The 144,179-nt window shown below is 36.7% G+C and overlaps 4 protein-coding genes and 2 non-coding genes across 9 annotated transcripts; 4 read left to right on the forward strand and 2 right to left on the reverse strand.

Moving 5' to 3' along the window:
• Positions 1-11,595: 11,595 nt before the first annotated feature.
• Positions 11,596-12,285, reverse strand: LOC104596657 (B3 domain-containing protein At2g36080-like). Its single transcript, XM_010257912.2, has one exon. The coding sequence runs from the start codon at positions 12,283-12,285 to the stop codon at positions 11,596-11,598; it is 690 nt and encodes a 229-aa protein (XP_010256214.1).
• Positions 12,286-15,816: 3,531 nt separating this feature from the next.
• Positions 15,817-15,887, forward strand: TRNAG-GCC (transfer RNA glycine (anticodon GCC)). The gene has a single exon. It is a non-coding gene; the product is annotated as a tRNA-Gly (tRNA).
• An 8-nt stretch (positions 15,888-15,895) lies between these two features.
• TRNAF-GAA (transfer RNA phenylalanine (anticodon GAA)) lies at positions 15,896-15,968 on the forward strand. The gene has a single exon. It is a non-coding gene; the product is annotated as a tRNA-Phe (tRNA).
• A 12,512-nt stretch (positions 15,969-28,480) lies between these two features.
• LOC104596472 (protein phosphatase 2C 70) lies at positions 28,481-50,354 on the reverse strand. The gene is made up of 13 exons (XM_010257649.3): positions 50,137-50,354; positions 48,242-48,431; positions 47,909-48,109; positions 47,598-47,773; positions 47,331-47,489; positions 45,820-45,963; positions 45,659-45,720; positions 44,654-44,789; positions 30,443-30,537; positions 29,457-29,572; positions 29,243-29,372; positions 28,811-28,865; positions 28,481-28,712 (listed from the first exon to the last, which is right to left on the reverse strand). The coding sequence occupies exons 1-13, from the start codon at positions 50,257-50,259 to the stop codon at positions 28,554-28,556; spliced, it is 1,746 nt and encodes a 581-aa protein (XP_010255951.1). The 5' UTR covers positions 50,260-50,354; the 3' UTR covers positions 28,481-28,553.
• A 24,004-nt stretch (positions 50,355-74,358) lies between these two features.
• On the forward strand, positions 74,359-110,941 carry FZL (FZO-like protein). Of its 4 annotated transcripts, none has more exons than XM_010257645.3 (11): positions 74,359-75,064; positions 75,923-76,482; positions 76,603-76,671; positions 81,922-82,119; positions 91,877-92,011; positions 105,049-105,135; positions 105,326-105,766; positions 106,095-106,262; positions 107,298-107,528; positions 108,350-108,465; positions 110,327-110,941. In XM_010257645.3, the coding sequence occupies exons 1-11, from the start codon at positions 74,374-74,376 to the stop codon at positions 110,607-110,609; spliced, it is 2,979 nt and encodes a 992-aa protein (XP_010255947.1). In that variant the 5' UTR covers positions 74,359-74,373; the 3' UTR covers positions 110,610-110,941. The 4 variants fall into 4 exon arrangements, with proteins under 4 accessions (XP_010255947.1, XP_088751376.1, XP_010255948.1 ...); XM_010257646.3 differs by having other exon boundaries at positions 74,361-75,064; positions 91,880-92,011; XM_088895250.1 differs by lacking the exon at positions 107,298-107,528 and having other exon boundaries at positions 74,360-75,064; positions 91,880-92,011.
• Positions 110,942-115,832: 4,891 nt separating this feature from the next.
• LOC104596656 (protein FANTASTIC FOUR 2) lies at positions 115,833-118,028 on the forward strand. The gene has a single exon (XM_010257911.3). The coding sequence runs from the start codon at positions 116,876-116,878 to the stop codon at positions 117,896-117,898; it is 1,023 nt and encodes a 340-aa protein (XP_010256213.1). The 5' UTR covers positions 115,833-116,875; the 3' UTR covers positions 117,899-118,028.
• The last annotated feature ends 26,151 nt before the right edge of the window (positions 118,029-144,179 follow it).

A 144,179-nucleotide genomic window follows, 5' to 3' on the forward strand; every position in this document is an offset into this window, starting at 1 on the left:
CTAAACTGACAAAGGTGCCCTAGTATCGGAGGCACCATTTCAAATAGTCGAGAAAACAAACAAATTATTCACAACTCTTGGCAAAACATCTGAATCGATCACATAGATGTCTTCCTTAGGTGGGCTTTCAATAGCACATTCTATTGTCCACATAAAGGTCAGTTTTTCAATTACAGATGATGGCTCAAAATTGGAATTGGTGACTTTGCTCAATTGAGGCTGCAACAACATCAAAATTTTCTCCTTATAGTGACTACCTCCTCTGAGAGTTGGCAAAGAATTAATAGCATGCTTTGGTCAAGGCCAAGAGGTCCAACTAGCTGATGTCTCGACTCTAAGTGAATGGACTATTTGTGGAGTTCTAGCAAGAGTAATGAAAATGGTAGGATCATAAAATGCCTTTCCTTCACCCGAAAATTGATGGAAGTGTCAATTTTTTTCCCTGAATCAAGTAGTAGGTTTTGGGGGACTTCTGTAAAATGTTGCATTTGCACAAGGTCTTGGTAAGTGAGAATGTTACCCTCAATCAAATCTTGAATTGCAAACCTCAATTGCCAACAATGGTTGGTGGTGTGACCGGGTCCTTGATGATAATCGCAATGAGCATTGTCGTCATAATTTTTAGGTTTGGGCTCTCGTGGAGGCCTCCATGTAAGCAGCCACAAAAATCCACCTTGAACTAAAGCAGGAAGCAGTTGAGAATGAGCACATGGAAAAGGGGAAAGTTTTCTTCTTTCTTTTTGAGGAGATTGATGAGTGATCGGGGTTATAGGAGGCAGATGATATGTTTGTGCTTGTGCGGGTGAGGGAAAATATGTCTACTCAGGGGCAGTCGAACTGGTCTGAGAAGATCCTAGATAAGCTATCGCTTTGAAACTTTTCGGATATTGGGCTTGATGTACTTGAGAGTCAAAAGTAGATATAGCTTTCACTTCATTCCCTTCATTATTCTTTGAAGAGGACTTTCCAATTGATCGTGATTTTTTAGGGATCATCATTGGGTTGATTCGACCTTTCCAAAGAGCCTCTTCGATTTTGACAACTCCCTTCACGACATCACTAAAATCCTTTAAAGGTTGTGCAATCAACAAGATCTGATATGGATCCTTCAATGTCTTAATAAACAACCTCACCATCTCTTCTTTTGGCATGGGGTCCGATATGCATAATCTAAGAAACATTCTCCTAACTTCTGAGTCATAGACTCGAGATCTGCTCGATCAGGTTCTAACTCCATGTTGTAAGAAAATTGATCCAAGAATGCTTCTGGAACACCTTTCCAAGTCTTCTTCTTTTCATCTGCCAAATTTGCAAACCAAGTTCTAGCATTCCCTGTAAGGCTCTTCTGAAACATTTGAATGAGTAACTTCTCATTTGAGTCATATTGAAACATGTCACCACAAAAGATCTTTAGATGGGTTTGTGGGCATCCCTTCCCGTCATATTTTTCAATGTTTGACATTTTGACCTTAACATGTAACTCCGCATCAGTGTACAGGCACAACTCTCTGAAATCTGTAACTCTCAAATTCCGAACTTCTTTTAGCTTCTTCAAATCATCTTTCATCTGTTCTATTTCAATCTTGAGGGGATCTTGGAGCAAAGATTGGATGGTAGTCATATTCAAATTCTTTCCTCCCAAGAATGTAACAGTGGGTTGAGGCATGGTTGAATTCTCAAAATTAGGAGTGGGAAATGTCCTTAATTGATGAGCCCATTTGGTTCCCGTAGTAAAAACAAAGGGAGATGACTAGTATGTTGTTGTCGGCCTAGGTGCAAGGTTTTGGAATGAGGAGTGTCCAAAGGCATTGGATGCAGGAGGGAAAGATGATTGAGTTTCCATTACGGGAGCAGATGGAGCAATTTGGGATTTCCCAGCTTCCAATTTGGCCAACTTGATAGACATCTCATTCAATGTTTCTTAGAGATGGAGGTAGTCACTATAAGGGACATGAGTTGGCACCGTCTTTACTGAGTTTGGCGGGACTGCCGCTTGGAGGTAGTCGCTCTGGTTTTCACTTCTAAATTTCCCTCTGTTTCTCTCTTTTCTTTCTCGTCTACGGTCTACCTTCCATCTGAAAGCATGCCCGGAGACATGAAACCCACCTGCAACCACGCATTGTTAGTCATCATCAAACCTGTAGAGTTCGTAATCTAGGTCAGTCTATTGTTCTGACGTTTTAGGTTGAACAATATCCATATCCCATTAACGAAAAACAGTTTTCGTCCCAAACATCACAGCAAGAAACTAGAAGAAACCAAAGGGTTTTATCAAGATTTCATCAAGTATGTCTGAGAATGGGTCATCTACCAGCTCAAATCATACCACAGGCATTAATGCCAGACCGATGCAGCAGCGGAGGCTTCTGTTCCAAAAGATTTTATCAAGCAGCGATGTAGGTCGCTTCAACAGGCTTGTCATCCCATCAGTACATGCCAGAGCCCACTTCCCTACCCTAAAGATAGGCGAAAACATGTACAAAGTTGAGATACTAAGATTGATTGACAATCAAAATAGAACATGGGAAGTCAAGTTTGAATTCTTGCTAAGAAGCAAAACCTTTGTTCTTAGCAGAGGGTGGAAGAAATTTGTCAGGCATCACGACTTGCGAAAGGATGGTGTTATTCGTTTCTACGAAATTATTAATTCAGAGAGGAATCACTTACACTACAGTGTTGAGTATGAGAATCCGCCACCTTAGAAGTTAAGATTGTTCGGGCAAGAATTTCCACTGGAGTATCAGAACGGGCAAAATAGTGACTATCAAATAGTTGTTGAGTATTGTTTCTTTCTTTCTATTGTGAGGAGGAACTTATATGAAACTGGCAAACACTTGGAAGGTGGAAGAATTCATGTAGTAAGGAAAGATATGTTGCTCATCACCATCCCTATGCTAAATGCTAAATATCCAATAATGCATGGCTTTTACTATACCTAGCTAAGACATTCTGGATTTTCTATATCATGTAGTAAGGAAAGATATGTTGCAATGAATTTGCCTATGGGCTTTCATTCAACTAAAAGTTCTGCATTTCATTTTAATCTAGCAAGACTTTGTTCATTTCATTTCTAAGATAGAGAGAGAGAGAGATGTCAAAGGAAACAACCCAAAAGTTTTTCAACCTAAAACGTCAGAACAATAGTCTGACCTAGATTGCGAACTCTGCAGGTTTGATGATGACTAACGACGCGTGGTTGCAGGTGGGTTTCATGTCTCCGGGCATGCTTTCGGATGGAAGGTAGACCGTAGACAAGAAAGAAAAGAGAGAAATGGAGGGAAATTTAGAAGCGAAAACCAGAGACTTGGGTTGAATATATATATATATAACAAGAGTGGAAAGAGTTCAGAAACTAATCAAAACAAGAATGCAAGATGACATGGATACTTATAGGAAACTTGAAATCAAGACTGTATAACTTGTCTTCTTAAACAAGACTGCAATTAGATTAGAAATTAGAATATTCAAGGCGTCAAGTGGGACCTCGATTGTTTTATTTATTTCTTTTAGAACCTTGTTTTTAAAACCGTTCCACCTGGGAACCAATCACCTATCCGGTTCCGTTTTGCATCTGACTCAGAATTTCCCGGTGCGGCTTGCATGCGTTTGGTTGCATTGCATTGTGCATTATTATTTGCATTAGTATAAATACATAGGAGTGCAAATGAAAAATAAGATAACATTTAAAACAAAAATAAATCAGAATTTGCACTATCATAGTTCCGCATCAGTGCAACCAAAACAAATGTTGGCTCAAACGGTTGAATCATTCAACTGTTTGACTCAGATAACGGTTTTTTGGATAATTTATTATTTTAATTATTTTATTTTTTTTAATTTTAAAAACATCACTTACTGGCCATTTGAAACGAATGATCGGACCATTTGATCTGAAAACCTATGGGCAAAGCGGTTTCGGATCAGTTTTTAAAACCTTGAACAAAAATTCAGGTACTGAACTGAAAAGGTTATTGTTTTGTCTTTTTTTCAAGAGGTTGTGAGTTCCTTTAATTTCTTTTCCAGTTCAGACAGTTTAATCCGTTATCTTGCGACCCCACATATACACCAGAGTCTCCTATAGTGTGTCTCACAAGTGCTGAATTTTCTTTGGGTGTCGGGGGCTGCAATTTGGATGGTACTCGGTATGGATGGAAGTTTGTTAAAATTTGAATGGAGACTCGGTCCGTGGGCTTGGGCCCAATACTGTGTATACTCTTCAAATGAGGTCTCAGATTTTGCACTTGACCGTCGATGGACTCCAAAAGTCAAAACCTGTTCCAACATCTTTCAATCTCGACACCTACATCTATTTAATGATTGGAATGGATGCGATTTTGATTTGGATTGATTAAAATTTATTATATTGTAATCTAATTATGAATAAATGTAGACATTATTTATTATTATAAATTTTATACTTAATAAATTCAATATTTTCTATTATATTTATAAAATTATTATATACTATAAATTAAAAGTAATGAACTTTTAAAGCTTTTTCTTTACTTTTTTTTATTTTTGTTTTAAAGACTATAAGCTGGACTCGGTTGTAATTTGAATCCAATCCAAGTTTGTGCTATTATATTTCGGACTGAATCTGGATGTGATTGGATCCAACGCCACAGGATTACAGACCTAGTTGCATGAGAAATGAATGAGAATGATCACTTTTAGCCCGATCCAGAATTTTGGCCACGCCTAGCCCGCAATATATTTATAAATCATTGAAATAAATTATAACATATATTATATATAAAATATTTTATATATTGAATATAATGTATTTAATGGCAAGCTAAAAGTCCTGTCCACTCGAAAAACTTTGGCTCCTACCTCGTTGGAGAAATGCGTCCGACTAGGGGTTTAAGGGTTTAAGACGGTTTTTATTATAAAAAGGTAATTATATTTCTTTGAATCGGGTCGTCAGACGCATTCATCCGATCATGGTAGTGAAATAAAACTTGACCATTGACCAGCCCATGATCAACATGGACTGGGGAGCAACGGGCTTAACAAGTAGGAATGGCAACGGGGTGGGGCGGGGATGAGGAGCCTCGCCCCTTCTAACAGGGACAAAGTTATCCTCATCCCCATCCTTACAGGGATCCCCATTCCCTGTAATTTTTTACAATGTTAACTATTTTATTTTTGTTGTTTATTTTATTTAAAAAGTAAAATGAAATAATTAAAATTTACAATCCTATTAGAAATAATTCAAACAAATATATTGAACCATATTTTTACAAATATTAATATATAGATGTATGTTTATATATACATATATAACGTATATATATATATATATATATATTAGTGGGGATCCCACGGGGCAGGGATTGGGGTCCCCGTAGGGCGGGGAGTGTTCTCCACGTCCCCGTAGGGAAGGGAGTGTTCTCCCCGTCCCCGTAGGGGGAAAATCATCCCTATCCTCGCCTCATTCGGGGCTGATCCCCACGGGGATCGGGGAAATGGGGAAACTGCCATCCCTATTAACATGTTGCTACACTAGCATGCATGGTTTTAAAAAATGACCCAGAAATGAAACCGTTTTGGCCATTGGTTTCTCGGTCGATGGTTTGAATGGACGATCCATTCTCACAAAAAATAAAAAAAAATAATTAAAAATAAAAATGGCCAAAAACCTTTGAATGGGTCGACGGTTCAACTGCCCAGTGTTAGTGGTGTGGTGAAGCTAAGTGTGGTGGTCTCCTTGAAAGACAAAGGAAGGGTGGAGGCAAGGGTAGGCTAAAGGCTTCTATCGACGGAGTCGTATGTTCATTATGATTCATGCCTCCTTTTATAGGGAGAGATCCCGAGGTTTTAAATTAATAATTAGGATTTTTCATTAGATGTCCATTTTCTAGACACTTTTCAATAAGGAAAATGATTCTAATCAGGACCCCATGCCATTAGGTTCCTAACTAATCCAATCTTGTAGCTTTTATATTACAATAGACTAAACATCATCCAACTTTAGACTTCTAGAAACCAGCCCTTTGGTGACATTTTTGGCCAGATTTTGATTCCAAATTATAGTTATTGGTGAAATCTTTGAAATGGTAGGTAGAACTCGTCATTTGGACTTCTAGGTGAAAAGTTATGGCTAGGAAGTTGGCATTCCGAACGTACTGAACTTGGATATAAAATCCACAAAGAATGATGATTAGCCATTTTGTAATATTTTTGGGCTAATTTCGGTTCTATCTTATAGATGGTCATGGGGAGTTCACATTTGGAGTATAAATTCATAAATTTTGTCCTTAGGAAATGATTAATTGTGTTTTCTTCCCTAAATATTTGGTATTCAAGTTGGATATGTTTTGACTACAATGGTTAAATGTGTTTTTAAGACCCATGCATGGATTGTTGCATTTGTCTGTATTCTAAAATTAAGTGACTATGCTTTTGGTCGCGCCATTGGGGATGAATATGATGACATCATAGGTTAGTCTGATCCAAGCCCTCACCATAAGGCATATATGTGGTTCTAGACCTTACCACTAAGGTTAGAGTGGTCGTAGTCTATTTTCTAAATCCATTATGTTATATATGTTACACATTCTATGTTATGTGTTCTAATATTTTTTTTCCAATATGTAATTTTTGTTTTATAACTATTCAAATTGTTATTTCCTTCAATAAAATATATATTGATTTTTTTTCCAATAAAGGATTTTCTATCAGATTTCAATTATTATATAATGATTTTTCACACCGGCTTGATATGACCAATGGGATGGGTTGTCAATTACTGAGTGTTGTACTCATCCATTTTCTTTTCACATTTTCAGACACCAAGGAGTATCTTTTGCAATTTGCTTGGGTGTGGGAAGAGTAGAGAGCTCGTTTTGCTAGTGCATTTGTCTTGAAATCACGATTAGATCTCATTAGTTAATTGTTTATTTAATTTTTTTCCTTTGTGTTTTAGAAGAACTATTCTTTGAAGATAATTATTGCTTGAATAGGATCATAAGACACGTGGCGAAACCCTAGTAGTGCTTCCCTAACAACTGATAGCGAATCCAATATTCCCTTTCATAGTGGGAATCAAAGGCTTTTGGCTCCTTCCTTTCGGGACCTCGGGATCTCTCCCTATAAATAGGGGTCCATCTCATAACAAAGAGATCATCTTATCACTCACATTTGCCCTAACCTTTAGCCTACCTCCTGCCTCCGGTCTTCCTTTGTCCTTCAAGGAGAACCTTGTACGTAGCCTAACCACCTTACTTATATATATATATATAACTGTGTGTGTGTGTGAATCTATCAAACTGCTTGAACAATTTGGCCTATATGATCAAACAACTGACCTAAAAACCAATGGTCAAAGCGGTACAGTTTTCGAGTTGGTTTTTAAAACCTTGGTATTATGTATTACCAAAAAACAAATTAAAAGAAAAAAAATTACTTTCACTTCTTTAAAAAGGAATGGGAATGCTCTCCTTTTAGTAGATGCGGATACTACTTTTTTGTAAACGAAATTTTCCCAATTAATTATGCAACAAGAGATAATAGGGTAAATATTACTATATAATATTTGAATAACAAATTTTATATTAATATATATAGAAATGTTATATATTTTTTATACTAAACCAGAATTAAATAAAATTTTAATTTGTAAAAAAATCATAGTTTTATAATTAACACGGGCCTCTTTATCAGCAGAAAATGGCAAGCACGAGCCCGAACTTGAACCCGACCCGACCATCGGGCCTAGATCTTGAGCCCGAGCCTAGCCCTTATATAAAGTCCGATCTGTACACAAAATGTATTATTTTTAGTATACTTTTATAAACTAATATTATATTAATTTAGTAATAACTTAATAAATTAATAAACTAATTTATATTTCATAATAGTAAATTGATATTTATTAATAATTTAAAAAGCAGATGTATATTATATTTATTATATATAACATAAGTACTTTTTTATATATGTAATAGTATTGGGCCGGGCTTATTTGAGAAAGCTCAAGCTTGAACCCACGAGCCTGAAATTTTGTCAAAGCTTGAAAAATAATGGATCAGGTCAGGCTGGGCCGTCGGGCTATCTGACCCATGAATAGGTCTAATTGTATATATAAACAATTGTATACATAAAAAATCATATGAAATAAAAATTTAAACATATTTTTCATTTTTTTTCTAAAAATGGACCTCTCATAGCTTAGCTCGATCCACGGCCTGGCTTGGCCCAAGGCTTGGCCCAACACGACCCGATTTACACCTCTTCTTGAACCCGCCTAATGCTGGGGACAGGGTGGGGAAATTCGAGAATTCCCCATCCTTAATGAGGAGTGGGGTGCCTTGCCCCTGAACTTGCCTGACATTGAAGAGTGGTTGCCTTGCCTTGAACCCGCCTGACACTGGGGATGGGGTAGAGTGTCTTGACTAAGGGGCAGAGACAGGGATGGGGTGCCCCACCCTGTTGTCATTCCTATGTAATTGTTAATTATTAGTGAAATTAATAAAAAATGTTAGCTTTTGTAATTATTTTTGTTTATTTAAAGTTAATCAAAATTTCATTTAAAAATAATAAAAATAATAACAATTATTAAAATTACTATAAATTATTAAAAAAACTAAATTTATTAAAAAATATTTGTTCATATTAAATTAACAATAATTATTTTCCGTAAATCAACATTAAATGAAAATATAGTTATTAAAATTTTAGATATTAACAATAACTTTGAATACTTTTAATTAATTAATAAGAAATTTTTATTATTAATTTAATATTAATTAATAGTAAATAAAATTATTAAATCTTTCAGATTTTCTTGTATAATGCACGAGCCCGCTAGTTTTTTTTATCAACCATCCAAACATTGACAATAAAATGAAGAGTCCCAAATTCTAGATTCTTCTAAACAATCACCAACTTTTTTTAATAGAAGAGGCTAGGATTTGTGATTGTTTAGTTTTTTGCCAACGTTAGGATGGTTGATAAAGAGAAATGGATGGCATTCTAAGGGCATTTTTAACTTTTCAAATGTCACTTAACAACTAAATAATGGATTGGTTAAGGACAAGTACTATATTGTCACATTTTGAAAATTCGAGTACTGGAATAACAACAACACTTTCTATTTGGTACCAATGCTCTATGTCTGTTTTTAGCATTAGTACCCATTATAGGAACTCCACGTCACTACCACATCACGTCCTCGTTCGTAGCAACGAGCTGCAATCTGAGAAAATTCCAAATTCAGTGTTGCTTCAAACTATACATTTTCGATTTCTAAGGCGTGACTTGGAGCACCATTTTTTTATGGAAAAACGATTCTAAACAAACTTTTCCGATGTGGCATTGATGTGTCACTGTTTTTTGGAGCAATGACATTGATGCCAAACAAACGCTTAAAGTACCCCTACTGGTTTTTGATAATTGTCTAAAACCTCCCTTACCGTTATTTTTCCTCGCAAGTCATTCACATGTAACATCACATAACTTATATTTTTAAAATTCCTAAATTACCTTCTTATGTACTATTCATTATCCTCAACCTTGAGACAAATAGCAGAGCAACATTGATAGCAACCCCTACTCCTGATTTGGTCAATAGGCACTCACCCCGCCAAATTTGTTGTTTCAACTTTGAATTAGGATTCGGGAGGGAAGCTCCTCCTTGTGGTCGATACAGGCAGCAATCTCGTTTGGGTCAAGTGCTCTGCTTGTCGGAACTGTAGTAAATACACTCCATGCTCGACCTTTCTAATCCACCATTTGATGACATTCACTCCGATTCACTATTACGACACAGCGTGTCAACTCATCCCACACCCTGTTAAACACCAACCCTACAACCATACTCTCCTTCACAATACTGGCCACTACGATTACTCATATGCCGATGAATCTAGAACAAATGGGTTTTTCTCTAGGGAGATGGTAATGTTGAATACAAGCTTTGGAAGAGTTGTTCAACTGAAAAAGCTTGATTTTGGTTGTGAATTTTGCGTCTCTGGTCTGAGTGTTTCAGGTGTGTACTTCAATGGCGCCAATGGAGTTATGAGACTTGGGTGAGGGCACATCTCCTGGGTAAGCGGTTTGTTATTCAAATATTAAATATATGCATATTTACAAACTAAGATGTAGATACTACTTTTTTGTAGATGCGGATACTCGTTGAGAGACGTTTTGCAGCCCCCTTTAAAAATCTGATTTGCAGCTCCCGTGGATTTGGCACCAACCCATGGTCAGGATTAACCGTAAAAACTCAAAGATTCAAATCATTTAAATATAGACTATTATTAACTCAGTGCTTGCGTTGGTTTTGATGCATGTCATAAATTCTTGCCTTGGATTTTGGTTTTGATGTATGGCATAAAGGTTAAATATAATTATATAATGTCATTAAATCATTACCATTTACTTGTAGGGGTGTCAATTGGACCAGATTTGCTCCCATCCAATCTGGTACAGTATGAGTCCATTACAGATGGACCAAGTCCAATCCAATCCGATGAATATTTTAGACTATTTTAGACTAGTCCAATTCAAAATGGACCAGGTCCAATCCAATCCAATAAATATTTTAGACCATTAAATCTGGATTGGTCCAATGCAATATATCAAATCTGCCCAATTTGATTTTGATTTGGATGGGTTCCAACCCAAAACTGGTCCATTGACACTCATATTTATTTGCCTCTACACTAATCAACTAAAACAGTATTTTGATGATCCTTAGATATGATACAAAATGCCCCATATTAGATGTATCATATTGATACTTTAAACCTTGGTTCTTAGTAGGGACAACTAGTATACTTGGATGTTTTGTTTTGGACCGACCATTGACATGGTAAATTCAAGTTGGTGTTTTTATATGATTTCATTTGTATTTAGCAGCTTGAATCCTCTTTCCGTATGGTAATAAGGATGCAGATGGGGTGGGGTTGGATTGAGTTGAGAAATTGTCAAGGCTCAGTCTGATACTGTTTATATTTGTATTTATACTCTTTTTAAACTGGCCTTAAGGCTGTGTTTGGTTGCAGAGCAAATTTATTTGCACTAGTACAAATGCATAGGAGCGCAAATATAAAAAATGCAAATTCTTATTTAATTTTGTTTTGGGTTTTACTTTATTCTACTTCATGTCTTATTTTATTTCATTTGTACTGTAATCAAACAAAATAAGCTAAAATTTGAAACAAAAATAGGTTATAATTTACACTCAAATCATTTGTACTGTCATGGTTTTGCATCAGTACAAATTTATTTATATTGCAACCAAATACAGCATAAGGCTCAATTTGGAATATATGTAGAGTGTAAAATTAAAAAACCCGAACCCAATAAATGAAAAAACCAAACACAGCCTGTGTAAATTTGTAAGCTGACCGGCAGGCTTGGGTTGGGCCCGCCCAAGTTGCACCCTAAGAATAATTATGTTGCCACTCGGTCGAACGAGGAATTTGAATTAAAGTTATAAATGAATTCCGTTGTTTGACATTAAGATTTACCTTTCAAGCCAGGAAAGGAAAAGCTAGCCCAGCAGTCTAACTTACTATCTACATGCAATAAAATATTCACTCCTAATACAATTATACATCGTCAACTCCTGTTTGAAGGCCCCTGCAATTAAGTCCGGCCACCATCTTCGGCATTATCACCGTTGGCAGCATTCTGATGACTGCATATGATGTCTTTACCAAGCAATCTTAGTATCTTTCTCGGTGGTTCTTCATGTTTATCACCATGAGGACGTCTACTCCTAGCAACATTAGGACCACTACGAACATACCTCATCTTGCGTGTGTTGTCTTGATCAGACAATCTGCTTGTCTGATCAGGGGCGGGATTCTCATAGTCGACAACATAATGGTTGGCATTCATCTGCGGGAAAATTTTATAGAAACAGAGCTTACAGTCCTTCTGCAACTTGTGGCCTTTCACAAAATTCTTCCATCCCTTAGTGAACGAGTAGCTTTGACTCCTGGGGCAGTACTCAAATTTCACCTCCCATGTTCGATTTTGTCTGTCAGCGAGCTGTAGCATCTCCTTGTTATATCCATTACTTCCATTCTTCAGAGAAGGAAAATGGGCCTCAGCCAGATGTCTTGGGATGACAAGCCTGTTGAAGCGGCCTACATCACTCTGATACAAGATCTTATGAAAGAGAAGCTCTTCACGCCTTGGTGGTCTTGCGTCAGTTTCTGCAATGTTTGAACTTTCAGTACTTGGCAATGGAAGTGGGGCTAGGCTTTTGGGCGTCTGATCATCCCTTACTGCAGCAGCATGTTTGGGTGTTTCTCCCTGATCATCACCCATGAAATCCCTGCAGTAGTTACATCACCAGCAATTGAAATTGAAAGCTATATGTCAAAAACAAATAATCAGATTTGGTAACAAAAGCAGAAGATTAAACTAACCTGTACTCTGAATTAATTAATGCTCTCTTCCTTGGAGTAATAAAAATCTTTTCTTTCTCACTTTCTTTCTCTACTACCTTCCAACTCGTAGATGCAAGAGAGAGAGAGAGGAATTTGATTGCAGGAGAGATGAGAGATTTGCACTATTATTTATAACTGGACTTGATCAAATAGTTGCAGAGACAGAGTTTAGTTCGGAATAGAAATGCATGTGGAGAGGGACTTGAACGCTGCCATCGACACTGAATTCCTTAGAGATCGGATTCAGTCTCGCAATAAAAATATACAAGTAAAGAGATATTCCCAATACACGGTTGCAAGTGACTGTGTGTTGTGAAGACTGAATCCGAGTTGGAATTCCTAAACATGTTTGATTCGTCTAGGATACTATTTAGAACGTTTGATGACGCATCAAGTGGGACCCAGTTGTCTTGAACAAGATTTCATAGAAGCCCTAGTCGTAGTTGGACTGTGATTGTTCAACGATCGATTGGAGAGTGTTCTTGGAGTGAAGGAAGAATTAGTTCTTCAAACAAACTGCCACCCGTAGAGAATCAAACCAATGGAATCAGACAGAACCAGTTAGAAGCTAAGAACAGATCGTAAACAGTAATTAGTTCTCCAGGTAGCAAACCTTTACCATGCACTAGCAATAGGAAAAGCCGAAGGAAACAACGAAGCTAAAGCAAAAATACTAAGGGTCCATTTGGTTTACGGTTGGATGGTCTATTTCCCCACTTATTTCGTTTAGACAGGAATGAGAACTGGGATTCGGTTTCATGCACATAATCACTTAAGTTCAATGGTTTTTCTCTTTTTTTCAACTCAATGGGGTTTGAAATAATAAATGTTTTGATTTCCTCAAGTTTTCCTTCTTATTTCTCTCTTTTTTTATCAAGATAGGTCAAGATATTGCACTAAATTCCCTATTCAAGCTTGTTTTTTTTCCAAAACTTTATATCGAGGACTCAAACATTCAAAAATGACTGTTTGAAACCATAGCCCATCTTGTTTCCCTATTAGGAGAAGTTTATAGATGATTACCAAGTGATTTTGAGCCATCCCAAAAGAGGGAAAGCTATTGGAGATCTAATATGACCATTACAATCATGTTATTAGAGATTTTTCGCTCCTAGTAGTCAATTGGTTAAATTAACTAGTTGAATCAAGATGACTAACTAGTCAACTATTTACCATAACTAGTCGATTATTAGATGAGATCATAATCTTCAGATTTAATTAGTTAACACCTTAAGTTCTCATAAATAATATTTTTGAATATTTTGGTTTCTAACGTTTGGGAAATGAGTTATTAGCCTCCCTAAAGGTGTAAAGCAAACACACTAAGGGTCCATTTGGTTTAAAGTTGGATGGTCTATTTCCTCACCTATTTGGTTTAAACAGAAATCATAATTGGTTGGAATGAATTCTCATTCCCAAGGGAGGCAAGTGTCCTGTCCCTAGTGGTGGCAATTGGACAGGTTGCGTTGAGTTTCAACTCAACCCATTTAACCCGCCAACCCGTTAACGACCCAATTATGTAAAATTAAATGGGTTGGGTTCAACCCAATCTAACCCGCCCAAACCCATTAATCTTATATTTATGTACTTAAAACAAAAAACTAACTCCATCATAATAAATAAGTTGGTTATAGCTTAATGGTAATAGTAGTTGTTATTTACACAAGTGGTGAAGGTTCAAATCACATTACATGCATTATTTAGTCAAACCAGACCCGAATAGATCGGATTTAGTCCGGTCGGGACCACACCCGGCCCGACCCACTTCGGATTTAGGTCGACCAGGATCAGCTTGTGTCTGGTCGGGCTGGGCTGTGTGAATAATATTTGGACCAGACTTGGGTGAAATTGATTTGGATTTATGTTGGGTGAATTTTGTTGATTCTAGACAAAACTAAATTTAGGCAACAATTAATAGAAAATTAATGCATTAATTATAAATTATTTAATTCAAATGAAGAAAATAAAAAAAAGGCTAAGAAATTAATACTTATGTTTGTAATGGTTAATCCAACCGTTATCCACATCCCAACCCATTTAAATGGGTGGGTTGGGTGATGGGTTGATCACACAACCCGCCAAGTAAATGGGCGGGTTAGATTCTGAATAGGTTGGGTGAAAAATTGCCACCCCTACCTGTCCCATTATGATTCTAGACCCCTATTCTTATGAACCAAATAGACATTAAACTCTATATCTATTGTCAACGCTCAATTTTTGCATGATTCGCCACATGAACCCCTAATTTACTCTAAACAATCGATCAAATCATTTCAATCACTCCAAAACACCAAAAAAACCTGAATTAACCAATTGACTAATTCTTTACCTATTTGCAAAAGCTCTTCGATGCACGACTACATCCTTTTGCCTCGACTATGTCCAATTGGCAGGACCTCATCTATTGCATGTTCGGTTCAGCACATATTGGATCATACAACATCACATAATATCAATACACTCGGATATGGCACAAGGGGTGTATCGAAACTTTGTACCATGCACCTATATTTTTTGTGTAGTTTTTTTTTTCAAAAAAAAAAAAGCGTCAGGGGATAAGTTTCTGACTTATCTACCCCCTAAAATAGGTCCAATGTCCGAAATACCTGTATTTGGTATAATGATGATCCATTGATATGATACGTAACGGGTTGATATCATACGTATTGGACAATACGGCTTGATATATAATAAAATTTTGAACCTTATAAAAATGGTAAACAGTCAGATGTCTTTCATCAAAATTTATAGGGGTTTTGATTAGTGAAAGCTTTTATGGTGTCATACATTTCCATCACATAGATTTACCCAATAAAAGTTTATAGAAAAAAAAAAGGATTTACCCAGGAAAAAAAAAATATATCAAAGAACTTGCCGGTTTGATGTTACTGCTGTGAAGATCAACCGATTGATCTATTGTGATCAAATGTTTTGCATTGCTCTTAATCCTTTTGTTTTCCTCAAAAAAATGAATTTTCCCGACATTTCAGACCCCCTACAGCATTGATTTATCAGACTTAAAACTGTTATACTTGTCATTCATGCTTTGCTTAACTGAGAATAAAAGCAGTAGAGCAGTGGCATCCATAACTGTTTTTATTTTATTTTTTATTGAATTGTGAGCTTCGGCTGGGGTTGATTTTTAGTGATTTTGGTGGACCGTGTTTTGCTTCTTTGAAAACATTTAGGCTGTGTTTGGTTTGAAAGAAAAAGTAGGGAAAGAAAGGAAAATGTAAGAAAACCCATACAAAGTTTGTAAAGGATTTTCTGCCTTTTCCTATTTTTTTTTCAAACCAAACACAACCTTAATAATAAAATCAATGGTGTTGTTTTATTTATTAAAGGGGTCAGTAGACTCGCCTGTTAGGTTTTGTTTATGTAAGGTCGAGCACAATGATGATATCAACAAGCACCAGTGGTCTAGTGGTAGAATAGTACCCTGCCACCGTACAGACCCGGGTTCGATTCCCGGCTGGTGCAATGGCTTTGCGGGGATAGCTCAGTTGGGAGAGCGTCAGACTGAAGATCTGAAGGTCGCGTGTTCGATCCACGCTCACCGCATTTTGTTTTCTTTTTTATTTTTCTCTATGAGGTTTGTCAACATGATATATGTCCCTTGATCTCTGATTTCAGGCTTCCTTGGAGCTCGATTTAAAAAAAATCATATATATACGTATGTTATTTATTTATTTACTTATATAATTTTTATATTATTTAGTTTATATATATGATGAAAATAGTTGAAATTTTTTTTTTGTTTTTCTTTATTTAAATTGTTATATTTTCTTCTCTTTTTAATAATTTGTTTTAAAAACATAAATAAATTGGGTTGAATCATATTTAGATACCCAACATTCTAATTGAATTCAAATTCAAATCAGTATTTATGAGATCCGATCGGATATCGAATCTGATTTAAATATACCTTGATTCGAATTCGATCCAATCTATTTGCATCCTAAGTTTATTGGCCATGGGGTCAAACAGCCATTGTGTATAGGATTATAGGTTGCTGCATCATAAAACAGTGAGGGATATTAATTATGATAACCACCTAGGCTACATCCAGTCTGGAACTAGTCTTCACACAGCCCACCTCACACCAAGCTTACAACATGTCTGGGCCGCATCCTATACTTGTATTTATTATTCATACGGAGATATTTCCAATACAAGATGGAATGTGACTGTGAGGCGCACTATGTGAGGGCAGGGGAGCAGAGCTTCAGCCATTTGGATATGGCATCACCCCTATCATTTCAGCCCCGTAGTCAATTATTCTTTGGTATGAGAGTGCGATTTAATTTATGTTGTTTGAAGGTTAAACCAGTAAACCACACCCAAATTATAACATATTTGAAATTTTAGCAACCCAAACAATTATTTTTTATGTTTATGTTTGGCATCATTGCTGTTTCTTCTTTATTTGATAAATCTCACCATTGTTATTTCTTCCTGAAACGTTTTGGATTCACCCATACAATCGTATTTGAGGCCGACATATCTTAAAATGCATGTTTCGCATCACTGACCAATTTGTATTGATCAGCCCAAAACGTTACGTTTCAGGTAGAAACATCGGTGGTACAAAAATAAATAAAAAACATTATCCAAATATTTGCTTTATTAGGGGAATTAGTTGGTTTTAATCTCAAGAGAGGTAAGATGCAAGATGATTATGAAATAAAATTGAGATAGAAGGAAGCTGTGCAAATTTTGCATTGTTTTTTTGGGTGCAACATTTGCACTGCCAATAAATGAAGAAATTACAATAATTTAGTAGAAACTTCAGAAAAAAATGAATGAAAATACTCAAATTTTGTAGAAATTTTGCAAAAAAAAAAAATGAAGAAATGCCATTTGCAGAAAAAAATGCATAAAGAAATTATATTAAGTGGGGTCCATCTTGTCTCGTAGTAAGTATCACGTGGTAAGTATTAACTCCAATTGGGGAGAGGAACCGTTGGATGTACCACCAGCTCTTTGCAATTACAAATGTCTTCAACATTCAATTCAATGATTGCAGGTATGTATGACATTTTAGTCTTCAACATTCCTTGGGGAATGGGCATTCCCCCGTGGGGATTCCCATTCCGCCTAAAATGAGAAATGGGATTCCCATTCCATTTAACCAGACTTTCACTTTCAGAATAGGAATGAACCATTCCGATTTTGATTCCAGACTCCTATTCTCTCAAACCGAATAGATCCTTAAATTATAATTTCAAACAGACAAAAGCAAAACTGAATCGGGTGCAAAGTTTGTATATACTTCAAATTCGCACTGCAAACAAATGAAACTTATTGAATACTCAAAATAAAGCTATAGGCATAGAGGCATCCATCATAATACTAAAACTATAGGCAAAGAGGTATGAGATAAAACACACATAACAGGCACATTGTTATGTCCCCACCCCTTAATCCATCTATGGCGTGTATCATGTAATACTAAAACTTAATTAACTCATCACAAATCTATATGGTACATCAAAGCAAGTTTAGGGCTGCAAATAGATTGGATTGAATCAGATATAGACACCTCAAATTTAATTTATTTATATTTAGTTTTGAACCAAATTTGGATTATAATTGAATATTCAATAGTATTAATAAATTAAATTTTAAAATCATGGATCAAAATATCACAATGTATCGGTACATATTGACGGAAATGTATTGATTTTTGGGAATTTGAGCCCTTTAACATCTAAAAATTTTAATATTCAGGTTAATATTCTTATTTGTAAATACATCAATTTGAAATAAATAAAAATATCGTATGCTAGAAATTCTGGATATGCAATTTTTGTGTATCCAACATATACTTTGAACCACACTATAAATAATTGGCATATTATATATTATTATAAAATGAACTAAAATTGACTTGACTTTATTATATATCGTGAATCAAAATAAAGAGATGGCATTTGCGGCCCTACCAAGTTAGTAGATTATTTGTACTTCAGGGTTGGATCATTGATAGACTTGGCTTGCTAGGGGTTTGCAGATCAATGGAGTGAATTGCTCAGTCAACCAAGTGTTTTTTTTTTTTTTTTTTTTCGGCAAAATGGTGGTACCTTAGTTTCTTTTTTTTTTAGGGTAAATTACAAAGACCTCCCCCCCATACTATAGGGTTTATGACAAAAACCCCCTATACTTTATTTTACGACAAAAACCTTCTGTACTATGACTGTGAGACAGACTCCCTTTCATTAATTTTCCATCCAAAAAAACCGTAATAATATTTTTTAATCCCCATACTACTTTTGTAAGAAAAACACTAATCATCTTCCCTAATCCTTCCGTTCCTTCAAAAGTTGGTTTCTAAATTATATACGAATTAATGATGAATGATATTCTCATCTCCACCTTAGAAAACAAAGAGGAAAAAAACGAGAAAGCCGATGGCTTCTCGCCACTCCCTCTGTTTGTTTCTAAGTGGATGGATGTTGTCGTTTCTACCCTAAAAAAAAATGAAATGATGCTTTTCCATTCCTTTTTGCTTGGTTTCTAATTCCATGATACTCTTGTTTCTTCCAAGAAAAAATGACACGAGTTAAACATGAAAGAACTTTGTAGATGGAAAATCGAGTACCAACATAAGACAGAATAAAACAAAAAGTCTTTCAATGTCATAAACGGAATCGAGAGTGTTTCACTTTAATACGAAAGAGTAGCTTATTAGAACAGAGAAACAAAGAGGAAGAAAACGGTGGAATACAAAGCAATAATATACCCCTGTGACAGAGATGACAGACCCCATCATAAACCACGACTCGTGGCTGAACCAGTCTTAGGTGGTGGAGGTGAGTCCGCAAATACAAGTCCTTCACTTGCAACACTACGAGCAAGCCAACTGGAGAAATTCCACCCACAAGACCCCCTTGTTTGCTTCATTCCACTCCTTTTTGTTCAATGACGTCGGAGATGGGCGAGTGTAGTGGAAGGTTTGAGGTTGAATTTGAACGGAAGAGCTTGAATTTGGGCCATCTTCTCGGCGATATGGGCAGATATCTGTTGTTGGGCTATCAAGCATTTCAGTTTTTCATGATCGCAGCATCATTGGCGATGGCATTGAAGACGGAGAAGAGAAGAAAGGGAAGATGAGAAATGAGTTTCCTCCATCCTTTCGTTTTGGAGAGTTGGGAGAGAGAAAGAATGAGAGACTACGGTGAAGGAGGGGAAAAGAAGAAAAGAAAGGGAAAATAATAGGTTAAATAGGTTTTAAGAGAAAAGGGCAAAAAAAAAGAAAACAGAAAAAGTTTAATGGGGTATTTTGGTAATTTAACGCATTCCATTGTCTTGACTTAACGGTCAAGGGGGGTCTTTGTCACAAACCCCAAAGTATAGGGGGTCTTTGTAATTTACCCTTTTTTTATAATAAACATAAGGGGCTACACAAGACGGGGGGTAGCACGTCCCCACATATTACTACAAATAAATGCAAAAGGCCAAGGCAGCTTACAAAGGTTCAGAGAAACACAGCTATCATTTGACAACTGGGCTTCATGGACATGGGGGGCCAGCCAATCCACATCATGATTTGCTTCGCGAAAGACATGCTTGTAAATGATCCCCTCCCACCACCTCTCCTTAGGTTCCACAAGAACGGACTTGACTTGTTAAGACAAGATATCACTATCTTGGAATCACCCTCAATTATGAGAGGAAATTTTTTGAAATTCAAGGCCAAATTATGGGCTTCTCAAGCAGCCCAAGCTTCCGCCCTATTAAAGGAGGTAAATCCCAATTTATAAGCTTTAATATCCAAAACTGCACCCAAGTGGTCCCTAGCAAGAGCCGCAATGGTGCACATATCATCCTCCATCTGAGAAGCATCAATGCTAATTTTAATCACACCCAAATCAGGGGGATTCCACCTTATATAGCTACAATCTTTGGTAAAAATTTCACCCTTTGACTTATTTGTACACTCTTGAAATTCCATAAGCGAGCCAAAGACATTATCAATGATGACCTTATATTGAGGAATCGAAAGAGTTTTAAAAACCCTCAATTTTCTATTCTTCTAAAGATGCCATAATAGGAATACACATTTTTCCTTTTATCATTCCTCCTTGAGCAACAAAGTCTTTAAAAGGTCCAACCACCAATCTTTTATAGACCTTTCTTGATCTTCAAGCCCTTGAATAGTTAGGAGAATAATCCCCCAATGATTCCTTGCAACAGAACAATTTCTAAAATTATGATCCACATCCTCATACTCACCACAAACATCACATCCACCATCAATATTGAATCCTTTACATCTTAAAAGAGACTTGGTGGGAAGTCGATTGTTCAACAATAGGAACATAAACACTTGAAATTTTGGCGGGTACTTCAGATTGCAAATGTTCTTACTCCAATTAAAACTATTTATTGGATTTAATACATTACTACATTTCAATCTATAGGCGGAATTTGAAAAAAAAAATTTGTCATTAGCATTAAACCACCACACTAGCTTATCATCTTTTAACTCTGATGGGATGAAAATAGTTTTGATCTTCAACCACATATCATATGAAACAAGATTCCATATTTTCTATCTATTCCAAACATTCCTATCTTGATCAATCACATCACTAACTAAGAGCCCCTCGTTAACAATGTTTTCTTGAGGAACCAAATCAGCAATAACTTTATCTCCAATCCATCTATCTCTCCAAAAATTCACTGATTTACACTTAGCTTGAATTTGAAGCTTAGAAAATTTCGTAAAATCGTGTGCGTGTGTGTGTATGTGTGTGCAATCACATTTACAGGTGTTGAATGGACAAGGATATAAAACCTCTGTTCAATTTACCTGTAACTCAACCAAAACGAAGAATCAGATTATTTGAAGCTTAGAGAACTGAACTAGACATCGACCTAGAGAAGGGAGAGGTTTAGTCGAGGTCAAACTATAGTTATGTAATACGCACATACATAGAATATAAAATACATAGTTATATTCTATTATAACATACTTTGTTCTACTTTTAATTTTTAATATAAAAAGATTTGATGCTAGAAAAGGTATTTTTTGACAAAAAATAATGAAGTAATACACTTTCGCCCCCTTATTATTGTATAAATCACAGAAGGTTATCCAAAACAGAAAAAGATCATCCCAAGCAAACAATCGAGCACGCATTTATGACCTTTAGAAGTTTATATTTACATTCTAAAAAAAATAAAACTGGGTCCAATTCACTAGATTTTCGATTGGATCAGCCGAATTGAAACTTTTGTTCAATTTTTAGCACATATGACCAAACCTGCCAAGAGCCTGAGTCACAATTCAACCAGTTCAATTGGCGATCTAATACAGTTTTCTAAACATTAGAAAGACCTCTATGCAAAGTTGGATAGATAGGGGTCATAGGGCAAGATTTAAGTTGACCATTCAAAACTCCAGTTCTCATTAGTCTTCAACGCATTTGCCTAGTCTTTATTCCTATTTTAGGAGGCATCTCCTAATGTTTTCAACTTGAAATCAATCCACTTGGGCAAACCGATCATCCCGTCGGTTTATCAGATTTTCAGGTCCATTCCACCTCTAAACCGCTTGTAAAAAACGATTGTTAATAACCGGGGAAGTTGGATCTTTTGATCTAATCACAAGTTAGACATTCTTTTCACATAGTAGTAGTAGTTTATCACAATTATTTTTATATAATAAGTGTATAATCTTAAATGCATGGACAATTTTCTACATATTTTTTAGAGCAAATTTCTTAAACTACCCCTAAGGTTTAGGAAACTGACTAACTTTACCCCTACTGTTTCAGTATTATTTTAAAGTACCCCTACTGTTTTTGACAATTGTCTAAAACCTTCCCTACTATTAACTGTCCGTCACACTTGTTTATATATGACATCACATCACCGATTTTTTTTTCAAAAATTCCAAAATTATCCTTTGGCTTTCTCACACTCACACTCTCCCTCTCCTCACCTCCTTCACACACAGTGGATTGTTAACAAAGCCATTGACGAGATTGGGAGGTGCCGACAAAGGTTAGATCTCTGCAGTTTAGAGAAGAGAACAAGAGGGAGAGGGAAGAGGGGAAATGTTGTAACTGCAATTCCCCTATAGCATCCGACCTCTGTAGTTCCGACAGTTTCGGAGAAGAGAACGAAAGGGAGAGGGAGAGATCTAAGAGTTCTACAATTCTAGCTGTAACTGGAGTTTGTTGTCCGAGGGGAACATAATAGAGATGAACAAAACCACTGATATTAGAGAAGATTCCTAAAGTAGGAATTCGAAAGAAAAATGAAAAGAAGCATCGAGAGAGTACAAAAGAGAAGATTCCTGAGTTCGTAGTTTGAAGGCTTGCTGGCAAACATAGTTGGGAATAAAAAAGGGAAAATTCCCAATTAGTACCCTGTACTTTGGGCATAGTGCCACTTTGGTCCCCAGACTTTAAAATGCAACAATTCGGCACTCGAACTTTCAAAACATGACAATCCAGTACTTACTATTAACTAGCTACTAACCAGTCGTTAAGTGGCATTTGAAAAAGACACACATACCTTTCGAGTGTCATCTAGTTTTCTTTATCAATCATCCAAACATTTACAAAAAATTAACAGTCTCAAATCCTTGCCTTTTCTATTCAAGAAAGTTGGGGTCGCCAGAATGTCCACTCAAACATGACCCTAAATTTCTTGAATGGAAAAGGCAAAGATTGAAATTGTTAATTTTTTGTCAATGTCCAGATGGTTGATAAAGAAAATTGAATAACACTTGAAGGGTATTTATATATTTTTCAAATGCCACTTAACAGCTAGTTAACAACTATTTAACAACAGGTACTAGATTGTCAGGTTTTAAAAGTTTTGGGTACTAAATTGTCACATTTTAAAATTGGGGGACCAAAGTAGAACTAAGCCCAAATCACAAGGTACTAACCGGGAATTTTCTCTTAAAAAAGGAGATAGTCCATGATGGATTGTTTGTTTCATCTGGTTTTTACTGATATTCTTAGGTGCAAAGGAATATAAAAACTAATAAAAAGGAAAACATTGTTCCCGACACCGGAACAGTTAAGATGGTTGTTGCATAAACTGCAAATTCCTGAACATCTCTCTAATAAGAAGAAAAACTAGGGTTTGCAAAACACCAAGAGAGGAATATCATGCCGAGTTTCAGTTGCATGACTCAACCTTCTAACCCAGATGAAGCCACAGCTAATAGGGCCAACTCCGACCAACCCAGCATACAACGACACTAGTAGGGGAGGAAAAACAGGGGAGGTGAGTTGCAGGTTGAAGAAGAATATAAGGGGAGAGAGAAAAAGAAAGAAAGGGAGAGAGAGGTCTAATGAGGAAGGTTTGATCCAAATCGCTGAGGGTATGGGTAGTAACAACAGTGACCATCGTAGCCGCCGCCACCACCATAACCACTACCACCACTGTGAAATCCTCAGCCCCCACCACCAGTTCCTTTGAATTGTGCCTGGTTGACAGTGATGTTTCGGCCGACGAGAATCTTTATGTCCATCCCTTCAATAGTGTTGTTGTGCGATCTGACTACCAACTGGAGGGCGATCTGGCTTCCAATCGAGCAGCGAGCTGGATCTATCTACATCTAAATCTGGATAGCCCGGACGCACTGAACCAGGTCGTTGAACTGGGACTACCCGACTCCGGGGGGAACCACAGAAGTTTCAAAAAAAGTTGCACCTACCACTGGGGGAAGTGGAGCGCTCACCTGTGTGGTGTTTGGTGGTGCGGTCAACGTTGGAACTCCAGACGCAATAAGCAGAATGGTGAACTAGCCGATGCACACTGTAGGGGGTTGGGGTTGTCCCTTGGAGACGTTCATCTCGCTGCTTTTCTCGGTATGACTAGAAGATGCCATTGATGTAGAAATCAAGGTTAGTAACTGTGAAGAATGGGTATGACCTTTCGATCGTTTCCCATAGACAGCACCAATTATTGTTGCATGATCTGACTACTCCCAGCTAGAGGGTGACTTTTTTTGAGGTAACAATGAGAACTCATCCCGGCTCCGCTAGAGTCGGAAGTGGAACGATAAGCCTTATCTACATACTACTCCTTCGGAAGCGGAACGAACCCTATCTCCACACCCGGAGATCTCGGAGCTCTTTCATGAGACCCACGACAACTCTAGTATATAAAGACAGGAACCTCAAAGCAAAGGTACGCGTGATTACTCTACTCTCTAGCTCTCAAGCTCTCAAACTCTCAAAAGTATTCAGCTCGCATTACAGTACACTAACTTAAGCATCGAAGCAACCTCGCCGGGTTAGCCACCCCGAGTTCTCTAATCCACTATCTTGTAGATAGATCCAGCTCACTGCTCGATTGGAAAACAGATCGCCCTCCAAGTAGGAGTAGTCAGATCGCGCAACAATAAACAACATCCCTCATGGACTACTCTTCGATGTCGTTGGAGACCTTGCTAGAACTGTCGTTGCAACCTTCACTAGAGACGACACTTTTAAATCTCTGTCATATGTATCTCTCTTCTCTGTAGCAGCTCATCCCTTCGAGTTAAGAAGGGATGGACGAATTCGGGTTGACGGACTTCATTGCGAAAAGGCGACCGTCGGACTCCTTGTTGTGAGACTGACGGTCCCGAACAAACATTTCCCTATGCAATTCTCACTGATCCATCAAAGTTTCTACTGTTGTTTCTTTTCCATTCTAGAGAGAGAGGAGAGAAGAGAGAGAACAGGCTGAAGAGAACGCCAAGGCATGCTCCTCCTCATAATGACTCAAAACCCTCTCCTATTTTATCGCAAGCCTAATGGAATCCAACACTCACCAGCGGCCTCTTCAGTGATAGCAGACGACAAAGGCCAGTTGTCGTTCCCGATTGGAACGATTCAAAAGATGCCCATTATGTTACGATTTATTATTTGACGCCCTTTATTAATATAAGGGTAAAAGTGACTTTTCATGCGCCTTCGTTACGATTTAATGATAGCGATAATTTTCAAAAACAGTAGGGGTACTTTAAGACAATATTGAAATAGTAAAAATAGAGTTAGTCAATTTCCTAAATCATTTTTCCTATTTTCTATAACTAGCACACGTGTACACGTGACAGTATCTCTAAGACAAAATTATTTATAATTCATGGGCAATTTCTAAATGGTTATAAGTGGACAATTTCTAAATGGTTATCAGTGAATAGTTTCTGAAGTGAGAGCAAAGGACATATATGCCCTCTTTATGCCCGTTGTATGCTTAAACAAGGGGGATAGGAAACATCCCAAATTGAAGCTTAATAAATAGAGAAGGATCTCAACAATCCTTCTTTACTGAGTTCAATTGAAGCCTTGCAACATCAAAATCTGAGCTTAATTAATAGATAAGGCTCATTATCCTTGTTTATTGGATACAAATGAGGGCTTTCAATATGGGAAGAAGACGAAATGAAACACAAAAAACCATGTGCACTAACCAAACCAGGAGAATAAAACCAACAAAGAAATAGGTAAGCATCAACGATTTAATGTTGATTAAAAAATAACCAATTAAACCAAAATCATAAGATCAAGTAAAGAAATGGGTAACCATCAAATTTTCAAAATTCAATCCTGATCAACATAGAAACACAAAGGACCCGCCAGTAAAATTCAGTCATTGGTGGTATCACCAGTAAAATCTTGTGAGAGGCTTGTGATCTTTCCTTTGACATGGGTAGCCCCCATATATTAAAAACCACAAGCTAAGAAACACAAAACAAAGAGAGAGGTGAGTGACGGAAGGGAGGAAAATAGAGACCGTTAGGTACTTGGACAAACTAAATAGAACCTCTGACATTGTTGCTGATGGTGATGATAGCAATCCCTTTAACAACACCTTTTGTAGCCATTTTCTTAGTAGGTAGTTTTTGAACAATTATAAGTGGTAGCTTCTGAACAGTTATAAGGGAACAATTTCCGGAGTGTAAAGGGCATATATGTCCTCTTAATACCCACTGTATGCTTAGACAAAGGGGGTAGAAAACGTCCAATGAAAATTCCAGAAAAAGGGGTATTTACTCTTTTATAGTATAAATATAAATTTTATCTATTTTATACAATGCTTTAAAAAGTACTCAAACAGAACCACTTTTGCCTCCGGGTCAGCGGTTCATCCACCCAGGTCAAATTGGTCAACCTGTGACATCATAAAACAGACAATATAAATATTAAAAATTAATCCTATTCTACGAATTATTTGATATGATTTCTATTTTTTGCTTTCTCAAGTGTTCTCTGTTTAATTCTGTCTTGTTCTGAAAATCCATTAATATTCCTTTCGGAGTTTGAAGCATTCAAAAAACATACAAGGCACAAAAAAATCATTTCAAAGAACAGGTCCAAGATGGGAAAAGAGTTATCCAATAGTACATCTATGGCAGATCTTAGTTTTGAATTTAGGATAGTATTTCACACGATGAACACTTGGAACCTAGAGAAAATGCTTAGAGCTACCAAAACTTTTGCACCAAATAACATGAGTTAAATCGATAGTCGGGCCCAATAACCAGGGTATTGCAGAAAATAAAATACTCATGGTAGCATTCAATAGAATGAGGAAATTTGAGGGGATATTCCGATTGGAAATCACTTATCAGTTACTACCGGAAGGGATCTACCCAAGAGGTCATCGGTCACCACTGCATCGAAAAGGCTAACAAAGGATGTTACGGTCTGACACAGGTTTAATCTTGCCTACGCTTGGCAGATTTACGTTAGGGACATCACCGTCATTTTTGCCCGTAAGATTTTTAGGAGAATTGATGTTATCTTCAGGCAGACTACCAAAAGCTTAATGTACTCTTTGAGGAGGGGTGGTCGACCTCCTTGGATGCCTAACCTTGGCACTCCTAGACCTTCATCCCTTGCGGGGCGGCCTTGGTTAATGGCTAGCATGACTACCAGGGTTCCTTATGGGTGCACACATGCTCATGGGGACAGTGTTGGACCGGCACTCCGCTGCCGACACTCAAGGGAGGCTTGGCATGCGAGCCTGGCTCAAGCATGACCTTCACCACGCTAGCCCCTTGCCCAAGCTGAGTAAACTACCTCGTTGCCTCTAGCGCACGGGTGTGTTCCGACCCAAGCAGTTGCCTATCAACATGGCACACAGGTGCCCATCATCATCGGCATACAAGAGACCCATCACATTGGTGCCCAGTCACCTCTCCAACGCACAGTCGCCTTGCATTATGATCGTCCCCCTTTAGCACGTAACGACACTTCCCATGGACTAGTCTGAGCCAGCAGAGTGCCCCGACCATTGGACTTGAGGTCATGGTCCAATGCTACTGACTTTGGTGGAGCCATCCCATCGGACAACTCCTATCCTCTAAGCACACAAAGGCTTGGCCTGGCCTAACTTGACCTAGACGCCACACGGGTTTCTTCCGCTGTAGAACTACCCCCATGACAGTGAGGCAAGAAGAAACGTCGCCAATAGAACAATGTGGTTTTAGGGTCATACTGAAGACTCGTTGCTCTGGATTCTAGAAGATTCGAAGAGAAAAATGAAAACAAAAAAGAAAAATCGATGCTTATTGTTAGAACACAAACTGTTGTCCGGGCCGAGAAGTTGGACGTTAAAATGCCTGGGTCAATGCCTCAATGATTATTTGACTAATTCAATAGTTTTTATATAAGGCCGAGTTCCAAGGTAAACAGAACCAGAGTTGGGACCTATTTCCAGTTTGAATGGTTCAACTGTCAAGATCAACGACGGTTTTAAAATATTGATTTTATACATTTTTATTAAATTGAAGTATTGAACTCGAATCATTGATCTGCCTGGTGGACATAACAATGATTTCGTTTCTGGGTTGACGTTAAAACCACTAGCATCTGCATAATATTCAGACTTTGGAATCTTTGTCCAAGTTGAGGCGGCTTAGTAGCACACCCAATCAATCAATCTTGCTGCTTTCCTCAATGGTTCACTACTATGGGAGAACAAATGGATATAACTCGCTTCCTCCTGAAGTTTCATCTACAAGGCACACCATGATCTTAGTATTCGTTTTGAATGCCTAGCCAGATCCCATGGTTATATACTTGTATATATGGTTGTAAATGGAGAAAACGAAAAGAAAAGGGCCTAAAGGGCAGCAAAATTTTCCTAGATCAAGTAAGAATGGTGAAATGAACCTTTGTTAATTTAAAAACAAATTTTACATTCAGTTCTACTAATTGTGTCAAAGTTCAAGAAAATTATGGATGTATTATCCTTTGTCCTCAAACTTCTTGCCTCATCCAACATGAAATTGGCAATTTTTTCAGCCAGGTTTTCTCCATCTGCAGCATACCTATCCCTCACCTGTGCAATTTGCACACACGATGAATTCGTCAGACTACAACCACCAAATATTTCTATTTCTAAGGCATTGGCAAAACTGAGCAAGAATAACTACGTACCTGATGGACAAGCTGCATTGCCTTCTTAATGCTGATGACATCCCATAAGCCATCACTGCAGAGTTGCAGGAATTGCAATAACATCACGATTATATCATACTTGATTGTAGAAGAAAATATACTCCTTTTTCTCATAGGTTTTCTTTTAATAACTACGAGGTGTCATGCAATAAATCTGAAGCTAACAACGAAAGCTTACATGATATATAAAAATATACATTGGAACTGTCCTACCTTGAAACTCAATAACTTTTTCATATTTATTAATTTATTCATCACATATTTACACCCAACTTCCTACTCAAGATTTCATTAAACGGTTAAAAGGAGACGGAAAACCAGGTCCATTCCTTCATAGTTTTTTTTATATATCCTGACATCCTAATACCAGAAAAAGCACAATGAGAAACTATCAATCGGAAGCAGAATCACCTTGCCAACAGTGCAAATGCATTGCTTGCTTTTTGTATATGTACAACTTGGCTGACATAAGGTTCCGAACTAAAGCGGGGATCCTGTTCTTTCAAGAATTTGTCACCAAGCATCCGGGCAAGGTTCAAACCTGAATAAAGGAACCAAAATTACAGGATTAACAGATTATCAACAAACCAATTGCTACATTACATAAAAGAAAATGAAACATTACCACACAGGCGTGTTTCACCATCTTTCAATGGTTCTCCTGTTTCTTTAAAGCGGGTTCGTTCAGAATGACTGGTTATTCTGTGGTCTTCTGTCATTTTGATTTGCTTCCCACCAACACTGCCACAAATGGAATATTTTAATTCATGATGACAGCATTTTGGAGAATACTGTACAGTTATAACAATGATGATCAAATATCCTGTAATTCTAATTCCAAAGACACTTTAGGGAGTTAATCTAAGAGGCATGTACAATAGGCCAAAGGAGCAAACAAACCGGCAAAGAATGATTTCCACTTAAGTGCTTCAGCCTTCAATACATAATAGTTTTCATTCCCCTAATTCGTCTCTTTTTGTGCTAAAGGGAAGAATATATCATGCCTATTGCCTACCTATCTTTCTTAGATCCATCAAATGGATCAGTTTATTGGGCTATATGCCTCCAATTTCCAACCAACTTGTAATTGGATCATGATCCCAAGGGTACCCCCATTGCAGATCCCCTACAAATGGTTTGATCTGCCAAAGAAAGTGCCTATAAATGCCAAAATACCAATCCAAACTCAATGGTTTCAGAGGAGACTAACCATAAATGCACCATCCTTATTTCTCTCAATTTATATTATTAGTTAAGATGAATATAATTTCCCAACTTTGAGATTTTATGAGTTCCACCAGGATAAAGTGCTACCACCTTAAGCTAGCTTCCAACAGTTTGAATCATAAGAAAACAGTTTTTTGACAGGCGATGGCATTCAATGAAAAACAAATGGTCTTCTAAAACAAGTTCCTCATGAAGAATATTGGATGTACAAGAAGGCTAGCAAACAAGGGAACCAGCAATTAGGATCTCATCAACATAGGATGAGGTTTTAAGTGACATCCATAAGATGTCTACCTACAATTTGATCAAACCATGAACTCCAAGATGTAAAGGTTCACCAATGTACCAAGTTATTGTAAATGAGAGATAATAATAGGCACATACTTTACAACACAAGCTGAATCCCCAACATTTGCACACTGTGCAAAGAATTCTTCATGACCATCAGCCCAGACCAAAAGCACTGTAGCAGTACAGCCCTGAAAGGAATTGAATATTTACATACTTGTAGTATTGACTTTGAATTCTTAAAGCACCAAAAAAAGGAATCACCTTGGTAATATGAATTTAAGTAATGATAATACACCCTTCTAAGAACATTGTAGCAAACTAGTATAAAGAAAATAATAACACATCCATTAAATTTGAAAGAGGACAAATAGGGTTGAAAACCAATTTATTGTCACACGTATTTACTTAGAACTTCTGATATCATTAGCTCATAAAATTCATGGATACTGATAGCTTTACAGAAATATGTACAAACCAAGAGAGATCTACATCTCCCCACACTTAGGTGGGGATAGAGTGTTCTGACTATTTCTTACCCTCATTTATTTTGTCTATCCCAACTCCAAGATGCCACCATTTCAGCTTGTTCTTCCTCTTCTCCCCTTGGGATCAACTGGAACCTTAGTTTTAAAAGACCCCCAAGGGAAGTGGAGATTGCTGAAATTACAAATCTTTTCCACTCTCTCAGAGAGAAAGGTTCCTCGTTCTCATACAAGAGAATTTTGGAGTCCCCAGACCCCTTTGAGATTTTCTCTTTTCATGTGGGAGGCTTGTTTGGAGAGAATAAACACCTGTGACCTGATTCAGACAGAAAAAAAAACAGTGGCAGATTATATATTTCTCCTTCTGTTTGCAAATTGTGCTTTTGTGATGGTGAATCTGCATATCATCTCCTTCTCCACTGATTGGAGACTAGGAAAATTTGGCATTATTTTCACAACCTTGTTGGATACAACTGCCTTGGCCCTAGGCATGTGAAGGAGTTTCTTTGGCAATAGCATGGGATTGGATAGGGCAAGACAGGGAAAATTTTTTGGTGCATGTTGACTCATGCTGTAATGTGGGGAGTGTGGGAGGAAAGAAGCAAACATATCCTTGAAGGCAAAGCCAGATCTATTGAACATCTGATCTCCCATATAACCTTTGGCTGGTAAATACTATGGTCCTCAAAGGTATTTCCCTGTCTGACTTGTAAAGGAATTTGGTTGAGATTTCACATTCCTTCCCTTTGACTCTAGCCTCCACTCGGGGACCTCAAACTAGGGAGGAGATAGAGATGGGATAAACTTTGATGGAAGTGCTGCAAGTAATCCAGGTGAGACCGGAATAGGATGTGTAATCAAGAGGAGAGATGAAAGTATTTGTTGGGCTTTCAGTGGCCCAATTGGAATTGCCGATTCCCCAAAGGCTGAGGATATGGCTGCCTCAACAGGTCTTCAAATAGTTAAGAACTTGGATATTTCTCCCCTGAACATAGAGAAAGATTCTACAAACACTATAAAATAGATAAAGGATAAGGAAGGTGGTCCTTGGAAGCTAGCGCACTACTTGGACAAGGCTAGGGACATTTTGGCTCTGATGAATGTAAAAATCTGTTGGACCTCTAGGGAGTTACACTCATTGGCAGATGAGCTTGCTAAATCCGGTGTTCATAAGGAATTTTTGTATAGTGACTGTGCCCTGTAGTTTCTGAGGAATTTTTCTTTTTTGTTTTGCCGTACATCAACTTATGTACCCTGGTTCTTGATCTTTATTAAATAAATCTGTTAATGTCAAAAAAAAAAAAAAACAATGCACTTGCAGGAAAGCTGATAGAATGCAGATTCATTGGCGAAATAAGGTGTTTATCAGCTTCCTCTACTTGGTGCCTCTTCACATCCTCCTCCCTTCATAACAATATCTCATGCTTATCAATAACGTTTTTTTGGGCCATCAAAGTAAATCCATTTATTAATTTATTAAGTTACATTTTTATCAATGACTATTGATGCTTTGTTGCAGGGAGGGGTTAACAGTTTATAGTTCTGTTGCTTGGGGATTAGAATTCAATACATATCTTGAAAGAGAAATTCTCAAGCCTGTCACTTTCATTACTCGAGTTTGATGTTGAAAACTTTACTGTTCAGCTTGATTTTTGGTTTCATTAGAAAGGTCATTTGATTACCAATTCAACAAACCCAAAATCACACAATCTGAACATGAAATGAGTATATGGACAAAATACAGACAACATATGTGAAAAAACTCACTGTTTTGTGGGTTATTCAAGTTAAAAGTCCTATTATTTTAAGAGTTCTGGTAACAAGTGGCTTTAAGGATTCATTGCTGCTAGGCCAGGTAATAATAAGTCATGAGGTGCAAGTGGCAAAATCCCAAGGATTATTTTTATTGGGAGTAGGCCTGCCACCAGATCGGATTTATCTAAATCCGAGATCGATTCGACATGCTGTTGGCTGTATCCGACTCTGATCTGAAATCCGATCGGATTATGTCCAGGGAATCTTAGTTCAAATCCGATCGGATTTTTCAGATTTTGGATTTTAATCTGACTCCAACTGAAGCTATCTATTTCAGCAGTTGAATGGTCACAATTGCTGAATGTAATATCATTAAAACAAAATCTATAATCAGTAATTTTTACTCAAAAGTTTCGAAACAATTCTGTAATCTATAAAATTTAAATTTTTATTTCAAAAATTTTGAAATAATCTATAATTTATTCAGAACAAATGAAAACCTATGGTCAAGAAGAAAACGGTACATGAGAGCTCTATGGTCAAGAAGAAAACCTAGGCGAGAAAAGAACGGCGACGACAACTTGGTTGTTGCAGAGAGTGAGAGTTGAGAGAGGAGAGAACGGCAGCAACTTGGCAAATGACAAGGTGAGTTAGGCGACGACAAGAGAGAAGTGAGAAGAAAATGCCAACTGTTGAAGTGTTGATGAGGGTTTAGGATTTTAGGGCTGGCCAACTAGGGGTTTGAGGAACAGATTTCCTCATTTACCCTAAGAAATTTTATCTATTCCATTAATGTATAAAAGTATATAATATAAAATATATTTATATTTATAAATATATTGGACTCGGATTTTTATCGGATCGGATGGGGTGAATCCGAGTTCGATCCGATTTTTAATTGGGGTCTACTTCTGCCGTCCAAATCCGATCAGATATGACATTTACCTCATCCAAATCCAAGATTACCGAATCGGGTCGCAGGTTTACGAGTATCATTGGCAGGCCTAATTGGGAGGAAAGGCCTTTATCTAGGCTACCTTTAGAGAATTGGAGGAAGAGGGATACAAATCTGAAGGAAGTGGATATGAACCCAGCAACAGTTGCAGAAGAATGTCTGAGGATGCTGTCGATGATCTTTTGATAAGGGATTTGGTATTGCTTGGTATCATTAGAGGCAAAGGACAATGAAAATCAGAGGAAGGTGGCCAAGGCTAAGAGGATGGTTCTGGAGATAGCTTTTGTTTCTAATAGAAGCATGACACAGAGCAAGAGGAGGAAGGAGGGAAAATCTGTATGAAGTAGTGGTGTTGGAGAGGGGATATTGCCATTTTGGTTTGAGATTATACAATATACATGTACTTCTTTTCATATTAATAAAATTTTATTACTTGTAAGAAAAAAAGGGTTCTTTTGATTTGTTGTTTGTATGGTGTTTCTTGGTACAAAAAGCATGATTCAAGGTCAAAGATCATCTGAATCTTGGAGTATATTTTGCATGTGACATTAGCACTTTCTACTAGTTTCGGGTTTTCTTTTCTTTCTTTTTTCTTCACTCTTGGCCATATACACCTTCTATAGTTTTTCACTCTTGGCCATAACTGTAAAAATCACTTTGTCATGCCAACTTATGAATAGTTCAAGTAGGCTAGGAGTTAGCTCTATGTCGTTAACTTCATGGACATCATAAGAAATTCAGTAGCAAGCATAAGAAGAATAATAACCTAAGTAGAAAAAAGAGTTCAGAATATTTATAAGCTCTATATCAATATAATCCTATGGAGATTTCTTGGCAGCAAGCAGAAAAATGTGTTGACAATTATTGCCTCCTTGGAAAGCTATCCATGGTAATATTGCCTTCCTTATGTTAAATTTGATGTTTGTGCAGGAAACAAAGTGTTGTTTTGGGAAGATGTTTGGGTTGGAGAGAGTCCCCTTAGTGATAGGTTCCCTACTATTTATTCATTGTCAAAAAACAAAAGGAGTGATCTCTTCAGTTTTTATTGATAATTCTTAGGACCTGGGTATGAGGAGAGGTCTAAGGGAGTCAGAAATGATAATGGTGGATGAATTAGTTAACCTTTTAGGGTCAACCTATCTGGATCAATCTTGTTTAGACAGTAGAATTTGGAAACCTTCCCCATCTGGTGTGTTTACTTGCTCCTCCTTTGATGTCCTCATTCAGTCAACAAACCCTGCAAGAAATTTTCCTTCAAAGGAGGTTTGGTGTCGACCTATACCTCCAAAAATCCGGGCTTTTTGTTGGAAGGTGGTGGTTCTCCAAAAAATCAATACTCTAGATATGTTGCAAAGAAAAAGGCCAAATTTGTGCCTATCACCTCATGTTTGTAGCCTCTACTTGGGTTCTAGTGAGACGATCACACACCCATTAATTTCTTATCCATTTGTGTGCTTTCTTTGGACATGGTTCTCTTCTATCTTTGGTTGCATATGGACACCTCCCCTCAACGTGGTAAGCCTTTTTTGACCCAAGCTTTTTCAAGTAACCAAAGAGGCGTGGAAGAATAATGCAGAGGGCCACAAGAGAAGCTATCCTATGGTCAGTCTAGAAAGAAAAAAACAATAGAATCTTCAAAGGAATGGAGAAATCCAAGGAGGAAATTGTAGAAAGAATAACCATTATGACCAATCAATGGTTAAAAACTTTGGATCTATTTAAAGACTTTTCAGCTAAAGATGTTTACAGGAATTGGGGAGTGGTGGCAACTACAGCCTCCATATAACCTATTGGGCAGGAGTTGTGGTCCCCAGTCCCCACCAACACAGCAAAGAATGAAACTGAACTTTGATGGGAGATCTAGAGGTAACCCAGGTCCTTCAGGTATAGGGGGAGTATTCAAAGATGAAAATGGCAGAATTGTGGCTATGTTTTTGGGGCCAATAGAAGTGGGGAACTCATTGAGAGCAGAGGTGATGGACTTACTTCAAGGTGTAAGATATGCCAAATAATTGGGGTTACACCAAGTTGAGATAGAGGGAGACTCTAAACTCTTGCAATCAGGTAAGTTGGGAGCCTAGATTTACAGACAACCCACAAGGGAAATCCTCAATCTAACAAGGGAGATTGGTGCTTGCTTCAAATGGACAAGAAGATCAGCTAATGGCTTAATTAATATGTTAGCTAAACAAGGGATTGTGAGAGAGGGTATGTTCTAGGCAGTTTTGTAATAAAGACTACTGGGGACTCAATACCTGCTTAGGGGTTGACAGTTGTACTTAATATTGTATTAATGAAGTTACCATTTCCAATAAAAAACAATTATTAGCGATCTATGTTGACTGTAATATTTTTTATGAATATATGTTGGCTGTAATATTTCAATCAGTGTTAAAAGAAAAAATAGGAGAGACATTTGAAATTGATAACTAGGGTAACATTCAAGGAAAGAGAATTTGAATTAATTAATTGATCATCAATTGTCATAATGCATTATATAATCAAGATTGCAGAATGCACTAATGAGAAAAGACCAAAAGGAAATGAAGCATGCAAACAACCATGACATACTTTCATATCCATTGTGGAATTCTTGGTTTCATTTTTTTCCTTTATTTCCAAGTTACAGTGTATGAAAAAAAAAAAAAGCTTATGGTATGGTATATCGGTCCTTCTTACTGGAGGTGATGAATAGTTTGGAGATAGATGGTGCAGTTGGGTGAAGGGGTGCGTTAGGACTTGCCATTACTCTATCTTGGTAAATGCAACAGTAGTGATTTCTTCCCAACAACAGTGGTGACCCCCTATCTCTTTTCTTGTTTACCTTGGTTGTAGAAGTTTTGGGGAATTTGATCTCTAGAGAAGATTCTAGAAGCTTAGTAAGGGGTTGGAGAATAGGAAGAGAGAACATACCACTCACTTGTAGTTTGCAGATGACACTTATGTGAAAGAGGGGATTTGAATTGGAATAGGAATTTGAAACTTGCAATACAACTTTTTGAACAAATGTTGAACCCAAAAGTGAATTTTGAGAAAAGTTGTATAGTGGGAGCCAATATGGAGGAAGGGGAAATCCCTGAAGGAATGCATTGTCCTAACTCGCCATGTCTATTTTCCACCGCAATTGTAAAGGAAGGGGTGTGTTAGGACTTGTCATTCTAATGGTGTATTGACTTGGCGAGTCCTAACATACAATTGGGTAAGGGGGCAGTATGGATAGACATTGTAGAGATCACACTACATGCATGGTGTATCAATACATTCAAGGAATTAGCTGCCACATGCGGAAGATTCATTAGAATTGACGACAAAAATAGGACTTGGGAGAAAATAGACATGGTGAGGATACTAGTTGAAGTTGAAAACATTTCTAACATCCCAAAGAGATTGTGCTTGGGTTTTATAGGTGAATGATACGATCTAAGTTGTTTGTAGGAGTAGATGTAGAGGTGTAAAACGGGGTGTGCCGGCCCGCGGCCCAAGCCCTTACAGGCCCGTGTCATGCTGCGGGCCAGGGCCGGACGGGCTACAGGTCGTGCTATGCTGGGTCACAGGCTGGTCCTTGGGCGTGGGCTGAACACCAGACTGGTTTTTTTTTTGTTTTTTTTTTTGACAATTTTTATTTTTTATTTCTTTTCTAAGTAAAACCAAAATATTTAACTTTCCTTTGGAAACTATTTGAAAAACTTAGAAACCTAACAAAGAAATGAAAAAAAATACTTAACCAAATAAGAAGTCAAAGAGACAAAGACTCGAAGTGAATAACAAATTGGAAGAAAAATAGGAATTTTGTTTCATTTAAATTTGAATGATACAAAGCATACAATGGTTGGATGAATGAAATATGAAAATTTGAAAATGGAAAAAATTAATAAAACATAAAAATACAATACAGTTACAAATTGAAAATAAGAATTACGTTATTAAAAATATCAAATAAATTAAATAAAATTAAAACAAAATTTACAATAATTTGAAAAAATGTTATACAACTATTGAGTATACAAAAAATATTGACTTCATCATTTTCTCATATTGTTCTTGACTTTGATCATTTGCTTCAAGTGAAACATCAAGTGTAGTGTCATGCCCTCCTTTTGTCTTGTATATCTTTAGCAATCAACCAATCTTTAAAGCAAATGCACATTTCTAGACTTTCATCATTCATACAACTTCTCTTGTTGTCTAACACCCTAGTACCTACACTAAAACAAGACTCCAATGGAACTGTAGACACCAGAGGGGTTAGTAGATCACATGCCATGGCAGCGAGAACTGGATAATTTTTTGAATGTTCACTCCACCAGGCTAAAATATCAAAATTATTTGTTCCCTCTGAGGTGAAGGAAGAATCACCTACAGTAGAAAATTTTGCTTGTAAATAAAAATTAAGTTCAGTAAATGAACTTTTTGTCGAGGCAATGGATCTCTACCTCTTATTAAATAAAAAAAAAATTCTCTTCCACTACTAGACTTAAGTTCAAAAGTGAAAGTTTTTTATTATTCCCTATTACATCATATTCATATAAACTATACATTTCATAATAAACTATTAATTTCTTTTTTATTTTCAATTTCAATATTCATATTTTCATAATATGTTTCAAGTAAAATATCTAAACCATCTTTCCTAATCCTAGGATCTAATATTGTAGCTAAGCAATAAAGAGGAGAAATGTTCTCCCAATATTTTTTAAATTTAAATTTTCCATTATTTCAACAATACTTATAAATTGTCGATTTTTTCTATATTTTGCAAAACAATCACTAATCATCATTAATTGATAAGCTAAATTACAACTAGTTGGATAATAAATACCCAATAATTCATTAGTTGCATCATAAGAATGTTTTAAAAAATCTCTTATACAAATTGTCATTTCCTAATCTTTCCCCAAATATAATATCAATAGGCATTTTTGCATTATAAAAATCACTAAGAACTTGTTTGGTGAGAAATACAACTTTCTAACATAGCATAGGTAGAATTCATCTATGTTTAACATCTAATATAAATTGTTTATATTTTAAACCATAATTTTGACATAAATATTTAAATTCTTGTTTTCTTGCTCCAAAACTTTTAATATATATAATACAATTTCTAATGTTAGAAATATGAGTAGAAATAATATTTAAAACATCCTAAATACATAAATTTAAGATATGACATCCACATCTGATATGAAATAATTTACCATTTAAACATGGTTTTAATTGAGATTATAAAATATTTATTGCTGAATCATTATTACTAGCATTATCAAAACTAATAGAAAATAATCTATTGTCAATTCCATAAGCATGTAAAGTATTTAAAATACTTGAAGCAATAGTTGGGCCAGTATGTGGCCATTCAAGCCTAGTAAAACTTACAATTCTTTTATTTAAAAGCCAACTTTATCAATAAAATGACCGGTAATACAAATATAACTTATGTTAAATTTAGAAGTCCAAATATCAGAAGTAATTGCAACTTTAGAATTAAGATTTGATAATTCCTAAAAACTTCTTTAAATTGTGGATTTACATAATTACGTAACCAAAATCTTCAGCTAACAAAAATGGTTGTCCAACATGCACAATGTATTTTGCTAATACTTGCCTCATTTTTTCTTGAGAATGTTTAAAAAGTACCAACACCCTCCCCCACCCAATTTGTGTTGTGTTGTTTCTCTCCCTTCTTCTTCTTCTTCTTCTTTCTCATGGGTGAGCAAATAGCTACCCAAATGGCCAATACCACCCTTGCTACAATAGCTAAAGTCTTTCCTACATTTTTGGCAAATAACTCTTTTTCCCTTCCCCTAAACCTCCTCTATTTTAAATATTTTCCAAACCAAGCTAATCAACTTAGTGGCCTTCTTTTTCTTCCCCTAGTATTAATACTAGGGGTGGAAGTTCTATCAATATCAATAGCATCCATGTTAGTGCTAATACTACCATGCTGCGACTGAATATCATTGACATTGAACATGTTGGGGAATTGGTTTCAGGAGGAGCTAGCCATTTTTTTTAATTCTAAAAAATAAAAATTAATTTAATTGCACTTACCCGGATTGTCGGTTCGGAATCCCAACTTGATTTCAACGGTTGAAACCTTTCAACCCCAAGAATCCAAGCCTCCCAAATTGATAACTTGAGAGTTGAGATACTTGAGTTGTTGAGTAAGCCTCCTTCTTGTTGAAACTTCAATGAAGTTGAGAATTGGAGAATCAAAGAATGTATGAGAGATTAAGAGAATAAGACTTGAGAGAGTATGAAAACTAGAGAAGAGATTAAAAGAATTGTTGAATTGGTGTTATGAGAATGGTGGAGATTAGAGCTATTTATAGGAATTGAAAATAATTCAATTGCCCCAAATACCCTAAAAACTAGCCATTTTTTAGTTGTTAGGAGGGGTATTTTGGTCATTATAAAGTTGTGTCAGTTTACCCAAAATGTCCCCCCAAACTAGTTGTTATATAGCCATTGGGGGCATTTGTGTCATTCTTTCTCCCCCTAAAACCAAAATACATAAATAACCCCGCTAAATAGTTGTTTATAGCTGTTGGGGGTATTTCTAAAAAAAAACCCAAAAAGATGAAACTAGTCGTTGGGAACCCCCCAATGGCTAGTTCTTCGGGCGGGCCAAGCCGGCTCATGGACCTGGAACCCCAGGACCAGCACGGCCCGGACCATCGTTTCAGGCCTAGCACGACCCACGTGCCAAGCCAATCCGGTCCGGTCCAAATTTAGGTCGAGTTGTGGGTGGCACGACCTGATTTACACCTCTAAGTAGTAAATGGCACTTACTGTAGAGCTAAGAGGCATCAAGGGGCGAAGACAACCTAGGACAAGGATGCAACTTGGACCAGGTTGGCCCGAACCCAACCCGAAAAAGTTAGGTTGGGTTGGGTTGGGTTGGGTTGATGCTCGAGTTAGGGTTGAAATTTATGAAACTGACTTTACTTCGAGTTGGGTTAGGGTTAACCCCTCAGGCAACCAAACCCAACCCGAATCCGAATCTATAGAACATATCATATATAATATATTATATATATCATATATCATATATTGATTTGTTTATATGCATGATAATTGTATAGCCCCCACCACATACTATCATTTATTTCTTTTAAGATAATCACTTCACTTAATCCTAATTAGAAATACTAAAACCTTGATAACATATTTTGTGTTTTTGAATATTTTATTCTTTATCTCCTCTCTATTGTTTTACCACCCATAGCTTGCTGCCCATAAAAGATAGTCATAACTCATAATAAACTACAGTCATTTCAAACACTTTTTTTTTCTGAATTTTGTACTTAAAGAACCAATAAAAACATCAACAAACAAATACTAATAAAACATAGGATTAATATATGTAGTGAAAGTTGAGTTAAGATATGAGATTAAGAAGTTCTACAAGATTATAAGGGATGGGAAGAAGGTTGGGTTGGGCCCAACCCGGGCCCAACCTGAGCCCAACCCAACCCAAAGTTGGCTTTGGGTTGGGTTGGGATTGTAGGAATTTAGTTAGTGTTAGGGTTAGGGTTGAAGAGGTAAGTCAGCTTGGAGTGAAGAGCATTCTGGTGCTGGAAACTCCAATCAGAGAGGAAGGGGAAGAAGGAAAATTTAATGAATCCATGTAATTTAATCAGAGAGGAAGGGTTAGGGTTAGGGTTAGGGTTGAATCCATGTAATTTTGATTCATTAATTCTGTTAAGCAGATGGTTTGTCATCTAGACAACCAGTATTTTGAGATGTATTGCATCTTTTTCAATTTAATGATTTTCCTTTTTATTCTTCAAAAAAAATCCTTGAAGTTGCTGACATATTGGAATGTTTAGTGTCTAATTGGCCTTTAAATTACTTAGGTCTGTCACTGGGAGACAATCTACGGAGAGGTAGTTTTTGGACTCCAGTTGTGGAGAGATTTGAAAAGAAACTTGCCTCGTGGCAGAAAACTTACTTACCTCTTGGAGAAAGAATAACCCTAATTAGGTCTACTTTAGCTAACCTACCTATTTATTATTTACAAATCCCAACAAAGGTGGTTCACAAATTGGAAAAACTAATGAGAGACTTTCTTTGGGATCCAAGGGAGGAGAATAGGGACCATAGGGTGGATGGGAGGTGGTGTGTAGAAGTAAGAAATGTGAAGGTCTAGGTACTAGGAATATTAGGAAAAAAACATGGCTTTGTTAGGAAAATGGTAGTGGAGATTCCCCTTGGAAAAAGAAAAGTGGTGGACTAAAATAGTTGTTAGTATTCATGGGCTTGCAAACAATGGATGGGATGTTGGAATTTTGGCTAAGACTACAAGAGCATCCAAGTCATTTTGCCTCTTTATTCTCCATGGATCAGGTATGACTTGCACTCAGGCAATCTCATTAAGTTCTAAGAACAGGTATGGGCTGGGAATTTCCGTTGAAACACCAATTTCCAACTCTTTGTTATTTCCCTCTTTAAAAATGAATTCATAACCACTTTCATTGTACCCTCTAACAGTCTAACTCGATTTCCAAGTTTGGTTGGAACTTAGGTCTAAGAAGAGCCATCAGAGATACAGAATTAGAAAGTACCTTGTCTCTTTTGAGCATCCTTGAAGGGGTATTCGTGGACCCCACAAAGTCAAACAACAGAATTTGGACCCCCTCTCCATCGGGATCTTTCACCTGTGCCTCCTTTTATAAAGCCCTTACCCAAATGGATGCTCCCTCTAGCTTGTCTTTCCTTATTAAAGAAGTTTGGTGCCAACCTATCCCACCAAAGGTTGGGAGTTTTCATTGGGAAGCTTTCTTGGAAAGAATCAACACAAGTGATTTGCTTCAAAGAAAGAGACCTAATAGATGCTTATCTCCTCATTGGTGTATTCTTTGTAAGGCTGATGGTGAGTCTAGTTACCACTTTTTTTTTTATCAATAACACTTTCATTAAATCATCAATAGAAGATTTACAAAAGGGAGACAAACACGCTTATCTTCCAAGAGCAACAAAGAACCTCAAGAAAAGGAAAAAAAAAAAGAAAAGAAAGAAAGAAAGAAAACACACTACAGTTACAGCTTGGCCCAAAAAAGTGAGTCCCTTTCTGCCCCTTGTTTAGCTAAACCGTCAGCTAGGGAATTAGCCGATCTTTTAACCCAACGTATCTTAACTTCCATCTCCCGCACCAGCCCCTTAAATTTCCTCCTCTCATTATTGTACTTCCATAAACCATTGTGATCTTTAAGCAGCCACCCTATCACCACCTCTGAATCCCCTTCAATTAAGGGTTTCCTGATGTCCAACTCCTTAGCTTTTTGGACTCCTTCCATAACTGCAAAGATCTCAACTCTAAGGGAGTCACCCACTCCAATTGGGCCTGAGAACATGGCAGAAATGACCCCATTTTCATCCCTAAAAACACCCCCAATCCCTGATTGTCCCGGATTTCCCCTACTACACCCATCAAAGTTTAGTTTCACGAAACCACTAAGTGGAGGGGTCCAAGCCACACACATTAATGACTTAGTTTGTGTGCAACTTGCAATTTCACCCCACTTCCTCAACAAGTCATCCACAGTGTAATCTGTGAAAAGCTCCAAAGATTTCAGCCACTGTACCCGCCCTAATTTGAATGATAGCCTTCAGATCTAGTTACCACTTATTAATATCTTGTCAATTCGCTAAACGTAATTGGGATTGGTTTACTTCTTTTCTTTGGTGCAGGCAGAACCCTGCAGTAAATGTGCAAAGCTTATTCGCTGCTTCTTCCAACTGGCCAACGAAAAGAGGAAGGATCGTGTGGAGATGTGCACGGGATGCTGTTTGTTGGACTATCTAGGAAGAAAGGAATACAAGAATCTTTTTAGACAAGGAAAGAAGCTTAAAAATGTGCAGGAAGTGATCCATATAAGGGTTGTATATTGGTTGAAAACTCTAGAACTGTTCTCTGACTTCTTGGTGGATGATGTGCTAAAAAACAGGAAAGAGATTGCGAGTTCAGCCACAACTAAGAAGATTTTGAGTCCTTCCTCCTCCTAGCACCTTCATCAAACTGAACTTCGATGGCAGTAGTATTGGAAATCCAGGGCCTTCAAGAATTGAGGGGTATTAAGGAATGAGCATGGGAATGTATTAGCTCTTTTCTCAGGCCCAATTGGAGAAGGTGATTCTCTTAGGGCTGAGATTCTGGCAGCTGTGGAAGGAGTAAAAAGAGCTAAAGATCTAAATGTCAATAAGCTGATTATAGAAGGAGATTCTGAGATTGCCGTGGGCTAGTTAAAGGAAGACAAAAATATTCTATGGCATTACAGCAATGAAAAGAGAAATTTCAAATGGCTGACTAAGGATATTAATGTAAAATGTACTTGGGTGAAGAGAAGTGCAAATTCCTTTGCCAATGGGCTAGCTAGACAAGGGGTAAATAGGGATTCTGTTTACTGGGCTCAGTTGTAACTGTAATCTTTTCTTCTGGATGGCTTTTGGCCTCCTTGGGGAGTTAAGAAAGTTTAGCTCCCCTCCCTTGTATCTTTCTTTTTATTAATGGAAAGTTCTGTTATTGATAAAAAAATTAATACATACACCAAGTTTCTAACAGATATATGGTGATTTACAAAGCAGTCTCAACATTTTCCAAAGGGGAACAAGAACACTTGGCATGGGAAGATATGAAGCTGATGGCATGTATACATGCAAAAAAAAAAAAAGGAGTGATATAAAACAATAAGTTAGGTTAAAGGACACCAATTTTCAACAACAAGACATTGTTCAATGTATTCTAGCCAACCAAAGTAATCAATATCCAAAAGAAAATGGCCTAGATTTAAATACATTGCAAAACAGTTACAGATACTACATTCTGTCTTTTAGGGTTCATTTTCTATAAGAACAGAAAGTATTGTAGCACATGAAACTAGTTTATACAGGGGAAAATGTACATACAATCACAAAAATGGGATAAAGAGTGAAGGATAGAAATACAAGCAATGACAGCTAGATAAAACAAACTCCACAGAAAGGAAAGAAGACTGAAAAGATACAGAGATTGAAAACCACCTATGTACCACATGCATAAAATTAATAATTCAAATTAAATCCTAGTACAAATTTAATGTCAAAATAAGAAAGTAATGGCAGAGAGAAAACCTCATACTGATGATTCATGAATGCTTCTGTTTGAGAAAATGCATCCCTAAGCACATCTGAGGCATCACACAGAGAAAGAACCTTTTGCCTTTTCTCTGAAACTGACAAGATATTGGCAACCATCTCAGGAAGAATTCTGGAAAATAAAATATCAAGGCCATTAACGATTAACAAAATCTAAAATCTTTTTTTTTATAATCAAACGGAAAACAAAAACTAAAATCCAATGGCATTGAAGATAAATAAAAACATTAGATGATAAAGAAGATGATTATCTAAAATCCAGTCCCACTTTCTTAATTAACATAGTTGGAAAGCAAGACCAGAAAAGAAATGAAGCATCTTAAATGACATAATGAAAAAGGTCAACATATTACAACAGAGCATTGGTTGTATGATTTTTATCCTGGTTGTAGTAAAACTCAGAATCATCAACATTTATGCAATACATGAAGTAGCAATTAACTTATGGGAGATGAAGCCATAACCAAGATGGAATTGATACACTTGAAGCATTTAAATTTCTTAACCCAAAATATTTAATAAGATGATAAAATCTCAGAGGTTGCCAAAAAAGAAAATTCCATAAGATGATAAATGCAAATAAAAAAGAAATGAAAAGGAGTCACAATTATTCTATTTCCAATAGATATGGCATAAAGAATGCATTTCTGGACACTATGCTTCAACTAAAACGAGTTCCAAGACATAGGATGTAAATCTTTCTTTTAGATACAACATACAGAACATATTATCCCATTTGAAGCAAAAACTTAAAGAACACGCACCACAGTATTCTGTAGATTAACATCTCAATGTATTCACCCATAACACAACATATGTATACACATACAAAGGAAGTCAAAGGAAATGAAGATAAAACAAGAAGACACCAACCATTAACATGCATACTCCTGATTGTAGAAAACAAACATTAGATTTTTTTGGTGTTTTATGGAGTGAATTTCATTCAATTATAACAAAATTACTTGGAAAGAAAAATACTTGCTAGCAGATTTGGCAGCTTCTGCTCCACCATGCCCATCACAGATGCCAAACAGTCCAAACTGCATTACACATTTCATGGGATCAACTCTTTAACAGAATATATATATCGATAGATAGATAGATAGATATCCAAAATAAAATCCAGTGAACATTAAAACCTGTTCAAATCCTGGAAGAGGCCATTGGTAATAGCAGACGTCCTCCATAGGAAGCTTCTTTCCTCCTCGACGTAAGGCCATAGAATCAGATGCAACACCAACTCCAAGTGGTATTTGGCAATCTGCAAATTGAGTAATTTGAACCTGCAAAAAGTGAAAGAATGAACATATAATAGACTAATAAAAATGAAAAGGACCTGTAGTAAGCACAGTATTTTAAAAGTGCAGATATCAAATAAGAAAGTGTGCATTAAGTTCATAGTTGGATAAACTTGATGATGGAATAAATATTAGAGAGACTTAGCTAATGCTACATGGTAGTTTAAAGGCTTATAACTTGAAAGAAAACATAGCTCATAGATCACAATGGAGGGATAGGATTCATGTAGCCAAACTCAAATAGTTGGGTTCTCTCCCTCCTTTATAGCCTATGGTCCATACAATCTCTTTTTCACCTTTCAAAAAAAAGTCTTTTCAGGATGTTGCACTAGAAAAAAGGGATTTGGCATGCATGGAGAAAGTAGATCAGAAGGTGCCCTTGCAGTACCGGTGGATGGAACACCAAAAAATAGGTTTCTTGCTAGAAAAGGTTTTAAACAGTGCAAGCCCCTATCTCCTTTTATATTAACTTTGATGGTGGATGTGTTTAGTGGGTTAAGCAGAGAGCAAATAAGGTGGTAGTGCTCAAGAGTATTTAAGGATTTAGGGTTGGTTTTAAAAGTCTTAAGCCTTGAGGCAAAGAGCTCAGATTTTGCCTCAAAATTTTGGTTTGAGGCTTAAACCTGTGTCAGAAAGAGGTGTAAGCCTCAAGCCTCAAGGCATGAGGTGTAGAAAGGTGTAAGCCTCAAAACCTACCATAATTGAGTTATTTAGTACAAAAAAAAAAGAAAATGATTGTTTTATGCCTTTTTTAAGTTTAAATCATAAATGGGAAGGGCACTTTGGTAATTATGGACCAAATAAATAAATAAGTGAAAAGCTAATAGAGCAAATAGAGTTCTTAGCTCCTCTTAGGGTTTTAGAAGAGTTCAATGGATGACTAGAAATCTAGTGTCCTAAGCTTGTCATTCTTTCTATTTTCTCCATAAGAAAATACTATCTACCTGATTTTGCCTCTCAATTCTTTTCCTAATGGATCCATTTTTTTATTTGTTCTTTTTTTTTTTTTTGCATGGATTTAACCAAGTTGCTTTCTTTCTTCTAAAATGTTGGGTAACCAGAAATCTAGTATCAATTATATGAATGATTCATTAGACAATCTCATTATAAATATTTAGTAAAGGTGGAATGAAGGAGTCTTGCGACAAAAGCAGGCATCTATTTTTTATCAATAACAGAAACATTTTGTTTAAAAAAAAAGGCATCTCTCACACCCCTACTCAGTCTGAAGGAGAAATGTAAAGCAAATAATTGGTGCAACATCAGTCCATTTACCATTTTACATCCATATTAAGCAATAACCACATCTACTAAAATTAGCTAATAAAACATGAAATGGCTCTTCAACTTACAAAAACTTTAGATGTTGTGCCAAGAGTTATTATGTCTCCACTTGCAAGTTCAACGGGTTCACTCCAATGTCTACTCCCAGTATCAGGATGGTTGATTGCCTGGGAATTCAATAGTGTTCCATTTAGGCTTCCCATGTCTACAAGCTCCCATTTCAGTTTCTGCCACCAGAAAATATAGGTTCAGCAGTAAGTAAACCATCAAAACCATAGTTAGGAAAGCAAAAATCCAAAAGGGATGAAAATCAAACTTGCCGAGATGAAACATACATCTAGATTCCAGTTAATCAGAGCATGTTTTCCTGAGACCTCTGCATCCTTCAGTAACAGATCACTTGGAGAAGTTCTCCCAAGGGTCACAGGAAGTTTAGATGTATTAGTTGACAGTAGGGAACATCGAAGCCCACAAGAAGGACCAGATATAACTTCCAGAGTCAGGCTGCTTCCTGCACTTCTAACAGAGCAATAGGATGACATATTTTACACATTCAACTGATATATAAAAGAGGACCATACAGCAGTAACCACTTCAGATATCAAAAAAAATAATAGAACTCCTATGTGATGGGATGAGAGAATACTTTGAGCTGTGATATCCTTAAGCATAGGCTCTCGAGGACTATCATTTTCAGAAATGAGTGGCAAGCCATAATTTGGCACTTCTCTCCTAGCATGTTTTCGCTCTTCAACTGGGTGCTTTGCAACCAAAGTGCGTTTTAAAGTATGACCAACCATGACATTTTCTGATAGATCAGAAATTGCATCTAGAGCCAAGTTTGAGTCTGACAAGAACAGACAGCAGTAAGTTTCCGAGGAGTGAAGGCATTGAGATAAGTGATTCTGTTAGAATTAAAAAAAAAAGATAACTTTTAGAAAAAAAAATGAATAAATAGATTAAGAAAAGAATGGCATGCCTTGGCTAGAATGTGCATCTGTTGATGGAAGCCTCTGTTTAGAGACAGGTCCTTGTTTTCTTGGTGAGCTAAAATTCCCTTCAGCTTGAAGATGTGAACCCTCTGAAAACCTATTTCTTGGCGAGTCGTTGCTTTGATTTTGGACAGTATCCATATAATCAGAAATAAGAGGTCTTTCTACATCACTGACCTGCAAATAGGACCAGAAAATAAAACATTAGTTAATCAATCCAAGGCATAAACAAAAGAAAGAAAAAATGTGTAAAGTTACTTATAGGGCAAGACCATTCATCAAAATCATTCAGAAGCGTAAGATATCTACACACTTTTCTTTTCTGGTTAAGCAGGCATTGGCACATGATCTCAAGCAGTTAATAAATTTGATACTTCCATACATCCCAAAAGACAGCCCATGTATATAGAAACCACATATAGAGTAAAAAACAAATGATGCACCTGAAGTATATCGGATGTATAGACAGAGAAGAAGAACTAGGTAGGTTATGTTTTCCTTATTTTATCTTTCAAGTTGATAAAAAGGACAATTTCATGACTATAATAACTAGTTTTAGAATAAGTAGGTGTGTGTGTTGTGTGTGTGTATGTGTGTGTGTGTGTGTGTGTGTGTGTGTGTGTGAGAGAGAGAGTTTAATTCTTAGTAATTGAGAAAGAATAAATGAAAGAAAAGTTTGTTGAGCCTTTGAAACAATTTTTGTGATTTCAAAAAAAAAAAAAAAAGACCAGCTAGGTGCTGATCCAAAAAAGGGCCACTCGGATCTCTTGAACAGAGAAACTTCACTCTTTAGGCCCATAAATCCCATTACTTGACTTTTAACCACATAACTAATCGTTTCTTTCATATGGTACCCATGTTCCTTTAAGATTAACAAAGGGTAATCCTCGCAGTTTTCCCATTCATAGTGCATTAATTTGAAAGAAGGCTTATTCAGATGCATCTATGAATGAATAGTGAAGTCAAGCACTTTCTTTATTAGACATATTAGCCAACAATTATTCAACAAAATTAATTAAGCACTTAAAATTTTGATAAAAGTCAGTCAGTCAGACTATGTATCCACATTTCCGGAATTTCCATATAGAACCGAAAGAAAATAACCGCAATCATTGACAAAGAAAACACTTCCCCTGCTCTGAGCCTCTGACATCCAGACAAGGTAAAAATGCACACGTTGGTAACCCCAACACAAGAATTCCAGCAATGGGACTAACGAATGAGGAAAGTCTAAACATCTGCAACGATTATATTTTAGCAACAAATTTATTAAATATAATAAACAGGTTATTTAGTTAGACTAAAATTGTAAGAAAATTGTTCAATTATTTAGATAGTATTTAGGCTTGATTTAGGTGGGATTTGTTAAGTTTTTTAAGTATGTCTTTACTTTTACAGGGAAGTATAAGTAAGAGCTTGTCCTTATAATATGTAGATTCCATATGGTTGAGACTTGAAAGACGAGAAAAGTTTGATTTGATTTGAGCTGGCCCCCAGTAGAAGTGGTTCTTCCTCATGTAATTTATTGTTTTCATGTTAATTTTTATCAGGAGACGGTCCTCACAAAATCAACCCAGTTCTATTAAAAAACCTTCTCTTCACTTTATACCAGCATAAATAAGCTAATCTAGAAACCCTAACAAGAAAATAAGTCCGAAATAATGCTCATTTGCGAGAACCAGAGCTACTCTGCAAATTCAAAATAAAGACACTTCGCGGAATCCAAACTGCATTTCGAAATACACCAAAATCGACGCAGAACAGAAACTAAATGAATCGAGTATGGAGAGCTGAAGGAACCAATTAGTAAGGGAGAGAGAGAGAGAGAGAGAAAAAAAATAAAATGTCAGTTTTGTATCGGTTTCGGTTGATTCTTAGCTACCTTGATCGGGCGGGTCTGAGACGAGGAGAAGAAGAAACGCCATGGCTTGCAGAACAAAAGCAAGAGGACGACGATCAAAACCAGAATAAGGAGGAAGATACTGACTGCTATCGCCATCGCCATCGCCCCCGTGGAAAGCTAGTGTGGGAAGAGGAGAACTGGAGAAGGGCGTTACGGGCGCTTTGAAATGGTCGCATTAATTGTTTAACAAGTTTTCTTAGTTAATTAATAAATCCCGGATTTAATTAGATAAAAAGAAAACTAGAAGGGAACGATTTGTCATGCATCACGTAATCGGTAACCCAATGGAAAATATACTCTTAGCTGCACGTCTTCAACCTGTAAGCGTGATATGGACCGTTCGATTGAGTGAATCAAAATCCTTATCACAATCTATACGGTGTTCTCTTCACTTAAGATGCGTCGAATAATTGCCGCAATGACGATGACGTGGATCAACGGTTTTCGCTCTTCCACGTGTTTTTCTTTTGTTTCCTTATTTTCTAGTTTCTAAATGATGATGATAAGACCATCCCGGCTACGAGGCTCTGGGGTTCTGGGGCCACAGAAAGTGCAAAATATGCTGAAATTGCCACGCTTCCTATGGTTTGGACCATTCATTGGGTGGGTCCAAATACTTTTGACCATCTGATTGGGACATAATTCGAGGGGCTTTTGATGGTTTAAAAGAAACCTTTTCCAATGTAACGATAAATACAAGAAAATCGTATGGGATCCACCCAAAAGAAGACACGAGAACGGGACAGTGGGTGGAACGGAAGCTTTCTTTGTAGGGTCCTGCCTCCGCCTGAAGTTGTTGAGCTGATCTTTCCGGACCCGGTCGCTCAACCCCAAAATGGGAGATGCTCAACTTGAATTTGGCAATTGTACGCGCGGGACGGTGTGGGGCTGCAACTTGGTTGAGCTGGACCGAGCTCAGTTTGGACCAGCCCAGATTAGGGTCCACTCGGTTCGAGGATACATCAGACCGGAGCAGGGCAGGGTCAATAGTCAATTCGATTTTACATCGGTGTTGATCCATCCGATCCATCTGGTTGAACCGCTGACCTGTTATAAGTGGTAGGGATGTTCATTATCCGATTTTAGTTTGGTTTGGAGAAGATCTCAAACTGTTTTAGGTGTAAATTCGATTTTACATCGATAGAAAATATGAATCAGTTCAGTGATGGATGGAAATTGGAACCGATTGTTTTTGAATATTTACACCAATCATGTTTAGTTGTCAAGGTGTAAATTTTGATGTTTTTTTTTCAGGATTTAGAATAGACGTCAGTGTAAATTTCCAACCATACACCAATATGCATGCAATAGTCCTATATGATGCAACAATCCTGATCCAACGGTTCCCAAATTTCCAACCATAGACTCTGGCTCTTTCCTCGATACTTCTCTTCACAGTTCCCTCTACTATAAAGCACCAAATGAGAGAGAGAGAGAGAGTAGTGGAACGAAGATCTGAGAAAATGGCAGAGGCATACAAGATGAGACAAGAGGATGTGAGAGTTGTCGGGGCAGAGGCGTCTAAGAGGTTGTTCAAGCAGCAAGCAGAAGGCTTAGCTCACAGTGCACTTTACCCTTATCTCCAACGACCAGGGGATTTATTTTAGTGGCTGCTGTCACTTCACCTTGTATGCTAAAAAGAAGTCCAAAGCTTCCACCCTTGATGTGGAGACATTAGAGTGAGAGGAATTTTATCTTGATGGTAGAAATAGGTAAGTTTTACATCGACAATTTCAATGTATTTTTTACATTAATTATCAATGTAAAAGTACTTCAAAATGGAGTTGTACACTGATTTATAATGTAAATATACACTCTATCTAGATGCTTACAAAATCGAACCGAGGTGTAAAGTTTACCACGGTTCAATTTCACACCTCAAACAAACGTGGCCTCAGTAAATTTGAGACCAAATCATAATAAAACAATTAAGTCTGGTTTTTAATATGGTTTGGGCCAAATGACATATTAACAAATACCACCTATTATTGTTATATAACTTGCATTCACACATTCTCATACATAATTTAAACATGTGATTAAATGTTAAAGGACCTTTTTACAAAATAAATGACCAAGTTTGGTCATTTGACAAAATCAGTTATGTTTTTAAAATAACGACCAAACAACAAGTGGGACAAGAAAATCACCGACACTCCTTTGACACTCAGACCAAATTGCCCCTTTTAACAAAAATACAAAATATAACTAACAAAACGAGACAATTGTTTACATTATCCTCTCATGAGCTACGAGACTAAGGGGAAGTTAACATTTAGGGGCAGTCACAGTTCGAGACTAATTTTTTGAAACCGAATTGAAGCAAACCAGTTAACCACTTCATCGGCCAGCTAGTTGTTGTCGGAGGTGACTGGTCAAGATGGAAAAAAGATGAATCGTAATACCCTGAAGTCCAAATAAACAAATTGCGAAAACAATGTAAGCATTCAATGTTGATGACAAAATATAGTATCTTGTTTTCCTTGGATTGTTGCCTCTGAGAAAGATAGTAACGACAATCAACAGTGACTAGTGAGGCGGTAACCAGCCTTCAACCAAGCCCATAAATAGAGAAGGCAATTGGTGGTTTAAAGCCTTCAAGTGTTCATTCCTCATTATGCAACCAAAAGAGTCTCTCACAATATTCAAGTGTTCAGCGTTAAGCGTTTCTTCATCCTCTTGCGAGCAACAACCAGGTGTCCTTCTTCGACTCTTCAGTTCTTCCTTCTGTGGTGGTCCTTAAGGAAGAATGAATGCATAACCTTACTTCTTAAAGAGAGATAATAGATTGAGAAGAAGGGAAAGGAAAGTATGGAAGGTGGTGACCAGGACCAGGAGGGTGGAACTGACAAAGAGCATCAAATGGAGGCTAGGGTTCACTGGTTCGGTTAATCGGTGTTCCATAAAGATGGAAGATTGGAAGGTGTAATTGTGGTGGTAAGGTGATATAGGTTGGTTAAGTCTCCAAAGGTCCAGAGAAGACGGCAATAAAGAGAGAATGTCGAGAGGAATACCGATTGTAAAGGACGATGGGAGGAGATAAGAGAAGGAAGAGAGAGAGAGAGAGAGAGCTCTTATGAGAAGCCCTAGATCAGGGTTACATGGTATTGTCTGACGTGAGAGAGAGTTATTCCTCTTTTTATAAAGATGACCCTAATGCTATAAAGAGAATGATCTAAAATGAGATTTTTATCTTTGTGTCAGTTATTAAGGGAAGCACCATTGGAATTTCACCACATGTCCACGAGATTCTTTAAGGACAAAGTTTTCCTTCTCCTAAGGATTCTCACATGGCACATGTAGGTTACGTTTCCTTACAGGTTTCCCTATGGACACATGTCAAGGGCAAGACCTGGATCTCACTGGTGTGCTCGGGTGTTCTACCTATGAGGCACCTCGTCACAACTAGCTATGAACAAAAGGAATGCCAATTTCCTGCAGGCGGGTGTCGTCGGCCTCAAGGTCTATCATTTATTCGTTACAGCAAGAGTTGTCATTTCATGCTCATCGCAATGTGCTGATAGTGCACTGGGCTCATCTCGAACTTGAGATATCATTTTATGTTCATCGCAAGTCTCAAGTGATGTCGATTGCTTATCACAGGTCTAGGGAGGTGTTTTATGTTCATCGCAAGCCTCAGGTGGTGCTTCATGCTCATCGCAAGTGTAGGATAGTCTTCTATGCTCATCACAAGTGTGTGGCCCTTACATTACTTTGATAAAGTGTCGTTGTGCCGTTATAGAGGTGTCCTGGTTGAGATTTCTCTAGTTTTCTTTTAACATCCCTACCGTAGTCCTGGTGATAATGAATTGCATGTACTTACAGAAGGAACCTAGGAAGGGATGACTTACCCCTCAATCTCGGAGGGGAAATAAGTTTTGAAATTGTAAAATAATTAAAAAAGAATGGCAAAGTCTTCCCCTCGATATCGGAGGGGATGACTTATCCCACCGAGTTCTATGTATGAGTGTCGGGAGGAGGAAGACAATGAACAATAACTTTGGCCATCTCAGATTTAAAGGGCAATTTGGTCAAATAAAATGTTTTTCTAGTGTTTTTGTCTTTACAAGCAAGAGTGTAAAATTAAGTTGTTATTAATACCAAAATTCCAATGATGTTTAAGAGAAAGTATGACACTAGAGTTTCATTATTAATGGTGCAATTTGTATGTACAACTACTCTATATTTTCATTCACATATATGGAGGAAAAGTTTATTACAATTTAATGGATCGACAAGGGCCATACACATTTTGGATAAATGGTGCCGACTATCATGGGACTGGAAGACTTGCCCCCAAAAAATGGTGAATGGCCAAGATACACGTAACATTTATGGTACTCAATACAAAGTTGAAAATATGAGAACATCCCAAAATTGACAAGGTTTCATAGTATACCAAATGCAAATAATGCTAAATGAAATAAGCCCCTTTATTGATGTTTTATAAGACAACTAAAGACATTCTTATGAAATATCAATCTAGGATATAAGCATGTGACTTCTAGAGAATCATGGGTCAAATCATAAGTAATATGACATATTGACTAGGGGTGCTTATGGTTTAAACCGTGGGTTTTTTATGAACTGAACCAATCTGATTGGTTTTTTAAATATCTTAACCGAAACCAAATTAATGCAACTGGTTAACCGGTGGATCAATTAACCACGATTCAGTTTTTTTGTTTTTATGATGCACTCAAAATTAAAAAAAAAAAAAGGAAAAAACCTTCCCTCTTACGGTCTTGCATCCCTAGTTAGTTCAATTTTGAATACCCAATCCGCCTCATTCATTTTATTTCTTTTTTCTTTTGTATCCTCAAAATAGATGATTTCTATCTATATACAAACATGTCAATAAAGCCTTACAACCCTATTTCTAACCTCAACTATGTTTCATAACCTTTGTAATTTTTCTTCTTCCTTTTTATCCATATTTTCACTGTTTCTTTCATAAGCTAATCAATGTCTACATGAACATAATTGATGGATTTTTTTTTGAGAGTTCGTTTAAACCATAAGCTAAACCAGCACTGAGAATTGCAAGCCCACCTAAAACAATCCGTAACAACATCTCTAAAGGGATTCTTGCTGTTGCACAACAAATGATAAACACACCAATGAGCAATTTTTGAAGTGTTTGAAATGTTGTATAAGCTCCTTTACATGTTGAGCGTATGCTACTCAAACGTATCCAACATCTGCAAGACAGGGGAGACGGAAGTGTTCAATACATCAAAATCCAAGGAAAAATGTTGGGCCAAGAAAACATTTTATGTTAAGTTTTTGTACCTGGAGTTTAGATAAGGTTGTGGATGGCAAGGGTTGTTGGTTGGTGGGGCCAAACCACTAAGGTTTTCCTCCCTCATGCTTTGGCCATCCCTAGTACATTTTTTATGCACTCAAAATTAAAAAAAAAAAGTTTAAAAACTTCCCTCTTTCACCCTACAAATTTCTTCTTATAAACCTTTCAATCATTGAGGTCCATATTTCCTTGGACCTGTGGCTAGCTCTCAATGGCAACCCCAAGAACCTAGCTGGTAGAGAGCCACACTAGTTAGCCTATGTTGGGCACCTCCCAAACAGGGACAAGTACACTCTTTTGGATGTTTATCTTTAGTTCTGATACCATGCATCAAAACATAGGCACTTGAAGACTTAAAAAGCATTTTTCCTACAAACCAACAAACTAAAAAATAAATTAAAAAAAAAAACTCACAAATACTAATATCCCTATCACCTAAAAATTCTGAAATTGGTTTAGGAATAGCTAGGAAGAAAACTGATTTAGTTCCCCATGGATTATTTCCTTGCTTTTATTTCTACATCACCAACCCAATGACTAATTCTAAAATAGCTATTAAAAGAAATTACCCACCATCAACATTAAATCAAAATCTTGTCATCTACTACTATAACCTTGATCAAAACATTAGTAAGTCAGTCCCATGGTCTATAAAAGAATTTATAAATTTATTCACCTGTCATGTTCTTACTAATTAAAAGCAAAAAGCAACTTAAATGACAATGTCCTTCACCTTATCATAGATATTCAAGCCAAAATATGAAATAAAATTGTCACCACTTAATCATTCCATAGAGCAATATAGTAATAACTTTGAAGCCTACTACTCCAAGCCCTTCCCTTTCCATCTCCCATCAAAATTTTTTCCCTAATGGTACAATCTTTGGAGGGGAAAAACTTAGTAGAGCTAGAACCAAACACAAGTATGGCCGTCAAAGAATTAAAATAAATAAACAAACTTGTATGGCTGTCAAAGAATTAACCAAGAAAAAATCAGTCCTATAGTAAATATATTATCTTTCTCTTGCATCCCTAGTTCAAACCATGCAATTTGCATCATAAAAATCAAAACCACAACCGCAAGTCTATAACCATAAAAAAATTAAGAAAACCCCAAGGTTCACAACCATAAGTCAATATGTCAAATGATTTACTTTTTGGATTTTTCACATTCTTTCCCTAAATATTTATCCAATTTCGTTTTGTTCTCTACACCTCATTGGCCCACTTTTTGCTTGTTAAATAATGAATTCATGAAATCAACAACTTCCTCCACATTCTTAACTTCCATATCATTTGGATCCTGAAATTGATTATTTGAGTGAATATTAGGAGATGACTGACTTAAACTATAAAACTCATTCATAGAAATCAAACCTTGTTTCACCTTCTTTTTTAGCACTTTAACTGTATCAACATCATATGACTAACTAATAACCCAACCCACATACTCCAATTTACATCGGGGCTCAAGAATAACTACAATGATACTAATAGAGAAATCATCATTTCCTCTTACTTCCCAATACTTGTCTTGCTTCCTCTTCATCTTAGAAGCCTTAAAACTAATACAGAAATCATCACTCTTACACATATGAGAAAAAACAATTTCAATACCATAAATTTCTTTCATGTACTTATTTTTAATTATATAAAGCGAGCCAGACAATTTTAATGTAGTTTCATAGAAAAATTTAAGAAAATGTAGCAAACCACGAGCATATTCCCAATCTCCATCAGTAGGCAAACCCTTGTTTTTAACATGAGTAAGATCATCTACATACCTACTATCAAAACTCTCCAACAAATCAAACACCTTTTGAAATTTCAAAGCAGATTCCAGCATTAAGTAAGTAGAGTTCCACTTAGTTTCAATATCTAGGCAAACAAGACCCATACTCACTATTTTTTCTTTCTCCACACAATCCTTAAATATTTGCAACCTTATTGGTGAAGATCTTACATATTTCACTGCAGAACAAATCCTGAAAATAGAATCGTCTAGCTCTAACAACCTTTCTTTGACAATTAAGCTCAAAATATGTGCACGACATCTCATGTGTAAGAACTCACTTTTTAAAATACATCTAGACCTGTTCATGGGCCGGGTGGCCCGACGGGCTAGCTCGGCCCGGCCTGACTCCTGGACGGGCTTGAACAGGCTTTTTGGCCCGCGAGCTTAACCTCGGGTCAAAAAGCCTGGCCCGCATAAAATTAGAGCCGGGCTCGAGATTTGCCAAAATAGCCTAGCCCGACCTATAGTTAAACCTAAGTAAACCCGGCTCGACCTATAGTTAAACTTAAGTAAAAACCCTATGTGATGTCCATTTGAATAATTTTTTTGATTTGAGAAGGTTGTTGATTCACTTGTAGGCCCATTGTTCATTTAAATAGGGGAAAAAACATCTTAATTAAAATAGATAATGTCTACTTTAATAGGGAAAATTTTGAATTTCTCTTATTAGGTCGGGCTTCGAGCTTGGGCTCGGGCTTTGGGCTTTTTATCAGGATCGGGCTCGGGCCCAAGTTGTAGGCCCGTTGGTCGGGCCGGTCTCGGGCTCGGGCCTAACATTTTTCTGTTAATAGAGTCAAAGCCCGGCCCGAGCCTATTCCGGCCTGGCCCATCACATCCCTTCCAATTATTAAGTGTTTTCGTTAGGTATTGGATCCCTACATCATTTAAAGTTGCATTGCCCACCATTCCAATGAACACTCTTTCAATGCCCAAGTCAAGTAAACACCTCTCAATGGCCTTACCAATTATCTCTCATGAATGATCAGAATTGGACAAATTTTAATTTTTTTTGTGCAAATTTCCACTCATCGTCAATGAAATGAACAGTAAGACACATGTAATTAACGTCAAGGTTCGAAGTATCAAAAACGCAAGGTGTACCGGAAAGACAATTTTAAGAGACGTATTAGGATACACTTTGGATACGAACGGAAAATCAAGATACACATAAATATGGTAGAAAATTCCAATAAATCCAAAATATATATATATATATATATTACTAATAATATTTACAAATTTTATATGATTGTAAAAAACTCATTTAAATGTAAAAAATCATAATTTAATGGTTTATATAAAGTGTGACATATCAGAACACAATTAGTAACCGTTGAAAAATGATGGAATAACTAAAATGTAAAAAAAAAAACAAAAAAAAAACTAAAATGTGAATGTCAATTTAAAAAAAAAACCAATATAATTAATCTTAATATTTATTAGTATATAAATTTTAATAATTAATTCTAGCATTTATTGCAAAACACTTGTCACTCATTAAGAAAAGTAAAATTTTACTGAAAATTAAAACTACATATAATCATAGCAAACAATATGTGTGGCTCATTAGTGAACTTGTGGTTGTTAAAATCAAATGACCAAGGTTTAAATCTTGCTATAGATAAAATTTCAAGTTTTTACACTAACAAAACAAAATTAATGACAATGCTTCTAAAGCAGGAATGATGGAATATTAGGAATGGAAAGAGAAAAATTCTCTTACCCGATGTTATGTTATAGTCTCTTTGGACAATTTTATTCAGAGACAATTTGACAAAATTGATATCTGCAAAGATATTCAAGATAGTCTGAAGACCATGTATGAAGAGCAGAATTGTTCTACAAGAAAAAATGTCTTCAAACTGTTGATGACCACGATAATGACTGAAAACCAACTAGTTCATGACCATGTCATGCAGATGATAGGTTGCATAAATGTATAGGAAGCTTTTGCATAAATGCAGATGATATCTTTGCCCGTGTCGTTCAATCAGTTTGTCATAAATTCATTACAAGAAAATTGTCATATACCAACGACTATTATGGCGCGTAAGGATATCATGCGAATTTGTGTATTTTTTTGGACTCTCCCTCTTCACGACTCTATGACTCTCTCCTCTCGTTTCGGGACTGTTTCTCACACTTCTCTCACTCTCTCTCAATCTCTCCCATCTTCACGAAGAATAGGTAACCTCATTTCCCTTCACCTTTCTCCCTTCTCCCTTCACCGACGACTGTCTCTCATTCCACGCCGCCAACACCAGTTCATACATTGGACGATATCTTCAAATCTTGAGTTGAATCTCCATTGGATGGCAGCTCAAATTTTTAATTTGAGCTTTCATTTAATTTTTTGATTCAGAATTTGATCTTAAACAAAATGCTAGATCTTGACTGAGTGAAACTCTGCCCCAACGACTGAGAAGCATCGACACAGGTGCGTTCTTCTCCTTTTCTTCTTCCAATCTTCGATTTTTTTTCATGTCTTTTTCTTCTTCTCTTCATACATACTAATCTAGATTTTTGTCTTGTAGGAGGCTAAATGCTCATTGTTCTTTGGCCGTGTTTAGGTATAATTAGCTGCCATTGCTCATCCTTTTTTTTTCAGTTTCCTTTGATGTAGGGTTTTAAATGTCTATTTATCCACGCCCAAATATTTCCTAACGAATGCATATTTCAGGTTCATTTGCTTTACTTTTTTCAACCCGTGTTTCTTAACCTTGACTCTATTTGTTTGTAAGATCCATGCTTGTTCCCTGATTGTTTTATCTATTTGTTTCTTAACCCTGTGTTTCATTTGAATTCAATCTGAATTCAGTCATTTGTCAACATAATGCCATCCACGGCCTAGAGGAGATGGGTACCAAAATGGCTTATCTATTGTTGAGCCAGTGTTAGGCATGAATGTTGAAGAAATTTGAATCTGTCTCTATTCAAACCAGGTTAAGCATCTTGAACATATGTCCTTTCTTGCCTCATTTTCACCATTTAAGCCTAAGTGCCTGACATAGGCCAGCTCTATGCAATGGCCTAAATTGTAAAGAATCATTCATGGCAAGGGCCAATAATTGCATTGTTTAGGCACATTCCATTTGACATAACCAATTCAGATCTCAGAAAATCACATATTATAGGAAAATAAATAGAAAAGAAAACTTATATAGGAGTAGTGGCAGCCTGCACAAGCAACAGAACATAAGAAAATATGAAATTGAAAAGAAAACTTATAGAGGGCAATGGAAGGGATAGAATGAAAGGGAAGGGGCTTGATGGGAATGTTTTATTTGTTACCAATAGGGAAATCAAGTTGTAAGAAGAATGAGGAAATATAAACAGAAGAACTTCTCAAAGGGCCAAACTCCAAGGTTCCCTACTTTTTCAATTGCAACTATTTAATTTAACCCTAGGAGGATGAAATTTTGCATCCTTCAAGGGTGACTTCATGACTTTGCTTGACTGCTCATATAAATATAGTAAACGATTAAGGGGAAAGAAGAAGCTGCTACTGGTTCCTATTGTTCATTGTAGACAACAGCATGGTGGACTAGCAACACATTTAAGATTGACAACACAAGAGAGCAAAAGTAAAACATGCATCTCTTTCATCATGTGCTGCTGCTGTTAGGGGTGGCAATTTTTCACTCAACCTGCTGAACTCACCCAACCCGCCCATTTATTTGGCGGGTTGTGTGATCAACCCATCACCTAACCCACTCATTTAAATGGGTTGGGTTGGGTTGGGTTGTGGATAACCGTTGGGTTAACCATTACAAACATAAGTATTAATTCCTTAACCTTTTTTTTATTTTCTTTATTTGAAATAAATAATTTATAATTAAGTCATTAATTTTTGACTAAATTTAGTTTTGTCTTGAATTAGCATACTTCACCCAACATAAATCCAAATCAATTTCACCCAAGTCCAGATCAATTCAACACAGTCTAACCCGATCCAACATATACCAATCCGGGTCAAGTCGAATTTGAAATAGACCTCAAACGGGATGGCTCAGTATCGCTTGCTTTACGCGATTCGGGTCGTCCAGTCCAACCATTATTCACACAGCCTGACCTGACCCGACACAAGCTGATGTGGGTCGACCCAAATCCGAAGCGAGTCGGACCAGGTGAAGTCTAGACCCTACACCACCCCACTTGCTTTGCCCAGTTCGGATCGTATCCATACAACCCAACCCAAATCCGGCCCGGGTCAACAATGCTAACTGAGCTAGATCCTTTGGAGCCTCTGACCTAGGACCAACCCGAATCCGGCTCGGTCCGGTCCAACCTGAGTGAAACGGTCCTGTCGGGGTTTGGCCTGATCGAGTTGAATCAGCCCGGTCGGGTGTGGTCCCGACCGGACTGAATCAGGTCTGTTCGGGTCTGGTCTGACTGGTCCGAACCGGTTTAGTCAAGACCTGGTCCGGTTGGACTGGTCTAGATCTAAATGGTTTAGCCACTCTTGATGTGATTAGCTAAAGACAATCCAATTAGATAGTTCAAGTTGGTCTGACTGGTTTGAACCTAAGTGGTTCGTTAAATCCGAAGCCCGAACATAATTAAATGGCTTTACTGTTGGTGTAAAAATAATGTATGTAATGTGATTTGAACTTTCACCACTTGTGTAAATAGCAACTACTATTACCACTAAGCTATGACCAACTTATGTATTAGGATGGAGTTAGTTTTTGGTTTTAAGTACATAAATATAAGATTAATGGGTTTGGGCGGGTTGAATTGGGTTAAAGCGGGTTTGGGTTGAACCCAACCCATTTATTTTTACATAATTGGGTCATTAACGGGTTGGTGGGTTAAATGGGTTGGATTGAAACACAACCCAACCCAACCCACCCAATTGCCACCACTAGCTGTTGTTCTTCATAGCTAGCATTGTAGTTACAACACCAACACATGTAGAAGATGACATGCTTACCTGTTATCCTTGGTTGATTCTTGTTAGTTGCTTTCAACATTTATTCCTGATGCCCCTCTTGCCTAGTGCATATCCAGGCTCTGTTGTTTTTTAATTGGACTGGTCTTTCCTTTTTATTAGCATAACAACAAGAGCCAATATGGATTCTGGAAGAGCATTGTTGTCTTTTTACAAAGGAAGTGCCCTGTTTATGAGAATAAGGTCTGCATTGTATCACTACCATGCTATGATGCTCAGATACAAATATAGGAATGGATACAGATATGTAAATGGGAACATGACTCTCTGTTTTCTAAAATCCTAGAGGACCTAGACATGGATACAGCTACAGGTATCCCATTTACTATGATTATATCATGCATCTATGATCCACTCCACTTCAAGAATGAAGTTGATGTCATTGAAACAAACATGTTGGAGCACATTTCGAAAGAGGATTGTAACTTCTACCCAACTCCACGAAAGAACGAATTTGTAAACCTTAGATTGGCAAATTTGGGTTTTGATATTAGTTTGGGTCCATGCTCGGTTCCATATTAATGTTGGATTGGCTCTTAAGATGAACCAAGCCCATTTGATTTGTACCACTGCTTTATTAAGAGAGTAAAAGGTGTCAATGGAGATTTAAGATGTAATGAGGGATTTAATGGGAGAGCTAGGGGTTAAGGTCATTTTTGAGAGTGCTTAAAAATAAGCGCTTATTTGGAACATTAAGCACTTAATTGGTATTTGGGAAATAAGCCTGAAATAAGTGCTTATTTTTAAACCCGTTTGATTTCACTTCAAACAAGTATTTTTTTATAAGTACTTAATAAAAGTGTTGGGACCACACATTAAGTGGAAAATAAATACTTGTGGGTGTTTAGTAAAAAAGTACCGAAAAAGTACTTAGGTAGTGTTTGAGAACATTTAAAAGAAGTACATCTTTTAAGACATAGGACCACACATTAAGTGGTTTTTAAGTACTTATGGGTGTTTGGTAAAAAAATGGGGAAGAAAAGTACTTCTTTGAAAAAGTGACTTCAAGTTGGTTTTTTTTAAGTACTTCTTCTCCAAAAAAAAAAGGGATGAACTAGTCCCTGATAATTTTTTATAATGCCTAAAATACCCCCATGAGGGTTATACCTCATCCTTCTCCATTCATTTGAACCTCAAACCCAGGTAGTGGCGAACCAGTTGCAAGTCCACCGGCGACAATCGGCAGTGATGCCGGAGAAAAAGGTAACTACTCTCTTCTTTCCCTTTTCTGTTAACTATAGATTGGCTTGAATTACGAATGTGGGTATTTGATTTTGGAGTTTTTTAGTTGCTTTTCTATTATCGGTATTTTGTTTTGTGGTTAGAGTTCTGGTGTTACGTTGATTTGATTTAGAATGCAATTTTACATTTGAAAAAGGAAAACAAAAAAGAGGTTCCTTTTTACTTGGTGAACTTAGAACTTTCTGTGCTTCCCCCCCCCCCCCCCCCCCCCCCCCCCCCCCCCCCAATCTGTAGTTAGGGTTGATGGGCTTCAGTAGATTTGGTCTAGGAATGGAAGTGTTAATTGAAAGAACAATTGCAGTGAATTAGAGAGATGGGTCCTTTCATTATGGGGGAATGCAGGTTTATTTTGTTCTTGGGTTATGGATTTTTTTTCTTTTCTTTCATGTGATTCTGATCATACAACGGAAACAATGGTGAAGCGGAAGAAGAATTTGATGAAATTCGATCTATTCTTGATTCATTAGTGGATGTTTTATCCTCTGTGTTCAAACCTATAGGAACGTTGAAATTTTGCTTCCTTTTCGAACACTACTTAAACATATAGAGAAGATGTTTCATCTCAGGCCGGTGTTTTACTCAGATGGAGGTGAAGAGGAGAACTTGTAAAGAGCTCTAATCACAATTCTACTAGTAAGGAAGAAGCGGAAACAATTACTGGATGCATCAGAACAAGAACCAGAAGATGAGGTTGTGAAGTGAGGGCTAAAATTATCATTTGTGTCAATATAAGTACTTATGGGGAAAGTAGCTTACCAAACATCCCCACCCCAATAAGTGCTTAAAAACATAATAAGTGATTTGGCAAGTGGGTCACCAAACAACCTTAAGTGGTTGTTAAAATAAGTACTTCTAAAAAGTACTTGTGCAACAAGTACTTCATTTAACAACCACTTAATCATCAAATAGGGCCTTATTCAATTTTTTTCTTCCAAAATTATCCCTAATTGAATTTTATAATACCACTTATAAAATTATCCCTAATTGAATTTTATAAAAGTATTTTTATGAAAGCACTTTTACGAAAGCACTTTATGAAAACATTTTTAACAAAGTACTTTTATGAAAGCATTTTTACAAAAGCACTTTTATAAATGTACTTTTATGAGAGCACTTTTATGAAAGTACTTCTACAAAAGCATTTTTACAAAAGTACTTTTATGAACACTTTTATGAAAGTGTTTTTGTAAAAATGCTTTCATAAATGTACTTTCTTAAAAGTGCTTTCAAAGGGTATATTTTGAAAATTTGAAAGATAATGAAGGGAAAATAGTCACAAATGCTTATTTAAGTGCTTACTAGAGAAAAAGACTACCAAATGCCCAATATAAAATAAGTAATTGTTTTAAAAAATAAGCACTTGAAAAAATTGGGTGCCAAATGCAAATAAGTGCTTATTTGAATAAGCACTTGTTTTTAAGCACTTATTTTTAACTTAACCACTCCCAAACATGACCAAAGAATGATTTTATTAGATGGTAATGATGGATTTTATTAGGCAAAGTTAAGACTTAAGAGGGTTTTTTTTTGTAACTTGTATTTTTTATAGTTTGACAAAAAATAGATAACCACATGTGGAAAAATGAGAGGAATAGAAGAAGCACGTGAACTTCATGGTGAGAGGACCCCTCACCTACACTCTTTTCCTCTTTCTAATATAGATATAGATGTTGGAGCATACCTTGGGAGAGGATTGTGACTTTCTACCCGACTTCGTGGGTGAGCAAATATGAAAACCTTGGATTGACAAATTTGGGTTTTGACATCAGTTTGGGTCTAGGCTCAGTTCCATGTTAAAGTTGGATTGGCATATTCCTAATTTGACCTAAACCCATCTAATTAGGGGGAGGGGGTAAGAATGATTTTATTAGAGAGTAATTGTGGATTTCATTAGAAAAAATTTGAGACTTAAGAGGTTTTTTTTTGTAACTTAATTTTTTTACAATTTAATTAAAAATTGATAACCACTTGTATAAAAAATGAGATTAGGAACAAAAGAACTAAAAATTGATAACCAGTTGTATGAAAAACGAGGTCAGGAACAAAAGAAGCATGTGAGCTCAAGGGTGAGAGGACTCTTAACCTAATACCCTCTTTCCTCTTTCTAATATAGACATAAGTTCTTCATCTCTCTATCTCCTATGTTCCAACACGTACCATTTCTCCCTTTCCTTTACTAAACTAAATCATAACCCTTATTTCATTATTCCTTGTATAATCCAATAAGAAGTATAAATTGGATAGAGTAACAAAATGCCAAAACGTAGGAAGATGCTTGACAAATTGCCAATCCAATAAATAAGGGATAAGAAATCAATGAGGAATTGACACAACCACCACAACTAACTTCCCCCAAAACCAACTCATCTAAGACATTAGAACAAAATCACATGCATCAAGTATCTATACTTCAAAATACAAAAAACATGTGGTCTAAATATCGTAACATCTATTGAAGTCATTCCTTCACACTATGTAAGGACATCTTTTCTTGTGCTCGACACAGGTCTTTTGCTAGTTTTAAATTTAATAGAAAGTAGTTGTCGAGTCTTTTGCCATATATTTGATAATAGTCATGGAATGGAAACAAAAAATTAAGAATAATGTTTTTTTACTTCTACCATTATATCATATCACAATTAAAAATAATAAAGAAGAATGATTAAACAAAAATAATAAAAAAAAAAGAATACATCTAAAGAGGCCAAGAAAAAAGGGTGAAAGCACTCGTAATTTAACACTAGATATGACACTGAACAGTACCGAATAGTGAAGTATAATTTATGTGATGGGCTCGATATAATTAAGGTAAGACTTAGATGATGATGACTGTGATGATGAATATATGAAATAAAAGATGGACCAGTGTGGCATTACAACCTTAAATTTACCATTTAAATTACAAAGACCCCCTTGTACTATGGGGTTAGTGACAATTACCCCCTAAACTTTCATTTGTAATAAAGATCCCCTTGAACCTTCATTATTTTGTGACAAATACCCTGTTAGAGTTTTGTCATTTAACTTTGAAAAGGATTCTTGTTCAGTTGTTTATTTTTTTAAATTCCCAAGCTACCCTTTCTTATTTAATTGAAAATTTTATGATCACATTAATTTTCTAAATATAATATTGAAGTCTTCCCGATTTCTTCAGTAGATTCTTGCAAATTATCCAATATTCACATGAAAATGGTAGAGGTTTCTTTCTGATAGATATAAATTTAAGGTTTCATTTGGGTTTTACTGGTTTATTGGAGAAAGGAGTGGATAACTTTTATATTTTAAGATGAATAGAGATTGATGTTAGCAAAATGGAATAACAATTTAAAGAAACTTGTTTTTATATGTCAATGAAATGGTTCTTGTTATTTAAAGAATCTTGTTTCGTTTGGAAAAATATGGATGCATTTTTTGGTCAATTAAGGCTTAAGAGAAAATTACGATGAGAAGAACATATAAAAATTTAGAAAGATATTTTGGTAATTTAACAAATCCAATTGTCTAACTTCTTTATAATTTACCCATTTTTTTCTTTGATAAAATTGAATAACTTTCTTTTTGCTAGGCAAAAGTTAGCATTTGTTGAATATCATCTCTCTCTCTCCCTTAGCTAAGAACATCAACTCCTATTTGCCTCTTTTTCTCTCTCTCTCTTTTTTTTTTTTTTTTTTTGCTTGTGGTTGGGGTGGTAGGTTTGGGTTGTTGTCTTTGGATTTGGTAGAACTACATCAAAATTGGGACAAGATCGAATGTACAAGGCATTATATTCTTTAATCTTTAGTTGATTCATCCCTAAAAATCCCTTTAGCTAGTAGCATTTGCTCATCTTTTGAATTCAAAGTTTTTTTTTTTATCATATTTTAGATGAGACTAAGTTATATTGAGTTGTGCTTAGAGCAATGGGCTCTTAAAGTTTGAAATCCAACCCAACATTATATTTGGACGTTATAACTTATATTCAATTAATAATTGGATCTGGTGTGGAATTGATTCCATCTGATCGAATTACATTTGGAATTTAATTAAGGGTAAAAGACTTAAACATACACCGGGTTTTCAAGAATTGACTTAAACATGCCTTGAATTTTTAAAAATGACTTGAATATACCTTGTGACTCTTTTACCAGTCATTTTCTTTCGAATTTTCAGAATATGCCTTGAATTTTTCAAATTCACGTGGGTGATGGGCAATAAGGCATACCGAAATGCCTCTCTCTTTCTCTCTCCATATGGCCACATCCAAACAGTAGCCTATAGAAGATTATAAACTCATCCAATATGATAATAAAATCCATAACAATACATATCTTACTTCTACACTGATGATGTAGTTCGAAGTCATAACAAATGATATCCAACTTCTCCAAAATGGAAGATATATATGCATATGAAGCTTCGAAAAGTCATATGTTAAAGCAAATACCTTCTCTAGAGGTGAAAAATCCAGAAAGTATTATATTTAAAATTCTAATAAAATTCTGAACATTTATGTTGATATCAAATTTTGAACATTTATGTTGACCAATAAAATTCTAATATCTATGAGTGTGAGTCCTTTAAATTAAACTAGTCCGTAGCTTGGGACGTACACAGATAGGAGAGTATTATATTTAAAAAATTCCAATACTACAATGGCATATTTTGCAATTTATGTTACATATATATATATATGTAACAAGATACCATAAATGAATTGAGAACATACCATCCCATCTCTCTCTCTCTCTTAACCTAATTAGTCCATTGGTAAATGGTAATCCGTTTTGCTCTCTTCCTACATTCTTTCCCCTGCTTTTTCTTCTTCTTACCTAGAAGGGTAAAATAGGATTTTTAAAATTTTAAATGACTTTTATGTGATTTCTCATTGATGTGGGGTATGTTTAAGTCTTTTACTATTTAATTGAAATTATTTTTACATAATTATATAAGGTATATAACTAATAAATGCAAGATTTTATATTTATATAAATTTATTACACGTGTACAATTTAAAAAATAAATAAATTTCAAAACATTTTTTAAGTTCATTAAAAATGAATTGGATTTAAATCCAACCCAATCCAAGTCCATTATATTTGCTTGAATCCTTCGTGGTTGTGTTAAGAGTTATGTAGAATTTAGACAAATTTGGAGTCACCTTCACTTAAGATGGACTCGTTATTCAAAGTACATGCTAAGTTGTAGCCTTCCAAGCTGCCCAAGCCTTTTCCTCAACATTAATGTTGTACTTCTCAATCTTCTTAGAATTCATGCATCTTTATGATTTCTCCATGGTTCATGGCCACCCAACTAATTTTTATTCGAGTTTGGACTTGGGTATTGGGATCAACCACTCACTAATTGCGTGTAATTTGATAGGTAACAAATGGGGAAGGGAAAACGTTAGTCTACACACATGGGATCACACTTATATGTAGACTAGCGGGGGCCTGCGCGGTGCACGGGATGGGGCACCCCTCTTTGTTCCTTGCCCTCGTAAGTCAAGACACTCTACTTCATCTCCACTCCGACCCTAGTGGCGAGGTGGGTTCGGGGCGAGGCATCCATTCCCCGTCAAGGATGGAGAATTTCCAAATTTTCCCCACCCTGAGGTAACCACATAAAAAAAATATATAATTTATGATTGTTTTACAAATAGGATTATGGGAATTTGGGGGTATTTTAGGAATTGGATTATGACAACTTGGGGTATTTTATAAATGAAATTATGGGATCCTAGGATTATAAGAACATGAGAAAAACTTAGAGATACTTTAAAACCATTATTAAATCTACGGATATTTTACTAATTTACCACTGGGTTCGGGGAATTATTTTCAAACCATATATCCCTAATTTATGGTTGTTTTATAAACTTAGGCAAAAATATTTTCCTTGTCTCCATCCCATTTATGCCCATCCCCGTTTAAGATTTGAGAAAACTTGCCTTGTTTGGGCGGGTGGGGTAGGGCCCTAGTTTTATGGGGAAAATTGCCATCCATAATTCTAATAATTTTTTATAACTAATTAACTAACAATAAATTACAATATTTTATGATAATTTCCAACAAAATTATTGAAATTGCTATTGATTAATAGTAATGTATAGTAAATTAACTATTTATAATAACAATAAATTAACATAAATTATTTACTTTTAAGCCTAAATTATTTACTATTAATCAAAGTAAATGTAATTATAGTAAATTAATGTAATTACGGTAAATTCCATTGTTTTTAAATAAAAGTAAGCCATTTGTTGTTAATTAATGTAAAACCATGTATGGTCGAAGTCAACTAAGTGGTCTAGACCGGTGTGGATAGACTTAATAATTTCCCTAAATTATTTAATAATTATTTATTAAAATAATAATGATAATGGATTGTTATTTAAAATAATAATAATGGATTATTATTTAAATAGTTATGGAGAATATTTTTTTCATAGATTAATTTCTTAATTTGTAATTACTTATTTGAAAAAATTGATTATGGATTAGTAGTTAAAGAGTTTCCCTAAATTATTTGATAATTGATAACTATAATTATTGATTTTATAAAAAATAGTAAATTACGTTAATTAGTAATATCTTTTATCAATAAATTATTATTGTAAATTTTTAATGAAAATTTATTAAATTACAACGATTAATGTAAATTACACTAAACGTTGAAATTCCGAACATTTATTAATAACCAAAAGTTATTAAATAATGGATTGTTTATTATTTTTTGGTAGATTATTAAATTATTTAATATTTGTTAAATAATGGATTATTTCTGAAATAATTATTTTATAATTTTTGGTGGAATATTTTCCATAACTAATGGATTATTATTTAAGAATAGTTTATTTAACAATAATGGAAAATGCCATGAATATATAGGAAACATCAAATTCCCCATATTCCCCACTCTTTCCTTGAAATTACGTCTATAGATATAAATATTGTTTGATTTAGAAAACCAAATCTTAATAAATTATGGCCCTACTTTTATGAGATAGTGGAGAGAATATAGATGAATTAGAGATAGAAGTGAAGGAGATGATAAAATGTATATTGAGCTAATTAAGGAGAGAACTTAGGTTGTTATAGAAAGAGGGAGACATGAGTTGTGGGGGGAGAGAAATAACCCAATGGGAAGGGAGAGGAATGAAGAGAGAGGGTGCTGAGATGGCGAATTGGAAGTGGTGGGAAGGGGGAGGAGAGAGAGCCAAGGAGAATGCAGGGTCAGGGGTAATGGAGCAAGGAGAAGCAAAGTGACGTGGACTGCCTTGCTATATATATAGAGATAGATTTAGGTTGTGTTTGGTTTAATAATTAATATCCATTTGTGATTGATTAAGCAAGTTACACACAATATGCTATAAGAGGAGACCTGTGCTCTAAAATTAATTTGAATATTGTGTTTTTTATTAAATTGACATATCTTTTAATTTCATGAACAAAATAAATACAATATTAAAATCATTTTTAGTTAATTTTATTAACAACACAATATAGTAATTGATGAAGGGTGATTTGGCACGACTTAGCGAGAAGGGGACACATGGACACGACCTGACTAAGGGATGACAGCTCAGCCTAGCAAGCCTAGTTCGCAATATTTGAACTCGGGTGTTCGGTCACCTCGGCATAGAGTCATTTCGACGTCGGGGCGCCTCAGCATTCAGTCCAATTTGGAACTAAGAACCGAAGTATCAGTTCGGGGCTACCAACCCGAACCGCCACGTAACAACTCCGGAAGTTTCTCTAGTAGACTCCGAGCCTCACAGGATCACGCCGCGTAACGACAGACCTAATCTTATCCCTGCCCGGATTGGGCGGAATTGATAAACTTTATTAATTGATACGTTACTCCCCAATTAAAGCGGAAACGGATCCCCTCAGGATGAAGATCCCAGAACCGATCCGCAAAACCCGCGATAGCTCAACTATATAAGAGCAACAACCCCTCCAGGGCCCAGGTACGCGTGATTTCTCTACTCTCTAGCTCTTTAGCTCTCAAACTCTCAAAGCTTTCAGCTCGCACCACAGTACACTAACTTAAGCATCGGAGCGACTTCGCTGGGTTAGCCACCCCGGGTTCTCTAATCCACTGTCTTGCAGATTCATCTAGCTCGCTGCTCGATTGGAAGCCAGATCATCCTCCAGCTGGGAGTAGTTAGATCGCGCTACATCAGTAATCATTTTAGTATTTACATTATTTAATGTCAAATTGCAGCCTGAATTCGATATTAAGGCCATGTTTGGGAGTGCTTATGTTAAAAATAAGTGCTTAAAAACAAGCGTTTATTCGAATAAGCACTTATTTGCATTTGACACCTGACTTTTTGAAGTGCTTATTTTAAAAAATAAGTACTTATTTCATATTGGGCGTTGGTTGTCTTTTTTCCAATAAGCAATTGTGACTCTTTTGTCCTCCATTTTCTTTCAAAATTTTAAAATATTTAATCCAAAGTGAATGAATAAAAGTACTTTGATAGAAGTGCTTTTGTAAAAGTACTTTTATAGAAGTGCTTTCATAAAAGTACTTTGATAAAAGTACTTTTGCAAAAATACTTTTATAAGTGTTTTTGTAAAAGTGCTTGTATAAAAGTACATTCATAAAAATTATTTTATTAAAGTGTTTTTGTAAAAGTACTTTTATAAAAGTATTTCCATAAAGTAATTTTATAAACGTGCTTTTGTAAAAGAACTTTTATAAAAGTACTCTTGTAAAAATTCTCTTATAAAAGTACTTTCATAAAAGTACATTATAAAAGTACTTTCATAAAAGTGCTTTGTAAGTGCTTTCATGTAAAAATACTTTCCTAAAAGTGCTTTCATAAGAGTACACACATAAAAGCGCTTTCATAAAAATACTTTCATAAAAGTACTTTTCATAAAATTACTTTTATAAACGTGCCTTTGTAAAAGAGCATAATTGATATTCTAAAAATTTATTGGGGACAATTATGGGAGAACAAATTTGAATAAGTGCTTATTGTATGAGCACTTAGGCCATGTTTGGGAGTTCTTATCTTAAAAATAGATGCTTAAAAACAAGTGCTTATTCAAATAACCACTTATTTGCATTTGGCATCCTTTTTCAAGTGCTTATTTTAAAAAATAAGCACTTATTTTATATCGGGTGTTTGGCGATCTTTTTCTCCAATAAGCACTTAAATAAGCAATTGTGACCTTTTTGTCCTTCATTTTCTTTCAAAATTTCAAAATATCCAATCCAAAGTGAATGAATAAAAGTACTTTGATAGAAGTGCTTTTATAAAAGTACTTTTTACAGTGCTTTCAAAAAGTACTTCTGTAAAATACTTTTATAAAATCGTTTCCATAAAAGTATTGTTATAAAAGTGCTTTCATAAAAGTACTTCCATAAAAGTACTTTTATAAAAGTGAAGTTCTTTTACAAAAGTGCTTTCATAAAAGTACTTTCATAAATTTACTTTTACCAAAGTGCATTTGTAAAATTATTTTTTGTAAAAGGGTATAATTGGTATTCTAAAAATTCACTAGGGACAATTATGGGAGAAAAAATTGAATAAGTGCTTATTGTATGAACACTTAAAAAAGCTGGAAATTTGGGCTTAAAAGATAAGTCATTATTTTTAAAATAACCACTTATTTCAAACTTATTTCCCAAACACCAATAAGTGTTTAATGGTGTGATACCCACCCAAATAAGCACCTATTTTTAAGCACTCCAAACGTGGCTTGAATCCAATACAAATCTTTTTTTTTTTTTTTAATTGGGAAATTGTCTAAAACTCAACATGAGTTTCCAATGTTTCTCTTAAACTCACCACAACTTTTCAAAATGTTTAAAACTCACCATGTCACTAACTTGATGTTAAACAGACTAATGGGTGTTAATATATTACCATTTTAACCTTCATAGAAAAATATAAAATATATACAAAATAAAAAACATAGAAATTACAAAAAATATAGAAATTATAGAAATTGCAAACAAAATAAAAAATTAATTTTCAAATTATAGAAACTATAGAAATTGAAAAACAAAATCAAAAAATAAAAATTGTAGAAAAAACACCAAAAATTATAGAAAAAACACAGAAATTGCAAATAAATAACAAAAACACAGGAAAATTTATAGATTGTAGAAAATAGAAAAATGCACAAAACAGAAATTATAAAAAATATTGGAAATTATAACAAAACACTAAAAATGTGAAAAAAAAAGAAAATTGAAAACCGAAAAAGACCATTTTTCCTCTCTCACTGTTCAAGGGTAATTTGGCCATGAAAATTATTATTTATGCTGACATGGACACCTGTGTTAAGAAGCATTAATGGTGCACTAAAGGAAGGTAAGTTTTGGAAAATAAAATCTTATTGACATGGTGAGTTTTAGAGATTTTAAAAAATTATGATGAGTTTAAGAGAAATGTTGAAAACTCATAGTGACTTTTAGACAAATTCTTTTTCTTTTTTTGTTTTTTCTGATTCAAAATTCCAATACAAATCTGATGGACAAACATGTGATATCTTCTTGTTGGATGATGAATCAAATAAGGATGGGTCATCACTTAGAAGATTAATAATCGGAATAATCTGGTCTAACCTGATTATATTGATATCTATAACTATTTATGTAAATAACAACTTAAATCCCAATTTTTGATAATATAATCTTAATAAAAGTGACAGTAAAATTGATCCTATCCAATCCAATTTTGTATAGTTAATATAAGTTACAAGAAAAACCAACAAAATAATGTGTTCGGGTCTGAATTAGTTCGGGAAGCAGGCTCAACCCAATTATTTATCGGAACAAAATCACATAACCAGAACCGATGTATTCAGTTCGGTCGGTCGGGTAGAACCGGGCCCATTGACAGCCGTACGTAGAAGAGACCGAAGCAGGGAGATACGTGTATAACACCTAATAAGCTAAGAATGGAAAGAGAAGGCGGGCTCCATGGTCGCAACTCGCATATCCATAATTTCTCAAAACTCTCTTGAACCAAAGAAAACGCAGCGACGCAGAGGGAAGCAGATAAGGTTCCTACCATCTCTCTCTCATGCACTTTCCTTACTTCTAGTGTGCTGCAATAGCTTAACTATTAGATCTTCCAGCCTTGTGATCTTTGTCCTTCTGTCCATGGTTTCGGTACTTCCGACCTGCATTCACCTCCCCAAATTTCCTCTCCTTTGTAAAACCAACATCTCCAGATCTCTCTGCCATGGTCGAGCATCTATGCTTAACTCTCGGAAATGCCGAATTAGATTACCAGTTAATGTGGTCGGCACGAACTCATTTGACTCGAATTATCTAGAGCAGCAGCAACAGCAACAACAACAACAACAGCCTAGAACTTTGTTTCCTGGCGGGTTTAAACGACCCGAGATCAAGGTGCCTACGGTGGTGCTGCAATTGAAATCTGATGAGGTGTTGAGGAGGGAAGGCGTTCTTGATTCTATTGATGCAGCCGTCTCTAAGTGGGTTGGAATTGTTGTGCTCAATGACGCAGATGGAAGTGGTGGGCGGTTGTATGAGGCAGCGCGCTTGTTGAAGTCAGTAATTAGAGATCGCGCTTATCTGCTTATTGCCGAGCGGGTTGATATTGCAGCTGCTGTTAGTGCCAGCGGTGTTCTGCTCTCTGATCAAGGTTAAATACTCTTTCATATATTACACTTCATGGAAAATGTTATTCATTACTGTATTCTTAAGATTAAGAAAGAAATTCACAACCCATATTTGTTCTGCTCTTATTAATTAAGCAATGACCCCTTCCTAAGTTCTCAATTATTAATAAAATTTACTGTTATTGATAAAAAAAAAGCAATGACCCTCAGGGTCATAGGCAATGTTTTGCTAATATGGATAGTTCAAATGCTTGGAAACCTCTTATAGTGCCGACAAACTAAAAGTTACTATCCAGATGATCCTATCCATGATATAAAAACCTTTACTGGGATGTATTTTAACCATCCAAAAATCGACATAGTCAGGGTTACAGTACTAGATGGCTATGGTTGACGGAGCTGTTTGATTTTTGTTTAATGGCTAATCCAGAGGCTGGTCCAACACGTATCTAGTTGTCCTCTACCTGACCATCCAGGCCACTTGACCATCTCACTATCCTGTAAACTGCTTTATTGACTGTATCTGTTCTTATATATGGAAAAGTAACTGAATAATATATTTCATCATTATAGGAAAATCTATTCAACGGTTAACCTTAATCCAGGAATTCAGTGACCTGTTCTTGATATCATATTTACATAGTTGATCTTCCGAAGCCTACTTGTGTAATCCATCCAAATGTAGATTTATTTGGATTTTTTGGACCTATCAGAAATGGAATTCGTGCCTGTGTAAATTATCAAGAAGACCTAGAATTTTTTGAACAATGCAGAGTCGAATTTGTTGATTATCAGATATGAAGAAATACTTAATATGCATGTAAAAGAGTTTGCAGAACATTCTATAATGCTATGGTAATGCATTTCCTTTTCTTTTACAGGTCTTCCTGCTATTGTTGCAAGGAATATGATGATGCAATCCAAATCTGACTCTGTTGTTCTCCCTTTAGTTGCAAGAAATGTACAAACTGCAAATACTGCTTTAAGTGCTTCCAGCTTTGAAGGTGCTGATTTTCTTATATATGATACCGGTAAAGAAATATATGATGAGGTACTGGTCAATCCTGTATTCCAGAATGTCAAGATACCTGTTTTCACCTCATCTGCTTTGCTGGGATGGGAACCACCATTTACAGAAGAAGCATCAAAATTACTCAAATCAGGTGGTAGTGGGTTAGTTATTTCATTGGAAGATATGAAGATGTTTAGTGGTGATGTTCTGAGCAAACTGTTTAATTCTATAAATGTAATCAATAAAAGAACACAGGATGAACCTCGGAGTTCCAATACACCAGAAAAGGCAGACTTTACCAAGGACTTAACTGGGAAAGAAGGATATGCTGGCTTTTTTAAATTGGAAGATAGAGAGAAACAATTCATAGAAACAGAGAGAGTGGTTTTAAAAGAGGCAATTGCTACCATTCGCAAAGCTGCACCACTGGTGATCTTTTAATTCTAAATTTGGTAGTTAGAGTTTCTCTTCAAATGATACCTAGTATTCTATCAATTGATTCCTTATGCAGTCGACTCTGAACACTCTCCCATTTCCCTTGAATTACAGATGGAGGAGGTCTCACTTCTTGCCGATGCATTTTGTCAACTTGATGAGCCATTCTTGCTGGTTATAGTGGTAATTGTGTGTTGACCTTCAACAAACTCTGGTTCAACGGATATACATTGGTATTAGCTCTTAATTTCAAACAATTTCTTTATTAATTCTTTTTTTCATGCTTTAGTATAAAAGTGACCTTTGTACTGCAAGGGAATTTTCGTTTTTTTGTTGTCAATGGTCTCATGTCTTTTGATGTGAAAAACTATTGAAGGCAATATATTGTAAATTTATGTTCCTATTGTTCTTTATCTTTGCTTCTGCAAAAATTATGCATAGCTGTCCCGTTAAGCAAATAGCGAGCTATGGTCATTTCTCATTTAATTCTGATCATCATATGCTATAGAGCCTGGAACTCAATGGGGTCAAATTCTATGGAATCATTTTCTATTTGATGTTTCTTATGGAAGGGGAGAAATAACAGAATTTCTTAGTTTTGGAAGAGGCCTGTGGGTTCTATGTTTGAAAAGAAAAAGATTTTTTTTCCTGTTGATCCACTTTTAAGGATCTTGAGGGATTAAACTATTTTTCATACTCACTGTTATTGGACAATTATTTTTTATAACTCCCATTGATTGTACAGGTTGTCTGTGGTCCTTTGTACAACATTTTTGACACTTTTCCACCATTTGCCCTTTTTGTCCTTTAGTACAATCTCTCCTTGTTTATTGAAAAAAAAGTTGTAGACTATGGAGTCCATTATGTATAGACATTGATATATAATAATGCAAATGCTTAATATCTTATACAGAGAGCATATCCAAAAGATTTTGGGAAGTGAAAACATCTTTTCTAAAAGACAAATAAAAAAAGATTTTAAATGTTTAGAAACATGGACCTTGCCTAAAACCCACTATTATTTTTTGAATAAAGTAAATAGCATTTCTGTAGTAAAAAAAGAGTCCATGAGTATCCAAAACATATCATTGCAGTCCCATCCTCAAAGAAAAAAAATTGTAAAGACATGGAGCTGTCACCGTACAAAAAGGCCCTTTTCATGTCATTCATAGCTAGGGATCTGCTACAATATAGTAGGGAAGGATTTCGAAATATCACTAATTCCTTCTAGATATTTTGCCCATCCATAGCTAGGGATCTACCACAATATAGTAGGGAATGGTTTTGAAGTATCATTAGTTCCATTTGGATATTGTGCTAACCTCTGATGGGCCAAGCCAGACCAATTGGCCCACAAAATAGCATTTTCTGAGTCACTCAGAATCATCAGAAAAGGAAGCTGTATATTCTTGGCTATCCTAGAGCTAGTGAGAAGGGCAACCACCTCAGCCATGGTTGCATCTGCATCACCAAATAGGCCATTATAAACCAAAATAGTATTTTTTTTTGGTAGTAAAGAAGAATTCATTAAAAGAAAAAAAAGAAAGAAGGTACGGAGCTAGGTGATAATATATCACCCAATAGTGATTTTCTTTGGAAAGGGTGGCAGGAGAAAAATATAATTCAACCTGGTTCAGTGGGATTAAGTTTGCTTACCTGAATCAAAAGGGGGTTTAGGGGTAAAGAAAATGAAGTAAATGAATGCAGCTCTAATTGAAAAATTGTTTTGGAGATTTAATTCTCAACCACAACTACTTTGGAGATGGATAATTGCAGAAAAGTTTGGAGCCAGGAATTTCAACTGGGACCCAAGTATTATAGAGGGTCCTTATGGTTGATCAATCCGAAGAGGGTTTGAAAAATTTAATAATAACTTTTTTCAAGGCATTCAGCTGAAAGTGGGGAAGGGGGACAAGATCAAATTTTGGAAAGATGTATCGTGTGAAAATCGTGTCCTGATGGACAGGTTTCCTTCCATTTACTTGCAGAGAATAAGGAAGCTAGAGTTATTGATTCTTATGATTTGCAGGAAGGGGTGGTCTCCTGGAGCCTAACTTTCAGAAGAAGTTTGAATGACTGGGAAATAGAGGAGATGGTTTCTCTATCCAACCTGCTCAACAGATTTCACCCAAAACCAGAACAAGAGGATTCAAGGAGCTGGAAATGGGAGAAATAAGGAATTTTCTCGGTCAAGTCATTGTACAGGCAGCTGACAGTTGGTCACAACACTAATTTCTCCCATAAAGAAGTTTGTCTTTCTCATATCCCTTCCGAAGTGGCTTTCTTAATGTGGGCGGTAGTATTGGATAGATGCCGAACCAGAGACAATTTGTTAAGAAGAGGTATCAACATTCAATCAGAGACTTGTGTACTTTGTGGAAGAGACAAAGAAACTTCAAAACATTTATTCCTGCACTGAAAAGTGGTGGCCCAGATTTATTTATATTTCTGTAGTTTTTTTTTTTTGGGTAGGAATGTAGTTTGCTGAATATATCCTGGTGCATGCCAGAAAGCTTATCAGAACATTTACACTCCTGGGAATTGAAAGGATTAAATGAAAGAGGAAGAAAACTGTGGAGCACTATTCCAGCTGCAATGTCATGGTGCACTGGAAGGAGAGGAATCAGAGAATATTTCAGAACAGGAGCAGCTCGGTGGAAGATCTAATTAGAAAGATAATGGGCTCCATTCATTCTTGGTTGGCTGCAACAGAGCAATTTACAAGCTTAGCCCATCAAAGTTATTTGGGTCCTGCTATGTTGTTTTTGCAAGGCTGGCAGGACAGGTGCTGATTGAACATATTCTTGTAAAGGAAATGCTGTACATGTTCTATTTTGAATGAATATAATACAATACATTACCTTTTCCTCAAAAATAATATATCACCCCAAAGAAAGGGATAATACCATAACAAAAATCCTCCCACATAACAAGGAGTTGAGGGTAACTCCCTCCACAACACCACCCCAACAAAACTCACCCATTTTACATCAGACCAGCAAAGCAACAAAACAACACAATAACTGAAAAAGTGATACCATTTATTTCGTCTAGTAGATGGTTTGTCAATAAGATTTGATGCTAACCATTCTTGTAGTATATAAAATTGGCTGCTTCCTATTCTAAGGAGGTATGAGGTAGAGTGATAATAGGCACTCCGTTCCAATGGTTTTGAGGCAAAACTTGTAATATCCTCAGAAGATGGGTCCTGGGAGTTTAGGGATATAATGTCAAGGTCATCCATAAATATATGGTCATGTATGTATGCATGCTAGTATTATGACCATATTTATAATAAAGTTGAATAAGAAGAGATTTGTTCACATTCTATAATTGACCTTGCTTTACAAAACAAATTGAGAACTACTTGAAGGCATATTATAAAGGCAACAGGGAGAAGCTAGGTTAGAAGGGAGCGCCTGCATAGGAGTTGCCTAAGCGGTGGACTTTGAAAATAAAAAAATCCCTAAATCCTAAGCTAATTTTCTATTTTGTATGGTAGCGAACAATCAACTACATTAACAATCAGCAGTAGTATTCATCACATAAGTGAGTAACTACAGATTTCTTATCAGAACGTAGGACATTATCATATTTGTGAGAACATAGATGTTTAAATATATTAATATCAATATTCCAAATATGATATTACAATAAGAATAAGGATAAGAAAGAGTGGAGCTCGTGCTTTACTGATCAAGAATAAGTACCAAAATCAATTTTAAGGCATATAATTCTTTTGTTAGCATCAAACTGTTTGTACATGTCCTTTGTCCTACATTCCTCTCTGGAATATATAGTTCCTTCACATATTAATGTAGTTTCTGTTACAGATAAAAAATGATACAATGTTACGTGTGCAACACTGCAACTTAATACTGTAAGCCACTGAATAAAAAAAAAAATTAAACATACTTTTACTTTTGAATTATCAAAAAAAAAAAACTTAATACTGTAAGCCACTGAATAAACAAACATTAAACATATTATCAAGTGTCCTCCCAGCCATTTTAGTTGGTCTAGATGCCCACCTTGATGCCTAGGCGAGCACTTAAGAAGTTGGGTAAACACCTTTTGTAAATTCTCCCACTCTGTAGAGCAAGTCATCCATTCAAAACCACCTAATCGCCTAGGCGTTGCCTTGACAACTATGCTTGAGGGATTTATGAAGATGTTCCACATGAATGTGGGTAGAACCATGTGAACTTCACAAAAATTCCAACAAGGAGGGCATTAGTTATCATCTAGTATTAATCAATACTGTCCTCCTGTTCCCCCATACTAACTGGATTCAACTCAGCCTTAGCCCCAACTATTTCAGGTCAGCTACATGAATACTATCCTGCCATTGTGCTCTATCAACTATCAAGAGCCATGTCTTTCATTGAACCATAAGTACTTAAAATCATTTTTTTTTTATCACTCCAGCCAATCTTTTCTTTAGTCTTCCCCTTGTTTTTTTGACCCTTTTACATGCACTAAGTCATTTCTTCTCATCGGGGCAGTCATTATTGTCTGTGCAAATGCCCAAAACATCTCAATGGACTTTCCTTCATCTTGTCACCTATTGAGGCTACTTCTAAGTTACCTTGAATGCACTTGATTCTAATTCTGCTCTTTTTTGTCTTGCCGTCCACATCGTTTCCTAGACTTGTTATTTCTTGATTACCCGAAACTCTGTTCCATATAAAATTGCTGGTCTGCAGCGATCTTATAAAATTTTCCTTTTATGTGCCAATTACATAGCATTGGTGCATTCCTCCGTTTTATCCACCCTGCTCTAATTTTATGGTTAATATCTTCAGTTTCTTCCTCATTATGGGTGATTGATCCAAGGTACAGAAACGATTAGTTTGGGGGTATCTCCTGATTATTAACCTTAGTTGCACTCCCAATTTTATTGTCATTTCTACTAAAATTGCAAGATATATATTCTGTCTTGGTTTAACTTGTCTTAAAATAATTTGATTCTAAAGCATCTCTCAATTGTTCTAGCTTTGCATTTAGCCCAAATTTAGTGTTATCAATCAATACCATAGCACCATCCTCTAACTATCTAAAGGGTTATGGCTTCTAAGCCCAGAAAAGGTTATAGAAAATGGAACCATGTTCCAAAGAATGAAATTCCTACTACTACTTGAGATTGAAGGCTAATAAATTTAAATCATGCCTTTTTGATAATTTTCCCTTGCTTTTTCCCCTGTTGGTTTGGGCATGATGTGACTTTGAATTTACACAGGCTCATTCTTGACATCGTGACACTTTATTGCACCTGTAATTATGCTGGCGAATTCAATTTCTCAAAGTTGTTTGTCATTGTCAAAGGATGACGCTATCTACTGCTTATATTTAGAATTTAAAATTGAAAATGCGATTAAACCATTTTTCAATATTTAGTTTCTTTCTTCTTAATGGGTTCTTTTGGTGCTTCAGGGAGAATTTAACTCTGGTAAATCAACTGTTATTAATGCCCTCCTTGGAGGGAGATACTTAAAAGAAGGAGTTGTTCCTACAACTAATGAGATTACTTTGTTATGCTACTCTGAGTTGGATTCTTATGAGCAAGAGCGTTGTGAAAGGCGTCCTGATGGTCAGTTTATATGCTATCTACCTGCACCAATTCTCAAGCAAGTGAGTCGATTTCAGCTTTCCAAGCAAATATTTTAAAGAAATATACTTTGGTCATTACTAAGTTCCCTCCCATATCATGTCACAGTACTCGGACTACTATGTTGTCCAATATAATATCAATTCTGGCAGTGATGTATTTTATATATATATATATATTTCATTTATTAAACTTTTTCATTGTGTTGTCTACTTTTTGTTGGTAGCAAGTTGCATTTTATATGTGCTTATCCATTGGCAACCTTACTTGTATGCTATGATACCTGGGTACCTGTACAAGGGTGCCATATCATGTCAGATACTTCAATTTTTAGTTTAAATGCTTTATCTGACACCTTGTCCAGCAGTACTTGCCATAGTGCATAACATTGCTTCAATAATTGCCATTACATTTTTTTTTTTGAATAAAAAGTAAGGTAGTTTTGTTTGTGTATAAATTGGTTACAAAAGATTTCTGTGTGGTGAGTGATTGTACAGGTAATTGCCATTACATTTTTTATCTATATATTTCACTTAACAGCAGCCTTTTGTCGATGTATATGAAATTACTAGCCATACTTTTAGCAAATTGTGCTTCATTGATGAGTTGATACCATGTGGTTCTTCCTTTGTTTTTTGCCATTTTGAGTATATCATGATGAAAAGTATTCAATATACATGCTTAGGATGCATTCCACACTCAGCTTAACTCAGATCAGCCTTAACCCCAACTATATGGTATCGGCTACATGAACCCTGTCCCACCATCATTTCTGACAAACGAATATGTGAACTAGCCAATGTAGTTTGCCCTACAGGTCTTTTTTTCGATCAATAATGATTAAGAAATTTTATTAATGATAAAAAAGAAAAGAGTACATAATATTCTTAGTAAGGTAGAAAAACTCAGCTTGGGGGGTAGAATCATGTTGATAAGAGCCACACTTGCTAACTTACCAACCAATTTCCTGTAAGTGTTTAGGATACCACCTAGGGAAGCTAAGAAGCTAGAGAAGTTGATGAGAGACTTTCTTTGGGAGCCGGTGGAATGTAAAAAGGATCACTTGATAAAATGGGAGGTGGTTTGCTGAAATAAAGAGGAAGGGGGATTGGGGTTAGGGAATTTGATTAAAAAAAAATAAAGCATTGCTGGGGAAGTGGGCTATGGAGGTGGCCAGTGGAGAGAGAGAGACTTTGGCATGAGGTGGTGAGTAGTATTCATAGTCGCTCAGAAAACGGATGGGATGCTAGAGTATCACGGCGGGCAACCTTGGCAACACCTTGGAAAGCCATTCATGGCATTCTTCCTCAAGTTCTCAGTTTTGTCAGGTATGATGTTTGCAATGGTAACTCGGTCCTATTTTGGGAGGATACTTGGGTGGGAGAGGCTCCATTGAAGGACCTTTTCCCTTCTTTGTTCTCTGTTTCAAGGTACAAAAAACATTTTGTGTCAAAGTTTTTTTCCATTATGAATGACCCATTAACACCAAATTGGGACTTTGGGTTTCATAGAGGTTTAAGGGAAGAGGAAATTGTGTCTCTCACATATCTGCTAAGTCTACTTGATACAATATGTTTGGACCCTTCTGAACCTGATATTCGGATTTGGACACCCCAGCGGAATGGATCCTTTTCATGCGCTTCTTTCTTTAAATCCATTACTCAGTCTATCCCCAATCAGCCTTTCCCTTTTAAGGAAATCTGGTGCAGGCCTGTTCCCCCTAAGGTTATGGCTTTTTGCTGGGAAGTGTATTATAGGAAACTAAACACCTTTGACACTCTACAAAAGAGAGGACCTTTTCTCTGTCTCTCACCTTCCTGGTGTATTCTTTGCAGGTCACATGGTGAAGACTGTAACCATATACTAATATCTTGTTCATTTACTGCAGAGTTATGGGAGTGGCTCTTCTCATTGTTTGGGTGCAGGTTGGTTAGGCCAGCAGATGCAAGTTTGTTCTTTGATTCTGCTTTCTTCCCTTGGCGGCATAGAAGAGGAAGAATTATGTGGAGGTGTGCAAGAGCAGCGCTGATTTGGTCCATGTGGGAAGAAAGGAATGCCAGAATTTTCCAATAGAAGGAGAGAAGCCTGGAAGAGATGAAGAGCTATACCTCCTAGGGTTGGTAGTTTTTGTTGGGAAGCCTATCTGGAAAGAATCAACACTGGTGATCTACTCCAAAAGAAGAGACCCAATACTTGCTTGTCACCTCAGTGGTGTGTTCTGTGTAAAGTAGATGGGGAGACTGGTTTTCACCTAATGGTGTTTTGCCACTTCGCGAGGTCATTGTGGGATTGGGCTTTCTCCTTTGTTAGAGTTAGCCGAATAAGGGTAGATTAGTCAACTCACCTTGGTTAAGTTATGAGCTTATGTGGCAGTCTTATTAGAGGTTCTCTGTCCCATACTTAAGTAGGGGCAGTTTAGTCCTTGTACATTTAATTAGAGCCTAATCACTATTAAGAGGTTCGACAGTTCTTTCATCCTCTTCTTCTTCTCCTCTTCTTCTTCTCCTTCTTTTTCTTCTTCTCCTTACTGGTTCGAACTACTGTAGCAACAGTAGAAACATGGTATCAGAGCAAGGTTCGTGACCTATTTCAGTTCGTGACAACTTCAGTTCGTGCTTCAGTTCTCTCCTTTTCTTCTCTGGGCTGTCAATGGAGAAAAGTGGTTCGTCCCGGGCCTGAAACATCTCAGCTCTTCTTTTTTTTTTTTTTCTAGTGTGCAGAACCTCCTTTCCTAAGAAAACAACTTCAGCAGTGAATAGTTGGCTGAAGCTCTCAAACGAAGGTTGGTTATCTCTTCTCTGTGCTGTTGGTATTTCTGGGTTGAAAATCTTCAAGAACTTGAGAGGACTGATCAGAACCTAGAGAACTAGGTTGGTTGTTGCCCTGGTTCTTGGAAAAATTCCAAGAACAGGTTGTGTTTACAGTGACCAAATGGTGTAAGGGCTGCTGCTAGTGGCCGAATGGTGTAGGGGCTACTGTAGGTGGCCGAATGGTGCAAGGTGTAATGCAATGGTACTAGTTGAGTTCTTGTTGGTCTTGTGGTGCCCTCTTAAAAGCGTTAAAGCAGGTCTGTATTGTGTGTGACAGCTATGGCTGTGTGGTGGTGCTTGTGATGCACAAACTCTGTTGAGTAGTTGTAAGAGAGCTTGCATGTGGTTAGTAAGTGCTGAATTAATGTCGGTGTAGTCTGAATTGTGTTTAGGGACTGCTGTAGGTTCTGGAACATCAAACTCTTGACAGCAGCACTTAGTTGGTGATTGGGAAGTCAGATTAGAGGCAGCATTGAAAGAGTATCATGGCAGCAATGGGAGATTGCTGTAGTGATCAGAAACCTAGTGTGGTGGTTTCCTCTGACTATCTAGGTGTACAGATGACCTCAATTAAACTGAATGGTGAGAACTATGTTCCATGGGCCAAGTCGGTGGAAGTTTTTCTCAAGGCAAAGAGAAAAGTGAAGCATGTGAAAGAAGATAAACCACCGGCTGATTCTCTAGGGTTTGATGATTGGGAACAGGAGGATGCTCAAATCATGACATGGCTATGGAACAGTATGGAACCCAAAATAAGTGCCAACTTCATGTTCTTAGATACAGCTAAGGACATATGGGAACATGCCAAGAAGCTGTATTCTGGGCAAGATAATACTACAAGGGTATATCAGCTCTATCAGGAGTACTTTGGTCCACAACAAGGAAATAAAACCCTAGAAGAGTACTATGCCAGTATGAAGAACCTCAGAAATGAACTCAATGTCTATCATCCTCTCACTCCAGATGTTAAGGTTCAACAACAACAGAGGGAACAACTAGATGTCACAAGGTTCTTAGTGGGGTTGAAATCAGAGTATGAACCAGTTAGGGCCCAAATATTGGGGGAATCTACCCTTCCTACACTTGAGGAAGTGTTTGCTCAGCTTTGCAAGATTTCTTTGGGACAGACAGAGAATCCCACACAGTCTGATAGATTAGCTTTTGTGACAGCCAGAGGAGGTGGACGTGGTATGAAAGGGGGAGGACATGCCTCCCGAGGAGGTCGTGGTGGTTCCATATTTGGCCGTGGTGGTGGTCGTGACTTAGGGGGAGGCCGTGGCAAAGAAAAAGGCAGCTCTACAAGGAAGTGTACCCACTGTGGCAGGGAAGGACATTCGGTAAATTTCTGTTATGATATTCATGGCCGCCCTCCCTCTAAATGGGCCAATCATGTTGTTGCTGGTGGGGTTGATGTCAGTGATAATCAACAGGCAGACCTAACTCCTTCCACATCTACATCTGTTTCCGGAAGGGAGATGGTGAGTGTACCGCGTGATGAGTATGAGCGGTTCCTTCAGTCCACTTCACAGCACACTACTGCTACTCTTGCCTACTCAGGTATAGCTTGCCTGTCATCTAAAACCTCTCCTTGGATTTGACTCTGGAGCCTCTGATCACATGACTGGGACTCCAGGTGTGTTCTCTTCTCTCTCTGAAACTTCCACATCTCAAACTGTTACCCTTGCCAATGGTTCCTCCTCTCCCATCTGTGGTGTTGGCAATGTTGGCATGGCTTCTCTTTCTTTATCATCTGTTCTATATGTCCCTAAGTTTCCATTCAATCTTATGTCTGTTAGTAAATTAACCAAGACTCTTAACTGTTCAGTTACTTTTTTCCCTTCCTCTTGTGTTTTTCAAGATCTCAGGATGGGGAAGAAGATTGGTGGGGGGCATGAAGCTGGTGGATTGTATTATCTTGACGGTGGTGAATCGTTAGTTGCACTTCAGACTTCACTCACTCCTCTACAGTGGCATTGTCGACTGGGACATCCTTCTCTCAAGGCACTCAAGATACTAGTTCCGTCTTTGAGTCATTTGTCAGTGTTACAGTGTGAGTCGTGTCAGTTTGGGAAACATCGTCGTGTTTCCTTCAGCCCTAGAGTTGAAAGTTGTATGTTGAGTCCTTTTGCTTTGGTTCATTCAGATGTTTGGGGCCCGATCAAAATAGAGTCTTATAATGGTTACAAATATTTTGTCACTTTTATTGATGATTGTTCAAGAATGACATGAATTTATTTAATGAAAGAAATGAGTGAATTATTTTCCATTTTTCAAAAATTCCATGCTGAAATATGTACACAATTTGGTGTTCCAATCAAAGTTCTTCGTTCAGATAATGGTCGTGAATATTTTCTTACTTCCTTTCAACAGTATTTAGAACAACATGGCATCATTCATCAAACTTCATGTGCACCCATTCCTCAACAAAATGGGGTGGCTGAACGGAAGAACCGTCATCTTCTTGAAACGGTTCGGTCTATTCTTCATCATATGAGTGTTCCTAAACGGTTTTGGAGTGATGCTGTACTTACTGCATGTTTCCTCATTAATCGGATTCCCTCCTTTATTCTTCATGGTCGGTCTCCCTTCTCTATCTTGTTCCCCACCTTGTCTCCCTTTCCATTAACACCTCGTATCTTTGGCTGTGTGTGCTTTGTTCACAATCTGAGTCCTGGAATAGACAAGTTGGATGCACGCTCCATTAAGTGTGTCTTTCTTGGCTACTCTCGGACTCAAAAAGGGTACAAGTGTTACAATCCCATTACTCGGAAGTGCTATGTCTGTCCTGATGTCACATTTTTTGAGTATGTTCCCTTCTTCTCAGGAACGGAAGCATCTTCGTCTCCACCTTTACTTCCTCTTCCTCTTCCGGTCAGTGATCCCGTTCCGGGTGTTCCTGTTGGAGTTGACTCGTCACCTCATCCAGTGCAGATCCCTACTGAACGACCACCAATTCGGCAAGTGTATACACATCGAACGACACCGGCCCCTCCTCCAGCTTCTACCTTGTCTGCGGATCCTGTCGTTGCTCCTGTTGCTGAACCCTCAGGACTTGATCTACCCATTGCCTTACGGAAAGGTAAATGTAGTTCTGTTCTCCATCCCATTTCCAATTTTGTTTCAGTATCTCGCCTTTCCGCCTCACATCGCCAGTTTGTTTCACTATTGTCATCTATTTCCATACCTAACAATGTCCAAGAGGCTCTTAGTTCACCTGGGTGGAGGCAGGCAATGGAGGAGGAACTCTCTGCTCTTCAGCATACTCACATGTGGGAGCTCACTACTCTTCCTCCTGGTAAGCATGTTGTGGGTTGTAAATGGGTGTATACTGTTAAATACTTGCCAGATGGTAGTGTGGAGCGTCTGAAAGCCAGACTTGTTGCTAAAGGTTATTCACAGTTGTATGGAGTGGACTATATGGAGACCTTCTCTCCAGTGGCTAAGATTAGCTCTGTCCGTGTGTTAATTTCCCTGGCAGTTATGTATGATTGGCCCCTATTTCAACTTAACATAAAAAATGCCTTCCTTCATGGTGACCTTATAGAGGAGGTATATATGGAGCAACCACCTGGGTTTGTTGCTCAGGGGGAGGCTGGTAAGGTGTGCAAAATGAAAAAGGCAATTTATGGGTTGAAACAATCGCCTCGTGCTTGGTTCGGGAAGTTTAGTGAAGTGGTGAAGAATTTTGGAATGAAACGATGCCAGGTTGATCACTCAGTGTTCAGCTATGACTCAGAAGCTGGAAAGATTTTATTAGTGGTCTATGTGGATGATATTGTCATAACTGGCAGTGACAAATTGGGGATCGACAAACTAAAGATCTTTCTACAAAATCATTTTCAAACAAAAGACCTTGGGACATTGAAGTATTTCTTGGGTATAGAAGTTGCTAGATCAAGACAAGGTGTAAACCTGTGCCAAAGAAAATATGTTCTCGATCTATTGGACGAAACAGGACTGTTAGGTGCAAAACCGACTGAGACTCCTATGGAACCAAATGTTAAGTTGAGCAGTGATACAGGGGAAATATTTGATGATCCTAGAAGGTATAGACTACTAGTGGGGAAGCTAAACTATTTGACTATCACGAGACCATACATCTCCTTTGCAGTTAGTGTGGTGAGCCAATTTATGCAGAACCCTCGTATATCTCACTAGGATGCAGTTCTTAGAATTGTAAGATATCTGAAGGGAGCTCCGGGCTGTGGGCTATTGTATAAACCAGGAGGAAAACTTGAAGTAGTTGGGTACACAGATGCAGATTGGGTGGGCTCTGTGTCTGATAGAAGATCTACTACAGGTTACTACACATTTCTTGGAGGAAATCTTGTGACGTGGAAGAGTAAAAAGCAGACGGTTGTGGCTAGAAGCAGTGCTGAAGACGAGTACAGAGCCATGGCACACACTACATGTGAATTAGTGTGGTTGAGGAATCTCCTACAAGAAATCGAGTTCCACATGGATAAACCTATGAAGTTGTACTGTGACAATCAAGCTGCGCTCCATATCTCATCCAACCCTGTTTTTCATGAGAGAACAAAGCACATAGAGATTGATTGCCACTTTGTGAGGGAGAAGGTTCTTACTGGAGAGATAAGCACAGAACATGTAGGCTCAGGTGATTAGTGGGCAGATTTGTTTACAAAAGCCTTAAGCTCAGGGAGAGTGAACTATATATGTAACAAGTTGGGATTATATGACATATATTCTCCAGCTTGAGGGGGAGTGTTAGAGTTAGCCGAATAAGGGTAGATTAGTCAACTCACCTTGGTTAAGTTATGAGCTTATGTGGCAGTCTTATTAGAGGTTCTCTGTCCCATACTTAAGTAGGGGCAGTTTAGTCCTTGTACATTTAATTAGAGCCTAATCACTATTAAGAGGTTCGACAGTTCTTTCATCTTCTTCTTCTTCTCCTCTTCTTCTTCTTCTCCTTACTGGTTCGGACTACTGTAGCAACAGTAAAAACATCCTTATTTGGATGCAGCTGGAATCCCCCATCAGACATGCAGGGCCTTTTCTCACCTTCCTTTTTCAGGTGGCGGTTCAAAAGGGGAAGGACAATGTGGAGAGGACTAAGGGCTGCAGTATGTTGGACACTGTGGGAAGAAAGAACTCCAGGATATTCTCAGAAACTCAGAGAGGAACAACAGATCTGAGGGCTATCATACATTTTAGGGCGGTACAGTGGCTGAAATCTTTGGAAATATTCACAGATTACACTGTGTATGACATGTTGAGGAAGTGGGGTGAAATTGCAAATTGCACGCAGACCAAGTCAGTAATGAGTGTGGCTTGGACCCCCCCCACCTAGTGGATTCTTGAAATTAAACTTTGATGGATGCAGTAGGGGAAACCCGGGACAATCGGGGATCGGGGGTGTTTTTAGAGATGAAAATGGGGTAATCTCTGCTATGTTCTCAGGCCCAATTGGAGTGGGTGACTCCCTTAGAGCTGAGATATGTGCAGTTATGGAAGGAGCCCGGAAAGCTAAGGAATTGAACATCAAGAAACTTATAATTGAAGGGGATTCAGAGGTGGTGATAGGGTGGCTGACCAAAGATCAAAATGATTTATGGAAGTATAATAATGAGAAGAGGAAATTCAAATGGCTGGTGCGGGAGATGGAAGTTAAGACATGTTGGATTAAAAGATCAGCTAATTCCCTAGCTGACGGTTTAGCAAAACAAGGGGCAGAAAGGGATTCTTTGTTTTGGGCTAAGCTGTAACATTAGTGTCTTTGTATCTTTGTATTTTCTTTTTTCATTTTTTGAAGTTCTTTGTGACTCTTGGAAGATAAGTGTGTTTGTCTTCCACTTGTAAATTTTCTATTGATGAATTAATGAAAGTGTTATTGATCAAAAAAAAAAAAGAGATGAAGGACTGCATTCTAAATAGGGTGATCTTATGGCTAAAATCACTGGACCTATTCCATCATATCTCATTCAGTGATGTGTGGAGGAATTGGTTAGCAGTGCATAATTGCTCATCCATAAAAACTAAAGTGAGCATGGCTTGGGAACCCCCTCCTGAAAGATTCTTGAAGCTGAATTTCGACGGGAGTAGTCTTGGTAATCCTGGTCCGTCAGGGGTGGGAGGGGTGCTGAGGAGTGAGAGTGGGAATGTGGTTCTTATTTTCTCAGGACCCATAGGAGTTGGAAACTCTACTAGGGTGGAACTTGCTGCCGCTATCCAGGGAGTACAGTTAGCAGTGCAGATAGGTGTGGAACAATTGATAATAAAAGGGGACTCCAAGGTGGTAGTGGGCTGGCTACAAAATCCAGAATATGTAGTGTGGTGTTTTAAGAATGAAATTAAAAAGTTCAACTGCCTAACAAGAAGCTTGACAGTGAGAATACAATGGGTGGGGAGGTCAGCAAACTCTATGGCTGATGGTCTTGCAAAGCAAGGAGTAAATAGGGAAAGTTTGTATTTGGCTCAATTGTAGACTGAATCTGTTTTCTATCTTTCGCCTTTCTTCCTACTGGTAGGAGAGGACGCAGCTCGTGCCTCTCCAAGGGAATCTCGTAACTGCACTAGTTTTATTAATGAAATTGATCCTTTTTAATTATCAAAAAAAAAAAAAAGAAAAGAAAGACTCAGCTTGCCACCCCTGCTGTTAGATTTACAACTCTCCCAAAACAAATAGTTCTTGTAGCACCCTGTTTTGCCAACCTATCTGTGAGGCTATTGGCAGCCGAGGGACCCATTCCACTCTTGTCCTCATTTACTCCATTAGGCTTCTGATTTCCCTGATCATATTCCTATATTGCCATGTGCCCTCCTGATTGATCCCCAACCACCTTGTTACTACCTTGGAATCCCCTTCAATGGTAATGCTTGTAGCACCCTGCATGTCTTTTTTATTTTCTTCTTTTTTTCTTTGATAGGAAGCTTTTCTTCCTAATTGCTTGCCTTAAGTTAACAATTGCTTTGTGGTGTGGGGTTGACCTTTTCTAATCTGTTTGTGAAGCAGATGAACCTTGTTGATACACCAGGAACTAATGTGATTCTCCAAAGGCAGCAGCGCCTTACTGAAGAGTTTGTGCCACGTGCAGATTTGATCCTTTTTGTTATTTCTGCAGATAGACCATTAACGCAAAGTGAGGTACAATACAACTTGTTAACATTGATGGTGTGCTGCTTCTGAGGATATTTATTTAAATGTTAGGTGCCAAAAAGTGCCTGTAATGGAATGCTTTTAATTACTCAGTACATTAACTAGAGTTCTTAAATGCTTTCTGGTTGTTAAGAAAATAAAAAGGTGAGATGGTGTTTTATTAGTATTGGGTTACAATAGATCAAATTCCTTATCTGTATTATTGTGTTGTTGTATCTATGTTATGACTTCTTTCATTTCTTCCTACTTGAAGCATTTCAAGAATTATTTCAGTCTTCTAGGCTTTCTTTTTTCGAGATCATCAAAATTCAATTTATTATCAATAAGTCTTTGGCTGTTAGTAACTTAGTATGTTTTAGTCACATTTGGTTTTTGTGGGTGTAGAGAATAATTCTTACTGTTTAATTTCTAATACTTATGGGGTAGTTTAGTATTTTTATCTTTATTTTATTGGGTATACAAGTCTTTTCTTAGTGTGGGTAATTGGGTCTTTTGTGGTGTTAATAAAGGGTAGTTTAGTCATTTTGTTATTACTTGTAACCCCACGTATAAAATAAATACAAAGAAAAGGCAGTCAGTGGCTGTCTGAAGTTCTATGTTTCACTTGTGCATCTCTCTCTCTCTCTCTCTCTCATTTTTTCTTTCTTTCTCTCGATCACTGTTCTAATTTTCTGGTATTTGTTTTCTGCTTATCACATTAAGGGAGCATCTTACAAGTTGGTATTATAGCCTATTGCTCAAATAATTGATTGCACATCTGATTGCTCTCAGGCAAGATGAGGTGGAAGCCACATGTAGGTCAGGGATCATATGGTGGGAGAAATAACTGACCAATCTCCTCGTTATTGTTTGAATCTCCTATTCTTATAGGCTGCTTCATTTTTTTTTTGTTTTTTGTTTTCCTACCTAGGCATGAGGTTCTAGAGAAGAATCTATTCTGAATTTCCAGAAAAAAATATCTTTGAAGTTTCTCAATTGGTGAGACTTTGTGAGAGTAGAAGATCATGTTGGGTCACTTAAGTTTGATCCAATATATATTTTCTGACTGCCAAAACCAAATAGGGATAGATTCTAAGAAGTTTTGAGAATTCTTCATTTGAAATCTCCAGTGCTGTTTTAGCTCCTCATAAGACCAATAGGTTCTGTCATTTGACACTAGAGGTGTAGCTGTGGTTGTGTGTGGCGTCTGTGACTTGTCTGTAGTGTTGTAGAAAGAAAAATTTGATCTTTAGTGTGGAGGAGGGGGGGTCAAGAAGTAAGAGAGAGCCAGGAGATCACAAGGATCTTTGTTAATTATTTCAAAGAAATCTTCACAAGCTCAAGTGGGGTGACAATAGAACTACCAGAAATGGAAGGGGATAGGCTCTCAGAAGAACAGTCTTTGTCTTTGGATAGGAATTTCACTTTGGAAGAAATTAAGAATGCAATCTTGTCCATGGAAAGATCAAAAGCCCCCAGGCCGGATGGATTTTCAATGGCCTTTTATCAAGAATGTTGGGATTTGCTGAAAACTGATATTCTGGAAGTGTTCAATGAATTCTTTCTCAAAGGAGAGGTGCCTCGAGGGGTGAATGCCACTTTTATCACTTTAATCCCGAAGAGGAGGGAGGCCAGAACCCCTAAAGACTATAGACCAATTAGTCTTGTTGGGAGTATATATAAAATTATTGCAAAGGTTCTCTCAGAAAGGATTAAAAGAGTGCTTCCATCGATCATTTCGCCATTCCAAGGTGCCTTTGTGGAAGGTAGGCAAAATGTGGATCAAATTTTAGTAGCCAATGAGTGTGTTGTAGAAAAAAGAAAGGGTAGAGGAAAAGGGTTGGTGTGTAAGGTGGACCTAGAGAAAGGTTATGATATGGTTAACTAGGAAGTGCTACTTCAAATGCTAGAAAGGTTGGGATTTGGAACCAAGTGGAGATCCTGGATCAGAGGATGTCTAAGTTCTGCCCATTATTCAATTCTTATTAATGGAGTAGCGAAGGATTTCTTTCCGGCTGAGAGAGGAATTAGGCAAGGAGACCCCTTATCCCCTTTTCTCTTCACTTTAGTGGCTGAGGTGTTAAGCAGAATGGTGGCGAAAGCTGACTTCCAAGGTTTGTTTAGAGGGTGGAGGATAGGTAGAAATCAAGAGGTTGTTACCCACCTTCAATTTGCAGATGACACAATCTTCTTTTGTGAGGTAGGTAACGAGGAAGGTGTGGTTAATCTAAAGCTGCTATTGGATAGCTTTGTGGGGATAACAGGTTTAAGGATAAGTTGAACTAAAACAGGCATTGTAGGGATCAATCTAGAGGAAGGGGAACTTAATAGATTTGTAGAGATTTTGGGGTGTGAGATTAGAAGTTGGCCAATTAGCAATTTGGGGTTACCTTTAGGTGGTAACCCTAGGTCAGAAGGTTTTTGGAAGCCAATCATAGAAAGATTTGCTAGGAAGCTAGCTCTGTGGAGGAGGAATTACATCTCTCTTGGTAGATAACACTAATAAGAGCCACGCTGACAAACCTCCCTATTTACTTCCTCTCAACTTTTAGAATACCCTGTAGAGTGGGAAGGAGGTTAGAAAAATACATGAGAGATTTCCTTTGGGACCCAGGAGAGGAGAGGAAGGATCACCTGATAAATTAAGATCAAGTTAGAAAGCCCAAGGATAAAGGGGGTTTGGGAATAGGAAATATTTTACTTAGGAACTCAGCTCTGTTAGGAAAATGGCTGTGGAGATTCCCATTTGAGAGAGATAGGCTGTGGCACAAAGTCATTGCGAGTATTCATGGTTTGGATGGAAATGGTTGGGATGCAAAAGTTGCCCCTCATGTTTCCTCATCTTCTCCTTGGAAAGCAATCTATGAAATTTACCCAACATTCCTTAATTCCATTCGGTTTGATGTGAGCCTGGGTAATAAAGTTCGTTTTTGGGAAGACCTTTGGTGGGAGATAGTCCACTCAAAGACCTCTTCCCTGACCTATACACTTTGTCAAACTTCAAAGGGGAAACAATAAGCTCTTTGGGTAATCCTGGCCCAAGTGGGGTCAATTGGAATCTGGGTTTCAGGAGGGGCCTTAGGGAAAATGAATGTGCCTCTTTAATTCAACTGTTAGATCTAATAGGACAAGTTCATTTGGACTCGTCCTTGGAAGATTCCAGAATTTGGAAAGGCTCCGTAGACGGCCTCTTCTCTTGTTCCTCTTTCTTTAATGTTCTTGCCACACCTAGCAACCCGGTTGGGGACTTCCCTATAAAAGAAATTTGGAGTAAGCCTATCCCCCCAAAAATTCAAGTATTCTGTTGGGAAATTTTCCTTGGCAAGGTTAACACGTGTGATATGCTGCAGAAAAGAAGGCCTTATGCTTGCCTTTCTCCTTACATGTGCTCCCTTTGTAAGGAAAATGGTGAGACCTTGACACATCTATTATTATCTTGTTCTTTTATGCATCATATTTGGGAATCTTTTTGTCTTCTCTTTGGTTGCAGGTGGGTTCCCCCTCAAGATGTGGCAGGACTTTTCAACCGAGACTTTTTGAGGCAATCAAAGAAAATAGGGAAGGTTATGTGGAAAGCTACAAAGGCAGCTACTTGTTGGGTGATATGGGAGGAAAGGAATAATAAAATTTTCTTGGACAAGAGTAGAACAATGGAGGAGGTAATTGACACAATCAAAGTTAAAGTAGCTCATTGGGTAAGTTCTTTGCATATTTTCCAACTTTTCAACTGAGACTTTTTGAGGCAATCAAAGAAAAGAGGGAAGGTTATGTGGAAAGCTACAAAGGCAGCTACTTGTTGGGTGATATGGGATGAAAGGAATAATAGAATTTTCTTGGACAAGAGTAGAACAATGGAGGAGGTAATTGACACAATCGAAGTTAAAAGTATTTCATTGGGTAAGTTCTTTGCATATTTTCCAAGAGTTCTCAGTCACAAACATTATAAGATCCTGGACAGAAGTAGCACAATCTTCAAGAGTGAAAGAGAAAGTCAGGACGGAATGGAAACCTCTAGATGGTAACAGAATTAAACTGAATTTTGATGGATGTTCATTTGGAAATCTGGGATTGTCAGGTATCGGGGGAGTAATCAGAAATTTTGAAAGGAGAATATTAGCATTATTCTCTGGACCTATCGGCATGGGCAACTCTCTAAAAGCTGAGGTAATGGCATTGCTACAAGGATTGAAGATAGCCAAGCAACTAGGAATGAGGCATACTGAGGTTGAAGGGGATTCCAAGGTGATCATCTCTTGGGCTAAAAACAATAGAACTATTCCGTGGACTTTCAAACAAGTGATAAGGGAAGTGGAAAAGGTTGCAAGGGAGGTAGAGGCAGAATTCAAATGGGTTAGGAGTGCAAATGGGCTAGCTGATTATCTTGCTAAACAAGGGGCTTTGAGGCAACAATTGTTTTGGGCTGCATTGTAAAAAGGGACAGAAATATGTAATAGTGCGGGACTTCTAGTCCATACACAAATTTGTAAAACTTTTTAACTTTAATTTCAAAAAAAATTCTCCTTTGATGATAAAAAAAAGTTCATTGAATTGTCATTCTAGCTTTAGTGCAATGGTGTCCAATTCTGGTTATATGATGAAACCCCAAATACTCCCATTTCTATGGTTAAACTAGATGGGAAAAACTACCTTGAATGAGTATAGGTTGGTAAGTTGTAAATTGGGGGTTGGAGAACGAGGTAAGGTGGGATATATTGGGGGCTGAAGATCCTTAGCACTCTAAATGGGAACAAGAAAACTTAATGGTAATGCCATGACTAGTGGATTTTATGCAGCCAAATATAAATTGGAACTTCTTGTTCTTTCTACAGCCAATGCTATTTGGGATAAGGCAAGGGAGACTTACTCTCCAACTTAAAATACAATAAGAATTTATCAACTAACAATGGAAGTGAATAATACACGTTGGATGGAGAAACCCTCAGAGATAAGGGTATGTTAAGGCCATTGGGAAGGTTACTATATTTGTGCATGACTAGACCTGGCATTTTTTTGATAAAATGAATGGTAGTTTTATTGAGAAGAGAATAAAGTATACAATCACCCTAAGAGGAGGCATGTGATCTTACCTCCCCTTAGAAATGAAAACATAGCCACACTCTTAACAGAATACAATTACAAGGAAGCCCAAAACAGAGAAACCCGAGAGGCCCCTTGTTTAGCCAAAGAATCATCCATGGCATTTGCTGATCTGCTAACCCACTGGAATCTGACTGAAATATTCCTTGTGAGCCAATTAACTTTCTTAAGAAGATACATGTAACCCCATAAAACTGTTTCTGGATTCGACAACCAACGCACTACCACCTTAGAATCATCCTCAACCATCAAGTTCTCCACTCCTAGTTAGTTGGCAATCTGTATCCCTTGTACCGCAGCCAGCAGCTCAGTCCTTGTAGAATCACCAAATCTCACTGGGCCTGAAAATAAGGATAGAATGTTGCTATCCTTATCTCTCAAAACCCCTCCTACACCCGAAGGTCCTGGATTGCCTTGACTACTCCCATCGAAGTTCAGCTTTACAACACCCTCCGGTGGGGGTCTCTAGACCTGACATTTCTTATGCAGATAGTGTTATAAGCCAATATATACCATCCTAGAGTTCCCTACTTAGTGACATCTGAGCATAGTCTTTGCTATTTGACAAAGACTCTAGGAAGGGAGATCTTCTTCTTTGCAAAATATGAGCATTTGAAAATGGAAACCTATATCCATGTAGACTGGGCAGGCTGTGTTGGTGATAGAAGATCTACTCTACGCTATTGTGCATTTATAGCTATAGTCTTGTGACATGGAGGAGTAAGAAGCAATTTGTAGTAGCAAGGTTCAAAACTCTCTTGGTGAGTTAGGTACATGTTTGAGATTCTCTATGGTGGTATTGTGACAGTAAGGCAATTAATATAGTTGATAATCTAATATAGTATGACAAAACGAAGCATATTGAGGTGGATTGACACTTCATCCAAGAGAAAGTTTCTAATAGAGAAGTATGTTTACCATTCATGGAATTAGATCAACAGCTAATAGATGTTTTCAACCAAGGAGTTACCAAAACCATAGTTTGATGATAATCTCAGAAAATTGGGAATGCTTTGCTTGATGAGAAGTATATAGAACAAGTTTATCAATGTTCAATTTCTAGTATGGGTTGTTTAGTATTTAAAAAAATGCATTCTTTCATTGGGCATGTAAGTCTCTTCTTAATGAGAGTAGTTGGGTCTTTTAACGTGTTAATGAAGGGCTGTTTAGTCATTAACAGATAAGAGATAACACAACCCAAAGGTGATAAGGAATCACCAAGACAAATGCTACACATAAGATCCGCAAAACTACCTCCCTATCAGTGTAGATAATCCACCACCTATCAAGATCAGACAGGATAACTGAAATACAAAAAAATCCCATCACAAACAGCTTGGGAGTCTGGACTCTTAGACAGGTTGTAAGAGAAATCAGGTGCCTAGCAAGAGAGATTGGGGTGCTGTTCAAGTGGACTAGAAGATCAGCAAACGGACTACCTGATACTCTAGCAAGGCAAGGGGTTCCCAGGGAGGAACTGTTTTGTGCTCTGGTGTAATTATGAGATGCTTTGAGGGATCAGCACCTTTCTTTGGGTGGCTGATTTTTGAATTTACTTAATTACTAATTGAATGAAAATTAACGTTTCCAGCAAAAAACAAATCCTATCACACCTTCCCCAGCCCATCTAGCAATTCCATTAGAAACAGAATGATAGTCACCTCTCTAACAGACAATCAAAATGCCATGAAAAACAAATCCATCCTTAATTCTCATTACTTTGTAATCCTTTGCTTTCCATTACCACCAATATCTCCGGTCATTAACCTTACACCCTTGAAGCATCACCTTTACCATCCGAAACCCACTAGGCCCTAACAATATCATTTGTAGAAAAAAGGGCAAAAAACAGGTAGGGATTTTAACCAATGTGCCACCCTCATAATAACCTTTCCTATCAGAGGCTCAGAGCTTCTACTTTTCTGTTTTTTCTCTGTTCGTCACATTAAAGGAGTATCTTACGAGTGTAAGATCTTTACTTCATGGGTTTTCGAGAAGAAATGAAGATACTTGGTGAGGACAATGTAAACTATAGGGTCATCAACCGTACAGAATGAAAAAGTGTAGTAGTGTGACCCAAAAAACTACAATTCTTTAAACTTTTTATGTTTCATAGATTTTCAAGAGTTAGGGTTATTTTACTCCAGTATGGTATCTGTTTAAAACTATAGCTACCCAATCCTCTAAAACATTCACAAAGTGCAAATTGCTTTAGCTGAGCATGTAGCTAAATTAATGTGATCTTCAGCTTCAATCAGGCCCAAAGCATCGATATGCTTGATACTGAGAAATTCAGTATTGAGCATCTAAAAGCATCGATACTCTTTTTTTTTTTTTTTAGTTTCAATCAATGCTCATATTACCACCACTAATGAACACCTAGTATTATTATTTAAACATGAGACATCTTCCTAATTCCCATTATTATAGCATATCAGTGATCCTGAAAATTGATGTATTGTACGATACATATCGATACTTTGAACCATGGGTTCAATAAAAGATAAAAGCATTGTCAAGCATGTAAAATGGTCTGGGTTATAGAGTATATGAATGTGCTGAAGACCCCTTTCTGACCGTTTCTTCTCTTGTTTACAAACTATATGGCTGGGACGCCTGGTTGATTTTACAATTATCTTGGGGAAAAGAAAGTTGTTTATGTATTCCGCCCTATCATTGGCATTGCTTCTTGTTTTCTTGAGTTATTTTTCCATTTTCAAAGATATTTTTTGGTGCATCATGTATTAGGCTAGAGGCCCAGAATATAAGGGAAGATATTAAATTGCCTATGTATTAAGTGGATGTGGTTTCTCTGGGAAAGGAATTGAAGAATTTGGTGCCTTAAGATTTGTTTTTTCTTTCTTACATGAAGCATTCAGTAATTTGTATAGAAATTTCAACCTTTTCTTTTATCTTTGTCTTTTTGTATCTTTTCCTATTTGTTCTATATCAGGATAGCCTGTCCATTTCCCTTTCTCAGAGTCATAACTTGCTTTCTTTTCCCCTTTGGGAGATTCCACCTCTCTATGAAAATTTTGTTAGTGTCTTAATGAAAAGCAGTGTATGTTTATATAGAACTTTCCAATAGGAATGGCAATGGGGTGGGGATCATATTCCCCATCCTGACCCCGATTATGAAATTAACCCCCGCCCCCATCCCCGATCCCCTCTGGGGATAAAATGTCCTCCATCCCCGATCCTTGAAATTTTTTTAGATAATGGTATTTATTTGAAAAATAAATTTACTTAAAATAAATAAAAATTTTAAATTATAGGAGAATTTACCGCCCAACCAAGGTTATAAAAAAATACCTCCAAAAGCACTGTACTCATTTAAAAACATCGGAATTTTATACCCTTCAAATACAAATTTCTGTCAACTCCACTGGCCCACACCCATGTCACCCCCATCCTTTCATAGTATAGGGAAATACCCGGAATACCCCTTGGACCCACTTGACTCTCGACCCTTTATAGAAAAACCTAGAAATACCCCTTTAACATCTCGCCACGGTTAAAGGTAAACATTTAATTTTCTCTCTCCTTCCATATTTATCCACTTAACTAACCTAACTACCCAAATCATTAATTGGTGAATTTTCTCCCTTGGGTAATTATTCTTCTCACATCTATATTTACTTTCATTCCAGCCTCCTATCGACCCAAGGTCCTTCAGTTCTTCCGATCACCGGCGTTCTTTCTGTTCTTTAATTAAACCGGTCCAATCTTGCAACAGACAGGGAGAAACTGGAAACAATACAAAAAATTCTCTCCCGCGGTAGGGCTGCCACTTTCCTTCCTGTTGGACAAGACGTAAAGTTCTGTAAAGAGAACCTTGCAGAGAACATTACAGAGAACCTTGCAAAGGACTCTGAAGAAGACGACAGAGGTTATTTAAAGGGGAATTTTCCTTATTTAAAGAGAACTTTGTAGAGAAGCATTCGTTTGAAGCAGACGATAGAGTTTCTGCAAAGAAGACACAGAGAAGAACCATTCGTTTTTAGTTTCTAAAATCTAGTGTTACTTACTCATTTCCACCCCACATTCGAAGACCGAACTTGTTCATACAATGTAAGATTCTAACTCTCTTTCTTTCTTCTCTGTCATTCATTCCATTTTCGCTCTTTTTTTGTCTTTATTCTTCTTTGTAACTCCCACTTCCCTTCATCTGCCTCGCTGGGATGACAACGACAAACTGAGCAGCGACAACCATTTTTTCCCTTGTTTTCTAAGTTATGAATCAAACTAATATCGTGTAATAACACTTAACTGACTTAGTGGTCATCATTTTTGTTAGGTATTGCGGTCTCTAAATTGAAATAGCCACATACTTTTCTTTTTACATTTATGTCTCTCACTTTCCTCATGTTCTTCCATTTTTTTTTATCTTGTTTAGTTGTTTCGAATGGAAGAACCCTTCAAGGTCGAAGTATCCTTACTTGATATCCTCAGGCGAACTTTTGCTGCTTGCTACCTCCCATGTCCGAGATTTACTATAAATACAGTGGGCAACAAATTTTATGCAGTCGTCACTGTGACTGCGTGGGGCGATGTGAGAAGCTTCTATGGGGATACAATTGATACGCCTGATGCATCGGTTGAAATGGCTGCCCGAGTGGCCATCCAATATCTGCAATCATTCCTGCGGATCAACATAAGGGATGCAAACTTCAATGCCATGAAAGAGTACCAGTGCATTTGCCTTGAACGGGAGGCCGAACTACAGGAAGTGAGGACATAATATCTAGCATTGAGATGCGATTTTTTAAAATTGCGCGACGAGGTCGAACGCTTGCGGAATATCGCTACACAAAATGATCGAAGTGGCCACCATTAATGAGATTGGATTATGTCTAAATGACCGGATGTTTAGACCGGATCAAACATTTTTTGTGTAATTTGTTTATTTATATAAACGAATCACACGTTTCGTTTTTCTTTATTGATAACTATATTTTTATTTGATTAGTCTCTTATGTGTTATGTTAATACGTTTATCCACCTCTACCACAAATGATTTCTCTTCCTAAATGCTTCATATATACATATTTCCATATGCAGCAATGAACAACAACGAAATCAAATCTAGATTGTATATTGTCCAGTCATAACATAACATATATAAATCTTTGACAACTATCCTCCGTTACTAAAAAAAATGAGTAGACATTTTATGAAAAAATGACATAAGTTCGACAAGAATCATATCTTTACTAATGAATTACGTTTACAATTAAAACTGGTTTATTGCAAACCTATAAAGACAATGTAGATGTGTGTCAGCCTAGTGCAATCCACATTTGGTGGATTATTGTATACCTAGATGGATTGGCTCACCGGTCATTCAAGTGTATATGCCGGAGGCATTCGGGCCCTGAAGAGCCTATCTAAGGGCCCGTTCACCTTCGGATGTGGGAGGACACGACCGATAGGTGTTAACGTGTTGTGTGCATGGGATCACTGTTAATTGTGTTTTAGCCTATTGTAGTCCACATTTGGTGGATTATTGTATGCACATATCGAGATGGATTGACTCACGGGTCTTTCTTGTGTATGCCCCGGATGCCTCAAGAATTGGCTCAGCCTACCTCTAGTCCTGTTCACCTTCAGGCAGGCGGACGCAACCAATATGTGTGAACGTGTGGTTTGCATGAGATCAGTACTGTTGTGTGTTTCAGCTTAGTGTAGTACACATTTGGTGGATTATTTTATGCACATACCGAGATGGAATGACTCAATGGTCATTATAGTGCATGTGCCGGAGGCCTCAGGGACCAGACTAGTGAAGTCCACATTACAGTATGTGTGGATATGTCATCATAAGTATTTACATATCTGCACAACCTATATAGTAAGCCACATCAACGCCACACGTGTTTCATTTGGATGTCGGGTTCGGTCAGTGCAAGGCCCGTTCAAACACACATCAGTTGGTGTTATTACACGATATTAGTTTGATTCATAACTTAGAAAACAGGGGAAAAAATGGTTGTCGCTGTCGTCCCAACGAGGCAGATGAAGGGATGTGGGAGTTACAAAGAAGAATAAAGACAAAAAAAGAGCGAAAATGGAATGAATGACAGAGAAGGAAGAAAGAAAGAGAGTTAGAATCTTACATTGTATGAACAAGTTCGGTCTTCGAATGTGGGGTGGAAATGAGTGAGTAACACTAGATTTTAGAAACTAAGAACTAATGATTCTTCTCCGTGTCTTCTTTGCAAAAACTCTATCGTCTGCTTCAAACAAATGCTTCTCTACAACGTTCTCTTTAAATAAGGAAAATTCCCCTTTAAATAACCTCTGTTGTCTTCTTCAAAGTCCTCTGCAAGGTTCTCTTTGCAGAACTTTATGTCTTGTCCAACAGGAAGGAAAGTGGCAGCCCTGCCGTGGGAGAGAATTTTTTTCTTTGTTTCCAGTTGCTCCCTGTCTGTTGCAAGATTGGACCGGTTTAATTAAAGAACAGAAAGAATGCCAGTGATCGGAAGAACTGAAGAAGGACCTTGGGTCGGTAGGAGGCTGGAATGAAAGTAAATATAGACGAGAGAAGAATAATTACCCAAGAGAGAAAATTTACCGATTAATGATTTGGGTAGTTGGGCTAGTTAAGTGCGTAAATATGGGAGGAGAGAAAAAATTAAATGTTTACCTTAACTGCGGCGGGGTGTTAAATGAGGGGTATTTCTAGGTTTTTCTATAAAGGGTCGAAGAGTTAAGTGGGTCCAAGGGGTATTCCAGGTATTTCCCTATACTATGAAAGGATAGGGGGGTGACGTGGGTGTGGGCCAGTGGAGTTGATGGAAATTTGTATTTGAAGGGTATAAAATTCAGAAGTTTTTAAATGAGTACAATGCTTTTGGAGGTATATATATATGCATAATCGGGGTCGGGGTCGGGGCGGGGTGGGAACCTCAATCCCCATCCCCGACCATTACCCCGATCAGGGATTCCTATTAATCCCCTCCCCGTCCCCGCCCCGCCAAAACAATCCTCATCCTCGACCCCATCGGGTCGGGGAAATTGGGTCCCCGTCAGGGATGGGGAAAATTGCCATCCCTACTGTTCAGTTCCTTTAAAGGCTCGTTAGTCGTTAGAATGATGATATGAAGCCACCACCTCCTATATCATGTAAGTAACCTTGGAGGCTGTTCAACGTATATTGGAGTGGTATTTGTTCTGGATACTTGTATATCTTTGAATTTTGTAACTCTAAAGTGAAGGGATGCTTGTTATTTATTTATTTTTACGTAATCCCTTCTTTTTCTCAATTAATAAAATGTTATGGTTATCAATTAAGGTCATTACCCAATGTTGATCCTAGACATCTGGGGTCTTGGGAGGGGTGGACAGTAGACTGGATACGGTCTACTGTTTGTACAAAGTGCCCGCTCTCAGACTCAAACCTGTGTTCTCATGCTTGACAGACCGACATTTTACCATTACACCAAGTTAGGGTTACCGATCAAAAATAAAAAAAAGGATGCCTATCTTAGTTGCATTTATTACAACAAAAATGAGTAATACTTATCTTTGGTTCTTGTTATCTGGATTTGTACATGTTAAAAAGATCCCTACTGGCATTGCAAAGATGAGATAACTTTTTGAAGTGAGTTTTAAATATTTTAATTACACCAGCCAATTATGATAGTTGAAGCTAAAAAATAAAACTCCTTGTGTCTAGGAGAAATTTTTTTTAGTTCATAAAAGAACTAATTAGGTTTTCTATGTAACATTCCAGCATATTACTTGTTTCACATACCAAAGTCTTTTGTTATCTAGTAGTGATTATTTTCAAAATGTTAAGTTCCAGGTTCATCCTTCATGTCCACTTATCTTCTTGGCTTCAGATGCAACATCGCTCTTTGAGTTTGAGATTAAAATTTAGTTAAGCCATTGAACCAACATTGCTTTTTTCATAAATTGGTTCCAACTTCACATTTGGTGCTTTTCAGGTTGCATTTCTTCATTATATTCAGCAGTGGAAGAAAAAAGTCGTATTTGTGTTGAACAAATCTGATATCTATAGGACTACCAGCGAGGTCTAACTATGCCTTTGATTTGGATTTTATTCTTTTTATTTCTTCAGTTCTTTTTTCCTTGTTTCTGAATCCATCTAAAGCCTGTGTTTGTGAACCTTTTTCCTCCCTACCAGAAGTTTTTCTTTTACATGCAGCTGCCTAGTGATCCTTACTGTTTGTTTTATCCTGTTTTTATGTGATTGCTGTGCAGCTTGAGGAAGCTATTGCATTTATCAAAGAGAACACAGGGAAACTGCTCAATGCAGAAAATGTGACATTATATCCTGTATCTGCACGGTCTGCACTTGAAGCAAAACTTTTAGCTTCTGCAAGTGCTGGAAAAGATTATGAAGAATTGTTATGGGGTAATCCTCATTGGAGAACCAGTTGCTTTGATGACCTTGAAAAGTTCTTATATAGTTTCTTGGATGGTTCAACAAATAATGGAATGGAAAGAATGAAGCTTAAGCTTGAAACACCAATTAGGATTGCAGATCGGTTACTTTCTGCTTGTGAAGTTCTTGTCAGAGAAGATTGCAAATCTGCCAATCAGGATTTAACCTTGGTTAATGAAATGGTTAATAGTGTAAAACGGTATGCCGCAAAGATGGAAAGTGAGAGTCTGTCTTGGAGGAGACAGACTTTATCACTGGTAAGCTCCTGGTAGAATCATATTATTTGTCGACCATATATAAATTTAATTTTGTTTCCATTATTTCCTTTTTTTATTTCTTTTGAAGGGCTACACAGCGGAGGGTAGCCCATCCCCCACCCCAGGTGCAGGCGGGATTCGATCCCAAGTCTCCGCTACAACCAGCAGGAGACCTTACCAACCAGCTGGTTGGCACCTTGTAAATTTTATTAAAACAATGGAGATGGAGGGGATCGGACCCTAGTTTCCATTATTTCCACCTTGGTGGCATGTCCTTTTTCAACTTTGAAATTGTTTATGAGGTAGCACCTGTATATTTACTGTGCAGATTAATAATGCAAAAGGACGAGCTTTGAAGCTTGTTGGATCTACTCTTCAATTGTCAAATCTTGATCTTGTTGCTTCCTATGTTTTCAAAGGCGAGAAATTGGGTTCAATGCCGGCCACCTCAAGCATTCAAAATGAAATTATAAGCCCTGCACTTTCTGATGCACAAGTAAGTTTATTGATCTATACTGAGCAGGAAATGAACCTTGAGATTTGTTTTTTTTAATGCCTGTTTACAGGGAACAACATTCAGTTATCGGCTTGATTAGCAAAGTCAATTTTGTAGGCCAATAAAGAAAGAAAATAATAAAATCAGGCCTCAAACTTAGTTAAAAGAGAACCAAACAACATCGTCTAGAATTGGAAGCTAGAGGTTTACAGCAAAAATTATGTCAACAGAGAAATCTAAATTGATGTGCAATCCATCAATTAGAAATGCTCTGGAATATATCTACATTTGTTTTTTACCATGGGCAATGTAGAAAGTATATAAAGTCATAGACTCGTTCTAAATTGAGATGCCTCTAGAAAAATCTGGGAAACCACTTTATCTTTGGAAAACCAAGGATCACAATATTAGTAGTAAGAACTAGCATGATTGAAGCTATCATTTCAGAGGGGTAACATTAGAGTTGCAGTCCATCTAATTCTAACCAGATAATTGGGATAGATGGGGCCTGGATTTGAAAAATTCTGGAAGAATTTTTTCTTGATGATTCCATAAGAAAACTAGTTAGTCTTAACCATGGAAAAGGATTTGAAGACTCAATTGTGAGGGGAGTACAGTGTAAGGAACCTCCCATTACCCTCCACTAGAGGTTTCCTAGTTCTCAATAGAACTAATCCATGGTTACCTCAACCTCAAGACTCCCCAAAACTTCACTAAACTAAGCTAAAATAATGTTTGATTAGAAACCAAAACAAGAATACTTCAATGAACATGACCAATCATACAATTCATTGACTCTCTTAGGAATTTCTACATTAGTGTAGAACAACTAATTCTCAGGTATTCAAGCATAGTTGCCTTGAACCCTTGAAGACTTCATAACTTGAACTTATAAGCATGGAAGACCCACCATCCAGCATTTCTCATAGTTGGCAGCTGTTATTTGAACAGGCCCTAACTTGAACTTGTTTTGCCTTCAACTAGTTGGTCTGGTTTTTCATGGTTTGCTCTTCTTTCTGTTGTTTTGGCATGTAGAAACTACTTGGGGAGTATTTGATTTGGTTACAATCAAGTAATGTTCGTGAAGGAAGACTCTACAAGGAATCATTTGAGAAAAGATGGCCGGAATTTGTCTACCCACACAATGAAGTGCAGTTGGAGGCTTATGAATTGCTAAAGAAGGGAGAGGAGCTTAGCCTAAAAGTAATAGAGGACTTCAATGCTAGTGCTGCAGCAAAACTTTTTGAGCAAGAAATCCGTGAAGTGGTCGGTATAAAATTCTCAAGAAAGAAGATTCACTGGTCACTGGCCCCTGTTATCTCTCTCTCTCTCTCTCCCCCCTGTAGCCTCTTTTTGGGTTTGACCATTTGATTGATTGGTTGATTGGATATTTTTGATATTAAAATCATATTAATAAATAGAAATTATGAACAGGAGTCATGGGACTGTCTTGGCCTCTGGGTGATGGGTCAAACGGTTCAATCATCTGGGCAGTGCTGGGTTGAAAAAACTGATTTTAGGCAGGGTAACTTAAACGCATGGTTTTGCAGTTCTTTTCTTTCTTTCCTCTCTTTTAATTTTTTTAATTGAAAAGCATGGCAGAGGATATGTGGTTTGTAAGTTCAACCTAGTGGTGGGCAGGGGTAGAGGTCCTGGGGTGTCCCCCCTCCTCTCGACATTTTCCTTGCTCTGCATTTGATGCTGGGAGTATGTCAAGTTTTGTCATTTTGTCAACATCATGTTTATTGAAGCATGGATTCAGTGTGCAAATGGATAAAAGAAAATTGTTAGTTGTAAAATCTATTATTGGTTTATTGCAGAAAACAACAATACAAACCAATTATGGCCTCTATTCTTAACTTAGGATGCTTAATATTGGAGGTATTAACATATAAAAAAATCAAACTTCGTTTTCAGTGTGTGAGGAAAATGCTTTCTTAGAGATTTGCAGATCTAATAAATGAATAAACCTGATTCTTGTCTCAAGTTGAGGCCTTGCTACCTCCCCCTATGTTCTCAAATATCAACCTATACTCTGTGGCTTACCTTAAGAAAATGGCTAATATAAGTTTTCATTAAATTTTCAGGTTTTGGGGACTTTTGGAGGACTGGGGGCTGCAGGTCTGTCTGCTTCCCTGCTAACTTCTGTGCTACCAACCACATTGGAAGATCTTCTTGCTCTAGGCCTTTGTTCTGCTGGCGGGTAATATATCTTTTTATTCTGATATTCATGTTGCACTTCTTTTACTGAAGGTTCTTGATGAAAATGTGGGGTCATCTTTCTACTTTTTCCTGTTTGACATCATTTATCTAACTGGAATCCTCTGTATACAGCTATGAAGTCTGATCATCAAATAGATTAGAGGTGTTTGACAGTTCATTTTAGCTGTTATTGACTTATTCCAGACACTAAGCTGTTTGTTAGGTGTCTATAGGTCCATGTGAATTACTAGAAGGATAACTATATTTCTCCTTTGTTGAATACCTCTTGGTTCTTGTATGCTTTTTCCCTCTCTCTTTTTCTTTTATAAATTCTCCATATAAATCAAGAAAGAAAAAGATCAGAGTAATGATTTCTAACTGTAGTGTACCGGTGTCATCACCCTATATATTTTTTTTCCATATTTTCATTATTGTCTTATAAATGAATACGACCTGAAATTATCCCAGAGTTCCTACCAGAAACATGCAACTCATAGATCGTTAATTATGTATTTTCAGGGTATTTATGATTGGATTAAGATTCATACATGCATTTATTGTTTTCTTGATTGTTTGTGTTTGTTGACTCTGCTTAATTGTCATGGAAGAAATCCAACCTCCGGCAATCAAGATGGGACAAAAATGTGGCACCATATGAGTTACTTGAGTTATCTGGGTCAGGGGCCCTATATTTTAGGGCTGCAACTTGGGTCAAGTTGGATTGGGCATTTGTTTAATTTTGAATGAACCCAATCCAGAACCTGAGCTGATCTTGTTGTAGTTCTTCAAATTTGGCAACCTGATCTGCAAAGTTGTCTTCTAAATTCATGTGTATTATAGCTATGAAGAAGTGCTATAGTGGTCATTTTTAAATTTTCATCAACATAAGATGCATGAAAACTGCAATGTTTCATAAAAATTAAAAATAAAAGGCTAATGCCCTTTTAGGTGAGTTTAAACATCAATTTTCTGTTTGGTTGAGACTGTTTTGAGTTAAAAACAATCATACAACATTTCTACTGGAAACATCAACCAGAGGGTGTTGGGGGAAACGTCAAATTGATGTTTCCTCCATCAGCTTCCCATTTGAAGAAACAAAGTCCAATGACCTGGTTCTTGGTGTCCTACATGGCAGTGTAGAGATATATTATGGTGCATCACATACTAGCAAAGATGGATATAGACCATTGAATACCCATAAAACCCTATCTCCAAAACAAAGGTACTTTTATTTTTGGTTCTATGCTTCTAGAACCATTAAATCTGCATCTAGATGTTAATCTATGTATAATAATGAGCCAATCATCAGAAAAAAAAATATTTTTAATTTTGACCATCGGATGAGAGTCAGTATAGTAGGATGGTGTCACGTTGAATTTATACATTTTATTTAAATATTTTAGGTATCAATGCCAAATACCAAACACAATACTGCTCAAACAACGTGTTCAATGCCTATTCAGCGTAAGTACCAACCAAACAACTTTCGTGTCAAAACTCCTGTGTTGGTGACATGAAATGCCATTGCCTCTCTAAATGTTTGAGCCTTAAATGGTAATGGTACCGAACACAACTTTAGTTACTACTTACCATGTATCTCTCCTATACATGGATAACATTTTATTTTCATTTTCTTCCCCATTGATATAAATTGGAATATCAACCAAATTTATTTTGTATTTCTGTCTTGTGGATGATGGACAAGACAATGTGAAATTGTGAATAGCTGAAAGCATAACAAGTTCTTTTCATATCTTTGGATGAAGAAAACATGCAACTTTTGGTTTACATGTATCTGCCTTTTGGCATCTAGATTGCACAATTCCAATATTGAAGACTGATGCGACCTTTCTTTGTAATAGTTTATTAGCAATTTCAAATTTCCCCACCCGTCGAAGGGAGATGGAGGATAAGGTGAAAAGAGCAGCAGATATATTGGCACGTGAAGTCAAAGAAGCTATGCAAAGAGATCTCTTGAAGACCATTGAGGATCTTGAAAACTTTGTCAAACTCATCAGCAAGCCTTACCAGGATGCGGCACAAAGTAGACTAGACAAAATATTGGAGATTCAAGAGGAATTATTGAACGTTGAGAAAAGACTGCAAACATTACAGATTGAAATTCAAAACCTTCATGTATCTTGACGTTGTTTAGTATTAGCCACAGAAACAGAGCAAGTTCAACTCCCCTCATCCACCTCTCTTGTTATGCGTGGAGACATTCATCCTGGTGATGAATGCTGAACGGAGGCAGGATGTTGTAACGTCATTTTATCAAATTCATGTAACATGTATCAAATGGAACTACCATATTTTGTTTGTATTTGACTATCCTCCTTATGAGGATTTACAAGTTGATCAAGAGCCCAATTCCTTGATGTACTAATAGTATTAAAACCAAACCAACTAGCAATGTATTAATATTATCAATGCAAACATGTATTATGATATAAAATGAAGCAAAAATTTTCCTTTTAGATGCTGCATTCTCCTTGGTAAAGACTTAACAAATTGATTGAATAGCCAGTTGACCTGCATTTACAAAGATTGATCACTTTACCAAATATGTTATTGTCTTTACAGAGGAATATGGAAATCGACAGAACTCTTTATGTCAAATTGTTTGTATATATCCATTTGTTTGGTTTGTATTATATTCATACTTCCCCATTTTAAGTCAACTAATTTTTTTCTTTTCTGAAGTTTGTGGAACTTGATTCTTATTGAATTAGGTTGCTGCTCCCTGTTTTCATGAAAAATGCCTAGTTGCTAATGCTTATTGAGTTGGATGCACTGATATTTTCTTTGTAGGAAAGCAGGTTGGTATTTAGTTGTTAGAAAATGAAAGGTTTGTGAACTACTGCATTCTTTATCATTCTCCATACCATCTCATGGTGGGAACCACCGCATTCTTTGTCATCCTCCAGACCATCTGGCCCTTGATGAAACTAGTACATTTTGTCTGAGACAAAGCTACCAACCTCCCAAACAGAAAACCAAGGCTTATTTCTATTACCGATATGTTCATGTAAGCATGGTGGATTGATTATACAAGAATCTGTACCAAAACATGAGTCAGTGCCTTGTTGTCTGTGCCCATAATAATTCCTTCGAGGAGCACATGTGCGCTGTACCTTGAACAATTTCTTATGGAATTGACTTAAAGGCTCATTTAATGAGAAACTAAATCAACCCACCTTTTAATTAATTATACATCATCATCCTGTACATATCTTGGAGCAGCAGGAGACTCGGACTCATAAAAGATTATTCCCTTTCTTACTTCACTGGTATTGATTAGTCTGTCTTATAGATGGAAATGGAAACTAAATGTACGCTGATTATGGAAACCTTCAACGACGAACAGGGGCAGTTGCTGAATGCTGAATCAAGAAAGTGACGGATATTTCCATAAGAAAACAGTAATGATGCTTGCCAGTTGAGATTCGTTCCCGATGCTTACACACGGCTGCCTGTAAAGTTCCAGCTTTTTGTGATGTCTGCATCCTGTCGTTGAAGCTTTTCGTGGGCTCGACGAAGCATTGTGTCCATCTCGTGATTACCGAAGGAACGACCATTAGCTGATTGCCATGTTTGCATGGTTTACGTAGACATTTCCTTTTTGTTGTTTTAAGTATGAACAGTGGGAGGAAAAAAAGGTGGCACTAACATGGTCAAAAGGTAGGACAGTGCGCTCGTTTAAACTTTAGTACTTGCTTGTGTAAGCCATGAAAATGGATTCCTTTAAGCTAGCTTTCTTAGTATGAGTCTCCAGTAAAATAATTCTAAAATTATCATAAAATAAAGCGGAAAACCAGAGCTAGCTTTAAGGTCTCACTTGAGGCCTTGGGACCATGACGAAACTAGTCTAAAACAAAAGCCAGAGTGGATTGTGATTTGTGACTTGTGAGTGCTAGTTTAATGGTTCGGAGCTTTGTATTTGGAGAGGGTGGGCAAGAAGCACATATTCTCTCTTCATCCTCACAAAAGCATGTGTTTTAAGGGCCACCAAGGGTCACTGAGATGAGCTAGCTTATCTGTTTTGTTTCAGGTTATTGCATGCTGTAGGCGTAGGACCATAGAGCAGAACTTTGAGAGATACAAATACAATAAAATGTGTTCAATTAATGTTCCTAGGTTAGTGTATAGAAGCTGATGCAGAGGAGGAGGTTAGGGTTTAAGGGGTCTATATATGACTGCATGCATGGATCATGTTCAGCAGAAGTTGAAGCTGTTAAAGGCACAGTAGTATCTGTGCATTTGTTTATTAAGTGATGGATGAGATCATTGTACAGGTTAAATAGTTACTGCCGTTACTTTTAACTGTTTCCCTCCTTTTTAATGACTATAGCAAGAATAGTTTATGAGTTGTTAGTATGCTTTTTTAGTACTATTTAGTTATTTTGGCATCAATCAAATGCATAATGTATTCTATTAATGGGAACAATCGTCAGAAACGTAAAAGAAAAAGGACCCTTTGTTATGATAATTTAAGATTGTTCTTAACCCAAATGGGGGCTCCTGATCTAGTCAGTAGCATTCTTTTAGAATGTCAAAAGGTGTTAAAAGTCTCCCATCCTATTGGGTGATTATGGTCATTGAGTGGACCCATGTTTGTTTTAGATCTTATTTAATTACTGGTTAGAATCAACCAAGCTTTTTTTTTTTCTCTTTTTCTTGGGTATATTTTTGTACTAGGGCCTATTGGGTGTACTTCAGACAACCTATGGGTTTGGAATTTTCCGAGGGTTTTGAGAGGGTCAGTTGCAGCTCAATTGGATGGTTACCTGTTATTTGAATGGTTTTAGATAAAGAAGGTGATGAATATAATATTGAGAAGAAAGATATTGATGCAGATTTCTGCATGATCAATTCAATGAACGCCAACAGAAACAAGCCGCAAATGAGTTGTTCATTCATTGAATTCCACTACTCTTGGGCTTCTCTTTTTATCTCTAGATGGTCATTTTGCAATGTATTCAATTCATTTCCATACTACTTTAGTAGGCCTTAGAAAGGAAAGGAAGCCCTCTAATATAGCAACTGGGATTTAACAGCAACCGTGTTAGGGTTCGTTGTGACTTCTTTTAGACATTGTAGGGACTAGGGAGGTTCATATTCTCATGTACTCCACATGGCTTACAGAGTTAGGGTTTTGTGTGGTATTGTACTAGTGTTGTCAGTGTAGTAGCTGTGGGGTTTGTCTTCCATTTTCACTTTTAACCTTTGCCTTTTGAGGAAAAATATATGCAATTTATCATAAGTGGGCTGTGGACCTCTCTATGGTGCTCCACTGACCCATACTGACTTGGCAGACAGTTGGTTCATATATATAGAGAGAGAGGAAGGGGGTCTATGTTCATTTTTAGGTTAAAAACTCAGCCGACATAAGAAACTGTATTTTTTTTATCAGTGGAACATCATTTTTCCTTCCCTTTCCTTTTGTTTGGAATTAGTGTCTTCCTTAGTTGCCACGTGTACCGATAACATTTAGGACCTTCCATTTGGCAGGTGGTTATACCAAAAACCAACCAGGTCGGATTGATTAGTTAATGGGGTCACAGCTCTCAGTTGTGATTATGCCAAAAGTAATAGTGAGGTCTCAACTCAGTCCTTTAACACGGGGGACATGGCGGTTAAGGTCATCTCATTCATTTTCTCTCTCTCTTGGCATTCTGTGCTATGCACCACTAAACCTCCCCTTACCCCTTTTTCTCCCCAAAATGGTGGTTGCGGGATTCGATTTCACATCACTATTGGAACAAACCAGCTAATACACCAAGGAGCCACCTCTTGGTTGGTTCTTCACATTCAATTTCAATTCCCTCAAAATATTGTGGGTTTTCTTTTAAATTAAAAAAATAAAAAATCAAACATGGTGTCATTTAAATTCACCCACAACAAATTAAATTTTCAAAACTAAAAGTAATTTAATCACTCCCATACAAAACATATATAGGCATCTTTTAACACCAGCCCTATTGTGCTTATAATGAGGTCACCAGACCCAAAAATAAAAAAAGATGTTGTTTTCTTACTTGGAAATTTGAAAACAACAAGAAGCACAATAGAATTTCCACAACAGCTTATTATTTCTCCTCTTCACATTGCTTTTCAATCCCTTCAGAATTTTGTGGTTTTTTAAATTAAAAATAATAAAAATAAACAAACATGAGGCTATTTAAACTCAATACTCTGATTCAATTGTTGAAGCTTGAAACATTTTTCATCTTAGTGCATCAGTCGTTTGAATTTCAGGATATATGCATAATTTTCGTGTATTATGACATATCGATACTTTGAACTTTGTCCACTAACCAATTAATTTCCTTTTTGTTAGTAAACTAAATGTAATCACTCCCCTTGAGGAGGTCAGTGCTTCTGGAAAAAAAAGGTTGTCCAGATCCAAGAATGTTGTTTTTTTCTTTTTTACTTAAAGATTGAAAGCAACAAGAACCAGAATGCAACTCTGAAAATCTCAATGTTGATACTTTGAACCTTGCCCACAACCAATTTAGTTTCCTAACTAAATCTAATCACTCCCTTAGCACCATCGAGTCTCTCCTTAGTTGTGTTTATAAGATGAGGTTATATTTATTTTAAGGCTGTGCTTTTCTGGAAAAAGCTTGGCCAGACCCAAACAGAAGAAGGAAGCTGGTTTCTTACTTAGAGATGGAAAAGAACAAGAACCGGAATAGTAGAATACAACTCCGAAAATCTCAATTTGAATTCCAAAAATGGTATTAAAATACAGCTGACTGTGAAGTTTTACTCTTTCTGCTGTTTTGGTAATTAGTATACAAGAAAACAAGATGAAAGAGAAACCTCGTGCCTTGAGAAAACAAAAACAAAAAATCAAAGGAGGTTGGCGGGTTTATTTAATTAATATTTTCATCGTGTAATTGGGTTCTTCTCCTTTTGGCCGGTTGAATAGGAACTCCATAAAATTCACAGCAACATCTGCAGCTAAAAAGGCTTCATTACTTGATACTTCCTGGGCCCTTCTTTTATTATATTAAAATAGACTCCGCCCACAACCTTCAGAAAAATATTGTTAAATTATATAGTCCTAACCTTCCTTTTACAGTTTACTGGCCACCACCCTTCTGCACATTCCTGACCCAATCTATTGCCAAAGTTCTGGACTGGACGTTGCCCATTTCTCTGCCTTCCATTTAATATATCTTATATTCATTATCCTACCCTGATTCAAAATTTCAAATAAACCGATCCTGGATTTTTAACAGATTCCAGTGAGTTCAATCTGGTCTAAAAACAGTCCAGTCCAATAATTCTCAGAATCAAGTTGAACGAACCAGAAACTTGACGACCAATTCACTGCCAAGTCAGGATGACTTGAGGGAAATGAATAATGGGTTTTTGAGTAAATCCAAGGGAGAGGTTTTCAATAGGTGTTTGATGTATTTTCAGGTTTTCAGTAGGTGTTTCTGTGAGAGGTTATCGACCCAAAGACTGAAAGATATTCACGGAGACAACATGACCAAATGTTGTGTTTTAGGGAAGGAAAATGTGGAGGGAGAAGCAATCGCTTTCAAAAAATATTCGGTAGAATCCTTTGTTTTCTGTTGATTTTGTTGGCTTTCTTTTGGAAGGGAAGGTGAAACAGAATAGAAAAAGCTGTTTGTTTTTGATCAAAATTGTACTCTCTCTATCAATCTCTCACACACAGTGGCACCCACACATACCACATGCCTGAACAAACCCATTTTCTCCTGACATGAGATATTGAAGAGAGGCTGATTAAAAAATAAAAAAATCAAATTTTTAGTTCTTACCCATGTCAATCCAGAATCAAATATTAAAAAAACCAATTTGAGATATCGAAGAGAGGCTGATTAAAAAATAATAAAAATCAAATTTTTAGTTTTTACCCATGTCAAAATCCAGAATCAAAAATTAAAAAAACCAATTTGAATTTTCTTTTTGTTCAACTTTTGTTGATTTTCTTTTCTTTTTTCTCTGTTTTTTAATGTGTGGCAGAGTTGAAGTCGTTCATTTCTAGTGGCATCAAGGGGGCCTTTTTTTTCCCTCTACATTCTACACCCACCTGTGTTTCTTAAGGCCACTTTTCGGGACTACAAATTCACATCCACCCTTCACTTATCTCTCATGTTCTCTCTTCTCTTCTCCACCTTTTCTCTCCTCTCTCCTTCCCCATACTCGTCTCTTCTATCCTTCAACTCTCTTTCTCTATCCCCTCAGTCCCCACAACTGGGATTCATTTAAACAGCTTTGCTTTATACACTCTTCTCTTCTCAAACCGTAAGCGCCCCTGTTTCTTTCTAGTTTCCAAAAGCTTTAAGTCCTCTGTTTCCCCTGTTTCAAGCCCACTTTTGTGGGTCTATTTCCTTCTACACTCTCCAATACATCTCTCGGCGGCCAATCTAGTTATGTCGTCGACCGTGTGCCAAGGATTGCAGTCGTACGTCGAGCCCTGGCTCGTGGAACCACGAGTCATGGGGCTGAATTTGGCTCCACCCAGAGAGTACTTCGCCCAATCCGCTCGGACATGGAGGCCATGCACGTCAGCTTCTGACACCGAGGACCAAGAACAAAAATACAACAATAAGACGATCAACCAGAAAGCTTACCATGACCAGGATGGCAACAACATCAGCCCCATCAGCTCAAATGGTGACTTAGGCAACTGGAGCTTCATCCAAATTCTCAGCAATACCTCGCAGGGTCCTGATCAGGAAGCGAAGGACAGGGACAGCCACTATGTCCCTCCGCTCATTATGCGTTCTTCGTCCACGCTTAACGAGAAAAGCTTGGAACTCTGCACCGAGAATTTGGGTTCCGAGACGGGTACCGACATTACTGAATACAACAGTGTCTTGTCATCCTCATCCGACTCCGAAGGCGCAAGATCTCCGGCGATGGAGCGATCGAGAGCACGACAGCTTTTCGACGAGAAGAAGTCGAATTGTCACGCCTTCCCACCACCCTTGACGTCTAGAAGCGGTTCCAATTATGTTTATTTTAAGCCTCAGAGGGAAAGTGGTAGGTTAGTGATGAAAGCCATCACTGTCGCTGCCCCACGCACCAATTTTCAAGCTGAAAGGAGTGATGGCCGCCTCAGGCTTCACTTCACAAAGAATTTTTCTTCTAATTTTGACCCAGAAGCCGCCGAAGAAGAAAACGAAGGAAACATTGAAGAAGTAGAAGAGGAAAACGAGGTTGAAATTGAAGAAGAAGAAGAAGAGGAGGAGGGGGAGGAGGAGGAGGAGGAGGAGGAGGAAGAAGACGACGATTGTGACGTTAACCTGGAAGAGGAGTTATATGGCAATAATGGAAATGTTGGGAGTGAGATGGGAATTGGAAACTTTCAAAGGCCGAGCAGGTGCAAGGAAGGTGGGCGAGGAAACAAACTGTTGTTGATTCGGGAGCCTTGCTGGGTAGCAACATCTTGACCGAGTTTCAAACCCTAATTCTTCTTCTTCTTCTTCTTCTTCTCTCACTTATTATATATACAGATCTTCTTGATTTATTTTTGTTAGTAGTTCCTGGTTTTTTCTTCATAGATATCTGAATCTTCTTACCCATGTTGGTTTTTTTTTGAAGAATATTCTAATGGTAGTTATTATCGTTATTGGTCATTTCCCCTCTTCTTCCTCCTTCACCCTCTTTTCAAGTTTCCTCCCTGCATGCTTTAACATGTCAATATGACTTTTGTCATGATTCCAGAAACGCCCTTAAAGGACAAATCTCAGTACAAACATGGACCAATTAATTGGACAAAGGACAGAAACCAAATAAATTTGGACACGATGAGAAAGGTGCCAAATCAGAAATGCAAATTAGTGAAAAGATGGGTGGGGATTAACACACTGTGGATTGAATCTGTTACCCACAAATTGTTCTCACATCTCTACCCACAAAAGATTCGAGTCCGAATCAACAATAGTGCAATTTGAATATTTTCTGTACATTTAGATTTTTGCTTTATGCTACGGTTCATACATCATGGATGGGTTTTGCCAAGATTATTCATCATGCTCTTTTTCTTACTGTTCGTGTGTTGGCCCAACGGTTCTGTACCCATTCATGAACATCAATCATGAATATTATTAAGGCTCAGTTTGGATTTGGAAAGAGTATAAATATAAATATATACAATGCAAATACATATAAAATAATATAAATTTCAAGGTTTTACACTGCATATTTGTAGGTATACTCTTTCAAAACTGAGCCTAATGGGTTTTGTTTTTGTGTTTTCTTTTTCTTTTTTTTTGGTAATTTAAATCTGAACTCGAATTTCCTACCCACAATGATCCTATCCACACTTACATACAACATACTACAGCTATACATGGGGTTACCATTCATGGGAAATGTTCCCACTGTACAGCTGTAGTGTCCTGTGGGTAGGAGATCTGGATTCATGGGACCTACTGTAAAAGATATGGACCCCATGTATTTTATTACTGGTGTAAAACCTTATCATTGATTCCATAACAACCTGCTGAACAGCCAAAGCCTTTAGCTAAACCTTGCTCCTATTTAAGATGCCATGCAAAAGGAAATAGCCTCTCTCATTATGTTTATTTTGTGCTCTCCAATATAATGTGAAAACTTAGAATGATATAATTTTAGAATTTCAACAAATGAATTCAGTTCTAATGTGTTTAACGACTCTATATATGATTATACCAATTTATTTTGATCACACAATTTACAATTCAGCCTGGAACAAAAGCATATACTATGCAATTAATATGACACAATTTTTCTTTCTTATATTGCTTTTGCTTAAGAAAAAAGAAGTGATATGTGATAATCAAAAAATAGGAAAATTTTCTTAAAACCTCCTTACACTTTTTATATGAGCCAAAACGCCCCTATAATATAATCTCCATAAAAACATAAATGGAAATGAATAATAATAATAATAATAATAATAATAATAATAATAATAATAATAATAATAATAATAATAATAGTAAAACCATTCTCACAAAATGACAAAGGAGGCTTATATGCAATTTTAATTCTAAAAATACCCTTGTTTATCAAATATGAGTACACCTCAATACACTATAGCCAACTAACTAAAGAGATCTTCACCAAATGTTATGAGACTTGGATCAGAAAAGATGGAAGGACCACTAAAACAGGGAATTTGCAGCTAAAGTGTTCTTTTTTTTTTTTTCCCTTTTTGTATGTTAATTTAATTTCTTTAAAATGTTGGCTTTGTCAAACTTGCCTCATTTCCATGCACTGCTTTAATATGATATTTACTATTAGAAGTGAAGACCCTCTATAGGTGATAAAATTAGAGAAATTAGATTGAAGTGGATTAGTCAAGTACATAAAATACCCTCTATAACAACTATTAGAAAAAAAACTGATCTATTACAAGTTGAAAGAGTTGATAGTATTAAGGAAGGATCAAAAAAGGATTTCAGTGAAAGTAATAAGAAATGATTTAAATACTCATAATTTAACAATATATATAGATTTGACTTTTTAAAGATAATTTACAACAATTTTCAATTTTTTATTATTTTATTTTTCAAATTTTATTTGAATAAGTCAAACAAATGAACTAGATCGTTGAACAATTTAACCAATGACCCAATTATCAATACGATTCTTGCTTGGCTCAAGTATGGCAATATTGTATTTGCATCTTGACTAATTTTGAAAAAAAAAATCGAATTAAACATCTTGATCAAGCCTACTTTTAAAAAGTAGGACATATTTCAGTCAATTTCAAAAAGTATATTGAAAATTTGAGTATTTTTAATATTGGTCATTCAAATTTGTTTTATATCACCAATTCTAAACCTGAACAAAGGAGGGGGGTTGTATTGGGTTGGTAGTCAACACTAAAACTTTTACCAAACTCGTTATCATAACAATGGATATGAAACTAAATAGAATAGAATGGTAAAACATGACTCATGTAGCCAATCCCATATAGTTGAGACAAGACTCAGATGATGATGATGATGATAAGTGGGAGTTTTGCCTTAAATATGGTAACTGTAATTACACAAGTGATACTCAACAGCCTCATTCTGAATTTAAGCTAACCTAAACTCCTATTATATTTTTAAATAATTCATTATGAACCAACTAGTGATAGAGTAATACATTACAGTGACATCTTTAACATTGTTTAACTCTTTAATGACAAATGCACTTTCTTAATTGTCAACCAATGAAAAGCAAACCGTCTAACATCAATGCAGTTGCCCTGTTGACCAAACCTAATCTTTTCTTTCTCTCTCTCTCTGTGATTCTCCAATCTTGTTCCTCATGAGTTCAAACTCCAAACTACTTGCTCAGTTGCTCAGCATCCTATTTATGGGTTCTTTGCTCACGTTTGATTTTCTCCAAAATGGGTTTTCCATGCAAATTCTTTGAATAGTCTAAGCTTTTCATAAATTCGAATTCGGAAGTTTAGAAGCGTGATCCAATTGAACATGATTTTTGGGATTTTATATCAAATCAAATTTGAATGAATTCCTATTTCATTTTAGTACAATTCAATCACAGCCCTAATTAGAAGAAGTTATATTTCTGTTTAATTCAGTCATGCATTAAGGCTCATAATAACCACAATGAATGGTGCAGAATCTATGCTTTCGGTTTCACTTTGACCAAGGCAGTTGAATGGCAGTCGAAATCCAAATTGAATCATATGTTCTTTGTCTACCAGGTTGAGTCCAGGAGCTCTCTGTCACAATACAATGTAGAGGAGATTTTCCCCCTTTTGTTTATCTGGATGAAAGAGGCTCAAAAAATATCTAAATATGTTTATCCATGAAGAGAGAGAGAGAGAGAGCTTAGGTAGAGAGAGCCGAAAAGGACAGCTCAAATGTGGGTGATTCAGAGGATCCCTCATTGGATGGATGGGTTGGGCTCTGGATCTGGAATGAACGTCAGTGCCCCATGTGACAGAAAAAACCCTGTTGAGGACTTGAGAGCCCACAACGACAGTAACCTTTTCTGTTTTTTCACAAAAAATTGTTTGTTATTCAACTTTTCCTTTTTTTTAGGGTACAATACAAAAACCTCCCTTAAAGTTTTGACAATCATAAAAACATCTCCTCTAGTTTCATTTTAACAAATACTTCCCTTGAACTTTTGAAAAAAAATGAACAGAAATCTCCCTTTCATCACTAACCCAGACAGAAAACGTTAGACCAATACATCAGTTTTTTTTAAATACCCATTCTACCCTTTTGTCAATCTCTTTCTCTTATAATCTCCCATTCTTGAACTCCAGTAATTAGGAACCTTGTTTAAAACTCCATCGACCCAAGAAGAGAGGAACCCTAGAAGAATATTTATCATTTTCTCCTCTTTTAATCTCCCGTTCTTAAAACTCCATTGACTCAAGAAAAGGTAGAAACTATCGTTGACTCTTTCAACCCTGAAACTTGCTCCAGTCAGGAAGGGAAACAACATTTAACCACCGGAGTTTGTCTGGTGGAGAAGTGAGGCAACGTTTCTGGTTTACGCACAGGAAAAATAGATAAAATTTGAACTTTAGCTATAGATGAGAAGGTGAACTGTTGCAGGTGATTGTTCTTAACCGGAAGGTTGGTTGAGAAGTGTGTTAATCAATTTAAAGGCTGCCTAATCTTTTAAATACATCTTGAATTTATGATACTGGTTTTCTAGCGGAAATGCCAAATCATGAATTCTTGGGTTTGATTGCATATCAGAAATAAAACTAATTGTTAGGGGTGTCAATGGTATTCGAAAATCCGATTTCGAATTTGATATTCGACATAATCGAATCGAATTTGGATAATTCGAATATCTAATCGATCGAATTCAGATATCCTATTCTTATCGAATAGTTAATCGGATTCGAATTCGGATATGACCTTATTCGATTCGATAAATATCCGAATTCGACCGATTATTTAATTCTTATATATAATATATAAAATATTTTATATAATATATATAATAATTGAGTTATATAAATAATTTATATATTTTATATCAATAAAATATTTATTTTATATATTTATTAATTATCTAAAATAATTAATTAATCGAATTCGAATATTAATTTTCAATATCCGTCGGATATCAAATCGAATTCGGATATCGGATTTTCTAATCGAATTTGAATTCGGATATTGCTTGATCCGATTTGAATTCGATCCGTTTACACCCCTACTATCTGTTACACTGTTCAACTTTTTCCCCTGTTTTGCTTTTGGGTTTTATGTATTTATGGACACTTCTAAATACATCTTCTTTTCTCATTTTGGGTCATACAAAATGTCATTTATTGAATCTCTGATTTGGTTTTTGTGGGCTTCAATGAATTTGTGCTTTTATTATTTCTATGTTTTTGGATTCAATGAAGAATAACTCTATTTGGTCCCCAATTTCTTATCGATTGGCTGCTGGTTACTCAACTTACAAGTCACCAATGATGTTAGTAACACCTTCAAAAGAAAACGTTAACAAATTACAGCATAGAAGAGGAGTTGATTTCTTGTCCTTGAGAGCATTGGTTATTTTTCCATGTGGTATTGGTGAGAATACTCACATCTATTTGTGAAATGTAATCCTCACAGCAAGAGAGACGAAAAAAAGCTCTGGTGAGAAATTGCTTGAGGGGGGAAGTAGATATTGCCGACAATGATGAACTGTTGTTGGTGAAGAACAGTTTCTAGAAAATGGGAAATATTATTTGGTGAATGGAATATTTTGAATGATGGTGCCATGCAAGTGTTTAGTGGTGTTAGGGTTTAAATTACAGGGGAGGTTTTTGTTGATTTTTTTCAAAAGTTCAGGGGAGGTATTTGTTAAAATTAAACTACAGGGGAGGATTTTATGATTATTAGAAACTTTAGGGGAGGCTTTTGTATTTTACCCTTTTTTTATTTGTATTGCTAAGATATCTCTCTGGCTATGTTTGGTTTGAAGGAAAAAATAGGAAAAGAAAAAAAAAGGTAAAAAAACCTTTACAAACCTCGTAAACGTTTACTTACCTTTCCTTTCTTTTCCCTGCCTTTTTCTTCAAACCAAACATAGCTTCTGTGATTAGTGGGTTAATGTGTTAGAGGAGCAAAAGAGGTCACCTAAGTTTGTTTTGTAGGCTTCCTCTTTTAGGTTTAAACTTTGCCACATGGGTAATTCAGCTTTAATATTTAGAAAAATGTGCTTGGTAGAGCAGATTCAACTTGAAGATTTGCATCGGTTTTGCATATAATGCTGGCAGTGCAAATTTATTTGCACTAATACAAATTCATGGAAATGCAAATGAGACGAGTGTGAGTTCTGGTTCTTACTTCATGTGGACTGGGAAATGGCAATAAAGGGTCAAAGTTGAAACAAAAATGAATTAAATTTTGCACCAGTGTGAATGAGAAACTACACTGCAACAAACCAGGCCTAAGGGGCGTTTAGGAGAAATATGAAAGAAACCTTTTTCTGGTACCGTGCTTTTGAAGCGCCCAGTACATTTTTGTTCCGAGCTTTAGGTGTTAAAACATCTACTTATTTATGTCCAATTATACAGACACCACGAGGATCTCCTGCAATAAAATTCACTTAAATAGCATCCAACAGCACATTAAGAATATCTTTCATACATGTATTTTAAATTTGAACCCGAATCTCATGCAAACAATGACTATGCACACAGTTGCACATAAGTTACATCTCCCCTGTATGTATGTTAAATTTGAATTCGGATTAGCTAAATGTTTTAGCTGTTCAGCGGTCTGTGGAACCAATGATGAGGTTCCATTCTAGTAATAAATTCATGGCCCCACTGTGAAAGATGTGAGTCCCATGTATGACTCGATATACTGGTGCTGGTTTCACATCCCATCATGTATTAGGAATGTCTCCTATGAATAATAACATACAAATATGGGAGATATTTTTGTGAGGTTGGTGTAAGGAAAAACGCTTTATTAGAAACATCTGTCCCCAAGTTGAGATGTACATACTACAGTTACGTTTGAGGGGAATTCGGTTTAAGTCAGGGCAAGGCCCATTTGGGCAGCTTTTTCTTCGTGTGCTTTATTTCATGGGGAGATATTCTAAATGCAAAATTGAAAAAAGTTCTTAGAATGATGTGAGCACAGATTTGTCCTAATAAAAGCCAATTTCATCCACTGAGATTCGATGAATGCAAAAGCCCGTTCGAACACGGTTCAAACAGTCTTTACAGCGTTGCATCGGAAATATCTCCATACGTATGATATTTTATTTTTGTTGGGAAAATATTTCCAACGCAAGGCCAGGGCCATAAAGGCTGTTCGAACGGGCTTGCACTGACTGAAGGCGAGTTCGTATCCACTATCCATCAGAAATGGGTCCCGCAAAAGTAACATGTACTGAACTGAAGCTGACCCCAATCTTAGGCCGATCGACCCTGATCTCCATGTGCGCACTTTTCCACTTGTATCACACTATCAGCTGACTATGGACAAAAAGCCATCGCTCCTGTTCCTCCAAAATCCCGAAATTACCTTTTCCTTTGGTCAAATGGTGGGTGAGGTGGGGTGTGGGGGGGGGGCTTTTGGTCAATTCCAAAACATAGTGGGCAGTTCATCTATTCAAGTTGATGGGGGGAGGGAGGAGGGTGGACATGGGAAGGGGTATTATTGGAATTATAAATGGCAAGTGGGCCAAGCATGGGTGAAGAGGTAAGAAGGGGGTATAAGAGGAAGGGAGTGTGTGATCGTGGAGGGAGGTCATCCATTCATTAGGGTTATTGGGAAAAGAGAAGGACTGAAGTCCGAAGGAGGGGTGACTTTGCAGGGTAAGTGGGCTTGGGCCTCCACTGCTCACTCACATTCATGATTCATTCATCCAACAGTGACTCTTTATTGTGTCTCAGGTCTCAGCGTCATCAGATGTTTGTATGGATTTATTAATGGATCTACTCATACAAATCAACGTCAAATGCTTACGAATACATTCGTACAGATCTTGTCTTCAGTTATGTAAGACTTGCATACTTTTATTCCTCCATCATTTTTTTATTATTATTTTCTTCGCTTTTGTCTTTTAAGTCTGCACCAGCTCCTCCTTAGAGAGGGATATGGTTGAGTTGAGTTCACGTGGAATGGTGAAGTTGTTATGTGTTGAGCATATCTAAGCCATGAAAGTATGTATCTGATCTGATAACCCATCAAAATTCAAAAGCAGAGCATTAAAACCCAGCTCATCCATTGGCTGAATTCACTTTATATTGACAGTTATTCAACTGGACACTGTTGCTGGACTACCCAATAAGAAATTGCCAAGTTCCTTGGGCTGTGTAGGAGAGCTGATAAGCATTGATTTACAATGGAACCCAAAAGAATCAGACTTCTTCTCTGAATTCCTGTGGATTCTTCTCTTAGCAAATTTCAGTCAAGTAGTATGTTAATTTCCCTAGTTTTCTGAGAAGATAATATCGTAAGTTTCAAGAGACCAAGACAATCAACAAAGGTTGGCGGTGCTAAGACCTAAGCTAAGACCTCTCTTTCGTGGACTCAATGAGTTTGGGTTTGTGAATTTTGGAAACTATGTGTATTAATTGCATCAAAATCAAATTCCTCTTGTACACATAGGAGGCTCAGACAAGTGACAGATTTTTTTTTTTTGGAAAAGTAATAGTGATTTATTAATTTTTTTTTTAAACAAACACTATTCAATTATGAATTTTCTATCTATGCTTCTGAAATTCTTTTCTATGGAGGTTATAATTCTAGAATTTCGGTATTTTTTTTTCAGAATTATAGGTTTCAACTGGCTTTATTATTTATTTATTCTTTTTTCAAGTCCTTTTTTCTTTTTCTTTTAATTTATTTTTCTCACTTAAATGTTGGGTATTCAAATTCATGGGTCTTGACTCTTGTAGTTGTAGGCCTTGGGTCAGAGGTCATGGAGCCCAAAGTGAATCAAAACCATAAAATCAAACGGCCAGCAATTAAGATGTCAGCAGAGTGCTGGCCGATCATTCAGAGGTCAACTTGTCCAAGGCCATACTTGCCGAAAAAAACTTGTCCAACTGTTGGGCTGGACCTACATGTTCATATGGTGGCTGTATTTATGTTCATCAACTTGGGAGCGGAATAGCCAACTGTCTGTTTAGAATCAGCATCTTATTCCCATTCCTGTTGGAATGGTCATTCCCTGGAAATGAAATCCTATTCTTATTGATTTTAATTCTCATTTTTATTTTCATCTGAATCAAACAGAATAAATCATTTTGATTCCGATTCCAACTACAAATCAAATGGACCCTTAATTATTCACGTCTGAGCCTAAAATCCAAATCCAAACCTGTTACGTGAAACGAGATAAAGATGAGCTGGTGGGAATCCATATTTGGGTCGAGTTGGATTTGAGGTGGCAAAAACCAAGCCATACAATTAAAACCCACCACCAGCACCACCAACAACAAAATTAATAAATATAAAACGAGAGAAAATTGTCGACCACATGTTTACCCAAAGTCATGTATCCAATGAGAGAGATCCCTCAGTACTCAGTACTTCCTCAATGGTCTCAGACTCTGAGCTGATGTTTGACGAACCGATTGGTGTGGATAGTCCTGTTTTCACCATTTCGGCTTTCAAATCTAAGACCTTATAGATTCTAAAACCAAAATCTTGACAAAAGACAGGAGTCAGACGACGTTCCGGATTCAACATAGACAATTGTCTGGTCTGAAAGCAACCAGCTTTTAACTTTTAAGTAATACAACCATCTTGGTCAACTACCTGGAATTGAGTAGGACGATTTAGCTCCAGTTTTAAGCAATAACGCTTCTGCTTCGGGTTTTGTAGTTATCCTTCCAACAAATTCTGAGACATTAACGTCACAAGATCAAGAAAAAGTAAACAAACAATGCTCACTTTGTTGTGATTAGGTAACAGTCGTTGACTGTTAAACAATAACTTATTAGCTTTCCAAAGGTGGTCGTAAAGAGTGTCGCTAGCTAGCTCTAAATTATGGCATCAATCAAAGGAAGAGTGCGGCCTACATTTTATATTAGAAGAAATGAGTATAAAATTAATCTCAGGACAATAAAAATTTTTCTCCTAAGTTTGTGTATAAAAATGGGTATGCCAACAACAATGATAGCAAGTAAATAATTCAGCCAAGTAATAGAAAAACAGATGATAATCACCATACAATAGTACAGTAGAATTAATCAGGGAAAAAGCCACGGGACTTATGGTCCATAAAAGTCTTCCATTAATTCAGAAATTAATGGGTACAATAGTCTTCTCTAGTTGCAATTAGAGGCTTACAAACATCAAGGAAATAATCATTGGCTCACAAGAACGGCATTAACATCACCAAATGCAAGGTGGATATAACATAAACAGAGGTTTAGATCTTACCAAGTTGCTATAAATATGAACTGAGAAATAGAGAAAGGAAAAAACACCAAATTTGAACTTGAGTGGGATTCTTAACTCCAACACTTAATATCATTAAGAACGGGCTTGAAAGACACCTCCGAACTTGATATTGAATGGAATAAGAGCAAGTTTTTCTTCTCTTCTTCACAAAACTCAAGGAACCAGAAAAATCCTCGGTTTTGTATTCTTTTTTTCTTGTTTTTCTCAATTCGGGTGGTTACGAACATGATGCCCAAAAAAACTGAAAAGGTGGAAGCCTTTTCCTTCCACTATACGGCTCCTTTTGGGAGCAAATAAAGGTGGGGTGGGCCCCTCATATGGGCTGGACCCGCACCCAACAATTCTCCCCTTCCAACTCATATGGGGGGCTTCACCAAGCCCGCAACTTCTTTGCAGAATTCAAATTTGTCTCTAGGCAAGGACTTTGTTAACATATCTGCACCATTTTCATCAGTATGAATATTCTCAATGTTCAACAACTTCATGTCCAACACATCCCGAATCCAGTGGTACATTACATCAATGTGTTTGGATATTGAGTGGAAAGTTGGATTTTTAGATAGATGGATAGCACTTTGACTGTCACAATAGAGAGCATATCTTTCATGCTTCATGCCCAATACTTATAAGAACTTCTTCAACCATAGGATCTCCTTACAAACTTTTGTAGCTGCAATGTATTCATCCTCTATAGTAGACAATGCAACACACTTTTGAAATTTGGATTGCCATGAAATTGCTCCCCCTGCAAAAGTCATTAAATATCCCGAAGTGGACTTTCGGGAATCAACATCACCAGCCATGTCCTCATCAGTGTACCCATCCAACATGACTTTACCATTCCCGAAGCATAAGCATATCTGAGAAGTACCTCTGAGATACTTGAATATCCATTTTACTGCTGTCCAATGTTCTTTGCCGGGGTTAGAGAGAAATCGACTAACTATACCAACAACATGAGCAATATCTGGCCTCGTGCACACCATAGCATACATTAAACTGCCAACTGCCAAAGCATAAGGCATTTTCTTCATTTTGGTTTTGTCTTTCTCACTTGTAGGACATTGTTTAGTGTTGAGCTTGAAATGACCTGCAAGTGGAGTATTCACTAGTTTTGCATTGCTCATGTTGAACCTCTCAAGAACCTTCTCAATATATTTTTCTTGAAATAACCATAACTTCCCATTTTGTCTTTCTCGAGAGATCTTCATACCAAGAACCTGTCTAACTGGTCCCAAGTCCTTCATTGAAAAAGACTTGCTAAGCTCATTTTTCAACCTGTCAATCTTGTTAGAATCATGCCCAACTATCAATATATCATCAACATAAAGCAAGAGAATAATAAAATCACCATCAGAAAATTTCTTTAAAAATACACAATGATCTGAAGTGGTCCTAGTGTACCCATGAACAACCATGGAGGAGTCAAATTTGTTGTACCACTGTCTTGGTGTTTGTTTCAACCCATACAAGTTTTTCTTTAATCTCCCCACCAAGTGTTCTTTGCTTTTTTCCTTGAATCCCTCTGATTGCTCCATATAGATTTCTTCTTCCAAATCACCATGAAAGAAGGCAGTCTTCACATCAAGCTATTCAACTTCCAAATTTAAACTTGCAACTAGTCCAAGCACAACTCGAATAGAAGACATTTTCACCACAAGAGAGAATATTTCTTCAAAATCGACACCCTTTTTTCTGACTGAAATCCTTCACAATCAGCCTTGCCTTATATTTTAGTTGTGAGCCACTCTCATCAGATTTCAATTTATAAACCCATTTGTTGTTGAGTGCCCTTTTCCCCTTTGGTAATTTCACCAAATCATAGGTGTGATTATCATGCAATGATTTTAATTCCTCTTGCATTATTTTCAGCCACTCATCTTTTTTGTCATGTAACATAGCCTCTTGATAAGTCTCTGGCTCTCCCCCATCTGTCAGCATCACATACTCATGTGGAGGATACCTAGTGGAAGGTCTTCTCTCTCTAGTTGAAGGAACTAAAGGTACCTGTTCATTCTGTACTTTGGTACCTAGTGGAAGGTCTTTTCATTTACATGAGTTTCATTACTAACTGTATCATCCTGTTCATTTGGTACAACTCCCTCGTGATCACCATCAATTGTAGGTGGAAAAACTGGATCCAAATTAATTGGAACATCAATAGAGAATTTTGGCTTCTCAATTTTCTCTATATCTTCAATTGTTTGATCTTCAAGAAATACAACATTTCTGCTTCTGATCACTTTCTTGTCCACTGGATCTCATAACCTGTACCTAAACTCTTCGTGCTCATAGCCTAAGAAGATGCACTGTTTATCCTTGTCATCAAGCTTGGATATTTCATCTCTAGAAATATGAACAAATGCCCTATAACCAAACACTTTCAAATGACTGTATGATGACTTTCCCTGTCCAAACGCTTTCAAGAGTATCTCCATTCAAAGGAACTGAAGGAGAAAGGTTGATGAGGTCAATTTCAGTTCTCATAGCCTCACCCCAAAAAGATTTAGGTAACTTAGCATGAGAGAGCATGCATCTGATTCTATCAGTAATTGTTCTGTCCATTCTCTCTGCTACTCCATTGTGTTGAGGAGTCTTAGGAACACTTTTCTCAAGTCTGATACCATGGATCCTACAATATTCTTCAAAATGACCCCTATATTCACCACCATTATCAGCTCGGATGCACTTCAACTTATTCCATGTTTCTCTCTCAACCTTGGCATAAAAATACTTGAAAACATCCAACACCTGATCCTTAGATTTCAAGGCAAATGTCCACACTTTTCTAGAGTGGTCATCAATAAATGTCACATAATATAATGCACCACCAAGAGATCTATCTTTCATGTAACAAACATCAGTGTGAACTAAATCTAAAACATGAGGCTTTCTAGATGGAGGAAATTTATGAAATGCAACTCTACTCTGTTTGTCAGATAAACAATGTACACATGTTTCAAGAGGCATACCTTTCACATCAGGAAGAAGATTTTCTCTAGAAAGTATCTAAATCCCTTTTTCACTCAAATGTCCAAACCTCCGGTGCCAAAGCTCAATGGATGAATCATGAATTGCATTCACCTCTCCTTTGCTCAACCTTGCTTGCATCACATAAAGGGTATTGTGCTTCTTTCCCTTTGCCACAATGAGTGAACCCCGACTAAGCTTCCATTTTCTATCACTAAAGGTGTTTGCATAACCTTCATCATCTAACTTGCTAGTGGAAATCAGATTTAGGCGGATATCAGGAACATGCCTAACATTCTTCAAAATTAATTTGCAATCAGTATTGATATCTAGACAAATGTCTCTCATGCCAACAATCTTGGATGCACCAGCATTCCCCATACGAACATGTCCAAAATCACATGTAGTGTAAGTTGTGAAAAATTCACCATGGGGAATAACATGAAAAGAAGCACTCGAATCTATGACCCAACCACTGTCTAAGCATGCAAAGTTGACATAATTATCATCACAAACAATAACAACATCACCCTCGACTGCAACAGTTGTAGTATCTTTTTCTTCTTTCTTGCCTTCACCTTTCCCTTTGGCTTGTTCTCTTTTCCAGACTCTGCATTCATTTTTGTAATGTCCCGGTTTATTACAGTGATAACAAATGATATTTTTTTTAGACCTGGACCTTCCTCTGGTTTTATCATATTTGTTACGGGGACCTCTGCTCTTACTTTTTCCCTGTCTTTCTTTCTTTTCTGTCACAAGAGCTTGAGATTCTGAGTAAGTCCCTTGTTCTTTCATCCTAGACTCTTCATTCAACAAAGCATCTTTGACTATGTCAATGGTTACCATACCATTAGGGGCTGAATTACTGACTGAAACCACCAAGGTTTCCCAACTGTCAGGCAAGGAACTAAGTAACAACAAGGCCTGCACTTCATCATCCATATTCAATTTCATAGTAGTCAATTGATTTATCAAAGCTTGAAAATCACTCAAATGTTCAAACATATTAGTCTCATCTTTATATCTCAAGTGTGCTAGTTTTCTAATCAAGGCAATCTTGTTTAAACCCATTTTCTTTTCATACATAGACTCTAATTTTTTCCATAAAACATCAGCCCTAGTTTCTTGTGCAACATGGTGAAAAATACTGTGGTCGATCCACTGTTGGATTTGGCATATAGTTTTCCTATGCATGATTCCCCATTCATCACTTGACTTGTCACTTGGCTTTGTTTCATCACCTCTTATGGGTAGGTACAAATCTTTGCAATAAAGAATGTCCTCCATTCTGGGTTTCCAAATGGCATAATTCGATGAAGTCAATTTTATCATAACGTCCGAGGATTCCTCCATTTGTATCAACACAGACAATTAATTTCAGCCAATCTAGCTCTGATACCACTGTTGGGTAAGTTACACTATAGTAAAAGAAATGAGTATAAAACCAATCCCAGGACAGCAAGAACTTTTCCCCTAAATTTGTGTGTGAAAATGGGTATGCCAACAACAATGATAACAAGTAAACAATTCAGCCAAGTAATAGAAAAGCAGATAACAATCACCACACAATAGCACACCAGAATTAATCGGGGAAAAAACCACAGGACCTGTGGTCCATAAAAGTCTTCCACTAATTCAGAAATTAATGGGTACAATAGTCTTCTCTAGTTGCAACTAGAGGCTTACAAACATCAAGGAAATAATCATTGACTCACAAGAACAACATTAACATCACCAAATGCAAGGAGGATACAACACAAACAGATGTTTAGATCTCACCAAATTGCTGTAAATCTGAACTAAGAAGTAGAGAAAGGAAAAAACACCAAATTTGAACTGGAGTGGGATTCTTAACTCCAGCACTTAATATCATCAAGAACGGGCTTGAAAGACACCTCCGAACTTGATCTTGAATGGAATAAGAGCCAACTTTTCTTCTCTTCTTCACGAAACTCAAAAAACCAGAAAAATCCTCGATTCTATGTTTTTTTTTTCTTGTTTTTCTCAGTTAGGGTGATTACGAACATAATACCCAAAAAAACTGAAAAGGTGTAAACCTTTTCCTTCTACTATACGGCTCCTTTTGGGAGCAAATAAAGGTGAGGTGGGCCCCTCATATGGGCTGGACCCACACCCAAGAAAGAGTATCGTACAAAGGTTCCACTAAATGAGACATTCATACATGCTTACTTTTAATTAGCATAATTGATGGCTAACAAAGAGGAAGTCTTAGTCCTACAAATTTGAGAGAGATGGATCTGATATAATTCTTTATTTTTCTTCAGTTTATGGAGCACAAGAAGTTGACTTGCAAAGTGCAGGCTAGCTGATTGGCTGTAACCATCCAAAATTTGATGAAGCAACTATTTATAATCAATAAGGGAGAAGGTGACTAAGTGAAATTAAAATGCAATCCACGTAGCCACTAAACAAGAAAACATCAGATCAGACAAGAGATTTATTTAAACTTAAATAGAAATAGAAAAAAGAAAAAAAAAAAAAAATATATATATATATATATAGATGGGTATATATATACATAGATAAAACTACATCATCACCATCAACAGTCAACAGAAGCATCCATCTTTGTCATCCAAGCCCACACATGATTCCTCCATTAGAACCCACCACCAACCTGTCCACCCAACCTTGGACACCAATGAAAACAACCCACAAGAGCCATAGAAACTTACTTTGTTCCCTTTTATAAAAATTTGGATAACACACTGTTGGGCCCAATGGGCCCCCACCAAATTCCCAGTCCAACCTCGGTAGCTAAGTAGATAGAGTTGAGTCACCGAGTATGTGGATTTTCACATTTGTGGATGGCATGCTCCCGCCATCATGTGACACTACACAGTACATATGCTCATGGTTGGCCTTGTCGTGCCAACGCAACGATCAAATCTCTCCATCTATTCTAGTTCTGTCATCTTGTCCATGCGTTCACGTGCATTGCACTCCACATGTACTCAATTCACCCACTTCCCTTCAATCCCTTTTTGCCGCCGAGTCCGGATTTCCAATCCATAACAATTTTACCCACACCTACCCACATAACATCACAGTCACACATAGGGAAAATCTCATCCTCTAATATTATTATTCATAAGGAGATGTTCCCATTTCAGATTAGTAGATAATAAACGATTAATCTTTGTTTGTAAAAGAAAATTTTGTTCAGAGAATATCAAGGGAGATGTATTAAGTAGAAGAGATGAGAATTATGAAGCATAATAAAAGGGGCCACACCATAATGGCCTTCAGCCATGGCCACTACATTTATGTGCTTGTATTTTCAATTCAATTTATTTTTTGGTGGTTGTGAAAAATACGGAACAATTCTTACAAAATTGTGAAGGATAGAGAAGGAGATGGTTTGCTCAATGTTGGAGTTCATAGCTCAGACAAAAATGGGTTGGCCATTCATATATCCATCCATGTGATAATGCATGCCCATAAAAGGAAAAAGCAAGAAAAATGCTAATAAACTTGATAGTATTAGAAGAAATAGTTAGGGTTTTCTTATGGAATAAATAGAAGGTTAGCCACTTACATTAGGCCATTTTTCATTGGTTAATTATTAGTCAATTTTGCTGATGATCCAATAGTTGCTGATGATCCAGTGGACACTATGTGATAAGGTCAATGGAGTTGGCATGCTCCCTATTTTATTTAGTATATGTTTGGCAACGATACTGTAGTTTCTGATGTGTGGCTTGGAGCACTGTTTTCTCAGAAAATGGTGTCTTTATTTTTGTTTGAAATCGTTGCTGTCAGGTAGGATGTTTCCTGGAGTAACAACAATTTTTTCTGTTTGGTACCATTGCTCCAGGAAACGTTTTTAGCACTAGTACCCATTATCCAATGCCACATCGATATCAATGCCATATCACTGCCCTGTTGGCAGCAACGAGCTGCAACTCCAAGAAACGCCAAATTTGGCATTGCTCCAAGCCATGGCTTTCCGATTTTCAAGGCATGACTTGGAGCACTATTTTTTATGGAAAAATGGTTCTAAACAAATACTCATTTCTTGGAGCAATGTATTTTCCAATGTGGCGTTGATATGGTGTCATTGCTTCAGGAAAAGGCAATGATGCCAAACAGCCCTTTAGGGGATGCAATTTAGACGGATTTGAATTGGGCTTTTGCCAAAATTTGAATCGGTCCGATCCAAAGGCCTAATTCTGTCCCTACCCCTTAATCCCTCTCCAACGTGTAATATGTAATATATATATATATATGTATATATGTCAATTTTTAAAAGATAATTGTCCTATATATTATTTTTGCCATTAAATAAAATGGCATCTTTTGTATTTTCACTATAGGATATGCAATTTATCATAAATGGATGTATTGGAATGGCTTTGACTGCCCTAAAAATAGACATGGACAAGAAAATAGGACAAAGGTTCACTGCTCCAGGTCAAGTAGGTAGCTTTCTATAAAAACACACTTATTTCTGCAACGTGGGAGGAATCTTATGCCTGGTTTAGATCGTTTATCAGTTAGGAGATGAAATGGATTAGTCTTCACATGGATGAAATTCATAAGTTGTATTGATAATAAATGGGGTGTTTGACAATATGGTTGGTTTTGATTTTGAAAACAAAAATAATTCAGCAAAAATAATACAATTTTGCTGATGTAGCAGTTGTTTTTGTTTTCGAAAATAAAATCAACCATATTGTCAAACACCCCCAAATTATTTATCAAAAAAAAAAACTAAAGAGGTGTTTTATAACATGAATGCTTTTTTATTTGTTTTTAAAATTGTTAAATTAACAAAAAACAAAAATATGTTATTGAATTCCATTTTTTGTCTTAAAGGCAAACAAGACAAAAATAAGTTGGTTTTGTTTCAAAAAATAATACATGTTTTTGAAACCATCAAAACAATAATTTTAAAAACAAAAAAAACAAAAATTTTATAATATAAAAATTATATAATTTACAGAACATGATAATAAATAACCAAATAAAAATATATTTTTGAAACCAGAAATTTAATAACATATTTTTAGTTTCAGTTTTGAACACAAAACATACATACACAACCAAGAACATGCACGTTTTTGTGTTTTTGTTTTAAGAAACAGTTTATTTTCAAATAGATGGTTTTGATTTATTTATTTTTAGAACCCATAACAAGAAAAACAATTTACATTATAAAATTTCTCTTAATGCTGTATAGGTTTCCCTACCTGTTCTTCATAAGCCTAAATGACTCCATAAATGAAAATCATACCCATATATACATCTTTGTAAACTTTTCAAATAAAAAATAAAGCATATAAAAGCAAAAGCATAAAGAAAAAAAAAATAAAGAACTCATCAAGTAGATAGGGTCAAGTACCTTACAGATGGTGGAGAGGAATCAGAGGATCCTCCCGGGTATCTTAGAGGGACCCATCTCCCGAATTCCTCTATAACAAGGAGGATTCTGAAAATCCAGTCTAAGGATTGGGAATAATGAAACTTTTGTCCACTTGTAATTATTAACATGTATTAGAGATAGTGTTCTCAGATTCAGTTTTCTTCCTTTTTGTGTTTGTCGTTCACTTTCTCAGTCCTCTTTTTGAATTGAGCATGGCCCACTTATAGGTTGATAAACCTTAATCCAACGGCCGTAAAAAAACACGAAAACAAGATTAGAGAAAAAAGACCAGTTTAAGAAATCTTTTCTGTATTTATTGGTTTTTTATGTTTTCGTTTCTTTAGTCCTTTTTTTTTTGGCCCTTTATGTTTTTTTTGGAAAGTTTTTAATCCTGGTAAATGTATTTATCTGAGTAAGTATTTTTTAGATAAATAAAATCATAAAAATTATTATTAAAAGGGGTAATTTAGATTCGACAATTTCCCCAAATGGAAAAATTAAGATGAGTATCATTTATACACCCAAGGAAAATAAATTTTGAAGGCCCTACATAATACTGAAAAAATAAAAACACGAGTATCTTAATAAATAATAACTAAAATCCTATTGATCAACTTTTCCTCTTAAAATCCAGAAATGGCCTTTTGGGTAAGATTATGTTTTCAAAACGAAAAATTTCAATAGTTTTTCAACTATTATCCAAAATACCATAAGTGGATAAATTGAAAAACAGAATCTCTCTCTGGTCACATGATATTCTTGCATCTTTTTTCTTTCTTACCATCATGTGTTTTTTTTTCTTTACATGTTTGATCTCCTGGAATCGTAAGCTCTATAACCACCAAATTCTGAAGCAGTATGCAACAGAAGAAAGAAATAGTGGGATTGGTTTAGGTCTAGTGGCAACAAGCTAGAGACCATGCTGGCCAAATGTGTTGGTGTAAAAAAAGAATTTGTGTTCCCCACCGTTGATGGCTTGAGGCTGAGGCTGAGGATGAGGTTTATCCTTTGGGGGTTGGTAGTAGTGCTGGAAAGTGATGCCCAAGTGGTGATCTAAGTCTCATGTGCCCATTCGACTGTGGGTCTACTCCACTCTGGAAAATTCTTCCCGTCATTGGAGAATGCTGGTTCATGCTGCTATATAATAATTGATCCAGAATCCCAGGCTTTTCGATTGTATTTTGCTAGCTCATAGAAACTGTAATCGACTAGCTCACAACCTTGCTCGTCTAGCTGTATTTAGAATGGCTAGTAGTGAAACTTGGATCTGCTGGATGGATATCCCTCCTTCTGTCATTGATGATATCATTGTTGAAGAGTGTAAATTCTCCCATTTGAATGGACAATTCTGGTGCCTATTTTCCAAATAAAAAAAAAAAAAAGGCAGGAAGAAAAATGAAACGGTGTATCATTGATATGCCATGTTGGATTATTGGGTTGAACTCTCAATGTTTGTATAATATTGTATTTGATTTCTCATTTGAGAAAGTAAGATATTTTGCACATAACTCAATGCAAAATTGTTTCCTTATGATTATACAACTATATAGGGTGTAATCAAGGTTTAAAATTTTGATATGATATTATATTGTATCGGGGGCTTAACGATATGCCCTTACAAGGGTTATATCAGGGTGTGACCTGGTTCAAGGGATAGACCAGCCTTAGACCGACCCCTCTGAACCAGTTTCAAAGGAAAAAAAGGTGGACGGCCTTCGATACAGGTCGATATGCCCTGTATCGATATTTTGAACCTTGGGTGCAACTTGGGCAGTCTTGGGTTGAGATTTTGTTAAAATATGAATGGGCCTAACCTGAAAGCCTAGGCCTGATGCAGTGTAAATTCTTCAAATTGGTTTTCAATTTGCACCTTAGGCTGTGTTTGGTTGCAGTGCAATTTTATTTGCACTAGTACAAATGCATGGGAGTGCAAATGAAAAAAATGCAAATTCTCATTTAATTTTGTTTTGGATTTTACTTTATTCTGCTTCATGTCTTAATTTACTCCATTTGTACTGTAATCAAACAAAATAACCTAAAATTTGAAACAAAAATAGGTCAGGATTTACATTCATTTGCACTGTTATGATTTGCATCAATGCAAATTTGTTTGCCTTGCAACCGAACACAACTCAGTTTGAAAAGAGTACAAATACAAATAGAAATATGTAGGGTAAAAATTCTTATATTTTGTATGTATTCATTCTGTACATATTTGTAGTTGTACTCCTTCCAAACTGAGCCTTATAAACGCATGGGCACCACATAAGACAATTGAAGTGGTAATTCACCCCCTTCGTTGAAAAAAAGAGCCAAAAAGGTTTTTTCTTTCAACACCCTATGCACACATGGAAAGGGTGAAGAAACGTTTGTAAGCATCTCCTTAATTAGAACATTGAAAAAAATAAGGGTTTTTAAGGGCAAATTTTGGGGTTTAATATCAATAAAAGTAATATATTTAAAAGAAATTCAAAAATAGATTAACTTTTTAAAATAATATCAATAAATGGCAAAAACACTGTTCATCTTCTTCTTCTTGCCATTTGTTCACCAGAGCCGCCGTCCGCCGCTGCCCACTACCACCGTCTGCGGGTGGCGGCGAACGACAGCTTTAGTGAACAAATAGCAAGAAGAATAAGATGAACAATATTTTTGTTCTTTATTGATATTAATTTTAAAAAGTTAACCTATTTTTGAAATTTTTTAAATATATCATTTTTATTGATATTAAACCCCAAAAGTTGCCCTTATATATACTATTAACCCAAAATATAATGTCAATCTAATCCGCTAGACATAATTGCAAAAACAGTTACCAAATCCAGACTTGGCAATGTTGTCAAACTCTGACGAGACGTGTAATTGTTTTTCTGATTGTGTCGTGAGCTGAATAGTTCAAATGTCTCATTCACTTGTTAGTTACGTTGTTATGATTCATTCAAATAAAAAAAAATATAAGTTAAAAATTAAAAAATAACCAAATTATATTTTCAAAGCATTCTACCTTAAAATAAAATAAAATCAATAAATATTGTACCTAGCTCTAATATATATATATATATATATATATATATATATATATATATATATATATATTTTTTTTCAAACTGCTGTTAATCCGGTCGATCAAACCGACACCTGACCAAGATTTTGGGTCCCGTTCAGTCAATACCTGTCAGATTGTCAAAACTGATGACTTAGTCAATAACTGTTTGACCCAAAATATTGACCCAGTGATTGGGTTGTAGGTTGCACACTCAATGCATGTAAACTTTCGGAGGCCATAACTTTGCACTCCGATGTTTGATTTGGGGTGATTTTTTTTTTTTGTAACATTTTAAGATTATGCATTCCAAGGCGTCGGTTCCTTGCCCTATTATTTTTTAGAAAACCCCTTTTTTTGCCTTAAAATGCAATTTTTAATATTTTTATAAATTAAAAAATTAAAAACTGAATTAAAAATATAAATTAAATATAAAATAATACATATAGCATATCTAAAATATATTTATACATTATTTATTGCTAATATATAGGGATGGTAATTTTCCCCAGTTCCCCAATCCCTGTGAGGATCTGCCCTCAATGGGGCGAGGATGGGGATGATTCCCCCCACCCCACCCCGCGGGGATGGGGAAATTTTCATCCCCGTTAGCGGGGACAGGGAGAGCACTCCCCGCCCCGTAGGATCCCCACTAATATATATATGTATGCATATGTTATATATGTACACATACATCTATATATTAATTGAATATGTTTGAATATTTTCTAATAGGATTATAAATTTTAATTATTTTATTTTTATTTTTTAAAATAAAATAAAATAAAAACAAAATAATTAACATTATAAAAAATCATGGGGAATGGGGATCCCCATGGGGACAGGGATAGGGATAACTTTGTCCCTGTTAGCAGGGACGGGGACGGGGACGAGGATGGGGCACCCCATCCCCATCCTGCCCCGTTGCCATTCCTACTAATATATATATATATATATATATATATATATGCATTGATGTGGCATGGTCTGAACCATTCGACCTAGCCGATCAAACCGGTGACCCATGACCTAGAAGCCGATGACCCACGACCCCACAGGAATCAGAGAAATGAGAAAAATTGTCATCCGTAATTTTATGTAGGTTAATGGAAAATCTTTATTTGCTATACATGTTCCATCATGCTTCTACGTTAGGGAGCATTTGGAAGGGCTCTCGTGTTTCATGGGGGGTACCCTTGAGCAACACGCAGCTGCATCTACCGTTCCTCACCTTCTTTTTCATGCTCTCTTGACCTCAGTAGCAACCAAATTCTGCATTTTCATCTTCTGGCCCAGAAATCATTCACTAATTTGGTTGTTGAAACTTTTTGCTTTTTGGGTATGTATGAATGTCCTGATTGACTGAGTGGAAATCGAGAGAGCCAGGGATTGTGCGTGGAAGAAGGGAAGAACAAGTTTGAAATATAGACTAATGACTCCCAACTTAGCCTGAAAATCTGGCCCAATTCGGCCTTAAATCATGGAAGCAGCAAGGCAATAGTTGACTACAACTTTACAACTTTTAAAGGCTTAAAATATGAAAGTTGGACCATATAACAAAAGACGTAATTAGTTGAACATGATGATAATTACATCTTGTCAAAGGGGAAAATATGCTTAGGGGGCTTTTTTCTTTTTGGATTTTGAGAGAGAGAAAGTTGGGCCAATGGGATTTTGGTTCCCATTGATCAAGAATATCATGTTCATTTTTCAGATGAATGTAGGGACCATCTACTAGGTGGATATATAAATTTTCCACTTAGAAGGAAAGTTGCTAGCACTGGAATGGGGCAAAACTACCCCTTTTAATAATGGATTTTTATGACTAAAATGGTCATTACCTTATTTACCTGAGAAATAAAATAACATGAATAAATGTACTTACCCGGATAAATATTTTCCAAAAAAAACTTATCCAGATAATTGCATTTACTCAAATAAATAACTTACCAAAAAACATACAAAACCATAATAAAATATAAACAAATAAAAAATCAATAGACTTATCATAAATAGTTGAAATGTGAATGGACCATAGTTAAACTCTTGTTTTGGGCTTAACTTTATATGACCCGTCTGTATTACTGTGTCCAAACGTCACAGTATCGAGATGTTGAATACTGATTCATGTATCGAATGTGTCAAAGCATCAATACTCCCTGATTCAAGAACTTTACAATAATACTCAGTAGAAGGATATAAACCTTTGGACGTAGTCACGTTTCTGACTCTTCATATTTCATGTATCAACAACCTCAAAACTGATACTTTGATCTTCACTGTAAATCTGTTGAGTATGAATTGATGTTTGCCCTTTTATTTTTAATTTTATTATATTATTTATTTTAATTTTTAATTTTATTTTATTATTTCATGTATATATAATTGTATAAATCAAAATTCATATCCAATAAAATTTTAATATTTTTATTCAATTTATTGTCTATCTTGTTAATTTATTTTAACTTTTCATTATTTTTTTTCATTTTTCTTAAAAAAAATCATGTTGGTTTGCAACCCGGGCCTTTGGCTGTTCTGGGATTCTCTCTTGGGGAATTCGTGCGAGGCAGGTATGGCCTACCATTCCCGTGGGCTAGCCCAACATGATCTACTAAAGTGTGGACAACTCACAAAAGTGGGCCAGTCCACTTTACACCTCTACTGCCGCCTAAATAGAGGTGTAAATCAGGTCATGTTGCCTGTGTCCCGGCCCGACCTGACATAGTACGATGGCATGCGGGCCATGCCAAGCCTATCACGATGGTTCGAGTCATGCTAAGCCTAGGGTTTTAGGTCCATGGGCTGGCACGGCACATGGCACATAGCGGGCCACGCTCGGCCTGCCCAATGAACTAGTTGTTGGGGGGTCTCTAATGGCTAGTTTTAGCTTTTCGGGGTTTTTTTTTACAGAAATAACTCCCCAACAGCTATAAACAGCTATATATAAGGGGTATTTATGTATTTTGGTTTGGGGAGAAATAATGACACAAATGCCTCCCAATAGCTATATAACTAGTTTGGTGGGTTTTTGGGCAATTGAATTATTTTCAATTTCAATAAATAGCCCTATCCTCCACCATTTTCATTACACAAATTCAACAATTCTCTTAATCTCTTCTCTAGTTCTCATTCTCTCTCAAGTCTCAATCTCTCAATCTTTCATACATTCTTTAATTCTCTAATTCTCAACATTATTGAAGTTTCAACAAGAAGAAGGTTTACTCAACAGCTCAAGTATCTCAACTCTCAAGTTAGCAATTTGGGAGGTTTGGACTCTTGGAGTTGAAAGCCTTCAACTATTGAAATCAAGTTGGGATTCCGAAACGGTAATCCAAGTAAGTGCAATTAAATTAATTTTTATTTTTTTAGAATTTAGAAAAACAGTCGACTTCCACCCTTAGTACTAATACTAGGGGAAAGAAAAAGAAGGTCATTAAGTTGATTAGCACAGTCTGGAAAATATTTAAAATAGAGGAGGTTCAAGGAAAGGGAAAAAGAGTTGTTTGCCAAAAATGTAGGAAAGACTTTAGCTATTGTAGCAAGGGATGGTACTGGCCATTTGGGTAGACATTTGCTCATCCATGAGAAAGAAGAAGAAGAAGAAGAAGAAGAAGAAGAAGAAGAAGAAGAAACACAAACACAAATAGGGTGGGGTGGGGGGTTGGTACTTTTAAATATTTTCAAGAAAAAATGAGGCAAGAATTAGCAAAATACATTGTACATGCTAAACAACCATTTTTGTTAGATAAAGATACTAAACTTAAAAAATGGTTACGTAATTCTATATATCCACAATTTTAAAAAGTTTCTAAGAATACAATTAAATTAGATGCTTTAAAAAATTTTTATTCATATAAACAAAATTTAATTTATATGTTATCAAATCTTAATTCTAAAGTTGCAATTAATTGTGATATTTGGATTTATAAATTTAACATAAGTTATATTTGTATTATCGGTCATTTTATTGATGAAAATTGGCTTTTAAATAAAAGAATTTCAAGTTTTACTAGGTTTGAATGGCCACATATTGGCCCAGCTACTGTTGCAAGTATTTTAAATACTTTAATGCGTATAGAATTGACAATAAATTATTTTCTATTAGTTTTGATAATATTAGTAATAATGATTCAACAATAAATATTTTATAATCTCAATTAAAATCATATTTAAATGTTAAATTATTTCATATCAGATGTGTATGTCACATTTTAAATTTATGTATTCAGAATGCTTTAAATATTATTTCTACTCATATTTCTAAAATTAGAACTTGTATTATATATATTAAAAGTTTTGGAGCAAGAAAACAAGAATTTAGATATTTATGTCAAAATTATGGTTTAATAAGTAAGAGAAAAACTTTTTTATTTAATAAGTAAGAGGCAAAAATCCTTGTACTTTAGGTCGAGTGCCAATTTAGTACCCAAACTTTAAAACATGACAATATAGTACTCGAACTTTTGAAATGCGACAATCTAGTACCTACCGTCAATGGACCGTCAGTTATGTATATCACATGGCCTCATGTGTGATTTAAGATTTTTGAAAATGTCAAAATTACCCTTAGAGTTAAAACTCATTGTTCATCATCTTCTTTCTCAAGAAAATGAAGATCTGTTTCTGGGAACCCAAATCTGTTGATGGAAGTGAAGCCTCCATCCACCACCAGATTATGGCTGCTCACCTCCATCTCTTGATGGAGGTGAACCCAAATCTCTTCACCTCCGCCCCTTTAAAAGGCACCCCCATCCCATCCCAGTCTACTTGTTATTCCTTAGAAAGCCCAAGTGTCAAACAACTATGAAGTTCGCATTTTTCTCTAGTTTTGCACATTCTCTTTTGCTCCTACACCGATGTTGATTACTTTGCCTAAAACCTCCGTTCATCGCCAGAGAAATGAGAACTTCGGCGATTGATCCTTCTATAACATTGCCTAA

Source organism: Nelumbo nucifera, chromosome 1, assembly GCF_055504915.1.
Source record: "Nelumbo nucifera cultivar China Antique chromosome 1, China Antique-T2T, whole genome shotgun sequence".
Lineage (NCBI taxonomy): Eukaryota > Viridiplantae > Streptophyta > Magnoliopsida > Proteales > Nelumbonaceae > Nelumbo > Nelumbo nucifera.

Bases quoted from the DNA above. Each gene is read 5' to 3' on its own strand.
- LOC104596657 (XM_010257912.2), bottom strand. From the start codon at position 12,285: ATGGGTGATGATCAGGGAGAAACACCCAAACATGCTGCTGCAGTAAGG.
- LOC104596472 (XM_010257649.3), bottom strand. From the start codon at position 50,259: ATGGCGATGGCGATAGCAGTCAGTATCTTCCTCCTTATTCTGGTTTTG. The intron at 45,721-45,819 runs GTTTTAATGTTC...TGTGTAATGCAG, and splicing joins CTCTTCCAGGATTTGAACAG to TTTGGACTGTTTGGCATCTG. The intron at 29,573-30,442 runs GTATGTGCCTAT...CATTTGTGGCAG, and splicing joins GATTCAGCTTGTGTTGTAAA to TGTTGGTGGGAAGCAAATCA.
- FZL (XM_010257645.3), top strand. From the start codon at position 74,374: ATGGTCGCAACTCGCATATCCATAATTTCTCAAAACTCTCTTGAACCA. The intron at 76,672-81,921 runs GTAATTGTGTGT...TTGGTGCTTCAG, and splicing joins CATTCTTGCTGGTTATAGTG to GGAGAATTTAACTCTGGTAA. The intron at 105,767-106,094 runs GTAAGCTCCTGG...TTTACTGTGCAG, and splicing joins GGAGACAGACTTTATCACTG to ATTAATAATGCAAAAGGACG.
- LOC104596656 (XM_010257911.3), top strand. From the start codon at position 116,876: ATGTCGTCGACCGTGTGCCAAGGATTGCAGTCGTACGTCGAGCCCTGG.